This window comes from Onychostruthus taczanowskii, unplaced genomic scaffold (genome assembly GCF_017590055.1).
Source record: "Onychostruthus taczanowskii isolate IOZ18803 unplaced genomic scaffold, ASM1759005v1 scaffold6, whole genome shotgun sequence".
NCBI classification, from domain to species: domain Eukaryota; kingdom Metazoa; phylum Chordata; class Aves; order Passeriformes; family Passeridae; genus Onychostruthus; species Onychostruthus taczanowskii.
This window is the reverse complement of record NW_024503679.1, coordinates 3255368-3386310: the sequence shown is the minus strand read 5'-3', so window position 1 is coordinate 3386310 and position 130943 is coordinate 3255368. Positions and strand designations below refer to the sequence as shown.

At 40.1% G+C, this 130943-nt stretch overlaps 1 protein-coding gene across 4 annotated transcripts; it reads right to left on the bottom strand.

Annotated features, from left to right (window-relative positions):
- Positions 1-15643: 15643 nt before the first annotated feature.
- On the bottom strand, positions 15644-112843 carry OTUD7A (OTU deubiquitinase 7A). Of its 4 annotated transcripts, none has more exons than XM_041418784.1 (17): positions 112644-112843; positions 78397-78473; positions 72822-72939; positions 72158-72262; positions 57543-57675; positions 52443-52597; positions 51199-51353; positions 40422-40604; positions 38289-38507; positions 33037-33138; positions 31603-31730; positions 30758-30870; positions 25242-25369; positions 23540-23689; positions 19274-19388; positions 18944-19028; positions 15644-17183 (listed from the first exon to the last, which is right to left on the bottom strand). In XM_041418784.1, the coding sequence occupies exons 7-17, from the start codon at positions 51281-51283 to the stop codon at positions 15750-15752; spliced, it is 2742 nt and encodes a 913-aa protein (XP_041274718.1). In that variant the 5' UTR covers positions 51284-51353; positions 52443-52597; positions 57543-57675; positions 72158-72262; positions 72822-72939; positions 78397-78473; positions 112644-112843; the 3' UTR covers positions 15644-15749. The 4 variants fall into 4 exon arrangements, with proteins under 4 accessions (XP_041274718.1, XP_041274721.1, XP_041274719.1 ...); XM_041418787.1 differs by having other exon boundaries at positions 15644-17180; XM_041418785.1 differs by having other exon boundaries at positions 72256-72262.
- Between the last annotated feature and the right edge of the window lie 18100 nt (positions 112844-130943).

Genomic DNA, 130943 nt, shown 5'->3' with positions numbered 1-130943 from the left:
CACCTTAAGATTCATTGCACTGGCTTTTCAAGGAACCACACCCATGGCATGCTTTGCTAGTTGACTGCAAGACATTAAAGTGACATAAATATAAATACACAGTCAATAGAAAGAGATAGAAAAGTGAGAGAAGATGAAGACTGAAATAAAAATGAGGTGAGGACAATGAGACAAGTGTTTGTAGCAACTGACTTGAGAGACTTGTGCAGCACCAGAACACACGTGGGGCTTCCTACAGAATTTCAGAGCAAGCAAGCAAGGCAGCACCTTTGGAGATGAGCAGAAACTGCAGCATGTTTTCCAAGAGCAGCAGAGAAGGGAGCTAAGCAGTGGTTGAAGCAGGCAAGCACGTGTTTAGCCAGCTACACTGCATTGCTGTAGCTGGCAATGCAGCAATGCAGCAATGCAGCAATGTGAGGGCACAGCTAAGAGGATAAAGAGAAAGGAAGGAATTTTCGGAATAGGTTTCTCAATGCATGCAGCAGAAAAAGGATGGAGTCTGAATGCCCAGATATGTGAGCAGCAAGGGGGGAAGAGAAGCGTGACTGAACAGAGACTATGGGGCAGATCTGGGCTTTGGGCAACTCAGAGAACAAGATTATGTTAAACAAGTCATCAAAAAAAAAAAAAAACCACAAAAAAACAAGAGAAGAAAAGAGACACAAGAAAACCTGAGGAGGGTTATAGGCAAGAGCAGGCCCCAAAGGTCTGCTAACAAAGCCGAGCCACTGAGCTTAGTAACAGCTCTACCTCACCAAGAGAAAAGAGCCCAAGAGTATAATTGCTACCTCATCATAATTGCAAATAAAGGATCAACCTGTCCCACCTGGTTGGCACTGGCAGGAGTTAGATTTAATCTTTGGCTCCTGCTGGCTGAAACAAATATTCAGTCAAAAAGGAGGGGTTGGCACCAGGGGCTGGACTAAGGGAGGCTCCAGGATGCTGTTGCTGCCAGGTTTCTGCTGAGCTGATGTTTCTTCTCTGCATCACTGGATGATCATGCCTGGCTGAGCACAGCACAGCAGGTCTGGGCCTGCAGCTCTAGGACCTACAGAGAATACTCCAAAGGGTCCCAAAGGTTCACAGAGCCCAGGCTGGCTTATTCAGAGCTAGCACAAGTGTTCTCCCCAAGGCATACCAGGTGCGACTGGGACATCTCCCAGAGGGAAGCTGTGGTATTGCCAAGTTGGTGGATATGAGGACACCATTGAGGAAAAAGGCCCAGCTGAAGGACATCAGAGATGGTGCTGGTTAGAGGCTGTCATGTGTGTGGTAGCACGGAAAGAGGGATGAGATGAGCCAATGTGGGGAACAGATGAGAGGCGCAATAAATGGGGAAGGTAAGTTAAAGAGAGGGAAGATAAATATAGAAAAATAAGGAAGGAATAGAAGGTAGGAGAATTTGATGTAATTTTCTAGAGACAAAAGGAAAGGCCTAAGGTGCACAATCTTAACAGGGTTCTAAAGAAAGAAAAAGGTAGCTCATGTGGTAGCAATTCCAGCAGTCAGAAGGTGAGGCATGTCAGTGTGTGATAAACAGGGCTGTGTGTCTTTAAGAGACTAATGTTTGTGTTTTCCCATGCTCTCCTATTGTGGAAATAACTTTCTGAGTCACTTCTCTGATCCTGGAGACAAACTGAACAGACACAAAACATAACAAAACACAATAGCAACGGGAAGAGAGAAATTCCTCCCTCCCCCTTCCACCACACACACATTTTATGTCCCTGATCTGAATGCACTCAAAGTCTCACAGTGGAAGAGAAGGAAGGCAGAGACTGGCAGTGGTTTTTGGTACATGCTCTTTGAATCAAGCTCACCTTCTTCACCACTACATGAACAGTTAAAACATTAAAGCCACACTTGCCCACTCTGTTACTTTTAAACATTAGCCAGCCTCTTTGGTCAAAAGTCTTAGCTTCCAGATTTTCCACAGACAGTGAACTGCAACAAGAATTTGCTAGCTTTTTTTTAACTTCAAAGCCTTGCACTTCAAAGGCCCTGCATTTTTTTTTTTTTTTTTTCTCAAGCCTCATGCCCCACCCTTTGCAAAAAAGATGTCAGTTTGGGACTCTCGAAATGCCACACTTGGAAGCTCACATATGGTCTAAGAATCAACATCACAGCTACCATCTGCCCAGAGGGGAGTAATGACATGGGCACACCCACAAGTGGCTGGCCCAAACCCAGGCTGTATCAAGACTTCCTAGACCAAAACACAGAATCACCACTCCTCAGATCCAACTTTGAGAACCAGCTCAAACCCTTTGAAATGATCCACGAAGTTGCAAGGCCTTGCAAGGTTCGGTTTAACTTCCAAGTGTTTGGTTGACTTTGGAAGTCTTGTAACAAATCCCAAAGTTTCCATCTCTGGGATGGTGTTTGCACCCTGCTAGGAGGAACAGGATGACTTGACAGAAGAAGAAAGTTTTGTTCAGGAATGCCGTTCCTCCTCTGCTGCCAGCTCGCAGGGCCAGCCAAGGGAGACGCCCGTGCTCCAGGCACAGCAGCTTGGCAGGTCCCTCAGAGGAAGTGACCTACATGCACCTTCCTCCCTGCACGAGAGCAGCTGCTCTCAGGGCCACAAGGTCTGAAGGCAGCCACACTCCCAGCTTTTGCAAGCTCCCCAGAAGGCTGGTGGGGGATGGCTTCCCCTTCACGTGTCCTCGCAGGCGGCTCTACTGATTAACCGCGTGAGCAAATAAGAGGCAAGCCTGGAAACAGGAACCTGCTGCAGGGTGGGTCTGCAAAAACAACAAGGCTGGGTGAATAAATCAGGTCTGGCTGTTGGCTTCCCTGCAGAAACCTTTCATTAAGGCTCCACTGGATATTTTTGGACCACACCTGTCTATTTTTAGGAGGGATAATTAACGCTGAAGGAAATTAGGAAAAAAAGTCAAGTTTTAAGTCCAGGAATGGGGTATTTGTTATTCTCCACAAAATCACTGTGATTAAGGAGATCTAAAACGGAAGGGTTGTATTTCAGGAGTAAAAATATGCTGCAAGTCACTGTAAAAATTGCATGTTATGTGGTGTTTGCTAAGAGAGGGGAAGCTTTTCAAGGAGACAGCACTTCACCACTTAACTGCTATTAAATAGGAGTAAAGGCATAGCTGAATGGCCAGCCTTAAATCGCAGCTGTGCTGTGGCTGTGTTTTTGGCTAGGTCTGTGCTGTGCTTAGGCTCCCTCTTCTCTGGGTGTTGTGATCTGGCTTTGGGAGGGCCAGCTGGGACCTGAGAACATGCCCAGGCCTGTGCATGAAGTTACACAGTGGAAGAAAATCACAGCTAAGCTATGCAGCACCCTCACCAGGTCCTTCAAATAATCTGCCTGAAGTACAGGGCAATTGTAAGGCCAGAAAAGTGGCTTTATGAACTGAGATAGGAGATTCTTGGAAAAAAAACCCACCTTATTGGTTACAGGAGCTGAAATGTGATGGACAATGTGTGCAATGCTTTCAAATTTCTGCTGGTTTACTGACTTTGTATTCACTTCCCTCAGCCGACATAGGCTTCTACCAGTGTTACCATAGAAGAAAAAAGCTTTTCCTGGGTCATCTTCTGCTCGTGTGCTCACATCCCACTGCACTCCAAAAGCAGCTGCTTCAGAGCAGGGCCTCCCTGCCTGCCTGCTCAGCCTCTTCTGCCCAGCACCTTGCAACCAACACACACAAGGATATGCCCTCCTCCAAGGGAAAAATCTGGCTCTCTACTATGCAATTGCAATCTGCATGCACTGTTACATACACTGATTTTATACTGCAGGGGGCACCTCAGTCTGGACTGAGCCCAGCCTGTAAACTCCTCACAGCACAGGGAACATTTGTGTGAGACACCTGACACAAGCGGAACGTGTGGAGGGACAGCAGCCAGGATATAAAGCTGAACCTTCCTTTGAGGTGCCTCTAAAAAGATTTGCTTTGGGGAGCATCACACAAAAATTTTCCCAGGGGAAAATCCCTAGGAATTATTCAGTACTGCTCTTAATCATACCTTTCCTGCCTAATAAACACTTGTCCTCATGTCTCCAATTCCACAAAAGCTCTTTGCAAACATGCTGGATGAGGATCTGTTTTTGAGCTCAGGGAGGTAAGTGCCATCTCCCATGAATAAATAGAACAATTGAAAGAATGAGGACATACTACAGAGTATTTTTCCTAATGAACAATATTTCTAATTCTGAAAAAGTTTGCACACATCACAGGGTAATGAGCATATCAGCTACTTGGTGCTACCCACATTTTAATAAGAAGCACAACATGGTAAATGTGACGCTGCTGCATGTATATTTTGTATTTGCTTTCAATTATTTTTGATAATAAAATGTGACAGCAGTATTGTTCACAAACCTTAGAAGCCCAGATTTGTGAGATGTTTATGCTACAGCTAATGAGCTCCTGGCTTCTCTGATAATTTCCTCCAAAAACAAGAGTCACTGTGTGAAGAACAGAAGCCAAAGGCAAGGCAGAGTGGCTGCAGTACAGGTTTTATCAGTTATGAAGATACACAGCCTGCCATGACTGTGCAGATCTAAGGCAGAGGCACTTCAAACACCTCACAGACCATCAGACAGCAACAGATTGAATTGCCACGTGGGAAATGAGCTTGGTGAGTTCATCCAGCTCTCAGGTGACAATGGCCAAACAGCAGCCACTACCATCCACACCTGTGGGTACCACGGGGGACACTGACAGAGCTGACATGACCATGGTGTTTTGCTCCACAGCTACATTCTGCTCCACAGAAAGGATCTGGGTGCTGTAGCAGAAACGGCGCTGCCTGTAAGCACAGCCCTGCCTAAATCCATCTTCCTTCACTGGTGCGTCCTGTTCTCTCAACCCCACAAATTCTTTAGTTCTAATTGCAAATGTATAACACACTTGGTAACACAGCAGCCAGCCTTCTGGAAAGTGTTACTGTATTCAAACCCAGCTAGCACACAGAAATTCTGGAAAATTATCACAACAAGGTATGTGTTGCCTTGGTTTTCTACCTTCTAACTAAAATGTATTAATAGCTGGGTCCTTCACTAGCCATTGCCACTTGCTTTTTTTTTGTCTTAGATTCACAGCATTTGTGAGTTTTGATTAGCTGTTTAGTAGTCCTGTAACCCATTATTATCAGGTGCCAGTGTAGCCCTCTAAGTCCTCCTTGAAGAGGCCTTCATCATCCCTGCTCAGAGGCACATGGCTGGCATGTCAGCTACAGCTTCTACTTCCATTTCAGGATCCTTTTGCTGCTTTAAATTCTTCACTCAAGCTACCCTTGGTCTTTTTCCTTCAATTATTGCCTTCAAGGGGCAGCCCCTGCAATGCCCTTTTAATTTCCAGTGTGTCCCTGACCTGAGTAACAGTGACACAGACATTTTTCAGTGGTGCAATTCCATTGTCACCGTTTCTGATGTACACTGAAATTAGATAAGAGAGAGTCAGCCCCTACAACAGGCAAGAGAAATGAAATCTTTCCCACAGGACTTGTACTTGCTCTTGATCTGGGGTTTGTAGCGATGTTAGGCTGCTTGAACTACTTTCGTTTTGTTTCCTCTGAGGTAACAGAATTAACAGCTTGATTTCAGCGAGGTATCCAAGCTAGGTGGAGTTTTGGGAAAGGGACTTAATTTGTTATTTAAATGCACTTTATGGCAGCAGCACAGGAGGTTGTGCTGAGCCAACTGCCCCCCCAGACCGCAGCAGCCCCTCGTCCTTGTCCCTCCTTCTTCCCTGGCCTCGGGTCTGTCCAGCACCACCCTGAGAGAGCACACAGAAAGCACAAACAAGAATGCCAGCAAACAGGTACTTTAGAAATAAGTTAATTTTATTGAATAGGCATTGTAGCTTCTCTCAGATTCAAATAATGGAGAAGCTAATTCACACAGATTACAGAGCTATCAGTTACTTTGAGTAATCTTTCATAAAAGAAAGAAATTAAATACAGTTCTGCTATAAAAAGTGCAACAGTTATAACTGGAAGTTTTTCAAAACAAAAGCAAGTTTTACTACCTATTGCAAAAATTGGTTTAGTGCTTTAATACTTTACAAAGTAACAATCCAACTGCTAAAAACAGCTCTTACACATCATCTTTGTCAAAGTATGGATCAGATTAAAAATGACATTTAACTTGAATGAAAACTGCATGTAGAAAAGGTTCTCAGGAACTCACATTTTTCACAACAAGAAATATTCCTTATTCTTGAATGTTAATTAATGCTTCTGTTTCTTTTGAACAGTGGATTCAAACAATATGGCAGTCAGCTTAAAAATGATCAACTGTTTTCTTTTGCAGAGAAAGGTGACTGCAACCAATTGTGTTTTGAAATTATAAATAGGGAGGGGAAATGGGAAAAGAGAAATTCATTCCTTTTTGCATGAAAATGATCAAACAAAAAACCTGAAGAGTAATTTCAGCTATAAATAAATTTCTGTAATTTCTATTACATAGTTTATTGAAAGCCTAAGTCAGTATTTGCTAAAAGAGTATAAACTTATAGAAGGCAACAAGAAACTCAGACTCTGAAGGATGAGAAGAGTGGTAAGACTACGAAGAAGTTGAATTCTCAGCCAACCAAAATCAATGAGACTTACTTTATTCCTTATTAACATTTTCTTAAGCCCCAGTGAGAGCCAACTACCTTCTCTGAAATAGACTTCAAGTACAAATTCAATTATTGTACATTTCAATGGGTTAAAAATGCTGAGCTGGCCAGGTTATTAGATAGAGTCACATTACCATTCCTGACACTTTAAACTTTATATAATTGGCTTTGGTTATAATTGAACAGAGACTCTCAGTTAATGAGTAAATATACTTCTTTAAGCCAAGGGTGCAACATCTGTTACTTTAATTCTTGTGTGGGAGACAAGCCACTCTATATGCAACCTGAACTGCAGAAGTCAAATCTTCTTTATTGGAAAATCTATCACGGGCTTTAAGGACAAAGAGCTTTAGAGTTTGTCTAAGAAAATGGAAGATTTTAAAAAAAGCTAGCAATAGGAAAAAAGATGTACAAACACTTGGGGGAGGGGGCATATTATGCAAGAGCAACAGTAGAGTTCTGATGAATTAACTACATATACCTTTTGTATCTAATACTTCAGACTGTCCTTCAAGCTTGGCCCATGTCTGAGGGGCGTTGGGTTTTACCAACACAAAGTGTACCAAATGGCAGAAGTACATGTAAACAGCAGTGATACTCTCAATGCTTCATTCAACTTTTTCCATACAGAAGTGTTAGTCACAACAATCAGTGAGGAAGAACAAGGCCTCCCAAGGAGAACAAAGTCTGTCAGCCCCGCAAGCGACAAATTCAAGGCATTATGAAAAGTTCATAACAGTATTTTATGTCTTAAAATTGAATGCAAAGTAAAACTGGAGATGGATTCCAAAAAGAAAAGAAGAGCTCTGTGGAGATTTTAAAAACTGCTTCCTAACTGAATCATGCTAAGCCTGGCACATTACAAACACAGGAGTTAGAGACTAAGAGCAATGGGCTTGGAAAAGACACAGAAGTAATTGCTCCTCCCCAGGAAAGAGCAAACCTAATCTCAGTCACTGGGATGGAGTTTTGTACAAAGCTGTCAAAGCTGGCCTAGAACACCACGGTTGGGAACTTGCAGCTGTTTAGGTCTATGTAGCTAATTTCATCCATTATTTAGTCTAGGCCTAAATCCTGTTTGTTCCCCCTGGTTATGGTGAGTGGGCAGAGCTGGGCACCGTGTGCATGCAAAGCTCTCCAGTGGCTCTGAGGGAAAAGCATTTCTGTACTGTACACACACTGTGCATCATACAAAGACTGTATTTACAGTACTCAGAATCTTGAACAAATAAACAATAAAACCATTGCTTAAGTTTTGTTAGTTTAAAAGTGCACACAATTTTCAAAGCTGAGAGATGAGAGCGTTTCTGTGACGCCCACATGGCTGTGTTTCAATTCATACCTGATTGCAAAGCCCATTTACAGGAGATGTGGGACGTTCTCCGAGCCTGAGATGCCACATTCTGCTGCTGCATCTCCTGCATATTTTAACCAAAAGCATGGGGAAGAGGCTTTTTGTTTCTCAAACCTGGAAGCAAATGGCAGGAAGGCAGTGTTCCATCTTTACTACAAAGATACTGTTCAGACACCACAGGCCAGAGTTGGAGGCAAGAATGACCAAGACCTGCTATTGGGGCCACGGCAGCCAAGGCTCTCAGGCTCCTGACATGCTGTCAGCCTTCATCAGGCAGAGGTTCCATTTTACTCTGTGGTAAAGCAATTTCATGGAATTTACCTATAAAGGTGGCTTTTACTTCTCAGCGGGGGAAGTGCAACTCTAGTGTAACTCTTTTCATGTTGATATAGATTCCACATGTGAAAGAAGGAAGAACTGGATCATTAACATACAAGCTTAGTCTCTTAACTTCCTCCTCCTTTTTTTAAAGAAATGGTGTTTTTCGAAAGGGGCAAAATGGAAATTAAGTACAGAATGCACATGGGAGTTAGGCACTGTTTAGTTCCAACATTGGATCATATTTTTGCAATCTCAGATGATTCTGCCACTAGAATTTGCTTTAAGGGAAGAGAACTTCCTTTTCTCCCTTCTTCCCCAATAGCAGACATCTGCCACAAAGTAAGAGGTTCCTTTAGATGCAGAGATGAATAGCAAAAACGTTTCTCTATTTTCCCAGAATACAGGGAGATCTACAAAACATACAATGTTGACAGGAAATGGGCTTTGATACATCTTAACTATTTTCCCCCTTTTTAGTATTTTGGTGCCCTGGTTCCTCCACCAGCTACGACATGTCTCTAGTTTTACTCCATCTCCCCTTTTGACTAAGGTTTCCTGACACACTAACACTCATCAAAGAATCACTACTTTTTAAACAAAATTTTCTGTTAAGATTACAGGGTATGCAGATGAATACGTCTAGAGACACACAGACTACAGCAGGCTCGAAAGTTTTACAGTCATGGTTAAATGAGGAAGTAGGACAGAGGCTGCATCCAGTTAAGTGACTCTCAGTCCCCAGAGAGTCGTAATTTTAAGGCTGTTTGGAACACGGTGGCTTTAACCCACATGGCCTGTTCCACAGTGCAAATGTGCATCAGCCATTTCAATTCTCTTGGTACAGTACAGGCATTCAGGTAATGGGAGATAAACCATCAGAAAACAGCAATCAGAACAGCATATTCACTTGAGATGAATAACCCAACCAGACAAATAACAGGATCAGATACCCAAGGAAAAAACAAGGTCTTATTTCCCCACCCCGGCAGTGGAATACAAGAGCCCCATTAAGAATGCAACAGTTAAACAATTATGTGGTGTTTTGGTACAAGGCAAGTCTCTCCAAACTCAAACAATCACTTTATGAATAAGCCCAATTATTTGTTCCCACATGGAAGATCACTAAAGATAAAATGTAAATTCCATTGACTGAAGTGTAGAGTGTTAATAAGGAAAAGACCTGAATATGTGTTGGAGTAACACTCAACTGATTTTCTGAAACCAAGAGGGAGCTTTTCTTCCCACACAAACTGATGCTCAGTACACCTTAAAACCAGTCTATTGATCAGGACAAACCCAGATGCACAATCATTAGGTATCCAGTTTGAAAATTTTGGTTGCAGTAAATACCTCAATAGTAATTCTTAAACAAATCTCAACAAACTAAACCACAAAAGTCAGGGAATTTTAAAAACTACACAGTCTTCTAATGTAACATATGCATTAGTTTGTGAAGTCTTTTTCTTTGCACAGTTCATCAGTAATTGATATGTACAGTACAAAGAACGCTGAAGAAATAAAATCTGAACATTTCAATCTGCAAGAAGCTAATGCATATTTGATACATATTAAGAGGATGTATCTACCAATTAGGGATGACATTTCTATGATCTAGAGTGATTTTTTTACTCCAGATGCTAAACGGTTGCATTAATTCTTGATTTTCATTCTGAAGGAATAAATAGCTGATTCTCTTTTTTAAAAAAGCAAATGAATCCTACTCCAGTGGGTTCAGGGTGTATTATGAATGTCCCACATCAATCAATATCTGTGCAGAAATGTTTCATCTGGTAAGGAAGTTTTCCAGATGCATGTTTATTCAGAAGCTGCTTATAAAAGTGGCTATTGGTTAGGACTGGAAGAGAATTAAATAGAGAGGAACAGTGTTGTACCAAAATATATAAAGAAAAATTTAAAGCCTTTCAATTAAAAAAAAATTTGTATATTCAACTCACATTAGATACAGATGTGCACAACAGACAGAGCAGATAGAAACAAGTACATTTACAAAGCTTTCTTTTCATGGTTAATTTCTACCAGCATTTCTGAAAGTAACCTACTAAAATGATGACCCTGTTTATAATAAAGGCGCAAAATATTGCTCTGTAGCGTATTTTGAAAATAATATAAAAATAATTTCTATATTACAATTTAAACTTGGCTTGTAAAATTCCAACATAATACAGCCTTAAGTCTAGAAATAGAACATACTTACAAACACCTTAGTGTTGTTTTCCTCTCATTTTTAACAATATAATATTTTAGTCATATACACTGGAAATCCGTGTGCAAATTAAAATAGGTATTAGTGTCTGTTACTGAAATAATTTCATTTCTATGCTATAGTTTGGTGATCCTCCGCATGAGCTGCCATTCCCTAAAACAAATACTCTTCAAATACACTGACAGAGACTTAAAATGCACTAAGCTAAAAAGCCATCTACAATCAGCATCAGTTATTTTGCTTCTCTGGACTTATGTTTAGCTCAGATCATTGTGGTTTCTATGAACATGTTTTTTTTTCACCTGTGCAAAACACTCACAGTGCTATGAAGACTGGACTCCCTTACTAGCCAGTTTGCAATGTTTTACACGTCAATGAAGCACCTGGTTTAAGGCCCCCACCGCTAATGGGATTGTGTCCACACACTGCAGAGGACAGCCAAGGTAGCCCAAAGAGGCCTAAGGCTTCTCTCTACTCCTCGGGCAGAACTCTCATCCATGGTCTCCTTGGAAGAGCAAGGTAGGCAGCCAGTGGGGCACAGACACTGCCAAAGGCTCGGGCCCCCAGCAAAAGCGTTTCTTCTGCAACACTCACGGAGTTTCTGAAGAGAAGCAGGGTCCTCGCTGCCAGGGCTGCCAGTCCCACTGGTGAGGGAGAGCAGCAGTGTAGCTGTGCCAGGCGGGAGGGAGGTGGCGGGCAGTGTTTGTCAGCTCTGTGCTCTGCACGCTTTCACAGCCACACGCTCATCACCGAGCAGCTGCCCCTGTGAGGACGGCGCTCGGGGCCCTGCAGCCCCCGGGCCCTGCAGCGACAGGCTGGGCTGTGACAGGTCCTGGGCAGTGTGCTCAGGGCCCTGCAGCACAGGCTGGGCTGTGACAGGTCCTGGGCAGTGTGCTCAGCGCCCTGCAGCACAGGCCGGGCTGTGACAGGCCCTGGGCAGTGTGCTCAGGGCCCTGCAGCGACAGGCCGGGCTGTGACAGGTCCTGGGCAGTGTGCTCAGGGCCCTGCAGCGCCAGCCCGGCCGGTGCCGGGCCCTGGGCAGTGTGCTCAGGGCCCTGCAGCACAGGCTGGGCTGTGACAGGTCCTGGGCAGTGTGCTCAGGGCCCTGCAGCACAGGCTGGGCTGTGACAGGTCCTGGGCAGTGTGCTCAGGGCCCTGCAGCACAGGCTGGGCTGTGACAGGTCCTGGGCAGTGTGCTCAGGGCCCTGCAGCACAGGCTGGGCTGTGACAGGTCCTGGGCAGTGTGCTCGGGCCCTGCAGTGACAGGCCGGGCTGTGACAGGTCCTGGGCAGTGTGCTCAGCGCCCTGCACCGCTCCCACCTCAGCTCCGGCCCCACTAACACCCTGAACGCTCCACTTGGCCTGCTCACACTTCTAGGACACAAGCAACACCAAGCTCTGCAAGTACAGCACCTTTCTTTTACTGATGCTCCTCATGTTACCTTTGATTTAGGACAAAGCAGCTAATTGCTAAAGAAAGCTGGGACAATATTGCCGTTGTATTTATAGAACAAAAAGTTCACCAATTGTTTTAAAATCCAAAGTCTGAAGTTACTTTCGATAATCTACACAATCATCTGAATGAGATGCTTGTTAGCCATATGCTACAACTGATATTCGCTTCTGAAAATATATTATTCAACTCTAACAGTGGTTTATTAACTCTGTATAAATAATTTTAAATGAAACTTTAATATAAAGCATGACTGAAACCCATTATGTATCACAGGTATCCTCTGTTACAAACAGACCTTTGCATCAGAGTTTAGAACAAAGTAAAACAAAAATTTGCATAATAGGTTTAAGCCTTTTTTAAATTAGAAAAAATGCACATTCACACTTTAAAAGAATTCCAGCTTCCTCCAATCTAAGTATCTCCTGGTGATCCATCTGGGAAGGTGCAGCCTACCCAGTATTTACCCTGTACTTCTGAAATGGGGACTACAGTGACAAATGCTGAATCACTATCAAGAAGAGAGGGGGGAAAAAGCAGATAGAAAAGCAAAAATATGTGTGTGCATTGCAGCCACTCAGGCTAACAGAAGGAATGAGTAGGGTCCCTCCAAAGCAAAGCTGATTTCTCCACATCTGGGACTATGTGGGAACTCTGCAGCTCTGGAGGGTGTAGGGAGAGCAGATCAGGCACAGGGCAGGCTGGCCTGTGGGCTGCAAACACTTCCAATTGTCAGGAAAAATAACCCAAAAGAGGTTAGAGCATGCAGTACAACAGGAAAATACATCTGAAGGTAACTGCCTCTGGCATGTAGCTAAGGAATGGCACAATGTCTTCAAATGCTGGTGAATGCAGCTCATGAGCAGTTGGGAATTCTCTCTAAAAAAAAAAAGGTAGAAAATTTTCTTCTATAGCTACAGTCTTCTTTTAACAGAGCAACACTTCTTCAGGAGGGGGGCACAGTTTCTGCCTGTTCGGTCTGGTTATTGACAGCCATGGCACAGCTGCCACAAATAGCCCAGAAACAGAAAGAATGTTTGAAGAGAATTCTAAAAGAAAACAGCAATTAGAAAATTATTCCAAGATATCCCAACAAAAAGATTCTAAGGAAACAGGCACAACTAAAAAGGGTCCTGTCAGTATTTCATACAACAGATATTTTAAAGTGAGCAATTCAGTAGAGGTAAATATTTATGGAAATATCTGAGTGTCCTGAGGATGACAATGAACACTCAGGTTTGGTATCCTAAACAGACAAGACTGACTAACTTTTCAAAACAATCCAACACACAAGTACAAGTATTCAATAATTCAGAATAATTACCTACATGCTGACCAGTTGTAAATCTCTTTCTTTTATGAGAAGATCTTAAAAACATACTATAGAAACAAATGCTATGAAAATGGGAAACAGCAAAATCTCATGGTAATTGGTTTTACATATGTACTGCTTTTTTCCTCATTCGGAACAGACATAACTCACTTAAAAACATGAGCTGGTGTGGTTTGCTGCTAATGTAATGTTTCTTAACTACAACTTTACACAGAAATGATTCTTAGAGTATCACACAGTACTACTACTCTAATGCCCTAAGAATTCTTAACTATTTCTGGTTTTCTTGAAGCTTTATCCTGCCAGTTTTCTCAGTCTCAGCAGTAAATACAATCAAGTATAATACTGAATTTCTTTTAACATGGTCTGGATTGTTTTAGCATAATTTGCAATCCCAGTTTTCTTTGGCAATTAGAACTTAAATGTAATAATCACAACAGCAAAGCAAAACAAGACACTGGTTACCAGTGTATGCAACAGGAGACATGGGATTTGGAAGGTGCTTACCTTAGGGACAGAAGTCACACGGAGCTTTAACAAATACCAACATTTCCTTTCATGAAGGAATGCAAGTTCAGTAAGATTCAGTGTATGCTCAGTATACAGCAAGGAATACAAAGTACAGGTCTGGATTCATGGAACAGCTAACATGGCAAAGACCCAAACTTTTTATACAGGGGACGTATTTTGAAACCTCCCATTCAGAAGAAAACCTAAAAATATGGTCAATTTTAAGTATGTGCTCAGCTCTACCAATTTGTAACACTGGAAAAAACTCACATGCTTTTTCTGAAAGCCAGGACACAGCAGCAGAAGTTTGTGCACCTTGTTTCTCAGGGGACTTTAGGCTTGGTTTCAGGGTTAATTAGGATTAACTGTATGCAACGGTGCCACCCATGTCAAGAATTAAAATTGGGCTACAGCAACCAAATAATCAGAAATGAAGACTCTTTGGCAAAGAGTCTTTGCTGTGCGGGCCAGAAAAGTGTAATTCCCTTATGAGGAAGGCAGAACTCCTGCTGTGCACCTTGAGGTGGCAGAGTCAGCAGCCCTGAAGGCAGTACTTTCACCTCTTATGCAAAATTAGCTCTTAAAATGAGCCATTGTTCACAAGGGTAACAACACCAAAGAGCTCCTGTTCTACCTTCTGCCAGCTGATGGTGGAGGGGTGCAAACCCAGAGCTGCATCCCAGAAAACTTCCTCATGTCATCCATCTACTTCAACAGTATCTGCAGTGTCTGCTTTGCAGAAATGCTTCTGTGAGCAAAGTTTTATTTTCAGAAGTATTGCAAACACTTACGTAAATATTTGGATCTCAGACTTGTGCAAATCTGTGCTAGGAGCTGCCATTCCTGCTGGAGGCATTTTCCAGCCATCTGGGAGCCTCCTGGGGGAGATGACTCACTCTAGGAGACTTGAAAAGAAGAGGAGCCAACAGTCTTCAAGAAAGGCTCAAGTAGTTACATTTGCAATAATTATCACTCAATAATGTTCAGAAGGAATAAGTAAATAATGATTAGGTTAGTGACTAGCTAAGGCAATAAAATGATGCATTACATTGGTTTTGGTGAGCAGTTTGAGTCTAAAATGATCCTAGATTTCCTAGTTGGTCATCAAATTCTTCATATCTAGTATTTTTTTAATATTTTATTTTTATTGTAATATTTCTCTGCATTTTAATATCAACTAAAATACTTCTGAAATTCAGGTGTGCAAAACTATACTGTGTGGGGACTTGGGGACATGGAGTCATATTGAAATTTCTTATAAAACCTCTTTAAAAACTCAGTGCAAATAAAAGTGGCTCAAATCTACTTTTTTTTTCAATGAAAATTTAGAAATAATTGGTAAGAACTTAAAATTAAAATTAAGATGACCAACAGCCCTCATGAATTCAGACCTTTCACTCTCATTTTTCCAGAATCATTCAATTTCAGACTGAAATATACAAACGTTAGTAGCAATGCAATATGCTGCCATGTTAAAAATGTGCAGTATGCAAAATCACTACCCTCTTGAAAAAAAAGGCTATGAAAAATTTAGGTTTTACTGAGGAAAAAATACTCTATAGCTATATCATTTCAAATGTCTGCAAGGCAGATACTACCCTACTACAACACCACATCTTCACTAGTATGACGTTCCCCTATCATTCTACTACCTGAGTGATGTCAGTGTAAATTCAGGCACCATTAGTAAATTTTTGACCAAACATATACACAGCACTGACAAAGGAGTAAACAACCCTTCAGCTTACCAGTACATGTAAAAAAGACACTGACAAAATGGAAAATAATATCTTTTTATGATAAATTATTCCTATTACTTCCTCATTGCCCCAGAAAAGCGAAGAGCTAGACACTATTTACTCATCAATCCTTTATTCCTTAAGGATTCCTTTTACTGCAATCCAACACTGTTTACTTTGTAAGTAAGAAAATGGTAAAACTAAGTAGTCATGGAAGAATCCTCAATGCCTGTGTCCCTTGCTGTCCCTCTCCCTGCGCTTTAACTCCTCTTTGTAGCAGTAGGAACAGTAATTTTCAGTCTCAGGACGACCATAAAAGGAACAGTTCTCCTTCTTACAGCGGTTCTGCTGGATGGAATATATTGGGCAAACTGTGCTTCTGCCTTGGTTTTTGTCGTTGTTCAGCCAGCTCTGAGGAGCGTCCTCGTCAGCGTACTCCAAGCAGTCTCTGATGTCCCCGGTGTTGAAGCCGTTTGTGTAGGTCTGGGACTTGTGTTCGGCCGGCCTGGCGTAGCTCAGCGACTCCACCGTGTTCACCGTGCGCATCCCGGGCAGCCGCGCGGGGCTGTAGCTCTGCGAGGACAGCGATCTGTTCTGCTGGGGGTAGGTGGCACAGGTCTTCAGGGTGCCAACCACTGGCTTGTAGGTATCATCCTGGAAGCTCGATGGCTTGGAGTTGACGTCATGCAAATGGATGACACTTTGCCTTTGAACGGGGGGGGTATGGCTATAGTGGGCAGACACCGGGATGGGGCCGCTTTTCTTGGCGCCGTTGCTGGGTGAAGAAAAGGACCCGGGAGTGGGACTAGTGCGGTCTTTAAATTTTAAAACCAGTTGGGTTGTATGGCTTTGAGGTAAGACGGGTGATGCCCTATCCTGAGGAGATGGTTCTAATTTTTCTTTTGAAAATGCCTCTGTCTCCAGTTTCCTACTGGAGGAGCCATTCAGCGCAGCCTTTTTCTCAGCTTCCTTTCTTTTCTGCTCCTGTTCGGCATTGAAGCGCTCCTGGGCACTGGTCAGGTAATAGCCGATCATCTCCTCGTGGAACTGATGCCTGTGACTGGTCAAAAGAAGGCCAGCAAAAATAAACTTTCGTTCACCTTGCATGGCAGCTCTCAAAATATTTAGGCTGAGTTTCACGTCTGTGCTGTACTTCCATGGGTCAGACTGCTTGTCAGAGAAGGGTTTAGTGTTCACCTTTTCAGTGGGGGAGCTGCTGGCTCTGTCAGTCGGAGATGGAGTGGTCTTTTCAGACGGAGACGTGCTCGCAGACTGTCCAGATTCCTCTTTGCTCCCCTTGCGAGACTTGGACTTCTTCTCTTTGACTTTCTCTACTGTGTCACCATTTTTTCCATTCCCTGAATTAGCTCTGCTCATCTTCCCGTGCACCAGACCTCCAAGACCACCCATGTTCTTTTTCAGCTTAATTCCCAGGGTTTTACTGAGGCTTCCTATTTTATTGGCAACTGAATCCGTCCTGGTTTTGTCTTTCTCTTTCCTTTGTTTGTCCTTTTCTTTTTCTTTACCGTTTTTGCCATTATTGCCATTGGAATTACTACAGATGGAATCTCTGTCTGAGTCCATGGAGTCAGCCAGAGACTGCACGTCTTCTCCAGCAGAAGCTGTAGGGGATTCTGGTTGAGCCAAAGGGGCCTGCTATGGAAAAGGAATTACAATTAGATACAGCAAAATCCACTCCATACAGGAGCTGGTGCAAAAATACCCACCCAAATTCAATACAAATTTTGACACTGATTTTAAATACATTTTTTAATTTATGCACTGACATTTTCCACTGGTTTCATCACTAAATAAAGCTTTTCTGGCTGTGCTTACTATGTATTTTGTTTGTTCCTACAGTAGCTTTTGGCTCATTTCAGGCACATTTGTAGAATAGAGGTCAGTCACTCAGATGCTCTGTGAAAGTCAGTGCCTGAGTCATGGGGGAAGCGAGTTCCCTCCTGCCCTGGTGAGCCAGGACAGGGAGCATCAGCAGTGCAGGCTGTCCCTCAGCCCATGGGAAAGGAGCTGGGGAGGATGTGATGGAGGGGGAATGAGCTGCTGCTGAAAGCTGCGAGGGGCATACAGCACACAAAGCTGTGTGCAGCAGTATTTCAAAATTGATTATGTTAAAAATCCACCTCATTTAAATTGACTTTTTATTTATTTAGGGCTCTGGTGCATGAAAACTAAAGGTTCAATGCACCACAGCTAAACATCTCATCTGAAATATCAGACATTAAACTCAAGCAAGGAATACAATGATGTGTATTCATGTTTATTGGAAAGGCAATGCAGATAAAACTGGTCATAAGTCTGAGATCTACTTTATATTTTAGGTAACATGATAAAACACCTTCCTTGAAAATGCAATAACATGGATCCTAGGGTAGTTTAAAACAGGACTTTTCATGTACTGCTGCATAACAGCCTTGCTTTCAAGCTAAAATCCACTAGAGATAAATCTGAAACATTTAACTGACTACAAGGACACGGGGAGGGGTAAGCTCTGTACATCTATATACTTCTGGTACAGAAATACCTGCCTACCATTGTCCCTGGGTACTTGTAGGTCCTCTCTCCCAGGAAGCCCTGAGCACCCCAACACTCAGCTGGGAGCAGAGGTGTTACTGCCACGGAGCAGAGGGGAAAGTGCTGCAGTGACCTGATCATGCTCATGAAGCAAATGTGAGCATTTGGGAGGTAACCCAGGTTCCACAAGGGCTCACCACTTATAACTGCAGGACCATTTTGACTCTACTTTTTCAGATGTGGTAGCTACTACTATAGAAACATGGATTTTTCCCCTCTTGCAGCTTGTTAAAATACTTTCTCCTTTTGTGTTCTGTTTCTCTGTTCAAGCCCCATCTGTTTAGGCTATCTAAATCACCTTCATCCTCTCCTAGCAACCTTTTGTTTCCAGCCCAACCCCTCCACCTATTCAATGCAATTTGCAGAGAAATTTCAGTACCAGCTGGGCAGGGTTCTAAAACAGCTCTCTGGAAGAGGCAAGCTCCAGTTCAGTGCCAGTCTGTGGCCTTTTGTCAACCACTCTAAACTGGGAGCTGTCCACAAGTGCAAATGCACTCTCAGAAAGAAATTGGTGACCTAACGGTGGCATCAGGAGAGCAAGACAAAGTTCTCAGAAAACAATGGTGAGAAAAGGTTTCTTTAAATTACACAAACGACTGAAATTTATACCAGAAAAAATAAGCTAGAAGACACATTTCAGCAAAAAATATACAAGCAACAGTGTTATTAAAACAAATAACCAGAAAAATCTGTAAGTCTGATTGGTGTCAGTGAGCCATGAGTGACTGTCCCTGCAGCCAGGACACTGAGGTGTTTGCAGGCAGCCTGTCCTACTGTGCCTTGTACCTCCCATGCTGTGGGACCAAGGGGAAAGTTTACCTTACCCGTGTCTCAGAGGGGATGCGGATCCAGGTTACATTCATGTAGCTGTGCAGAAGATTAAGCTTTGCCTCAAGAGACAGAATCAAACTAAAGATAAAAAAGAAGGGAACAAGCAGTCAAAAAGCTTGAAAGAAAAAGCAATACTTCATAACAGGAGGAGATGTAACAGCAGCCTGACAGTGACTGTCAGCTGAAGAACCGCCCCATGTCTTCTGCCATGTAAGCAGAGCACAGGAACCAAGCCCTCACTGTTTGCAGTTCTCCCAGTACTGCAACCAGGTACAGCTCAAGGCATTTTACTGCTTAACACCAAAGTTACAGAAAGGTCTTACTTGGCCAGTCTGGTGTTATCATTGTCATCTTTTCCCCACTCCCAGTCTTTCCCAGGATCGACCGCAAAGTGCAAAGGCAGTAACTTGTGTTCAGAGTCAGTCAGGGGGATCACCGCTGAAGCAGAGAAGAAACAAGGATTGGGGTGGGGAAAAAAAAAAAAGACAAAAAGAAGAAAAGACTCAGCTGTGAAAAGCAGAATCACTGCTTCAAGAAGAGCAGAATTTGTGCTGCAGAACTGCCTCATCCAGAGCACCACACATGATTTATATTGGGCTCCATTTGCCTGTTTTCATGTTTGTGCAATAAAAGAGGGAGAGGTTAATACACTGATTGCTCCTGGAGTGAATGATAGTCACCTGTGGAGGAGGGGAGACCTCTGGAGAGAGCACATGGCCATTTGTACTGTAGAATCAACATTTCCTGGAGACAGAGCCATTAGAATAGCAGAAAGCAATAAAATGTTGCAATATTCCTGCCTATCTCTCAGAATCAGATTCATATGTTTGTTAATTATTTTGTCTTTTTAGTTTAGTACCTTTGTACTGTCAAAGAAATAAAAATATATTGATATCAACATTAAGAAAGAAAGCAAGAGGAAGCTACAGTGATTTTGGATTCACACTAGATTAACATAATTGAAGAGCAGAGATCAACATGTATATGGGTTAAGAGGTCAGTCTGAGGCCACTGAGTGAGTGCAGTGCAAAGGCCATTATTGTTCTTACAGCCCAGCACTGCCCAGCAGTTTTGCTCTTCTGCTCTTTCCCCTCTCTGCTCAGGCTCTGCCCTAATGGCTCTGCCTCTTCTTTATACTCAGAATGCAGGGACCACACTCAGATGTCACAGAGTGTCTATCATTCATCACCAGCACGAGACTAAGACATAAAGCAATGTCAGTTTTAATTAAAGCCACTGATTCGCTTCCATTTGATTAAATTCGCATTCCATTTAAACAAGTAAAAGCTGTTGAGGGCCTGGGTAGGATCCTCAGCATGGTGTTCCTCTGACAGCTAATCAAGGCATTTACCTTTGCGCACTAGAGCTCTTCAGGATTTGCCCTGAGTGTTCATTCCAGACAATCCAAGGGCACAGAAAGCTGGAGAAGCCACCCAAACATCGTGGCGCTCAGTTACTGACACCTGGCTTCCCCTGGTTCTGTGCTGTTTGTAACCCCTCCTGCGGTGCAGCGAACGCGCTGTGGGGCGGACGCGCAGCACTCCGCTCCCCCGCCGCTCCCGGGCCCCGGGGCCGCTGGCGGAGCCGCCCAGCGGGGCCCAAATCCGCGGGGCGCCGCCCCCTGCCGGCCGCGCCGGGAAGCGCCGCGCCCTGCCCCGCAGAGCCGGCCCGGGCAGCGCCGCTCCCGAGGGACGGACGCGGCGGGACTGGAGCGGGAAAACTCCGGGGCGCACGCGGGGCGCCCACGTCTGCAGTTCAGAATGCACTGCACTGCGGCGTCCTGGGGAAGCGGAACAGCACAAACGTACAGCTGCTGTGACAGAGGAATGCACTTCTAACACTTCCTGGTGTAATATGAGGGCTTAGCCTAATGCATTCAGTGAAATTATTGCAACAAAGAGGCTGGAATAACTGAGAAAACAATTAACTGAACGTGTTTCACAAGGAAAATGCATATTCTGCGAATTAACTGAGTTACCGGCAGGCACTGGCTGGACTGACATCTGACCTCAACCATTTAAAGGAAGAAGGCACCTTAGGAAAGAGTGATGTTTTAAGTTTACAACACAGCAGTTCCCTTCTGGTAGCGCCTGGTTTTACGGGTACAGTGCTAAAAAACTGTGAATGTAATCCTAGGACAGGTGGTGATGGAAAGCTTGGAGCAAAGAACCACCAGAGAGTTGAAGCAGTCTCTTTTTGGGATAGAAACTTCAAAGAGTAAATGTGACTTTCTTCTCTATGGGCAGCTTGAAACTAACTAAATTTCACATAGTTAAATAAGCATTTTGGTTTATAAACAGATTTTAAAAGAATCCTTTTTAAACCTTGCTATTTCTACTGATACTGAAAATACCTATTAAAAATGCTTAGAGACACTCCATTTTATTAAAATACAAAGTTAAGTGCAAAACAAAGCTTAGAGCTGATTGTCTGTAGCACGTCACTGTTGTCTTAACTCCTGTGCACATTCTGAGTGTCAGAAATGTGTTCACTGAGTTGAGTGCTTGACTGTATCCCCATTCTAAGGTATAGTCTGAGGCTGGTGTGAAGCATTGCTGTTTTCATGGTAAACAAACCTGCTAAAGTGAGGGACTTTGAAAATTCTGTCTTCACTGCAAGAGATTTTCTCTCTCTGGGAATTTTGTTGGATAGTTGGGGTTTAATGTAAGATTTCCCCAAGTTCCTGATAGAACAGTATTTTTTTGTCACAGCTGAAAGCAGAGTCCATCCCATTCATTTCTAAAGCAAACCCCATAGACTGCAGCACCTCCCTGACACCCAGCAGGATCTGCAGCTGTGGTTGGTGTTGGCCCCACGTGGCTGTGGCTCTCTAGCTGGAACTACACTCCTCCAAGCACAGCCTACCAGCCCTAATTCCAGCAGATGGGATAAGTGACAAGCAACAGCCGCTGGCTGGTCCACAGCAGTGTGACACACACAGTGAGGACTCTGCTGCCATTCCCTAGCTGGGTGTGCTGCTGCCTTCTGTGCTGTGAAGGAAGTCACAGCACTTCCCAGCTCTCATCCTCATGCCTCAAGTGCCACTATTCATCTAAAAAGAACAACACTTTAACTCTTTCTGAACATGACAGCACAATAAAATGCTGACACAGAAACTGACATGGTGCTGTTCCAGACCACTGCCACACCTCTCACAGTGTTACTCGGACTGAGCATGGCAGCATGGAAAGCTCCAGTGCCAAGGGAGCCATCTCAGGGACAGTTGAGACCTAGCCTGTGTTTTCCATAAACAAAGTCACCAAAGATCTGCATCAGTACAGCTTGCATTAATATAAAAGTATTTACCCGATTTTAATCAGACACTGGATTTCAAAGAGGGCCCCTGGCAACCATCAGAATGCCAGGGGCTGTGTGCTGTGTGTAATAAGAAGTGTCAAAATGTGTCTGAAATCCTCTCCAGACAAGGGGATATTGGTATGTTTTCTCTATACCTATTTATAGTAGTGTTTTAAATGTTCTGATACAGGACTCTATGCCAAAGCAGAACTTCAAGCATTCACATCAGTATTTATTTGACCACACATACTTCTCAAATGCAGACATAACTGTCTCCTCCACTACAGAGCTCAGCAGCTGCTTGTGTGTGTGTATGTACCTGCAGTAGTTCAGACACCTTCAGATGCTGCTCCTGACATTTGGTTAGAGCATAAATACTACAAGTTATGAATGGCCTGGCTCTCCAGGATGCTATTTTTAAGAAGGTGCAGCTCTAAGCTGCATTCTGATAGCTCAAAATCTGCCCACGTGCTGAGGCCCCTGTGCCATTGCTGCTGACACTTGACAGCTGTGGCTCTCTCTCCCCTGCCACGTGCCAAAGCTGCCAGAGCTGCTCTGCTGACAAGGTGCAAGCCCCAGGCACTCCTGGAGCATCCCTGTGCCCATTTCCCTCCTATCACATGGAGGACAAGGGCAATGCTGTGGTTGCTGCTGGACTGCTGTCGTCTCCAACAGCAAGTGGCTTGGCAGCTACAGCTACAGCATTCCCTTCATCCCAAAATAAATGCCAAATGCTCTTTGCTGCTCTACACAACTGAAGCCTGTGCATTCAAGGCCCTGAAGTAAGAGAGGTACAAGCAGGTCACACAAAACAAACACCACTTTGATTCACCAACTCTTGTAATTAACCTGGATGAACTTGTACATGAAAGTCACCATTTAATGTTTCTGATGCTGTCCTGGATATCTGGGACAGGGTTCTCTCCAGGCACCTTTCCTGTGGGAGTACAGGTATAGGAAGATCCTACAGAAAAGCAGTTACCAACCTCAAGAAGGACATTTAATGTTATTCTAACATTACTGCTCTTGTAAGACCTGGGGTACTGAAGGCAGAGAGATGTGCCTGAGATAAATGAGGCCTCTGTCTGTTGATGTTATTCCAATTGTTAGAAAGGAAGAAATGGACTGTGCCATTGTCTTGTGATTAAACCACTCAGATTCCTAAACATGCAGCAATAAAACTTAGTGAGTATTGCTTCCTTTCTGACAGATAAATACATCTACAGGTAGAAGAAAATACTGTGTGCACTGTATTCAATATATATACCAGTGCTGCTGTGTTTAAAGCATACCTTGTTCTCTCTGTTGGTCTTTTTGTTCCATGGAGACGAGAGCAGAGAAATGGGCCTGGTCATAGGCCAGCACAAGAGGTGAGCAATGGCATCTGTTTGGCAGAACTTCAAGTGGCAAATAAATTCCTCCAAATGGTATCGGTGCAAATGCTGCAGAGAAAAAGGAGATTTTTACAACTATATGAAAGAACAGACAAGAGGTGTTTAAACAATTGTGCTGCAATATTATCAGAGCTCCAGGAGAGCAGCTTAAAGTGGGGTAATCAGTGCAGAAAACAGTCACAACAACAGGTAGAATTTCATTATAAAACGTCAGGAAATACACAAAGAAGAAATATACATAAGGAAGATCTTCCACTCTTACATAATTTTTCTTGCTCTAATTGTTTATTGGTAAAGATATTATGGTCTTGTAACAAAATCTTGATGATCTCATGCATGTAGGCAGAGTTGTACCTTCCTGTAATGCTTCTAGGCATAATCATTTTCTAATAACCATCAGTAAATACACTGTCAGGCCTTTCAATAACATGCTCTGCTTGTGCCTTCCATTAACAGTTTTCCATAGGAAACAATACAAACAGGTTTACAGTCCACACATTTTATATATCTGAATGTACATACACATGTATATATGATAAAGTTAAGGAAAGACTAAAAAAAATCCTACAAGTAGAATTTGAATGGGATGCTCCATCTGGAGGGGCTAAATTTTCCTTTGAAAGATTCTTGTTTATACATATAATCATGGGAAACAGCAAGTTTGGGCAGGAAAACTCTCTCACTGTTTTTGCTTCCAACCATTTATTTTTCCTTTTGCTATAAAAATATGAGACTTTATTGCTGAAATATTTGCAATATGAGTTCCCCTCGTGAACTCCTCATTCTGGCTGTGACCAATCACTGCACTGTCTTTCAAGCGTGTTTCTCAAAAACTTACAGAATAATCTACAACCATTACTTCTAGTTCATAATTTGCAATGGAAACTGAAATTATGCAGTATTTTCCTGTGGAAGTAAATTTCTGTAAACTCCATCCCTCCTTAACATCCTCTTTTAATCAGCCAAACATCCCCCTTTAATTAAGTAACACCCTATCATGAATTAGAATTCTGTTAGTTCCTGTTAGAAAGTGAGCTGAATTTAATGCTCTGAGTCCTGATCTGACAGGGTCGAGCTGGCTCCACATAAGGACCTAACATTTCTGTGCTCACACAGGCAAACTGAATAAAACATTCTGGACTTGAATGAGAGGCTGCAAAGGAGTCACTAAAAACAAAAATCTGAGATACACCCATTTAAAATTCAATTTTTCAAAGTCGGATTAGATTGATTTCTGCTGAGTTTTAAGGAGCACCTAAATAACATGGCAAAATTAGACCTTTATTCACTTAGACCAGTCAGAAATGTATTGTGTTCTGTAATTTGGTGGTTATTTAAGTAAATAGGGAATATCTAGGATAAAGAGGTTTTCAGCAAGCATTGTATAATTATCCTGTATTTTTTTATTTTTATCTAATAGAAATGGATTGAGTATCATTCTGTGTTTTCTGGTTTTTTTTTCCTTTCAGAAAAAGGCAGCAGCTCTGCCATGAACACATACATATTACAGCTGGTATATTACAGCTGGGTCTTTTGCTGGTATCAGTTTACAATGGATTCAATTTACAGAGGCACATGGATCTCTAATTAAAGCTCTTACCTTCTCCCCCTGAGTCTCGTAACATCGTGTCTGCTACTACAACAATCGGTCTTCTCAAGATATGGGCTAAGACAAAAACATGGAATTCTTCCAAGCTCTCATAAACTGGATCTTCTGCATTGTCCACCCTGGAAGACACAGCATTGAGACTTTATGAACCAGCTTGAACCAACCATGAGACTTTGGTGGATCAGCACCAAAGCTGTTTCTTCTTCACTGTCCCTTATATCCCCACTCCTCTGAAACCCATATTTCAATCACTGAAGTAGGTAAAAAGAAATGGAAAGGAAAATGCACTTTTGTAAATAAAATAATAGCAGCATTTAAAAAAAAAAAAGTTTTCCAACTAGTATCACTGTGCTTTAGATCAGCCCCACAATCTTCCAGGAGATGGAAATGCCCAGCACCTTTAGAAGCCAACCTAGAATGTCAATTTTCTACCAAAGAGGTCATTCTTTTATCTGGACTGCAAGAATAAATCTGGTAGCCCCCACTTCTCTAGCTGACCATTTCCAAGCAGTTCTATGACTGCATAAACAATTTAATGAATTTTTTGTTTCAGTTATTCCCTTTCCGTTTTCCCAGTTTAATGTCATTAATGTCAGTACCACATTTCAAAGCTTTGCCTCTGCCTGGAAAACAAAAACAAACTAGATGGAAAAAGACTGAAAAATGGGAGGGTTGTGGGAAGCAGACAAAAATGAAGATGATAATTCACTGCTCAGTGCCACTTAAGACTATAGTACACCCAGAGCCCAGCTTTTGTGAGCCCTGACAAATGAAGGTGGGCAAGGTGACACAGGAACACTCTTAAACGGAGGCAGCTCCTGTCCTCTTCCTGCCAGCTGTGCAGGGAACCTCCAAAACTGACTGCTGTTAATTTTCAGTAACAGAGCAGAAGTGCCTGGCCACTGCTCCAGAGTGTGTGGGACAAACACAGCACAGAGGTCTCACAGCATCCAGCCCTTCCCTGGAACATCACTTTAAAATCCTTCATCCCAGTCTAGGAGCACAGCAGGGTGGAAATGATCCTGGGGCAGGACATTCACTGGTGAAGCAGTGATACCTCTCCTTCCCTGCATCCCTCCTCCTGCTACCCACACTCATCAGGAAATTTTTCCTGAAGTTCAAACCAAACTCCCCATTTTGCAATTTCTTCCCCTGTTCCTTACTGAACTCTTCTCCACAGCTGGCTGAAACAGCTTTTCAGCATTTGCAGTCCATTCTGTCATCTGAGAGTAATCGCTCAGCCAAAAGCAACTCAGGGGAATCATGTTATTGGCAAGACAATATGCCAGAAAGATTTCCAGCTATCTTCTCACATTAGTATTTCCAGCCTATCAGTCCTAATTTTTTTAGTTCAAATCCTCTAATTATTCCTCATCTCCTAGTTAATGAGGTTTCTAGAAGTGAAAGGCATATTCCAGATACAGCTGTTATCAGAGAGATCTCTATCCCTTTGATCAGCTCATGCCATGCCCGACTGCACAAACTTCAAAATTCCACTGGGCTTTTTTCCTCTTCAGTATCACATCCCCATGTTGCTTGATTCACTATCTCTGATCATATTCACACATTTCAAACCCTTCTCTGCTATTACACATTCCACTGCTCACTGCCACAGGATCAGAGTGGCTGAGGTCATAAGGGAGCTCTAGGGAACCCCTTATTCAGCCCCTGCTCCATCAGGGCCACCCAAAGCCCTGGATTGTGTCCAGACAGCCTTTGGGTACCTCCAAGGAGAGAGAGTTCACAGCCTCTCTGGGAAACCTCTTCAATGCTCAATTTTCTACCATCACTGCCACTTGTTCACGTGGCCTGTTTCATATTATTTCAGTGCCACTTGCTGAGGATTCAGTATGAATTTTCCTAAAGATTAATGAGAAAGATAAATCATCATTAACAAGTATCCATAGCAACCTGCCACATCCTTTGATCCAATGATCATTCCACTTTTTTTTCAGAGATCTTTTATGTATGCTGGCTACGTGACCATGAAAATTGTGGACAGAATAATTTTGTCAATAAAACATAGAACCAAAGAAAACTTAAGAAACTGAAATTCCTCTGTTCAGGTAAAGCTAACTTTAAATAATGAAATCCACTTATATCAGAGTATGTAAATCTGCATTGCAGAATCTTGCTCAACCAGAGCACTCTGACTAAATAAATTATCTTTATTCTAAGAGCAAATTACTAATAAAAAGAAAAACAAATAAAAATCTCAGTCTGACCTACAGGACCACTGGTATGTCCAGTCCAAACACAGCAGGCACGGTCTCAGCACCCCAAAGAGATTCCCTCTCTTATGGAAAATCCAATTTGTACTGCAGTCAGGAATGAAAGCAAACCTCTTTCAAAAAGCTGGAAGGGAAAAGTCACCTACCCTGCTGTTCTACCTGGCTGGCTGCTGCTCTTTCACCTGTAAATTCTGAGCAATTCTGTTCTCATGTCCTTGGATTTCCTTCTAACAGCTCCCTATGGTAACATTGCTTTTTTTCCCTACATACAGCTCCAGATTTTAAGTCCAACAAACTCTAACAGCTCTTCTGAGTTTAGGACTCATTTTGGGATTCACACAGAGCAAGAGACCAATGCCCTCAGACAGCTGGGACACACTGAAATAACATGACAGGGATAAAGTTCTTCAACCTGGTGATTTGCCAGAAGCAGAACAGAATGACAGGTGAGTTCAGGGCTCAGTTTGCCTCCATTCAATTTCTGACACTTTTCTTTTCCTGCTTAACAATCCCCAAATGAAAACCAGCAGAAGCCACAGCTGCAGCTGTAGGTGTAGGAACCTCTCCTTTGATTTCCTTACAGTGTTTGTCAGCAACGGGCTTCAATTCAAACACAGGAAATTGCACAGTAGTGGAACATTCTCTGTCATTCTTCAGGGGAAAAAAAGGTATATTGAATTGACTAAAGGAAAGGAAACACAGAATGTGAATGCTTTGGGTTCCATATTTGAATCACCACAGCAATTTGGCTGTGCTTGGCTTCAGTACTTTATGTGAACTGAAAACAGGCCAGATAAAAAGAGGTATTAGCCTTTAGAAACTACAGCTAATAATCAATAAATGTTATAATGAACCATTTCTATGTGCACCCTACAATTGCTGCACATACTGAACAGTTTAAAAGAAATAGCACTCTTGTAACAGACACCAGATGAAACAAAAATCATTTTAGGGCAGTATCTTGTTAAGTGGTCTAAACTACCTTCTGTATAAGGTGAGGGTCTTGCATGGCTGCAGGAGTTGTGTATGAAGAGCTGTTTGTTGAAGCACTCTGAATACCAAGCCAAGTCCAAAACCTCAGAGGACACTTGTACTTGAGAGGTACTTCCTGTTTAAATGTTCTGGGTTTCTGCCTCGAACTCAATTCCAGTGATCTACAGGAAGATTCCGGCAGTATTCCCTCCCCTTCTTCCCCATTTTAAGACCCTTTAACTTATTAATAAGATAATACCAACAGCACAGACACAGCTGGGAGGTGACAGTAAGGACAAATACCATCCACTTCCAGGGTCTGTATGAGCTCCAACCACAACAGCACCTGGGTTTTCAACAGTGAATAACAACAGTGATATTCACTCTCACATGAGAACAGGCTCTGACTGACAATTGCTCGGTGAAGGAAGGGGATGAAATTTTCTTTTGAGCAGGATGGCAATAGTTAGGTTCTTAACAAAAAAACAGGGTACCAGACATTTTCCTTTTTTTCACTGCAGTTCCTTCAATTCAGTGCCCCTGCTTTTGCTTGTAAATGGAGATAAATGAAGCAATTATGTTAATCTACAATTCATTTTTTACATTTACAGGAAGATGTGCAAATCTGTTTCAAAACAAGAATCTGCTTGCTCTGCTTTACATGCTGGAAACAAGAACTTAAGAACCAGGTTTTTCTGTGTTTCCTTTTTCCCTTTTTCCAATTTCCCAGCCTCAGAATGCGAGTGTCTCAAAGGAGAACTCTTTGGAAATTTAGCAACAATTGCTGATCTCCTTTGCACGTAGCTCACTGAAAAATAACTGAAAGAAAGTTGCAGGTGAATGAGGCAGCACAATTCCAGCCTTACATTTGACACTGAATTCTTTTGAAGCAGATACAACTTCTGATGCTTTAGCTAATTCTGACACCAAAGGAAAACGTCTCATCTACAGTTCAAAGACTGATGTGCAAGCTTGCTTAATATAGCAACTAACTAGAGGACATAATATACCCCATCTTAAAAATACTATTTTGATATTCCTTTTCCTTGTCAAGGGCCCTACTTTGAACATGGGCTCATTAAACTGAAAAAATAATTCATTCTGCCACATTCATTCTGTCTTTGGAATGAATGTAAAGAGAAGTATACATTCAGATCTTTAATAGGATAAGGATTTCTTGCCTGATCTATGTTTCACTATTTCAAATGAAAAATTAACTGTTGGCTATTTGTATTTACTTTATTTTGATTGAAAAAAAGATAAATGCAAACCATGAAGAGAAGGTTATTTATGTGCTACCTATACTCCTCGTGTAGGTACCTGGGAACTGAAGGTTGACTGCCTGGCAAACATAACATTTGAGGGCATCTCTGACTAAAAGGCACTGAAAATATGTGGTACATGGAACATACAGAATGAAACAGAACAAGTCAGAGAAAATTTGGGCTGAATGACGAGATTTAATAGAAATATGAACTGAACTGCATTAGAAAACTGAAATGTATCAACAGGAAAATATCTACAAACATAAGAAACAAACTAGAGATTAAAATGGAAATACTTTTTTTTTTCACTTCAGAATAGAAGAAAATGAGACACACTGTGGCTGATAATTTTCAAAGCAAAGTTCTCCTGAATTCCTAGAATTACCTATCCTTAACATCACAAGGTTAAAGGGAAAATAAAATATTCTTTCAGAGCCCAAAGAGTATTTTCTACAAACTTTGTTACTCACATTGTGCTGTATGCTTTGTGTTGTCAATTTATTTATCACCACACATTATTTCTCCAAGGGAAACAATAGGTAGAGAAAATTATGCACTGAGCAAATACTAAATATTTTTAGTGATAAACACTAGACACAAAAACTAAAGCTTCTGCATTCTGAAGGCTGGTCAATAATCCTGTCCTTTGGGGATAACTGCACTGAAAGCAAGGGATGGTTTATAACAGTGGCTATTTAAAGCAGATTCTATATGTGGGTCAGGGGTATTTAAATGTTGTAGATGCTGTTTCATCCCAAATCTTTTCACAAATATATTCCTGAAAAAAAGCTAAATGATACTGCCAACATGCTTTTTCCACAAGAAAAACAATTAGGATTTATTACATGCAGACTCTTTTGGAAAAAAAGTAACCTCAAGTTATTTAAAGATCCCAAATAATGGGATATTTATATAAATCTGCTGTGTCAAAACAGTACAACAGCTGCAAAGGCAGTTTGGTGGTGCTATGAACACCTCCACCCAGTTGTGCTGTTTTCCTACCGAGAGCAAGCCTGGGGTTGTCACGGTGTGAACTTACCCCCCAGCAGTGCCCCCGTTCTTGCTGAAGTGCGTGCGCGGCTCGCTCGACGCCAGCTTGAGCAGCTCGTTCCACTCGCGCTCCCACTCCTCCTCCGTGTATACCAAACCTGACTATGGGGCACAAGGAAATGCTGTCACCTCTCTGCTGACTCACAGCGCAAGCAGAGCTCTGTACCAGCGCTCACAACTCACCTGAGCTTCACACATGACTCAGTTCAGTATCGTGGACCATTAATAGTTCAACATTTCTACTCAGGTGAAAGAATATTAATTTATTTTAAAGATCTAAAATACCAACTGCAGAGTTAGCACATTCACTTGTTTGCCTTCAGGATTACTCCTGAAATTGGCTTTTCTAGCCACTGCTTAGGCACAGACATCTTCAGGAAATAGTTACATGCTGAAGGTACAGCTTTTAATCAAAAATCAAATCAAATTTACAGATGATTTTTAGTTACAACACTTCCATTCAATATTTGACCACAGCTCTAAAAATTCTACTTCAAGATTCTGGGAAATCTTTCCTAAATGGGGTTCTCTCTCTCTTTTGTGAATTTCATCCACTCACTTAAATGCTTTTGATAGCTAAATTACACATTTATTTTTCTACATGTTCCAAATGCACCTTAGATCTTTTAGGCACAAAACTCTGCATAGTTATACCCACAAAGCTACAAACACATTTGCATTCTGGTATGAAAATTTCAAATACAAGTATCTCTTTCCCCAAACAAAATGGCAGCACAAGGAATTTGATAGCAATTAAAACTTTCACAGCAAACTTCAGAAGAATGCTTGTAACCCTAAATGATATTAACAAGGCTGTCTTTGGGCCATACAGACCTCCTTATTCTGCTGAGTCTGTTGCCATCTCCATCTTCTTTTCAGTGCTTCCCTTTCAGCTCCACTTCTCATCATAGTATAGAGGGCTTTCCGTAACACAAGGTCCCGATCGTGAAATCCCCACATCCCTAAGGCAGCACAAGACATCCAGTTTTAAAGAAGCTACAGTGAAAGAGAAATACATAACTGAAGATTCTCCCTGGCTAATAATTCCCCCCCTATTTTTAAGATTTCCAAAAGAGTAATCGCAAATAAACTAATGAGCAACACGAGTTCTAACACATTTTAAACTTTGATTAGGAACAACCAAGGATATGAGCTGGTTCAGTGTTTGGCTTGCAGGCAACTCCAGCTTTGCTGCAAACCATGGAATATTCAGTGCTCAGGTTGGTTTTAGCTGCAGTTGCCAGCAGGCACAAGGATGTTAATGAGCACTGCAGGCACCCCTTGGAATCACAGACGGTGCCGGCCCCCAAAGGCTCTGGCTCTTACACAGCAGGAAATTTCCTCTGGTTTCAAAATGAAGAGAAAAGCATTCAAGATGATAGAAAGTCTAAAAATACCACCAGCCACAGGCTTTCAAGTTCATTTTATATAATGAAACATCTTTATATGGTTGGGGATAGTAACCTACACCAAAAGAAAGCAGAGCTGTCCCCAGTCCTGGGCCTACAGACAGCCATGTTTCAGTCACTACATTGTCAGCTGCTGAGTTCAGGTCAAAATACTCCAAACATTTACAGTAATTAACATACAAAATTAAGTAAAGATAAAAGGATACTTGGAAACAGCAAAAACTTTTTCCTTACTACATCTTTCAACGAGAGGAGTCTCTTCAAAATATTAAAAAACCCCGTGTTTTAAAAAAAAAATTCACTCTTTGGAGTACTTCTGGTGGAAGATTTTAGCAGTTGCAAAAAATCTAACTTTCCTCATAAATAGGTTAGGATGTAGAAAGCACAAAGACCTTCAGCTCCACAGCTTTCTAATGATTTGCAGAAAGGCTTAAAAAATCTTGTGTAAACAATTAATTAATCAATTGGAAATTATTTCAATTCACCCCAAATGCTGTTTCACATATGCTTAAACTCTACAAGGAACTAACAGAGATTGACAGTGCATTCTTGAAACAGCACAAAACTGTTTCTAGAAAATCAAGAGAATTAATTAATTCCCTTGCACATAATGAGGACAATCCAACAGAAGCACCTGGAATTTGTCTGTTCCAGACCTGTTACGCTAGGAACACAAAAAATATAAGGAAAATACAGATCCCTGGTGTTTGTGATACATGGGTTTGGATACTGTTCCAGTTATACTTTTATATCCTGAGAAACCTTTTCCTTTCCTGCTTTAGGGAAACAACACTACAGTGAAATGTGAAGAGCAGTGAATATTTCTGGCAGGAGGCTTCCTGCCCAGACTGCCCCTTACCTAGAGAGGCAGCATGCAGGAGGCAGTTTCCATCACCCGTTGTGGCCAGGGGCAGCAGGCGCTTGCAGCTGGTGCACACCGTGGACCACCAATTGAGGCGTCCTGGAAGGGAAACACTGGTTACAGGGGGAGAGGAACCAGGAACAGGAGCAGTGCTCTGGGCAGGTAAACACAGAGCAGCAGGGGGAACCATGAGCACCCTCTTTACCAAATAAGCTTAAATGTAATGCTAGAAGTCAAAACTGAGAAGATTAGAAATGACGCAGATAAACTGTTCTCTATATGGATCTAGAAAAGAAAAGAGCACCTTTAATTAATTAGCATCTTCCAGTCTCATATGCTGCATCCAGTGATGGATTTCCAAGGTATTGCCTTAATACCATTATGAGTCTTGCTGTCAGTTCCCAAACATAATTGACATTGGCCTCCCACATGCACATGACAGATTACATTAAGGTAATAAGGAATTTTTCTTTTGTCTACAGACAAAAGCAATATGTATGTGGTAATCAAGATATGTTACTATAAAGGTAAGTTTATTAAGTAAATTATTTCAATCAGATGGATTGCTTCAACAGCTGATTCTCCTTTCATTTCCCATAGTGTAAATCATTATTAGATCTACTAAAACCAACAGCTACGCTACCAGAGAATTAAAATGACACCAAAGCATAGCCTGAGGTGCAGTATAGAATGTGGCCTTTCTCTTTTGGGAGTACTTACAGAATCACTTATCCATCATTGTTATGTGAAACATGTTTTACAGATTGTAAACCAGAGATGGGTTCTGGAAAAGCCTGGCAAAAGGACACCTATTCAATGAAGAAATAAGTCATAAAGACTATCACTGCCCAAGCCCACACTAAAAGCAGGTAATTCCTGGCACACGGGTTGCCATGTGGTAGCAAACTGGAGTGTTAAGTCTTGGTTAAAAGGTCATGGGAGCACTTCTAATAGAAAGAAAGCAAATGGGAGTAATTGTGTAGCATCTCTGGGGATGAGGAAGAGCAGATGATTAACATGGATGAGTAGAGCTGGTACATTTCCCAAGACTTGCAGGTCTGTGGGTAATGCACAAGTGAATAATTGAATGAATAATGCAATAGGCAGACTTTTTCTCCCCCAGTTTCTTGACTGGGAAGCTGGGAATAAATAGCATCTATATATATATATGTACAGGCAGTCTTGCACTTAAGGTTAAACCCCAAAACAGGAGGAAGTTCAAACAACAAATAAACGCCTCTCCATTAATAAGTTTTCATTACAAAATCATAGTGAAGTTTATTTGTAACTACAGATAATACACATTAGGGAAAAAATAGTGTAGCAGTATTTATTATGCACCCCAGTTATTTGTTCTGGGTACTAAGAAAAATGAAATTAAATTGCAATTGGTCCAAATGGGTTAAGAGTGCCACACTGTAAAGATGCATAGCAGATCAATAAGCACATCTTGTAATCCTCAAATTATTTTAGCAGCTGGTTTGTAAATGCACTACACCTCAGTCTAAGCTTACTGAGTCCTAAATTAAATACGCAATAAGGAAGCTTAATTTAAAGCACTATTAGACAGCCTTTGGAAAGAACAAGGTAATTTTTAGCAACTCCTGCATCTCTGAAATAACAACTTGCCACCTGTTTTAGCAGAATAGTTTTGGTGGGATCATATTCAGCAATAAATTGCACCAAGGTGCTGTGTGTAAAGCCTAGTTAGAATACCTAAAAACAGACAGATCTTAGGTGGGACTTCAGGAAATAATGAGTGGCATTGCCTTGCAGATTAACTAACATCTATTGCAAAGAAATGTCAAAGTCTGGTGTTTATGAATCTTTTGAGTAACAGGAGGTTTTTATAAAAGTGATCTTCCGTCAAGTGCATCCTGCAAAAAGCGTTTGGGGCTTGGTTAACATCACAAAGCTTATGGCTGGTTGAAAAAATAGCAGGTATGGGTTTATTATTGGATTATAACAAAAAAGTGGTGCATTTTCATTTTTCAAATCTAGTAGTCATAGTGGGTCCTTTTAGGGAAAAAATTGGTTAACATCACAAAGCTTATGGCTGGTTGAAAAAATAGCAGGTATGGGTTTATTATTGGATTATAAGAAAAAAGTGGTGCATTTTCATTTTTTCAAATCTAGTAGTTATAGTGGGTCCTTTTAGGGAAAAACCAGGAAAATTAAGATTAGATGAAAATTGAGATCAAACATCTCCACAATTTTGGTGGATTGGTTTGGGAGACATGAAGCCCAGGCTTAACAGCATATTACTACTTACAGTTCTTGGACTGTCATAAGGTATACTTGGACCATTTGTATTGAATTCTATTTCTCCACTGCAGTAGAATTGCTTTTTCTTTCAGTTAAAAACACTGTGTTAGTCCAGCCATTCCTCTGCCTGTACTGTTTTTTAAAACACACTACTTCAGCACCGCAGAAGTTTTCATAACATTTCTTTTTGTGTCAACCCACACATTAACAACACACAGGGGAGCACGTGTCTATAATGAAAATCAACTTGCTGCAGCAAAATATTTAAAATTATAAAATTGCTTCCACACAGACTTCATTTAGTATTATCAGTACCTCGAGCCATCCTCTGTTGAAGAACCACAGCAATTCCTGCCAGAGCTCACAGAGATCAGTCTGCCCATTACTCAGGAGCTGACCTCATTCCAATTCTGGCAATAATCAACAGCTGAGTTTACAAGATGGACAAAACCTCAAAACGTTTTTATGAATGTGATGCATTCTATCCTTTCAGAGGAATATTTGGAAAGCAATCATATTAAGGAGTAAACAATACACTGCAGCAGTGGGAAGTAAGTAAATCACACTGCCTTTGTCAGGGCCTTTCCTTTATCATCTCACTGCACTTTGCAGTAAATTGGGAATTTTGTTCTGAGTTTTCATACAGATAGGATGTAACCAGGACATGATGTCACATATAGATGTCAAGCTAGCAAGAGTTTAAGCATATAAAAAAAGAACATAAAAACCTTACAGGCTTTTACAGACGCCCAGCTCATATGGCCACTTCAGAACCCATGTGTGACACTGTTAGGGGCAATTCTGTTCTCCCAGTCCAGGTTTTGGGAGTAGTAAGCTGTTAGTCCCTAGCAAATTTCCTCTTCCTTTGCCTAATCAGCTTCTTTTCTATTTCTTTTATCTTGAAATTCATGGTATTAAACCCAAGCACACTCTCCTCTTCCTTTAACAGCATCCCAAACCTCACCTACAAAAGCTACTGTTCTTCATGGGTTGGTTTGAAATATATTTTAGGCTCTTTGCAGGGAATGCACCTCATCTTTTAGGGTTTTTTATGTCATTGACCAAACCATAGTCAAACTGTTGGTAGGAGACAAAATGTCTAATGCCATGTGGCTTTCCTATTAATTAATTATCTTCATCTTGTACAACAAATAAAATAGGCAGAAAACTGAGTATCTTTACATCTAAAACAAAGACAAAAGGTTAGTTTCTATGAAGCCTTACATGATTTTCTTAAGCAAACTGTTTGATCTGTTTAACTTACTTGAAATACAGAAGTGTTTCCCAGGAAGTTCTAGGTTATTTGAATGAAATGCTCATGATGTAAACTAAGTCTATGCAGGCTACAGGACACCAGTGATCAAAACCCTGAGTACTTCAAATGGTCAAACCCTCTCCTTTCCAGGGTGCCAGAGGCTCTGGGGATGAAGGCACTTTTCCAGTGTGTGTAAAATTACTGCCCTAATTAATATGAAGAAAATAATAAATTATTTGTTCTAATTTTCAGAGAGATTTGAGAGAGGAATGCTAAGAGGCAGCAAATTCAACAGTTTCTGCAGTCATTTCAAGTTCAAAGCCAGCCAGCTCTGTATGGATTAAAGCATGTCAGCTCTAATTCACATATTCCCTGAATTTAAGGTCAGAAAGCCTCTGTGATCTTCTAGTTCACACTAGACTCTAAAGGCTGTAATTGCACTGAAGCAGGTAGGTTAACTGTATGGTACTGTGCCAAGGTATCTTCTGCTATCCCTATTGAATTAGGAGGGTTTGGCAAAGCTGCCAGAGGAAGAATCATCCTACTTTCCCCTGTCCTGCTTGGGTTAGCTAGTTCTTAGAGAAACTGGATATATTTTCTTCATAGGTGACTTGCAGTTTTCATGCTTCATGGTTGCCTGGTACAATTCCTACCTTAGTTAACACTGCTAATTCTCCCAGAAAAAGGCCTAAAGGCCTTCTGAACACTGCTTGGGGTTCATAGGTTTTGTTTATTTATCCTTAAGTATGTACTGTTTGAGGCATTTATCTAAGTATGTCTGGCTTTTCAATTACCAAAGCCAAAAAAGAGCACATGAAAACACCTCCTAAGTACTCAGTGGGACACCAGATTAGCAGAGCTCCTGCCTCAAACCAGAGCTGCACTTTATCAGTTTGGGCTCACAGAGGGCACCAGGGCTGGAGAATGAATCCCAAATCAATCCAGTGTTAGACAGTAGAGCAATCCACACACAAAAAAAGCAACTGTCTGTTCCATATTCCACAAGCAACCATGAAATCTGATTTTACAACTCTTTTATATCACCAGGGTTGGGCATTTCACTATACAGATGTTTTCATTTCATGGCTCATTAGCACTCCTGCTGTTTCATAAGGCACCAATACTATTTTTAAATAGATTTCTCCATATCCTTCAAAATTGGCTTAAAACTTTAAACTACTAATAGATGTGAATGAGCATTAATTTTAAATATCTACACTTTTTTCCTCATGGCAACACTGGAGTATTGGTTTAAAGTTATGTAGTTTCTCATTACAAAAAATAAATAAATACTTAAAATACATATCTAAAAACTATTTTCTCAAGCTGCAACTGAACTTGAAGATGTTTCCTTTCACAGTCACTGCAACATAATTTCCTTATAAGAACTGGAAGTACCAACTCCCTCTGACCATCCAGACTCATGTCCTTGTCTATTGCATGACTTCCCCACCAGTCCCTTCCTTCCTCTCTCAATTTCTTTGTTTTATTAACTAAATTTGACCATTTTTTTCTATAATGTTTTAAAAGAAACAGAGGACTGGGATATGAGTCATTTGGCAAAGAACACAGTACTTAAATTTACTCTCTGTCTTTTATTTCCCAGGCAGGATGTGCAAGCTCTAAACATGAAGCAGGATTAGAAATGCCAACCCAAATGTTGGATTGGCCACCTACTAACACCCACGGTGTCACCCAGCTGCAGAGAGACACCTGAGGTGTCACCCACCTGCTTGCTCCAATGCCACCATGGTGGCCTGCTCAATTAAGTCCCGCTCGATGAAGCTCCTGAAGTCCTCGCTGTACACGCTCAGGTCTGGCAGCTGGAATGTGTAGATGGGCATCTCCAAAGGGAACTGCTCATTGCTGCAGTCGTTTGCTACATGTGAGCGAGCAAGGGAGACTATGGCTGAGCTGGCATGGGAAATCCCTCTGGAGAGACGCTTTTCTGTCGAGAAACCAAAGAGCAGTTACAGCCTGTACCACTGCCCAAAAGGCCAGCAATGCCAAGGCTGGTCAATGACTTTCATTTCACTAGGAATTTGTTCCACATCCTGTTTGCTACCTTTTTCAGGTTATTTCCCTACTGTGAAAGATTGCTTGTTCCTATTACAGGTCCCTTTGGCAAGCCAGAGGAACTTGACTCTCCTTCTAGCAAAAAAGACCAGCAGTAAAAGTAACAAAATATGAAAGATAAATATTCCTATAAAATTTTTCCTTGCTCTATCTTAACCCTAACCCTATCTTAAGTTTTCAAGGATTCATTGGAAGAAAAATTTATTGACAGACAGATGAAAATCAGTTAATGTTTTGAATTCCTAATTAAAGCTTACTTTAACATAACTTATGACTAATAGTGTTTTTAAGACATCTCAAACTGACTAATGGTTATTTAAAATTAACTTTCTTGCAGTTTGTGAACTTTTATTTCTCTAATGGATCAAAGTCTTTCTAATTCTGAGAGTTAAATTGCACTCCCTAAATTATCCTAAATGGAGGGAGAAGGTAGAAGATTTGATTTTGCATTTGTTTCTTCTCCCTGTACATCTTGGCTAAAACCCCTAAGCAGGGACACTGGAGTGCAGGGCAGCACCCCCATGTGACATCCTCTGCTGCCACTCCATCACCCCTCCCAGCACAGCCCAGCCCTCCCCTGCTGGCTGCATTCTCCACTTCTTTCTACAAACCAAGGTGCTCCTTTCCCTTCTCTGCTCCTCCCTGAACACCCCTAGGTTCACCTGTCAGTCAGAGGTGGCGCTCTGACCAGGAGATCCTCAGCTACACACTGAGTTGGCAGCCAAATTCCTGTCAGTCCATGTGGTCAAAGCCAGACGTGCCTCACACTACCTACTAAACATCAGATGGACATTTCAGTGCAAACTGTATCCCAAAGAGGCTGAAGGGACATGGTTTGATCATCTGTGCTGCTCTTCCTCCTTGTATTTGTATTCAGTGCTTTAAGGAATCTTAAGAAGCACCACAGTTCCTTTTCTTCTGATGGAAGTCAGCGATTTTTAGAAAGCTTTACTGAAACTCCTAAGTACTGATGCTATTTCCTGTTTAATACAAGGGAAGAGCCAGCAGGGGAAGGGAAACCCTTCTGTTCCTTTTAATGGCTGCACAGAAAGACATCACCAGGCTACTGCTCTACCTGCCTACATGACAAGCTGTCAGACCTGCAGATTCATTTTGGTGCAAACCACAGCTTCTTGAGAAATTCATAGAAAAAAATTGCAACCCAATAGTCAGAGAGAGAGAGATCTGAAATAAAACCCATAAGAGGTTGCAAACAAAAAAGCAAATTCTAATGCTGATCATCTTGTACTGGAAATTAAGTGTTAGAGGTAGCTGACTAATTTTTCTTAAGGTTTCAATTTCTATTCAGCAGGGGATAGGAGGCAGTTTCTGTGAAACTATAAAAGAATGACATTTTAAAGCTGAAAGTTATTCATAGCCTGCATACACCCTATTCACACACTGTGAGTAAGAATGCAAAGAGTGAAATACAGATTTTTAAACCTTTTTGTTTGTTTGTTTCAATAAGCATAGAAACCTATATACAAGAGTAGTCTGTGACACCCTCTAATTAACTCCTTTCACGAGTACCACAGGACTGCTTGGGACAACATATTTTAATCACCCATTAAAAAAAAACAACTTGCAGAACTGAGGCAGAGCTCACAACCACCAAAACATGAAAAATAGGGTCTAGCAGCAGCTCGGAGCCCCGTGACAATGACACAGCTCACACGCTGCTGGCACATGGCCTCCCACTCTCTGCAAGAGTGGGAGCCAAGCACACTCCCAAGCAGACAGGTTGGGGACCCACCTGTCCCCTGAAACCCCGCAGAGGAGCTCCTACCTTGGGCGATGTCATCCTGCCTTTGCAGGCAGGGCCTCTCAGCCTTGGTCACCTGGGGAGGCTGCTCTGGCTCCTGCTGCTTGTAGAACCTGCCCTCGTTGAACACCTGGGGCAGGTTGGCCGTGTGCACCTGCCGCAGCTGCTCATAGTCATTCAAAGCCGCTGTCAGGTCCCAGTTCTTGCCTGCAAAACAGCAAAGGAACCCTCAGCTCACCTCTGTCTGGGGAGCAGCCACCCCCACCACCCTCCTGGGACACCCCCCAGCCTGTGGCATCCCAACACAGTAACACTGTGGGAAGAAGTGTCAAAGCCAGCTACCATCCACTGCTCTCCTCTCATCCAAAACCCAAAATCTATGACACCGCATCACAGGAGTGATCAAGGACTTTCCTTGCTCAGATTCCAATCAAATGGCTCCAGAAATTAGCAGTTTAGGATGAACTCTAAATCCCACTGAGAGGGAGCAATAACTTGTAATTGTGTGGTTGTATTAATAAAAAATAATAATTAGAAGCAATGATGGAAAGATAAGAGTGCTAGTGTCATAGCCCAAAAGAGTGAGAAACTTTCTTATCTTTCATTAGCAGAACAGCTGAAATGCAAACAAAAAATATTTTAGGTCCCTTTATCTCATACATGAGAGAGAACTTGCTCTCTTAGAGATTTAAAAAGCCTTTTAGAAAGCAGGTAATAAAGGACAGTGCTCTGTAACAAAACCTGCAGTGAGAGACTCAGCCAGTGTGGTTCCATGTCTGTGAGAGCTACCTGTGGAACCTGTCAGCACAGAATCCTCTAAAGGATTTGCTTCCATCTTCCACTTCAGCATATTGCTCTGACCAGTAACCACAGAATGAAGGCCAATATCCAGAGATGCACAAGTCTGTTTAGTACAGCTGGTGAAACAGGACTTTTCATTTTCAAAAAAACATGAAAAACAGACTGAGATGTCTGCCTGCTATTTTCAAAATAATCCTGCTAAGTTAAGATACAGAGATGTCTACCATTCTCCAAGTACTTGTTTCTAACTGGAAAATTTAAAATATTGAATAACAAGAGAGACCCTACAAGTTACATGAGACTTTCAGAGCATTCCACAAGCACTTTTCCTGGCAATTCAAAAGTAACCTGATTCTGACTAATACATGATTTATGACACCATAGAAGGTTGTCATTTTATGTACTTTGAGAAGCTACATTACCTGAGTAGCAGTTAAAGGTAACTTACTTGCTTACACCAAGGAGATAAGCTAAATATAGTACAAAGCAGTTTTAAACAGATAGAAGAAAGCCTTTTACTGTTACAGTTGTATCTGTGAAGAACAAAAACCTAACCAAAGAAGGAAAAAAATAGCACAAACAGCTGGTACCTACAGGGTTGAGCTAAACTACCTTGGGTTTTGAAGTGCTAACAAAATTCTGAAAGGAGAATTGGTATCACTGAGCAAGAATGTTATCTAGCTTCTGAGCAGACTATAATATAAACCACCACGTGAGCCACACATAATTGCTCTGTAATGCTGTAATTGCCTATTAGAAAGTCTGTAGGACAAAATGTAAATTCAGTGCAAATTGTCAGAGATACTGGAACAAGAACTTCAGCTACTGCCAGCATTTGTTCACCAAAAAGCCCACGTAGACTGAATGGCTGTAATCCAGTCAGGGCTCTGCTCTACACACTTTACACACATCCCAAGCAAGTTACACAACCCAAACACAGCCATAAATGCATTCCCAAATCCAATCAGTGTTTGGAGTAAGAACTGCTTTTCTTTGGTGCTGGTTTTAAGAGGCACTTCACAGACATTTTTAAATTCTTCTTCTCAACCATAAAAACAATAAAATAAATTAAAGCAAAAAAAAGTGAAGGTGACAATATGTATAATTCTAGGAAATGTAGCTTTAAACAAAACATTATTATTCCAGTATTGGCAATGCTACAAACCCAGGGCTATGTGACCCCCAGTAACATCCTGGATTCATTGAGTTCAGATCCCTGAGTACCAGACCTGTAGCAGTGGAACACAAACAGCATTTCTCAGGGTATTCCCTGCAGTTCCCTTGCTCAAGATTTTTTCATGTTTAAATTCTGAAGCTGACAAAAATCCCAGTGCATGTGCTTGAAGTGGCTGCTGTGTGACAGGGCTTTGACGTATGTAAGAGGAAAGCAGAAAATGAACAGGCCCACAGAAATCCCACTGGCCTCAGTTTTAAGCCAAATGCAATCATCTTATATAAAAGTTCTGTCATAAAAATTACATTGAGCCTTCAGAAAGCAGGCTCAGAGTGTGTTGCATTTAAAACTGGATTGCACAGTGGCTCTTGAGTTACATTCCATAGTACATTGTAGCAACTGAACTTCTAATACAGACTTGAAACCTTACAAAAATTAAAATTTCAATCCCTAACACAGAAATATTTGATTTTCCAGTCTCTTCATATCCCTGGAGTTCTCCCCATCTCCTGAACAGAAGCACCAATTCAGTACCAAAGCCCTTAACTTCAGAAAACCGACACAGGAAATTATTATTGGACTCACTTTCCCTAAATTTGCTGCAGCCTCCAAGCATTGAAATGCAAGAAAAACATTCAACCAAATTAAAGAACATATTCAGCACCTTTCCATCCCCACGAAATAGTGTTTTTGAAAATTAGCCACCCTCAATAACCAGCATAAGTGTTCCCAGCTACCCTCTCCACTGGAAAGATGGGAGGTTTCCCCCTTTGCCCCTCCCCGTTTGGTCTACACTTTCACAAGTAAATACAAACAAAAAATGTCTTGTTTTCCCCACCTCCCATAAAAAAAAAAAAAAGAGGAGAATTCATCAGTTTGGGAGAATTAGCAAAGAAAAATACTAAGTGAAAGTAAAGGAAACTGGAGGCAGCAAAGACAAAGAGAGAAAAGAAAGAGAGAACAAAACGAAGGGTTTTATGAAAGACTCTGAGAGAAGAAACACAAATAGGTACAAAAATTTAATGCAGTGCAAAATAAATTTTAAAAATTTAACAAATCTAATAAAAAATATGATGTAATTTGGGCCACAGGAATAGACTGCAGAAACAAGAGGCAAGCTGGGAACCAATCAGGAAAATTATTAAATTCATAAATGTCCAGAATAGATGATCTGAACAAGGATTTCTATCAGTGTGACAAGTAGGTGAGAAAGTTTCAGCTGCAAGGTACTGAGGAAATTAGTGGGGCTTGTGGTTGTGGAGATTAACAGAACTAACACTGCCTATCTCTCCTCCTTTAAACATTGCATACTAAAAGCTTTTAAATTTCTAAAACTGTATCTTATTACATCACAAACCAAGTTTTGAGAGACAAAAACCCCCTGAGTTATGCTGGGTTGGAAATTACAAAAAAAATTCATATAATATGGAAAACAAACACATCCTCCCACCCAAAGCTTACAGGGCAGGTCCCTCCACCCAGTCCTGCCCCTTGTCCAACAAGTGGCATTGGCCCCCTGGTTAGGGACAGACTGCAGAGTCCCTCTGGTCCCTAGAAAAAGGAAAGAGGAAGTCTTCTCCTAAGTTCTGTTTGTGTGTGTCTCCCATGTTCTTCTCTGACATCTCGCAGACCCTGCTCCTCACACAACTCCCTTCTCTGTCACATCTTTTCTTTGCCATCTCCTGCACAGGCACCCAAGAGAAAGGGCCAGTCCTTCCTACCCCCACAGAGCTTATGCCTGAAGGACAAGTAACAGGCAAATAATTTATTTTTCATAATTTCATCAATTAATTTAAGTCAAGTAAAAGCTTTGGTTGTAATTTGACAGACAAAACCAACACAAGACTATTTCTTAGATTATCTGCTATTTTCATTTCACTGTTACTTATCTGATGCACTCTGTTCACTGACTGCTTCTTTGTTTATATGACATATTATTGTATTTAAAAAGGCATTTCAGAGGCATAACAACATTATTTCAGTGCATACAATCACATCGGATAAGCCACTGGCAGCTCTGGATCAGTAACAATTTGATTGCCCCAAACCAGCACCAACACAGCAGATTTGCAGGAAAGCCTTCCAGTTTCAAATGGCCACAGAACATCAGTCAGCAAAAAAGCTGGAGAAGCACAAAGTTGGTTAGAAAACACAGGTAGTGAAATCATTATCGGGGTGCTGGAACCAAATCAACTCACTGACTGAACAGAGAGAACACTCTTACTGAGCAACTGCCTCCTGAACAGCTAATGTGCTATGTGACTCAGCAGGTGTGCAATTTAACAACACTCAAAGGTCTCTGCTTTGAAACCAAGTCCTTCTTGTTTGGAGGAAAAACAACAAAACCCTTTTTTTTTTTCTTTTTTTTTTTTTAAAAAAAAAAAAAGTGCAGCTGAGTAAGGAATAGAAGATACACTGTGGCTGAAGGCTGGTACTGATGTGTTTGTGTCAGAGATAGCAGACACCTACATAAAAGGGAAATTCAAAAATAAACACAGCTACACTGTGAAGTTTCTGCCCTAAATAATGGTTCCTTGAATAACAACAGGAGGCATCATGAGCCTGAAGAACAAGCAAAGATTTAGATAAAACAATATATGGTTTAAGTAGCCACTTACCCTCACACTAGATTAGCAGAGGGTTAACAAACAAGGTGCTAAAGAACAGCACAACTAGGATTCACCTTAGAAGCATTGATAAAATCATAGACTCAAAGAATGGTTTAGGTTAGAAGGGACCTCAAACATCATTTCATTCCAACCCCCTGCTATGGGCAGGGGCACCTTCCACTGTTGCAAACTGCTCCAAGCCTCATCCAACCCAGCCTGGGACTGCTGGTACTGATGTGTTTGTGTCAGAGATAGCAGACACCTACATAAAAGGGAAATTCAAAAATAAACACAGCTACACTGTGAAGTTTCTGCCCTAAATAATGGTTCCTTGAATAACAACAGGAGGCATCATGAGCCTGAAGAACAAGCAAAGATTTAGATAAAACAATATATGGTTTAAGTAGCCACTTACCCTCACACTAGATTAGCAGAGGGTTAACAAACAAGGTGCTAAAGAACAGCACAACTAGGATTCACCTTAGAAGCATTGATAAAATCATAGACTCAAAGAATGGTTTAGGTTGGAAGGGACCTCAAACATCATTTAATTCCAACCCCCTGCTATGGGCAGGGGTACCTTCCACTGTTCCAAACTGCTCCAAGCCTCATCCAACCCGGCCTGGGACTCTTCCAGGGATGAGGCAGCCACAGCTTGCCTGGACAACCTGTGCCAGGGCCTCACCACCCTCACAGGCAAGTGTTTCTTGCCAACATCTAATGTAACCTTGTCCTCTTTAGTTTGAAGCCATTCCCTTGTGTTATCACTCGTGCTCTTGTCAAAAGCCCCTCTCCAGCTCTCTGGGAGCCCTTTTAGGTATTGGAAGGTGCTCTAAGGTCTTCCCAGAGCCTTCTCTTCCCCAACAGCCCAAGGGTGTCATAGCAAAGGTGCTCCAGTCCTCTGAGCACCTTCATGGCCTCCTCTGGACATGTCCTGAGAGGTCCATTGGAGGAGCAAAGCTGGATGCAGCATTCCAGCTGGGGGTGTCACAAGGGCATTCTCCAGTGCTGTAACCCCAGAGCAACATGATATTCTTTAGTCTTTGTTTTTTTTTGCCTTGTATTGCTAAAACATTATAGCTTAGTGGGGTTGTAATAGTTAATAAATCTGTTGTCTTTCACTTCTTAAATCAGGTATAATGAAAACCAAGAGGATTTTATCATTAATTAGTAGGAAAAGCAAACATGCAACTATTATACAGTTTCCTCCCCCCTCCAAGCTTTCAAATATCCACCTACTCCAATATGTTAAAAGAACATTTGAAAGGTCACCAAAATTCCTGATTTAATGATAAATAAAATGCTGGAAAGGATGCAATTTGAGATGTGGAACTAGGAAAGATCTAAACAGTGGGAACCACAATGAAAGGCAACTTGCAGCACCAATCTGTATAGACAGGATTCAGCAGAGGAAATGTTCAAAGGGACATGAAACACTGCCTAGAGTGAAACAGGACCAATACTGGGATCAGCCACTATGGGACAACATCAACTGAATGGGCAACAAGTTAACTTTCAGTAAGAGAAGAATCATCTGAGGAAGGCACTCAGCATCAAGAGAGGATCTATAAAATGCACTGTAAGTACAACGTGAAGGCAGCACAGAAACACCCCAGGCTAATGCAAAGTCTGTTCTTACAAACCAACTGCTAATAAAGCAAACAAGTTCAGTTTAAACACAGGCACTGCTTCCTGTTTGGCATGAAGTAGATTAACAAATATTTAGAGGCAAAAGGTAAGAAGAACTTCAGATCAGCTTTTTTCTCCTTCTGAAAATCTAATACACAAAATTAGGATAAAATTAGACCCCGTGCTTTAAAACGAGATTTCATTTTGGTCCATGTTCTCAAAAGGAAAATAATACAGCAAGGCCATTTTGTTAACACATGCCTCATTTTCTGCTAGAATGCAAAGTCACTCCAAACTGAACAGGCAGCTGGAAATTACAGTTTTGCTCCCTGTTTAAAGAGACATTGGTAGCAGCTCAGCTTCCTCTTCCCAATGCCAAGCCTTCCACAAGAGAACTAAAAAAGGAACCATCTGAGGGAGAGGAGAATAAGAGACTATTTTTGGGGAGTTAGTTTTGTACACTCAATCACATGACAGCACTGTAAATGTCTCTCTCCCTCTCTATAAATTACATGCTTTTTTTGAATTCTGCTTGTATACATTGTTCTTTGAGGAGATGTCTCAGTGCTGCAGTTCTGTCTTGTTCCATGGGGTCAGTCACCTTTCCTGCTAACATTTCATGACTGGAAAGCCAATGTCCCAATTCCTGAGTTCATGTTCAGCTTTATATCCCTCAATTAAGTGCTATTTGAAGCTGGAAATAGACAGCAGTTATTTTTATATAATGGTGATACGCCACATCATTTATTTAAATAAATGAAACCATTTATACCAGTCAAAGGGCAACTTTCAGTTAAATATATTATTTCTGAATCAGTTTGTATTACTATTATTTCATAAATTCTGCAGTACCTGATGATTGCCTACACTGTTGGCATTTTAAATTATTTAATCCTGTGCCTTCCTCCTCCATTCCAGGGGTCACTGCCTGCACTGCCTGCACCCTGAAAACAGAGCTGCTTTCTCCTGATTTATCAGTGATCTCTGAGTTCATCCACACCTACAGCCCTGACACTGTGAACCACATACAGTACAACTTGTTTTAAAGATTAAACTATTTTCTGTAATGGTTTTCTTTCTGCCTTAGGCCACATTTTAAACAGACTATACATAAACAGTATTACTGTTACTCTATGTGTGAGAGAACTGAGATGCCAGCCCAGACCATCCAGAAGGGAAAGGGACATGCCCTCCTTATTCCTGGACACTGGGGAAATTGGAGCTCACACAGCTGAAGAGAAATCAGTTCTCCACCATGCAGAGCTCTCAGTTTATGCTTAAGAAGATTCCCAAAGCCGAGTGAGCCAAAGGAGTTTTCCCAGTGACTAGAAGGTGCCTTGCACACAGAGGTGACATCTGGAGAGTCTTGCAGCTGATTTCCTGTTTCCCTGTGACACCAGGCTGATCCATTTCTGAATTTACTCCTGGCCAAAGCAGGGATACACATGGCTGTCAGTATGGGCTTTTTCAAACTGTTTTGCTGAGATTGCTGTTTCTGTCACCTGGGTGACATTTATTGTCAAATTTCTCTGTCAACATTAACCACTCAATTGAGGGGATTTTTTAGGCTGTTTTTATAGAAATCAGCAAAGGCTGAGAATGAAATGCTGAAAAGGCAGACCCAGTGAAGGTTCAAAAAATATAATTTCTACTTTTCATCACCTCATATACACAAGAATGCTTTCAGTTCTTAAGAGCACATAGACAAGGTAAAAATCTTGGGAAGTGGCAAACAACATCTCAGAGATAGGAAATTAAACATGAAAGATTCAGTAAGTAATCATCCAAAACTGAAAGCAAAGTAAGCAAAGTTAGAAAATGACATTTCTGAGGAACAAATGGTTTAGCATTTGTGTACAAGCCACTAACACAGAATTGGTATAGCTAATGATACATAATTGAAATGTAGGAATATTAATTTAAAATTAATTTGAAATAGCTGTAAGCATCTTAATAAATATGGAAGTCCAATATTAGACTTTTATACCATTTATATGGTATATTAAACTATTATACCTTTTATACCAGCCATGAAAATGTTATTCAACTATTTTTTTAAATCTCTTTGCCTCTTTATTTCAAAAGTAGAATGGACACTTTCTGAAAGATTCATGTCAAGCACAACCAGCAGAATGTTTTCTGAGATGAAGAGACAAGCAGCTGTGCTCAATATAAAGCTCAGCAGAAGAAAACTGCAGGGATTTTACCAGCAGGATAGGCAGAGTATAGAAACATCAAGTGAGCCAACATTTAGGGCAGCTTCTGGCAATGTAGAAAATCTATATGCAATGTATACATTTTTTAGCTATTTGCACAACAGTCAGTGTGTGTTTAACTCACCCACTTGCTGCCAGGACGAACAATACATATTGTGCACAACTGTGCTGTGGATGTAGCAGAACATAATCAAAGCAAAACAATTAATATGTTAAAATAATTGGATAAGGAAGCAGAAATTGGTATCCTTGAATATCTACAGGATAGTGAAATTGAAGACATTTCCCCCAAGGATGAACAAAAGAAACAGCAATGACTCTGAAAAGGAGGTGTTACTCCATAGGAGCACACTGTGGAAATCCAGTCTGAGCCAGTTATAAAAATAGAATTTTTGAGTGGGTCAGAAAGAGCAAAGGGCTAAGGGGTCATAACAGATCTGACCAAAACTTGTGGTTCCATGGAAATGAGGCTCTACACAAGCTTATTTTGGCCCCAAGTTCACTTTGACCGTCATTTTTAGGGGTATGATCAACCAAACCTTGAAAATTTTGGGAAATGTTTGTGTATACCTGTTTTTGAAGTTTGATTGTAACAATGGGCAGCATCATTCCAAGGCCAGGTACAAGGCATTGGCACCACGGGGTGGGGTGAGGGGTTGCTCTTCTGAATATTGTTTATATTATTGTTAAGAAGCTACTCTATGGGTGTCAGTGCTGCTCACAGAGAATGGACACACTGTGATAAGTCAAAATGCTGTGAGGGTGGCAGTCCCTGTCGTGTCTTTTTTAAACAAATGAGAAACCACACCATCAATTACTGCCTCCCAGCACAAGATATGACCAGTGCTAGAAGCTGTTACACCAAATGTAACTATGGCCACAAGTGCTGAAATGGTTGTCTGAGCACATCTTGTTCAGAACTAGCAACAATCCCTTTTACTTTGAGAAATTCCTGTGTAGGAGGAAATTATCTGGGGCAGATGCATATGTCTATCAGAATAATTAGACTGTTTATTGCTTATTTCTTTGTTAGTATGTTCGATGTGAATCTATTCATCTACAGAAATGAGAAGTATAACACCAAGAAACTCTATTAGATATTTATTTGAAAGCATTGCTCTTTATAGAAAGGAAAAAAAGGTAAGTAACTCTCTTCTGAAAGACCTCTGATATGGAGGAACCCTTTGAAATCTTGGCAATGCTCTATCAGCACAATATCTGACAATCTGTCCTGACATAGCTGAGAAAAATCTTCTCATGTTCTTTTTCTAAAAGACCATCAGACTAAGACAGACTAGGCGAGAATGACAGGTTGATCAAATCAGTCAGACAAAACAGAGGGCTCTTAAATATAGCAAGCCTATGTTAATATTCCTTGCTAGGCATTCCAAGGTTTTATTTCATGCATTAGATGACTTGGGAAATGCTGCAGAATTGTGTGCATCTCTGTGTTAATAATCTATCATGTCTTATTACTGAAAAGCCCAGAGTAAAGGAAGAACCTAGCACAAAATATAAAACTTTCAGCGTACATAAAGTGAAGCAGCTCTTGCAAAAAGGACATACATAACACAAGGTATACTTTTACATCTGCTGTAGCTGTTCAGTTACTTTGATTTAACACAATTTCTTTGTGCACATTAAGATAAAAAAAATAAAGCATACTTCTCAGGGAGTAAGTTCAGTATGGAAGTTTCAAGCCCACAGAACCACCTTGCAATTTGCAGACATCATCTACTCATTTCCATCTTTCCCATCTTCACAATTATTGTTAGCCCACACGGGAAGAAATGAACAAACCCAACTACTATGAAATACTCTCAAATATCAATGGTGTCTTTCCACATTTAAGCCTACAAACCTAAAACAACTAAAACAAAAGTAATAAATAGACAAGTTATTTTTCTGTTACAGCTTCTTAGTTGTTTTTCAACCTAGCCACTTGGCTCCCATGCTGTGAAGTTCAGGTATGCATATTACCACTGGGACCCAAAAATATCTCTGGTGTCTCTATTGCTGTACAGTAAATCCCTTTCAGACTAAACAGAGTGACCTAAGAAACTTCTACAACTACTTTCAGGCAGCTGAATATGAAAATTCCGCTAGTCTCCTCCCCTCTCTCACTGGCACATAAACATATAGGGCTTGACTCTTAGTAACTTCAAACACAGCAGGCTAATACTAAGAAGTTTTTAAGAGTTTTGTTAAAAACACCTGCCTTAGTATAATCTAGGGTCATTTTATTACAAGAGTTGTCTTGGTAAAAATACCAAGAAATATCTGTTTCCTTAGGCCAGAGCTCTCTTATTATGACTGGTTCTTGGTTTAAGCAAGCAGTGAGCACAGGAAAAGATTGGGTCCCAGAAGTTTACCTTCTAGTAAGTCTCTTGCCAGACCTGGTTCTGCCCCTGTGGACCGAACAAAGTCTGACAGGACTGCATCCATATCAAGAGTCATGTGATCATTCAGAGGTGCTGCCAGACATGCAGCAGCAGTTGGACTCACTGGCTGGCTAAAATGTCTCCATCTGCCAAGGAGAAGAAGAAAAATGGTTTAGAATATACTCCCAGGTGACATAAACCACATTTTTCATCTATTCCCTAAACAAGACTATTAAAAAAGTTTGTGGCATATTAAAATAAACAGCATTTGTCATCCATCTCTGCCTTAGCCTAGAGCTGCTGGTCACTCACACTGGAAGGTTTTCTCTATCCCAATATTTCATACTTTTGTTGATTTTTCTTATGTGCAGCTCATAAATAGCTTTGCAACTTGACTCCAACTCAGCTAAACATAAGATTGGTTTATTAAAAGCACGATCACCAGATCATTGTCACTGCTCATAAACTGAGGTTTAGCAAGGATTTAAATGTCTAGAGCTGTTTTGCCTTACTAATACTAACACACACAGAGCAGGGCTTAGTATTTGTTCCTTTATTTGCCTTGCCAATACAGCTTCTGTAATTTACAGATTCTCTGCTGGGTCTGGCTGGGATGGAGTTAATTTTCTTCTTTTCTTTTCTAGAACTGTGGCTAAACCAATGTTCATAGTAGCTGATATTACAGTAATTTATGAGGTTTCTTTGTTTTATTTCCTTTTATTGGTGACCACTGCTGTAGCTGCTGAACAATTTTTACTGTGTTTATGAGCAGTCCGTGGGGGACAATCTTAGCAGGGTGCTCTCCTGGTGGCACAATCACCCAGGGACCTGTTAGGAAGCAGATCATGATTTGCCCCAAGTGAAATGTGACAATGTCTCACAAGGGAATTTTTCCTGCCAAATCCACAGCCAACAAAAAATATGTCTCCTCTACTGCATTTTGCATCTTCTTTTCATTCCTGAAAACAGAAACCTCCTCCTTCTAGGCAAGGCTCTTTACAAACATAAAATAAAAATTAAAGCAGTCACACAAGAGGAGTTCATGCTAGGCAAGCTATTAAAACAACTGGAATTTAAAACACAGTCATCCTAAACGTATTTCCATACTTCAACCCTGCCTGCACTGCTGCTGAAATGGTGCAAAGCAAAGAATACAGAAGGAAATTAAACAATACACAAGGTAAGGAAAAGCACATGTTTTACTTTCATGCTTGTATTCACTGGCCAAAGTTTACCTTGAGCTTGAATTGGATTTTTCCTATTGATTCCTCCTCACAGCCTCAGTTGCAACTTTACCTCGTGCCAGGGTAAGGTCTGGCATGGAGATTTTCTATTGGCAGCAGATGATGTTGGTTGGCTCTTGCTTGCACCACAGCTACAGGGAAATAAACTGTGAAGGAAATTGGAATCCAATTAATTTCACTGTCTCCCACATGAAACAGTCCTTTCCTACTTCATGTGTAATTACCTGGTTATACTTAGCCTGAAAATGGAATGCCTTTGCTTTCTTAGACATTGCCTTTTTCTGCAAGTACATATCTCTGCTACAATTCAAACACCATTTACCTTCTGCCTCAGGAGGGTGGAGTCCTTCTCAGCCTCATCCATGGGGACTGGCCACTAAACCCAACTCAGTCCAACAAACTAAACATTTGTGGGATACAAAATCACAGCAACAGAATTGTTACCGTTGGAAGATACTTTTAAGATCAGAGAATCAATGAGGCTTGAAAAGACCTCTGAGATGATCAAATCCAATCCATGACCTGACACCACTTTATCAACTAGACCATGGCAGTAAGCACCACGTCCAGTCTTTTCCTTAAACATCTCCAGGGACTGTGATTCCACCACCTCCCTCTGCAGCTCATTCCAATTTTCATCAAGAAATTCCTCCTGATGTCCAACCAAACCCTCCCCTGGGGCACCTTAAAGCCATGTGCTCTTATCCTGTCACTGTTGCCTGGAAGAAGAGAGTGACACCCATCTCTCCACAACCTTCTTTCAGGCCAGAGAAATAAGGTGCCCCTCAGCCCCTTTTTCTCCAGGCTAAACAACTCAAACTCCCTCACAGCTCCTCATCAGACCTCTGCTCCTGGATACCAATTCCATATTTTTCAGGACTAAGGTAGATTACACTGCTGCTAATTCTACCTACTTCCCACTCTTTTGGCCTCTACACTGTACCACTAGCATGTTTCATATCTTTTGTACTATTTATGCAAGTCTATTATTATGTTTGGGCCACATGAGGAGAGCAGGGGAGGTGATCTTTTCCTCTCTGTTTAGTTCTGGCAAGACTCATCAGGAATATTATGTCCATTTCTGGATCTGTAACACAAGAATGACATGGACATATTGGAGTGAGTCCAGTGAAGGACCACAAACTGCAGTGGATCACATCTGTGCAAGGGAAACACTTCCATAAGGTAATCCTAATGAAAGTGTAGTAACAGAAGGAAAGCTGGAAATATTGAGGAGACTAGTTAAAAAGAAATGCAGATATTTTGGAAAAAGAACTACCTTAATGGATTATGGCCAAATTTGACATCTAAGCTCTGTGTCAACTGAATCTGTTCCAATGCAAATAGAGGACAAAAATGCTACTTTTATTTTTAACAAACACTCATACATAGACGCACTGTACTCAACAGCACTAATCTGTACAAAAAGATCACCAGAAACTGAACACAACTAATTTCTTTAGTGAGTACAAGAAAGAATGAAATTAATCTTAGCCAGCAGGATGGAAACATATGGATCAAACTAAAGGAACCTGCCAGAGATGATACAAAGCATTGGTGCATTTCAGACCACCACCAGAAGTGACTCAGTAGTATAATGAGTGTTAATTTAAAACGCACCAGCTGGGCCCACAAGTACAGTCACTGTGTGGGGGCTGGAGTGCTCATAAGTTTGGGGAGCTGAAGTGTACATCGGCTTGGAGAAGCCAATTCATGAGTTGTCTCAGAATCAGCATTACTTCAGTATTTTCAACAGTAAAAAAAGACATCCTTCTCAGACCAAAGAATAACACCAATCTCTGCATTTATGATGTCACCATCACCTCAAAATTACCACATAGGATCTACACTCCGGAAGCACAGAGCAGAGTTGGCAGGATCCTCTCTGTGCATTTGAACTAACACTGGTTTCTTCCCTATGGAAGTCGTTTGTTCAGCCCTCTAAAATTTAGACTTAAAAAAACAAACAAAACAAGAACAAAACCCAACAGAAGAAGTCTTAAAATATTATCTTTGCCCGAAAACTACTATCAGCTGTGAAAACCCACTGAGATGGAAGCGTAAAAAGTAAGCAAAAAAGAAAATAAATTATAAATTCTAAAGAAGGCAGTGACTCAGAAGGCAGGTGGCTCAGACCCACTTCTCCCCAGATGGATTTGGTCTCTCCTCACCTAAGGAACCATCAGCACCACCTTTGCCCTCAAAGGCTTGTCAAAGCGTTAACACAACTTATATTTCAAATACACACACGAAGTAGATCTAACACAATCATTCACCTCACACCACTCCTCCCATGGGTAACACTACAGACACCTGCAGTTTTCATTTCAAATGTGTCACACACGAGACACAAATGTGAACTGGAACTGAATGGATATTGACACATCTTGGCCATCAAAACACAGGTTTTCACTCACTTTCTTGACAAACTTCTTACCTAAAAATTTTTTTATTTATACAGCGCAAATACAAGAGGCAGTGAAATGGGATAATTTGTTTTATATTATAAGAAAAACAATTTTTAAAATATTTAAAGAGGAGATACTGATTAATTTGAAATGTTAAGATGAGCTAATAGGACTTGAAATCAATTTAGTACAATCTCAGTTATATTTGATCTTTTCTTCTCCTTCAAGTACCTCTCTCTCAAAGCTGAGCCATACTTGGAAGTGAACAGTCTTCACCTGAATCTAAATTTAACTTCTTCAAAAGCAAACAGCTTCACCCAGTTAAATTATATGAAGGGTTTTTTCTCTAAAGAAGCTTAAAGAGATGCACAGGGCTAACTAATGAAGCAAAAGCAACCAAATTAAAACAAACCCCATCCCATGCATCCAGAACAGACACAGGTGACAAAACCAAAGTGAGGAACAGAGAGGAAACAGCAGCCACTGGACAAAGCCTCAGGAAGACAGAATGACTAAGCTGCAACTGAGATCTTTTGCTTTACTAATTTTCAAAGAAAGGCTGAAATAAGCACCATCAATAAGATGCACAGTCTTGGTGCTCTGGGAAACCAATGGAGAGACACCCAGCAATTGCACTAAACCAGCTCCCCCAGGCTATTTTTATGTCCCTGCAGTGTGACAGGGCTCAGGGCCTGTGGAACATCCCTGCTGGCTCCCAGCTGCTCTGGCAATGCACAAAGGTGCAGCCAACTCCCAGGTGCAATGTTCCTGCTGTTTGGAAAGGCAGAAAGACCCTCTTTGTGCACAGTTTGAGATTTTGAAAGTTATTCTTTCTGGCAGGCCACAATTGATGGGAAATGTCATAATTCTACAATCTTAACAGTATAATGAAATTAAACCACCCTTTATTAGTTAAACTATTAAACAGAAATCTATAATTAAACAATCAAATTCAGCGGAGAAGATTTGTTTAGGAGAACAGCAGCTTTAAGGGAAGTGGTAGTTAATGCAGGCTACTTAAGAAAGTGGAGATGGTATTTTTTCTGCTAACTGGATTAAAAGGCATTAGTTGAAGAAGCCAAATCGATGGTAATTACCTAAAGAAAAGGTTACTGTGAACTAGACCTGATGACAAAGTGGGGCATTTATATGTTAAAATGTGGACTCTCAAAACACAGTAAAATTACAAGACAGCATTTGGTGAGGGCTATCTACCTTCTCAAGTCTAAAATATCAGAGTTTTGGAACACTGAGAAGAACAAAAAAGATGAAAAGTAAAAGCTCAAATCAGACATTATTACAAAGGTTTTATCTACACAATGGAACTCAGGAAATTTAACCCAATTAATTTAATTGGATTTGTCTGCATCCAATAAATTCCTTTGCAAACACTTTCATTTGTGAATAAAATGCTGGCCTTAATTTGGTTTGGCTCATCTTGCCTTCGAAGTGAGTTAAACTGAATTCATTGGAGACCACTTTAATTATGAATGGGATAGTGCACACAGGGACTTGGTGGCACTTAAGCTGCCCTCTTTAAATTCCTGCATTTAGTTGATTTGCATCAATTTTCCCTGGTATCTTGTGTAGACAAGTCTTGAACAGACACAGTAGATACAGAAGTGGAAAAAAAAGAGAAAGAAAGAAAGAAAGAAAGAAGCTATGCTGAAGAATCCTCGGCTCTGTGGGAACCATCAAAGAACAGCTGTCCAAGAGAACTGTTCAAGTACGTCAAGTCCAGTTCTAGGATAAATACCATCCAGGTTCAGGGACCAACTAGGAAATATTTTAAAAATGCAGGTACATTTCAATTTTCAGAAATGTTATTTAAAGTGTCTACTATCTGCTTTTGTATTTGAATTATTTCAAGACACAGCTATAATGAAGATCTTCTACTGAAATTTCTCCAAATGCCATCCTTTTTTCTGATATAGAAGGTATACTGGCCAAAACTCTATTCTGAACACAGCCTTCTCTCTCAAAACATCTATCATGTACTCTGCCTGCATAAAATTAACTTCAGTGCATGAAAAGCATGCATTCTGAGCAGCCATTTTTGGATAATCTATAACGTGGAGTTTCATCGCTTTTTTTCAAGTCGGCCTTGCATGAGGAGTGACCCTTCTCATGGCCTGTGGGCACCACGAGCAGCCCTCAGCCCCACAGCCAACACCACCAGCTGAACCCCTCGCAGTTCCTGCTTTTTGAGCTCTTTACCCTCGTGTTTCTCTACTGCGACGTCTGAAACCAATCGTCATAGCAACAGGAGGCTGAGCCTTCATTTGCACGGCAGATCAGCGTCCTGATCAGCCGCTGTCGCCGGGGCCTGACCGCACTGCGCGGAGCCCGCTCCTGAGGGGACACCCGGCTGACACGGGAGCCGCGGGCTCAGCCCGAGCCCTGAGGGCACGGCCGGGTGACCCCCGGGTGACAGCGGAGCCGCGGGCTTAGCCCGAGCCCTGAGGCACGGCCGGGTGACACCCGGGTGACAGCGGAGCCGCGGGCTCAGCCCGAGCCCTGCCGGCGCTCCCCGCCTCCTCTGGTGCCGCTGGAGGAGCAGGAGCAGCTGCAGCAAAGCCGCCCTGCTCAGATTAGCGCTCCTGGGAAGGCTGCTGGTCCGGAGCTGTAAATAGACACACAGCTGATTAAAGCTACCATTAAGCAAGTGGTTAATTTGACTTACAATAGACTTCAAATAAGAGTTCCTTGAGGCAGGTGTTGGATGGGTGTTATGCTGCTGGTTTTTGGTGAGGAAAAGAATCCATTTTTGCCACAGTAGAAGGTATGAATAAGCAAAATTTTGTCCCCTGAGAAATCTGGAAGAAAAAAAAAGAAAAAGTAGTATTATATTAATCATTACACTTCTGCTATTTGAATAATAGTAACTGCCAAAACAGTCTTTACCTTTGACCTTAGAAGCCTAATGGATACTTCTCTTAATACAGATAAATTACCACATACAGTAATTTGCATTAAGAATGCAAAAATCTTGGGCAAAACCCAGACAATTAATAAAAAAATAATTACGATTGTACAAAAATATCCTTATGGCTCTCCTACATGAAAATGGCAACTTGCACTTGGAATTTCTTTTAAGAGTTCTTTGTCCTAAGACTCATCAAATACACGTTTGAGTTTTCTTCTTATAAGCTTCCAAAATCTGAAGCAACGAACTAATGAAGAGATACCCAGGAGAAGACTCAAGCAGGATAATCACTCATTTTGATGAAAATAAAAAGACAAGCACATGAAGAAAGAAGGAACCCCATTTTGGGGGGTATATTTATTTTTGAAAGATACAGCAGTTCCCTTTCCATATAATCTACTCCCATCTCCTAAGAATAAAGCCTGCTGCTTGCAAATACATAATCCCATTACTATAAGCTTCACCTTATCATTCTAAAAGGCATTTACAATCAGTTTTATTGTTTCTGGGTTTTTAATCCATTTACAAAACACATACAGTTGTAACTGGGCACAACCCCACTAAAATCAGGATTTAACAGCGCAAATCATTTTATGGTGGAAAACATTCCTCCTGATAATGCTTTTTAAACAGGCAAAACTATAACAAGGTCCACAATTCTCAAGAATTTTTGATAATCAGGATATGAAAACAGAACATAACATTATTTCTTGGTATTTCCTAAAACACAAGTAACCAAATCTCATTAGATAATTGTTCCTATGTAAAAACTCCCAAAAGTCTGTGTGACAGCAACTGTAACATGAGCTAAGTACCTCAATTAACAAGTGTTGACTTACCCAACTCTAATTCAGGTGCATGTGAACTAACACAGTGGAGTTAATAAGAGTCCTACCTTCTTTTTTTTCTTCATGACATTTTCATGCAAGAGCCATAAATATGACCAAAGTATTATCCTCAATTCTTTGTTGGAACTCACTTATGGATGTAGCACACCACAGATACCCTCACACTGAAGCAGATTATTTCAAAGTTCGTAACAGCATAAAAAGCTTAATTTCGTACATTGCAAAGGAAATGCAGTCAAACCACATTCGCCTGTGACCCTCTCTTTATCACCCTCAGGGAACTTAAAAATAACTGTAAAAACCTCAACTTACAGAAGCAACTTTTAATAACTCTTAGCACTTTCAAGGGTACTTGGACTTCAGGGGATAGAAATAATCATCAAGTGTGAATATGCCCCCACATTTCCAGCTATACAATATTAACAACTGAAATATCTACACTATGAAACTCCTGTTAACTTCAGGAAATATCTAAAAACTCTGATATCCAGCCCTCAAAACCAAATGATGATGCTTCTCCTTCTAAAGAGATGTAACTTTCATCATTGCTCTGGAAATAAACAAGCAAAGTCTATTCCTTTTTTTTCAACACATATTAACAAACAATGATCAAAATGTTTTTATAGCTTTGTTCAACACAGCTGCTGCACAGAGTAATAAACACTTTCCAAAAAAGTTGAAAGTTGACTCAACTTATGTGCTTGCAGTAATTTTTTTTTATTATATCACAATTTACCATTTAAACTAAAATAAAATTATTTTATTTAGCTTGCAGTTGCAAATAAGTTATCTAAAATATTACCCTGGATACTGTAATGGTCAGGGCATTACAAGGACATGCACATAGCTCAGCCCTTTTCAGCCTCTCTCACATGTGCACTGGAGCTTCAGGAGTTTAAGGTCAACCCTAAATACTGCTTACTCTGCTGTATTCCCCTGTACAGTGGGCCAAGAAATTGAAGAATTCTCCCTGTATGACTCCAACTTGGTCTGTGACAAACTACATAAAAGCTCAGAATAAAATTATCATGAGATATGAAAAGGTTCAGGATGGAATTTCAGTTGCAATTCTTTCATCATTCTGAGCACAAATTTTGAATTTATCTTTTTAGCTTTGCATGGCCCCTGCAACAGCTTCTGTGTGAAGTTAGCAAAGGAAATGAAGCACAGACTGAAGATGCTACATACGTATTGCAAACCAAAGAACTCCGCCTAGAACAGGTCTTTTGAAGGTAAGAGTCTGAGACAGAATCAGCTGAGGCCAGAGATCAGAGATGTTCTTTATTAAGAATGAATATCCACATTAACTCTCATTTCCCCTTTTTTTTATCTGACATTTCAAAGCAGTCACTAACAAAGAGCTGAAGAAGCTTCCTCCACTCAGTTTCTAGAAACACCTCAATTCTCTCCCAAGACTCTCATGCACTGCTTGTTCTGAACTCAAAAGGGGGTTCCATTCTCCACTTCTGTTTCTGACACAGGACTCAAATACTTCCCACAATTTTCTCAGCAGCTCAGGGTCAGCTGCACAGTGCTGAAAACCCCTGCCAATGCTCTGCTGAATGTGGATCAGCATCTCCCCAAGCACGAGCACATCTCACATGTGTGCTTGCTTCCATTATTTCTGTTACATACATGCACACTGAAGCAGCTGTAAGTCCAGACATAAATCACCTTCTTCAGCATCAGCTTTGTGCTTTGATTCTGTCAAGACTTGGCTTCTTCAGTGCAAGTTCTACATCCAGTACAAGGCCTTGCCCACTTCTCATTGGTTCTTTGCAATTATTTAATTTAGCTCAAGCAACATATGAGGGAAAAGTTATCCCTAATAATAGGGAAGCAGTAACATTCAAGAAATAATAACAAGACCACCAGCAGGAAGGGGCTTCCACCAGACAGCCACTGTTGGTACTGGTCTTCTTAAAGACAAAGGACAAGTACCAAAGAAATGATAATTCTATTCTAGCTATGGAACTGTGTCTGTGTCCTGCAGATGTCTGCGTTGAAAACTATGGGGGGGAAGGATGCAAAATTTGACACACAGCATCTGTCTGCAGCTCAGCTACAGCAGATTCATGACTAGCTAATGTTTCATGTTCTTGCAGATCTGCGACAGTTGTCATTCCCCAGAGTAAGGCAGCACCTCAATGATCTACCTTTTCAAAGACAAGTTCTTGAGCACAGGCTGAAGTGCTGGCACAAACTCAGGTTGGTTTTTTTTCTGAACTTTCATCATTTGAAATCTCTTTATAATCACTGCATGAGAAACACCTATTGCTTTATCTATGTCCTAAGTCTGTAGAGTCTGTCACAAGTTACTGATGAAGAAAAGGCTTTCTCCTCCTGCTAGAAAAGTCTTACTGTGACCAGTGTTCTTGCATGTGAACACATTTCTCCCCTTCCCAGCTTATGCCAGTTTGACTCAGAAAATGTGTGCAGTGGATTGAGCTGACAGGGATATGAAGGCAGAAGCTTAAAGGACATCAAAAGTGTTAGCAGAATGAGCTCTGTATAAATAGTCTTACTGATACAAGTCTCCAAGCATCCTTTATCTTCTTGTACACAGAGATTAGAGGAAAGCTCAAATGCTTAATTGTATGTCAAGTGCACAGTCAGCGAATAAGGGTTCAGTATAGTCTTTAAAAATGGAGTCTGCAACACATCCATGCCTTTATGGAGACAATTCAGCTGGTGTTTTAAACACAAGGCTTGACTGTCTGTTACTCTGCACGTGACATTGTTCCTCACATCAAGGCAAAACGCATACTGGTGATTTTTCCACATTCCTCTTAAAAATACTGATCCTCTCAATTGGTCCATCCCACAGCTTCAGTGACAGACTGATGAGAAAGTTCTCTCTCTTACAAGTACCCTAAAAATAGCAGCAGGATTGAACTTCTGAAATTCAGATTATGTACAAAAAGCAAGTCCTTTTAAGTCCTTAGGTGCGTGTAAGTTAGAAAGAAAAGCAAGCTATGAGCAGGCATTTGTGAAATGTGCTGGAATTCAGCAGAAGCTGGAATATCAGCCCGGTGTGTGCTGAGCTAAATGAGCCCCAGCAGGGAAGAACACACACATCATGCAGCAAAACAGAACTGGGTAATTTCCCCCCAACCCTGAGACTCCCACCCTTATTTCTGCGAAACATCATGTTCCTCAGTTACTGCATTCAGTTTAGAAATGAAACTAAGAAGAATAGAAGACTTAATTCCTTTTTATCCTAAAAAAAGCCTATCATTTAATATCATCTCCAAGATTTTAAAACAGCTAGAGATACAAATGAGGAAATAAAGATTTGAGACATGGCATCTAGAATGATTCATTTCACAACATTTTGAAGATTTATAAAATAAGTAGAGCAACTGTGTGTTTCACTTAGACTACATAAGTAATTGAAAAGTCCTGCAGTAGGAAAGTCATTCAGTGAAATGAATGTGAAATTACCTAGTATTAAGAATGGTTGTTCATCAAAAATTAAAAAAAAACCTGCCCTAAAGAGTCACTTAGACTACATAAGTAATTGAAAAGTCCTGCAGTAGGAAAATTTAAAAAAAACCTGCCCTAAAGAGTAAAAAAAAAAAATTAAAAAAAAATCCCTCTTTCATTTAGTCAAATCAATTTGGTAACACAGACTTCGTTCCCAAAAAAAAAAAAACCAAAAAAAAAAAAAAAAAAACAAACAAACAAAGAAAAACCAAAAAAAAACCAACAAAAAAAACTCCCAAACCTCTTTCATTTAGCCAAATCAATTTGGTAACACAGACTTCATTTTCTCCAGCCATAAATAAGCTGTAACTACCTCTACAGTTATGATTTTTCCTGTAATTCAGGCAATATGCAATATGAAAAATAAAAATTAACAGGAAATACTCAGGCTAAACAAGGAGAACTAAAAGCTGATGAATCAAGGGAAGTGTTATAAGGAGCATGCACCAGAATTGTACACACAAAAAAAGCAACAGCAACTAACAGATATTCCAAGTTTGATGTTAAAATAGCCTAATTTCTGACCAAGTTCAACAGGATTAATGGATATTCAGCATCTCTAAGTAGCCCATTAGTTCTAATTGCTTCTGTCGTCATCATCTATTATTGCATTCTATGGAAAAGCAGGACATGGAATTAAATAGCACTGTACCAACCAGGAAATTCATAATGCCAGGAAAAAACATATGGAAAAGGCTATTGATTGCAAAATAGAGCCAGGGGTGGGGGAATAAAGCCCTTCACCACATTGAATATTACTGTCTACAGGCAACAGCTAAAAAAAAAAAAACTACCAATGCCTGGATTTTTTTAACTTATGTACCAAATTCACATATGAAAAGAGCACCTGTAAACTAAATGAAGAACAATCTCTTCTGAAACAAACAGGTCATCATGAACTCCCAGACAGGAAAAAGAGAGGAAAATACAAAAGAATTTGCAGTCTCCTTGAGCCTTAAGTGACAAACATGATGACAACCTCACTCTAAGGAATTAGGACATATTTGCAGAGCTTACTGCAAGCTTCAGCATATAAATATCTTTCAATTTAATCTGCTGCAGAGAAAAATATTTATATACTTTTTTAAACATCTGAAATTGGATTCTGAAGGGATTTCAAAAATACCTGTATTTTCCCATGAATTTTGTCATAAAAGCCCTGGAAAGTTGACAGATACATTAAAAAAATCCTTTAAGGTATCCAAAAAACTATTCTCTTTCATACATTTAATTTTTTAAAATTTATTTTCAAGACATTGATCAAATTCCTCTGCTTTGCTGCTGATCAGAAGCCAGATGCATAGCAGAGCTGATTGGGAGTTGTTGCTGATTATTTTTAGAAACAAATGTTTCAGCACTTTGGACAATACCCACTGTCAGTTTATTAGAAATTATTCAAAAACTCATGGCAGAAAATGGCTCTGCCTGACTAGCAAGGCTGCTTATTATCCAGAAATGCAAGGAGGAGAGAGAGAATTCTATTACTGTTAGTTCAGAATAAGAAGTTGTGGATGTGGAACAGGAACGATTTCAATGAAGATCTTTAAGTTCATTTAGGTTTTACGTGAAACAGAAATGGCTGTGTGGGAGGGAGGGAAAGAGAGAAAATTACAATTTGATGCAGGGAGCTGGTCCCACAACAACAGATCAGTAGTGTTTGGAAGACAGATGCTCAACAGACAGACAAGACTATAAAGCACACAAAAGGAATTTTTAAAAAACTGAACAAATCCCACCAAAAACAAACAAGTGAAACAAAACCCCAAAAACAAAACAAACCCCTCAAGCCCCCCCAACACAAAAAACCCAACCAAGAAAAAAAAACCAACAAAAGAGTTGGCTTGAAACCATTTCTTCCATCACCTGCAAAAAACCCAGCTACATAAGCTTTTCAAATTAGTGACTTAGGAAGTGACCAACCACAGTGCAAGAAGCAGAACTCCCATTTCCCCTGCTTAGCTTTGCAGAAAGCTATTTTAAAAAATGATGGCTTTATTTTTTACGTCAGTCATTTTGCACTAAACCAGTCAGTCTGCCAGACAGGCAGTGTGTGCTGCTGTGGTTTTTTAACCCCAGCCAGCAGCCCAGCCCCACGCAGCTCCTCAGCCACTTCCCCTCCAGCAGCACCAGCAGGAGAGCTGGTAAAGGTAAAAGCTGGAAAACTTCTGGGTTGAGATGAAGTTTAACAGGGAGAGCAAAGCAAAACAAGGAATCAGTTCAGTGCTTCCCATGGTTGGGCAGGTGTTCAGCCATCCCCAGGAGGGCACGGCCCCAACCCACAGAATGGTGGCTGGGGAGACAGACAGTCACTCCAAATGCCCCCCCTTTCTCCTTCTTCCCCCACTTTATACATTGGGTATGATATCACAGGGTCTGGAACATCCCTGTGGTCAGTGGGGATCACCTGTCCTGGCTGTATCTCCTCACAACCTCCTGTGCACCAGATCCCTCCCCAGACTAAAAGAAGGAAAAGCAGGAAAGGCCTTGGCTCAGTGCAAGCTCCACTCAGCAATGACAAAAACATCTCTATATCATCAACCCTCTGTTCAGCACGAATCCAAAACCAGACAGAGTGAAAAAAATTAACTCTAGCCCAGCCAAAACCAGCAGACATGCAATATTGACTCACTTGAGTCAGCTTTTCTCTTATGTACAAATGTTTGGGAAAAACCTCTTGCTTTTCCATTTGCTGAACCAGTCGATTACCCAGCAGTGTTCTCCATTTCATGACAGACAGAATGAGCTCATTTCTTGGAGCTGCAGTCAGTACACACTGAAAAGCAAACTATCTGTGGGGAGCTCATGATACTTGAAATGTAAAATGGTACAAGCTGAAATTTACCCAGTTGATAATAATTTGATTTTTCAAGCACTAGTTCAATGTAAAAAGTGGTATGTCAAGAAAAGAAGAAGGTCACCACCGTCAAACAGTCAAATATTTAAACTTGGATCAGAATGAAACTCATGCCACTAGTATTTGTGTTTTAATAAAGAAATTGATCTGCTTATGTGCATTGTAATATATGCAACTTGGAAACTACACAGCAACTACTATTGTCTTGTGTATAACAAAGATGTTTTCTGTGATTATGATCTCTATAGATTGGAAACTTTAAATAAAACGAAGAAAAAAAATACCACTTCCATAAATAGATTTCATCCAAAAGAAATTTAGTTGCAAAGAACTTCTTGGGCAACTTCAAACAGTTCTGAATCTGTCCTGTGAATTTTTACACAGCTTACGTGACTGAATATCTACTCTCCATATACAAATCCACATCTGCTTGATTAAATTAGATTGTCACTCTCCTGAAGTAAAGCCACAGACAAATGGCCCAAAGTTATACAAACCATCTCCAGCAGGAGGTTGAAAATCTGGCTCTATACCTTCTCTGTAATTCAAATGATAGAACTTAAGCTCTCAAACAGAAAGACATTCAGAGAATTTATATGATAATTGCAATTGCTACTTTGAGATAAGCATTAAATGTTCCCATAATACTTTACCTCTGGAAAGTCAGACACTTAATAGAATATCACTCCAGCCAGTGTCACCCCTGAAAGCTGACCTTGGAAATCTTCCTGTCCTATCAGGCATACTACAAACCACTACAAGAATTTACTAAGGGACAGATTTGCTCACATTGTTCTCAGTTCTTTCCATGAACTAATCCACCTGTTAAACACTGAGATGAAGGCACACACATCAATGGGACCAAAGGCTTCAGCAAGGGCCTTTTTTTCCACATTTTTTTCCATGTGGAAACAAAAAGCTAAGGACTGAAGCTGTAGTGTATCAGGTTTCTTACTGGAGAAACCTGGCTGAGAAAATACCAGAACTGCTGGAACTATATCACTTTGCCTTGCTAACATGGAACAGAGGAGTGAAGGAATGTTTGCAATGGAAAGATTGTAGACAGGTCGATAGACTCAACGTGCCTTGGCTGAGCAGGAAAAATGGACAGCATGTATTGCTCTAGAGAGTGTTAATGTGCTAAGGAAGAGCAGGGAGGAACTGCAGTCTTTTTCCTTCTCCTGCATCTGTATTTTAAACAGCCTGAAATAAACACTGAAAACTTTTTCAGCTCCCTGCTCATTGTAGGTAGAGGCATAAAGAGTTTAGCTTTTATAGCACTTTTGCTCTCCCTTCTAGGCCTTGGAAACTTTCTCCTGGGCATTACTAAGCTGGCTGTGATATCAAACTGAAGAGAAATAAAGAAACACTAAAGCTTTATACATCATTTGCAATGTGCCACAGCTCTTCAGTGAAGAGAAAATATCCAGTATTCTTGCAGAAGGCCTTAAAAATAGAAAAACAGCCTTGTGATTGTGAAAGCTAGGAATAAAGTTAATTACAATAGTACATCAGAAGCTTAACTAACAAGCATAAGCATGATAAGCCACATACAGTCCTGTGATCTTCCAAATTTATAAATAGCTCCAATATTTTTCAGAAATAGAAGGCAGATCTCAGTGCTGCAGGTGCCAATCTCTTCAATTTTATCCAGACCCATCTATCTACTTTTGGTTAACACACAAGGATCAGCATGCTTCAAGGCACACTTAATATCTATGAATTCACAGAATGAATAAACCAGCTCCATGTGTAGAAAATTTATTTGGGAAATTCTATCAGCTTGCAGGAAATTGTTCTGCAAGCAGCAGAGAGAAGGAAGCATAATTTTCTTTGGATTTCTGTCCTTTAACACCCTTAACTTGTGCAGCCACCAGCACATCCCAGAGTTAGCCCAGACACGTGCATGCACTTCTATCAAACAGAGTAAAAAAGAAGTACCGTGCTAATGTCAGGCATTTTTTTCCTTCACCAGCCAAACTTTCCCAAAAGAGACAATTGGCTTTCTCTTGGGGGGTGCCTCCTCTCAGTGATGCTTTAATTGACACAAGAATGAAAATTGTATCTAATTGTCTCATCGCAGTATTGAGCAATCCAGCAGATGCTTTCAGAATCAATGAAAAAATACTAAAATGATTTCTTGTATGCAGTAAAATCTCTGTTAACAATTGCTGAAAAGAATGTAAATCTCTCTTAATTTCTGCATAAAGGGAAAGATCATTCCCTCAGAAAAAAAAAATACCTCACCATAAAAATGTATCTAATTACCCACATAACTTTTCAACCAAGACGTTTTAATAAGACATCCTTTTAATCCCTGCCCATTTGATAAGGCATTTGGTAGTTTATTATACCAGCAGTACACAATTCAGTTTTGTAACACAGCAATAATAAATAACACAAATTAAAGAGTCAAATATCATAGCCTCCAGTGAAACAATATTTGGAATATAATTACATTCAGTACACATTTTGCAAAGGATGTAGACTCAGTTTCAAATTTAGCAAAATCTGACCAGGAAATAAATATCTGGAGCTTCACCACAGTGTTTGTTTGACCCTTTTCAGCCTTGAAATTCACTATTTGCCAAACGTCATTTCAACTTATAAGAGTGTTAAGGCTCCTCTAGTCCTCTGTAAAGAATTGAGTGCTCCATGAAGAGATGCTTTTAGAATCTTGCTGGTCTAATTTACATTGTAACTTATTTTAGTTACGCAAAACTTTATTCTCTCAGGGTAACGTTTCCAAAGATTTTAAACATCCTTGTGAAACAAATGATGTCAGTTTTTCATGCTTTAAATATACAGAGGTAGCTCAAAAAAAAAAAAAAAAAAAAAAAAGTGAGAGGAGATTACTTACTTGGAAACAAGGTATCCCCTGTCTTCTCTATGAACTGGCTCTTTCTTCTTTTAGCAATACAGTGCCAGCTTCTCCAGCCATGTGCTCTCTGCCCTTATATACACTAAAAACACTGAGAGATCAGAGATGGATAGCTTTTGTCTAATTTATTGAAATCCTTTCTGGCTTTGCAGGAGAGGTAATTAAAAACCACATGAATTTAATGATAAACATGACTCTGAATGAACTTAGGCTGGGCCATAATTTAGTTGTGCAATGCTAAAACTCTACTACAGAATCCATGCAGCATCTAGAACAGATGGATGTATTTATTTTGAACCATTCTTATTTTAAAGGTTTAATACATTAGAAATTAAAGAGTTTCTAATCACCTTACCTAAAATAATAATATCTCAGGAGAGACAAAGATCATGCTCTCATCATGCTGCCACTGTCTCTATTTTTGTCTGCAGACACCATGCTAATATGCACATCATATCATTAACAGCAAAACTAATGAAAGAGAAATTGCCATGGACTTCATGCTAAATAACTATAAAATGAGTGTATAAATACAATCAATGTATACTGCATCAAATACTTAAACTGTATCCTTCTACTGCTCTGTATTGGTAATTTTAATGGATTAAGATTCTTAGATTAAGATATATTTCTGTAGAATGACAGGATCTTGCTCTGAACTAAACCAGTCCATATTTTTAAATTAAATGGTCAGATTGTCCAGTGAGAACATTTTTTAAAGGATACATTTAATTCTTTTCACCCCGGTCTAGAACTACCTACCTCAGAAAAACAGGTTTACTGTGAAAAAGAAATCTTAAAGACAAACAAAAATTTCCTGAAATTCCATGAGAAACTACCTTGGACAGTACTGGCTAAGAAAAGAAATACACTGGCCTGAAAGGCTTTGTGAAGTTTGTGCTTTAGGGACATGGATTCAGTGGTAAAAAACAGGATTTAAACAGTTTGTGCAAAAGAGAATGAATCTAATTCCTCACTGTGGAATAGGACTTAGAAGTATTTTACTTCTAAAATGTAGCAAAAGTATTTTGATTTCATGAGAACTGAGTAAATGAGTTTAGTTCACACTGACAAAATAAGTGATAAAAGCTGTATAGGCATGTAGAAGAGCACTAACTGGAATGTTTATGTTTTCTACATCTCCATGTTTGCACTCAGTCACAGTATGTACCTCATGCCATAACAATATTGTTGCTATAATGTAATATAACTGTCTGATAATAGACAGTTATTAAAATAACCAATCCAACTAGAAATTAAATCTCAAAATGACAGAGCATTGTCTGTAATTACAACATAGTTATACTTCCACCCACGTTAGGCAGGGCTGCCCAAGTATCCTAATACACCAGTTAGTCTTTATTAATTGTATCTTAATGAGGATTCCTAGGACAAATTCAATATTGAAATTCAGATTATAATCAAAGTGTACATCATCTTAAATCAGCCGAAAATGAACAGTAACTGCCAAATGATGGATTCAAGAGTAAACTGCATGTAGTGGCATGTAATGTGTCCCAGTTACTTGCAAAACCAAATGCCACTGCTCTATAATAAGCCAACTTCTGTAAAAATACTACCACAGCAACCACCAAGATGGAACTTAAATAAACTGGAATAACATTTGTGTCTTATCACTCTGACTACAAGTTATAGTAACTGCATCAGAAAATTAAAAGTGATAACCACCTCCTCACTACAGGAAAGTTCTGGGACATGGCCTACATCCCAAAGAAGGCAGTTTGCTAACAACCCGTAGGCAGGAGTTGGTTGTGCTTTGGGTGATGCTGTCCCCAGCCCCTTTTTCCCTTTGGAAAAAGCAGCTGCCTGATGCAGATGTGTAAAACAAAGTAGAACCTAGAAATTCCTTTGCAAAGGAGAAGCACCCAGGAGGCTGTAGCGGAAGGGTGAGAGATTCTTGGGCTTATTTACAAGCTAGAACACCACCTTGCTCTGGTAGACACCGAGCTCAGTAGGACCTGAACAGCTCCCACAGCTCAAGACAGCAACAAACAGCGCCTGTAACTTGAAGAGTTAGCCATCTAAACCAGGGCATCAGGGGACACACAGAAAAGTAACTTCTGTGAAGTTGGTGAAAGAAATATCCAAGAAGGATCTATTTTTACAAAAACAATTAGTAGCTAAAAAGAGACTTATGCAAGGTGGAATAATAGACAATTGAATTTCCTCAAGTCTGCAGGTTCCTTGGTCTACTCTAGTTTTTCCCCTCTTCTGGACCTTAAAAACCAAAATCTAACAGAAGTACACAGTAGAATTAAACAAATCAGATGCACAAACAAGACACATTGGATAAATTGGTTTCGATTAGATACATAGGAGTTAATAGTATATAGAGGGCTAACCAGTATTACCTGAAATCAAGGTTGGAGAAGGTAAACCACATTAGCCATGCAATGGTACGACTTCTGAGAACCAAGTTTAGAATCTTTTTTTCAGTTAAATTAGGCACAAAATGAGGCAAGATTAGAGTCTGACTTGTTTTATGCAGGCACTGCTTATCTCTATTTGACTACTATCCCTAGCAAGAGAATGGAATTGGCTGGAGCCACTGCCCCAAATAAAATAATCACTTTTTTAAAAGATTAAAGAAGCCATTAACATGGATTGACTTTGTCCCAGCAGAACAGAGCAATGCAATCTGCTCAGTGCTGGTGATCTGGCAAGGACAAATCAAAGTAGTGTGACACCCAAGCAGAAAGACAGGGACTCACAGATGCTGAGTGCAGTGTCCAAACTCACAAGGACTTCTGAAGTGACAATGGCTCCAAAGGAAAAATTCTGTATTCAACACACGGATACTGCTGGCTCTCCATGATCAAAATGGATACTTATACAATTCTCAGCAAGAGCCCCAAAGGTTTTACTAATACCATACTTAATCCTCAAAAGCTTAAATAAAATCCAGTATGCACAGGGGAGGGTGGAGCTTAGAAAAAATTTGTGCATCAGCTATAGAGAGAACTGATGAGCTCAGCAATAGTTCAAGAGCCTTAAGACAGTTTGGAACATCAAGTCCCACTTCTGAAAGGAAGAGACAAAGAATCTGTGTTCAAGCAGAGACAGACATGGAAACTGTGTTCAAGCAGAGACCTCTGGCAGTCAGAGACAAAAAAATAACAACCAAAAAAACCCCACAAAAACCAAACCAAAAAGCAAACCCACAAAAAAAACAACCCAACATCAAAACAAATAAAAACAACAACAAAAAAAAACCATACCCCAAAACAACACAGGAACTGGAGAAATTAATGCTTGAAAGCAGGAAAGAAAGATTTGTGAACTCTACTTTTTTGCTTATCCACACACAATCCAGTCTTTTTACACATATTTGGTATGAAGGTTTGCTTGAAAGTGAACATTTTTCAGAAAATTCTGCATTCGTTTTTGTTTAAATGAATTCTGAATCAATTCAAAACTGTCACATTTGTAGACACACAAGTGCTTAGGCCTGTCTGAGTGCAGTATGTGGGAACCCTCTGCCCAGAAGCCTGATCTGACACATCCATACAAGGTACTGAGATGAGTGAAAACTGAGATAACACAGAAGTAGGAGGCTGGGAAAACCTGGAGAAATGAAGGCAATAAAGAAGGCAAGACATGAGACAGAATTATCACCATGAGGAGGAGGGAGAAGGGCAATGCTTCTGTAACAAACTATGTTTCATTACTCCCTATTGCTGTTGAGAAAGTTCTTTGCAGTGAATTTCAAACCTAAGGTTAAGCTTCAAAATTAGAAACAAATCTATTACACGAAGATACCAGGGTAGATACAATGTCCATGCTGCAGTGCTATGGACTGGGACTGCACTCCTGGGACTCCTTCACAACCACAGTGAACAGTGATGGAAACTTCATCTATAGTCATGCAGAATTAATCTCTTTCAGGTATTTTAGAGGGTATTTAACAACTCAAAATTAAAAATAAAGTTCACATGTATGTAATGTTAGGATAACGTTCAAGACAGATGGTTCCAAATCAAAGCCACAGACCACAGCTTCTCATACTTTTCATGCATACATGGTAGAGAGTAATTATATTCAGCTCCATTCAGTTTGCTGCTTTAAATTGCTGAAGGTCCCCCCAAGCACTTTTATGGACCTCATGGGGCAGGGGAGGCAAAAGCAGTAGGGAAGAACCTCTCAATCCCCCACTGCTGCCAAGGATGTTTAACCTGTAACATACATCCAGGGAAGAGAGAATTCTGTGTGAACAGTTTGGTTTAAGCAATGTAGCGACACTGAGAAGCTTTTACAGCAAAAGCAGGGACAAAATCTGACTCACCATGATAGGTTCTACTTGCAAAAGTCTCCCTTCTCTCCTGCATGCCCTAACTCATTTTGGTGAAGCAAACGAGGCAGTATCCACACCCGCAAACCCACCTTCTCCCTGGAGAAAGGAAAGAGAAGCCAGCAAGGAAAAGGCAGTTCAGAGCATGAGTTTCAGCTACACAGCAGCTATTCAGCAAACACTGTTCTGTTCACTGCCCTGACCAAGGGGTCACTCTGGGGATCTTCTGTTCAAGCCTCACAATGGGTTACACCACATTATTACAGCATGAACTGCTTAGAAATACAAAAGCAAAGAAGTAAGCCCCAAACAGCTTCTGCAGTGACACATCAACTGCAGCATCAGTTTAACGTGGCAATGATACGGATGGTTTTAGGAACTTATGCAGTATGCAAGCTTTAGGAAGCACAGATAAAGGTTCATTTAATGAGTAGCAATGCATCATCCATCAGCTCTGTGTAGCCACAGGCAATAGGCATGCTGGTAGCCTGTTAATGATTTTAGTTGGTTTCTTTGGTTGGCTACACTTAATTGTTGTCAACAAGAAAACAAATTAAAATTTTTGTTTTCTTCACCACATCCTTATGCTCAGCTTCCCAAAACAGCTACCCAGCAGATGCTGATTTGAGGGGTGGAGGGGATGTTTATAGCTACTCACAGGAATGAGGTAGGTAGGCCCCTTCTTGTGTTTCTAATATGTTTGCCTATTTAGGAAGGCAGGAGGCAACTGTCCAGCTGATTTACTTCTGATTTTGAATCTCTGCAGTATCATGTGCCTGTGAGGATGGAGAGAAAAGCAGAACAAGTTTTACTATTTTATTCCAGAAGTGACACTACTGTTACTGTTCTGCATCCGTTTGTCATACTCACTACACACTCTGACCCTGGAATACTTTTCTGTAGCATTATGATGGGAAAAAAAAATTCTATGCTATCTACATCAGATGGCAGCTTCCTAGGAATCCAGCCCCCTTCCTGTCTGGCATAGATACACAGAGGAAACACACCTCAAAATCAGTTTAGAGGGCTGGTTTTCTACCAGTTTGACCAGTTCTGTCCATGGCAGAACTGAGTAAAATACTCCAGTAGATCCAATATATTTAGTCCATTTCTACGTATGAAAAATTTACCTGCAGATTGAAAACCATCCATTTTGTTTAAAAAAAAAGTAATGTGATTTAACAAAAAACCAGTAACCCCTAAATCAACAAGCACTGCAGACTGATCTAAAAGAACCCTCAATATTAATTAAATTAACCATGAAGCATAGACCCTGGGTGGTTTAATGAGCTTTATCTCAAGTGTTTTGCATCCTGACTGGATATGTTGTAGTTTATATAGCTTTGATCTGCTTGACCTGCTAAGAGAGCAAAAATGACCTGTACATATTCTTCTTTTACAGCCTGTTTAGCAATACTATGACCAAATAACATTTTTTCTTTGACTGATTAAATATTGCTTCTCTATTAGTCTATGCATCATTCATCAAAGCCTTAAAACATAATCTAAAGTTTGTGGGGCTTTCATTCTTATAATTTTTTAATACTAAGAATATGAATTGTGAACTCACACAATTCTTTCAAGTTATATCCCTCCTAGTTACACTTTCTCCTTTATTAAAAAGAAAATCCAATCCACTCTATTTTCCTTTTCCACTCTCTTAGCTGCATTTTTTCCAAGTATATACTGTTGCACAAACTGATTTCAACATAACCCTCCTTTGCTGGACATTTTTAAAGCCCTTAGACACTACTTGCCCCACAGGCTGAGCTGAGCTCACCTGGTGAACGCAAGTTAGCCACCTAGAGTATTAAATTCACTATTCTGTGAAACTGCACTGAAAAGGGAGAAGAGCCCTGGTAACCTGACCAGAAAGAACTAAATAGTCTCCATAGTCATTGTCCTGGGTTGACTATTTGATGCTTTTATCCCCAATCATCTTGTTCTGTTTATACTGAATCATAACTTTTACACCTTTAAGACTCTTTTCCAGAGAGTGAAGAGGGGAGGGAAGAAGCCGCAGTTTGTTTTCAGACTGCACTCACTCCTCCGCATTCCTGCTCCTGGACTGTGTTGTCTGCGGATGGACAGACAGCAGGACAGAGCTCTTTTTTGCTTTTAGTTAGTTTTAGCTAGCTGAGGCAAAGTTCCCTGGACTGTGGTTTTTCCTTTTCTTGGAGCTGTTCAAGCCTGCTCTGGCCTGAGCACCCAGCAGAGCAGCGGCAGCTCCGCCTGTGGCTGCCGGGCCGGGCCTGGGCCGCGGGTTTCCAGCGCCGAGGGACCGGTCAGAGACCGAGTGAGCCAAGCTGCAGCCGGGGAGGGACTGTTCTGAGCTTGTCATCTCTGTGGAGCAGCAAGAGGTTTTACTGTTTAATATTGTTTGGGTACTATTGTTTAATAAACAGGTTTCTTTCCTCTTTTTCTCCCGAACCGGTTGGCGGGGGAGGGGTAAATTGAATCTGCTTTTGAAGATTTAGAAAATGAAGATACAACTCGATGCAGTTGGGAACTTACATGTACATTTTAACAAATTTCTACTGTTATTTCATGTGCAAAATTTTACTGACTTTTTTTTTTTTACTACAGATAATACATCTTTAAGTCTCAGCATTATTGGAAACAATCCAATATGCCAAATTTAGACATTTTAAAGAGATTGTCCAGATACTTTTTTCACTCTTGCCAAAGTCTTTATTTCAAACTTCTAGACTGAAACATTACCCAAACTCCACCTCAGTTTCACTGTAGTGTTTTTATTATTATGTGCAGATTGTACAAGTACACACAATTATAAATGAAAAATGATGCTCAAGATGTGTGAGTTCATCTGATTCCTTTGCAACAGCAGTATTTCCTTCACACACACATTACAGCCACACCCACAAATCACTGAGAGCAAGTGGTGTATCAGTAATGCTGCTGTGCTGTCCTGGTGCCCTCTCATCCAGCTCAGCTGCTGCACACTCACAACACTCAGTGAGAAACAGCACACATGGAAGGACTTCCCAGAGTGTCACTGGCCATCAAAGTGCCCCTTGGTCTCTCTGAAGGCCAATAAAAACAGCTGCTCCAATGGCAGAAGTTAAAAGATAGCCAGAACAAATATCTCTTTAGATAGCAAAAACGTGAAGGAAAAAATTAATACATAAGGGGCTGCAGAGAAAAGTCCCTTGTGGTTCTCTGCCTCCTGTTAGCACCATCCCTGGATGTTTGCATGCATCCATTGGGTAATAAAACAGAGGTTAGGAAAATGAGAAAAAGAATATTGGCGTCATCCTAATTGGGTTTAATTCCTATGACAACACAAATAATGGGCATGGAGATGCAAAATGTGTCTTTCAGTGAAGAGGCTAAAGCAAAAGCCACAGCTTCTTACAATTGTGAACTACAGATTTAAATGAAATTGTAATTGCCAATACAAGCAATGAATTTGACCTCAGTCAAATTCAATTCTACATTCAGCTATTTGATGATTCATCCATAATGAAAGAAAAACAAATGGCACTAGAGTCAAACTGAAATAATCACAAGAAAATTTTTCTGGAAAGAACATGAAACATATACAGAAAGCTCCTATAAAGGTTATTAATACTTTCAAAATTCAACCTGGGTCTTGTTTATGGCATAACCAAAATGTGACAATCTCTGATGACTCATGAAGGTTTTGGTGACAGAAGCAGTATCACCAAGATATTGGGAAGTTTTCTGTACAGTCCCTTTAGCTCCCAGAGCATGTGTCACTTTGAGGCTGATGTCTGGTTGTGCATCAACATCTATAGTAATGTAGTAACAGCATGAAGTCACAGAAAACACAGCAAATGTTTGACTGGTCAAAAGCTAGAGACACTTTTTCACAAGGGAAAACTCTTTTTAATTAAGACCTTACACATAGTTCTTTATCACAAAAAGCAAAGGCACTTTTCCAGGTCCATGCTAGAAAAATACCAAATCTCAGCTCTCAAGCTGATCAATTATCTACATTCATCTTCTGAAATAAGACAGGTACAATCTGAATTGAACCAACAATGATGTTATCCCCAGTCTCCACCAATCTGCCTTACAGCACTTCCCCAGAAAAAGCAGTCTGCACTGACTCAAAGGTGATGCTAAATCCCAGAAGGCCTGAACAGGTGGATTCCTTCCTTCTCTGCACCGCTGGCTTTGGGCCACCTGGGCACACCTGCTCTGCTGATTGTCTGAGCAGTCTGTAGCATGACTGAGAAATAAATACGAGACCATAAAGCTTGGTTTTGCCTCCCCAATACTGTGAACACCTACACTTTATTGAAGATATTCATCTTTTAAAAACACTATTAAATAAGTAGCTCTTTTCCCTCCCTAGCCACTGAAAACTCAGAATTCTCAATTAAATGAGAATGTATGTTCTTCATTCGTTCATTCATTCCTAGGTGGCAGAAGATGAATGACTTTTGGCATGTATATTCCTAATTTCTGATGATTTCTAGTTAACTTATCTGCCCTAAATTTCTGAGAAAAAGCTATTTCTGAATCTTATACAATCCCCCCAACAGTAATTGAAAGCCAACAGCAAAGCAAGTTACAGGCATATAGACACTTCAGTGGTGGGCTAAGTAAGAAAACCTATTTCTAGAGAGCTGCACAAACTTTAGCAAATCAGTGGAGTGCACTGCTGCTAACAGAGCTACCCCTTCTGAAAGAATACAAAAGCAAACAATTGAAGTTACTCTCACACTCTGCACCAACCACCCAGTTTGATGACTTCACAGGAAAACACAGCCATAGCTTCACCCTTCAAGACATTTTTACAACACTTCATCAACTTCATAGGGACAGCTCCACCTTTACCAATAATAAATGGAATTTCACTTTAAAAAAAATCATATTTTATTAACTGCAAGGTGCCTCTGGATACAAAACCTGACAAGCCCCCAACCCAAAACTAGACCACACAGTACATACGGAGTCTTAAAGGCTCACAGCATAAAGTGCAATCTCCTATTGATTTTAGCTTCATCTTGTGAGACCCATCTTCCTTTAAATCCTATTTCACCTAATAAAGCCATTTTCCAGTTGCCATTCTCCTGATAATGCTAAAAAAAAAAAAAAAAAGACTGACTTAGAGGTTAGTGAGAGCTTCCTATAAAAACTGGGAACCTGCTTCTGCTCTGTATAATCACAGAGCCATTGTTTCTCCTCAATCAGCTTCTTGGAATTGAGGATTGAGGGAGAAGAAAGGGGGACAGTGGCCTGGCTCCCCATCATGGTACAGCTGAGCCATGGGGAGGGCAGGGGGCTGCTCTCAAAAGGCCACATAGGTGGTCCATCTGTGCCCATCTAGGATTCTTCTGGCAGCTCCTTAGGGGTGAGACATGGGCAGGAGGAAGAATGGTGCATCAAAGACACCAAAACATGCACAAATCTGTGCTTTCCTCAGTGATTGCTTCTACACCATGAAATGCCAGCAGAGCCAGCCTGACCTCTGTGCAAAAGAAGCCAATTAAGGGAAAAGAAAAATGACTAAGGGAAATTCTCCTATGATCTAATGAGGGGTGTCTGTGTGTGAGAATATATTTTGAACCACAGGCAATAACTCTTCTATCACTCAAAACAGGTACCTATAGCCCAGAAGTCAATGAAAGTTTTCCAAAAAACAATTATTCAAAATCTCTTTTTAGAGGAAGAGCAAAAAGAATTAAACCATCTTTCTTGTTTTTCAGAGATGCTCTAAGTGGAAAACATGATGATTATATGATGAGTTGTCACTCGGCTACAGCCCACTCAGTTCTATTACTGCTTGCTCCAGCTACTTGAACATTCAGTCATCTCAGTTACCTTTTATACTCATGGCACGCAGGAATTATCAAAGGCCTTTACAACACAGGGCAATCCTTGCCCTCAGAGTCCAAGCTGATTGGATGTCTTCGTGCTTTACTGGAATTTAGGATTGCATTGTGAAAGCGAGTAGGAACCCTGTCTCCGTGTCATCTGAACTCCTGCACCACACATATTTTTCTCTGCCCTTCCTTTTGCTCTCTGGAAGGCTGAGGTTGCAGAGTACAGTGCAGCATTTGCATATCAAAAGCAGTATCACTTTACATAAAAACAGGCACTTTTCTGGTTTCAGTAACCAAGAGCTCAAGATTTCCTTCCTTTGAACCTGTAACTTCAAATTCAGATGTAACTCAGTTCATCAAGACTGGTTCAGATAAATATTTTTAAAAATGAATAATCTTCCCCACTACCAGTGTTACCTGATACTTTTTTTGCCAGAGACATTTTCTTTCCAGACCCTCTTCTTCTGGAGCAGTTGACAACTTCACTGTCTTACCTGAAAGAACAAATGCGAAACATGCAAACAAGTTCAAAGATCATAAAGAAACAATTCTTATTTACCTCAAGTTATATATAACTTGTTTGAATGCTACATGGTGCTACCTCACTTACTGGGGGGTTTCAATATATTTTTCCAGCTGGCCTCCCTGGGCTCAGGTGTGTCAGATTTCATTGTTAAAAGAAGCAGGATGACTCTGTGCTCTACCTTACACCATCTAACAAAAGAACACATACACAAAATACTGTTCCAGGTTACTGCAGCCTCATGATGAGGTAGCAATCTTGCCCTGAGTTTCCACCTGGAGGTGCCTTTTCTGAAGCAAAATGTCCAACCCTGGTGTTAACAGACACAAGTTGTCAGTGCAGGACAGTGAGCGCACCATAAACTCCGACTTGGGACCTTCATCAAAAGGTCCCAGCCTTGATGACACCCAGCCTTGACACTTTATTATTGCACCAGTTTATCTCAGCAGGAGGCAGAATTGATTCAAGCACAAGCCATGCTACCTGCTGAAGTTGTGTCCCTAATTGTATCACCCAAACCTTTATACCCTTGATCAGATCAACTGCTATCGACTTAAAACCACCATCTACCCCCCAGAAAGCAGATGGGCAGATGAATACAATACAAAGATATTCACAATTCTGCTTCTGAAAAAGACCCTTCCTGCACCTTAATAGGGATGTGCAGCCTAGTGCCTGGCATGTCACAGACAGGTGAGACTAGAGATACAAGCTATGGTGTCCTCATGAGGGACAATAATTTTCAATCTCTGCATTGGTCCCCTGCCCTTTTTATTGATGGTCACATGCAACACACAGGTGAGTGCACAAAGGCTCCAAAACAGGTAAGAAAAAGATGTGATCATGTCCCCTCTCCCCACAACATGACTGTGAGATGTGACATCAATTTTAATGACTTCCTTGCCTAGAAGCGCACCTGGCCACCCACACAGGTAGACAGAGCAATGAGGTGGGAATGGAGAATGAATGACTCAGAGAAATCCCAGCTGTTTACCACCAGTGTCTCACTACTCCCAACACCAACAGCAGTGGGTGGTGCTAGAGCTGTCTTTGACCCTGCCAAACCCCTCTTCCACTACTTCCCACCATTAGAAATGTTGATGCATTTCTAAGTCCTAGCATGAATGCATTACCAGTTTCATGAGGAAGATCTATCTGCTTCAGATGCTTCAAAAGAAAAACAGGCAACTGTCATGCTCAGGAGAACCATGCTATACTGTGACTGCACTAGTCACACATTCCTTTGACCTGTTTATCATTCACTACTCACCTAAAACCCTTGTTAATCCTCAATCTGATCTATTTCCCTATATGTCTTCAATTAGAGTCAGATCATTTAGAGAAACTGCACTGGATCAAAACCAAGATCAGTATTTACAATCAGTCTCAGCAAACGTCCTTCCATTTTCCATCTATTTTTTACTTACAGCACACAGCATAATGCAAGCTTATTAAACACAACACAAAAGTGTTTGTGAGCACCTTTTTTTTATGAGTACCTTGTTTTAAGATAGGAATCTTAATCCCCTTTCCTTTTAAAAAAAAGTTTCCAAATTCTCACACACATTTCTGTACTAATGCTCTGTGCCTAACACGAAGCCAGTCCTGTCAGGACCATGTTTGAAGAGAGAAGAATCAGAATAGTGGATGCATAAAGACACTACTGCCATCACTCCTTCACCCTCACAAGACTACCACTCACCTGAAGTGCCATGTCCTTTTACTGTCCTTTCAGCAATAAAAGGGAGAACCTCCTACAAGTGCAAGTTTGCCTTGGCTGCTGAAGTCACACATCTTACAGTGAATAGTTCTCTTACATGGTTGTCAAAGCAGAGGCTGGATTTGTTAATTATTTGGAGGAAACTATACTCATCTTTCTACAAGGACTCACTTTTGTGGGTTCTAGATCTGTGCAGATTCTTCAAGACCCTGAAAAGCTGACATGCTGCACATGAGGTGTTCAGGAACCCAGGTTCCCCAGGCTGGCTGCACCTGTCTGGTTACAGACAAGTGTGAGAAAAGGAGCCTCATTTCAGTACATTAGTCCTGTTCTCTGGTAGTCTACACCAAACACTGATGAAAGAAAAGAAAACTGCATAAACCAGTAAGAGATAAAATGCACACAGAACATAAATAAGTACAGACACCTGGAAAAGACCAATGTGGTCTAAGGTAGGTTGGAAAACTGCTGGCAGGTTCACAAGAACAATCCCATTCAAACCAAGGCTGACTGGATGCATGTGTTAGGAGTGGGCATTTTCCACAGCTCTATTTCTCAAGAAGCATGGAGAAAAAAATAAAATTCTCAATTCTCTTAAAAAATATCCTAATTCAGCTGTCAAAACTGTCTTTTATGTCCAGCACTATCTTCAGTGCAGTCCTGCCTTTCTGCTTGCCTGATGTATTCAGAGGTTGTTGCTGGAGTCCCTTCCTCTTGTCTGTCCCATTTAACTAATGCAATTCAAGAGAATAAAATAAACTATTTCTGCAATAGCAGGAAGGCACATAGTGAACTGTGGAATACCAAATCTACCAATTCACTTTATTCAGTGGATACAAATTTTACCCATAATACTTCTCTGTAACTGACTGACACTAAAACAGAACAAATAATTCAGTAATCACACCTGCAGCCAGAACAGTCTGTCTTGTTCAGAACTGAGGTCATCCAGAGAGGGGAATTTGCAGTGCAGCTGCTGTACTTTACATAAACACAGAGCTTCCATGGAAATTTGAACGCTTGCTTCTCACCCCTCCTCCCCTTTTTTTTTTTTATTTAATATAATTTTCCTGTATCCTTTGGAAAACTGTAAATTTTATGGGCAGATGTGGGTTTTTTCCATATATGAGAGGGAAATACATCACAAAATTGTTTTCGCTTGTAAACAACAGAATTGTCTAATAATTTTAGTATGATATTAACAGAAAGTCCTTACATATTTTTATATCATAAGAAACAAAATTTTAAACTGCTTAACTCTATTTCTTCAAAAGTAGGCAAGACAGAGCTTTAAAGGAGAAATGCCCAAGATTTTAGGTTAAATGTTTCAAGCTGCTGTTTTATGTTTATATGGTTATAGAGTTTCATTGGCAAAATGACCCAGGATGCACTCACTTCTTCACAATGCTGTTTTGCTCCAAAAATTACCTCCTCCACCTTTTTTATTATGGTAAATAAAATAGTTACTGTTATTTCTCATGTGCTAAATGAATATTATTTTCACAACACCCTTAATGATTCCCTTTTATTAAGGGCATTCCCCAGTATATGTCTTCTCAGTCCCTGTGAAAACCCCATTCTAAATATTTCTCAAAACATGCTGGTATAAAATATGAAATTCAGATGTGATGTACAGGATAACCAATTTTACACTGATAGCTGCCATTTAACAAAGACAGTAGAGTTCTGCAACACAACTACACGTTTATTAAACCCCAAGATAAGTTCATTACAATATCTGTGTGTCTGTGTATCATTAAGCTACATCCAAACACATTTAAGCTCTCATTTTGCAAATAGCTCAGTAAGGGTGCAGAGCCTTATTTACCCATGTTCCTGAAACAAGCTGCAAAGGCAGCTGCTTCAATATTGGCCAGTCTAGGTGTTGTAACTGAGCCCAGGTCCCCCACTGCAGCAAGCTGGGAACCCTGCTTCAATAAGCATTCTTAGTAGGACCCATTCAAATTTTCACATATATTGGCAGAATAAGCAGGAAGTTCGACAACAAAAAAGGAAGTATATTTGCATATTTTGATGCATTAAAATAATGCAGGACTTCCATTCTTCTCTATTCAAGTTCCTGTGTATGTGTAAAAGATGAAGAAGCAAAATTTTCCATTTCAGGTAGGGACTCTGTTAGAAACAGCATCAAAGGATGAAAATGTGTCTCTGCCAGTCCAGCTGAATGTCAACTGTTATAAAAGGTACTTACTAAAATGAGTGGCACAATCACCACTCCTTCAATAACAATGAATCCTCTCTGAAGCTAAAAAAAATTACAACATGGTTGTTTTGCACTTTTAGTAAGAGTTCTTGCATTACCTCAGCGTTTGCATCAAAGCTGGTAGTGCAAAGAGGAAAGCAAAGCCCATTTTATGAACTGATGTAATCAAGCCCAGCATCTCTCTGGGGTTTTTTTGTTCCTATGGTGGCAATGACATCAGCCCACTCTGCCTATTCAGTAGTGGAGAGCAATGACAGTTCTTCACCTCTGCTCACACATTTCTCTATTCTTTTCCTCCTGCTTGTACATCCTGACACATTAAGAGCCACTTGCATTTCAATGGGACACAAAACAACCCTTGCCTCAAATCCCTCTCCTCACTCTTTTCCTCAATGATACCAGCTGTCGAGGACAAGATCAAAACTTGCCTTGAGAAAGAGGAAACAGAGGAAAGAGAAATATCTCAGGCACACCTAAACACTGTAAAGGGGCCATGAATTTACAGTGGGGATCCCACACTGTTCAAGTAATAGCTTTATTAAGTGCAGCAGACAGTGCCACACACAGAGCTGACCTGCAAAGGCTCTGGAGCTGCCTGGCCATGGCAAGGCAGATGTTGAACTGGCACCCACAGACACGCTGGCTGCAGTTCCAGCAGCATCCTCCTTCACACGGCCCCAGATGTGCCTCTCAAGGCTCCTACAAACCCATGAGACTAACTCTGCTTTTCCAAATCAGTTCCTACACCTGTAAAATGAGACTAATTATACTAATCTTAAAAAGAACTTAACATCAACTGAAGAGAAGACGATTTACTTGCCGTTGACATAATCCAGCCATGGAATTCCCCATCTAATTAATTCTCTCATCTGAGACACAACATCTAGGCCAGAATACATTAAAGAAAATATATTTACACATGGAAAGTACTGTAAAGCTTAGTGACAAATGTGATCTGTTACTAAAGCCTACCAGCAAGCACACTGAACATTTTGTAAATTTTCCTTATAAGAATTTTCTTGGATCTGCTCTGCTGTATAGCATACAAACACATATCTGCACACGTAGATGGTATCAAAACTCATTGAAAAAGATGAAAAAATATCCACCATCAAACCAACCAACTTATTAACCAAACAATCCCCCAGTTGTCTCACTTCTTCCATCTTTTAAACGACTAGGAGAAACTAATAAATAGAATTTTTTTTTTTACTGTCTCAGCAAATTAGATCTTTTGCAAGGTTGAAGGAAGACAACATGATGGAGCACCTAATGCAAACAGCAAGAAATGTAACCTTGCCATAGACTGAAAAAATTAAATGTCATGTTTAGAGAGCTGTGTACATAAGATTATCACAGATTTCTTATGTTATCCCCTTCATATATTCTTCAGCTGAAGTCAGAGAAATGATTTCCATATTTTCTATTACAAATGTAGACAATAAGAAAAACATGATTATCTGTAGATGAACTGCCTACTTCAATCCCTAGAACTGATTTTTATTTCCCAACTGTCCTACCCATTAATAAAAGGAGCACAATACCCCCACATCTGCTATAAGTTTTGAGCAACTTATCAAGTAACATGCAAAGAAATAAGCAAATACTTTAATAAGTAGAAGTCAAATGCATTAGAATAAAGGCATCATAAGTATAAAAAATAAAAGTGACTTTTTATGGACAGAAAGAAAATGCTATGCACATATTAAAATGTATATAGATATTTATATAGAAACAAATAGGTAGATTACATCCATACTGCATCTATGTTATTCTATATGCCTGCATATTACTGATATATTTACACAGATAGAAATAGACTTACTCTTATCTCTAGATAATATGGATCTCGTCACTAACATCACTACCACCAATTTTTTTTACCCATTTGGGAGAAGCTGCCAATTTAAAACAGAGAACTTGATACACATTTATCCTATGGTAAGCCATGCAGTTAGAGCCTAAAGGATTTATTTAATATTCTTTATACTAGCAGCTGACAGACATCTGACAACACAGAAATGTAACATTTCATTTAATTTCTCCACAGGCTGATTTCACAGAGCCCTGTATGTTTTAGCAGAAGAAAGACATTCCACATTTTTACAGTGGGAGATGGGAAATTTGTTTACAACAAATGGCCCTTGCTTTAATTTCTATCAAAAATTAAGAGGCATTAATTTAAAAAAATATCCTAAGTAGTACTTCACTCTTGGTTCATTGGCTTGCTTGTTTCTTTTTTCTTTTTATTTTAAATTATTTTGTGTGTTAAGGCACCATGTGTGGCAGAAACCAGTATGAAATTTTCTAGAGGACATTCCATATTATCCCCCTAAACTTATCATCTCTCTGTTCTTCCCCCTCTAGCAGAAAGAAGACAAATTACAACAGAAGACAAATAGCTCTTTCTAGTGTCATATCCCATGCATGAAGCAGTATACAACAAAATGCAACAAGAAAAAATTACAATAATCCCTAAAATGATTGTAAGGTCATTATGTTCCATTTTACTTCCCAAACCTTCCAGAAGGATTGATTTTGTGCCTTTATTTAACCTGCAATATCTTGAGAAACTCTTCAGAGGGATTTTCCCAGCCAGGACACACACACACTGTGCCAGAGGTGGAAATGACAAGAGGCAGAGTCTGTACCAGCCACAGCTGCCCCCGCTCCTGGCAGTGGGGCAGGTGAACCTGTCACATGTCCCCTTGGCACTGGAGAAAGGTAACACTGCCAGGTGTCTTGAACTCCATCCCACTCGGCTTTGTTCCTTTGCCAGTTGCATCCAAAATGTGTGTAATTACTATCAGGGGAACCAGCCACTTACAGAAGCACTTTGGGAGCACCTGAGACTATACACATGAAGTCTGTCAAAAAACTAAAGGCAACATTTCAAAATACACTCACTTGCTATAGTGAGTTAGACAAAGTAAAGAGCTCTGAAGTGCAGCACAAAGGTCAAAGTAGAGAACAAAATCCTCAGTAGAACTACAGAGCAAAGTGATTCAAACATAGTGACAAGATGCAAGTAACATGTAATTTAAGGAAGCTCAACATTTAAACATAACAGCTTGGCCAATAGCAGAAATCCATCAGAAACTAAACTGAGTATGATGGCTATTATTACCTCTAAAGGTAAGTATTTAAGCTGGTTTTGCACTTGTTTGTTAGACTGTATTTTGTCTGAAATGCATATTGTGAGCAAGACAGTTGGAGAATGATGAATTATGGGTTTAGAAAGAACAGATAGTGCAATATAGAACCACTATTGCCTCTTCATATAGATATTACTGTAGTCTACTAAAAAAAAAAAAAAAAAGTATCTTTACCCTGACTACAAGTGACTGAATCCTGCTCAAGGATAAAACATTTCCAAGGTTGACCTGGCAAAGTGTCATCAACACTACCTTTCATTGAAAGAAAAAGAATCATTTTGTTAGTTAAAAGACCAGAACTTTATGTTGTCAGCTGGCTAAGGACGAATCATATATACAGCAAATGAAATATAATTTGTAAACCTCAGCAAAATATGACATTTTTCCAGAAAAAATCAAGATGTTCCATAGTGATACTGGCAGAGCATCTTTACATATGAATGAAACAGAAATGCATCCAGGGTGCACAGGCCAAGGTTCAATAGAAAGACTGTCATCCTGCAGAAGTAAAAACCTGTTCAAGTCATGAACAGAACTGTGCCTGCCTGAATCTCCAACAGAGTGACTGTGTCACTGACTGGAAGGACACTGTGCAGCACAGGAGAAAACCAGCCCTGATTTCAGCAGTGAGAAAATACAATGGGGGTTACAGCTGGAAGGGAATTGAGCAATAGGTCAGTGCAACTGACCATAAACAGAGTTTCAAGTACTACAGACTTCCAGCATTATTATACTAAATTGCAAAAAGAGAGGGCATTGCTGTTTTAAAAAAAATTTCCACGTAACAAAACTGTAGCAGTGCCTGGCAAAATGAGCGGTGATCTTCAACAAGGTACATCTGTGACGTAAATTAATTGGAATATTTCCTGCTGAGACACAAACTGAAACAGAAAAACCCACCTTCACAGGAGAGTGAGATGCCTAATACAGAGAATGAGAAAACAAAATCTCTTTGTCATCTTTCACTCTCCTTTCAGACACTCATCTACCAAAGATGTCAAACAGATAAAATGCCAAGGCAGCAACACAGCAGGAAAGGGATACTGCACCCTAACCTCCTGCTCTGTAATTCTGCCTTACATGTGGGACATCCTAAAGGATTGAATTACAGTCAAACTTTGAATGGAACAGAAAAGCTTTTAAGACACTATGTAAAACAATAAACTAATTAACACTCGAGCAGACATGAGGACACACTGTAGATTATCATTGCAATAGCACCTACAAAAGTCATAAACACCTTTAGCAAAGAGCCAGCTGAGATACACTTTGCATAGGGTAGCCACATGTTCCTGATGCTCAGGGCAGACCAAGTATTTCAGAACAAAAAACCTAGAACAGGAATCCCAAATTGTCCTCGTGATTTGCACTATGCTTCTCAAGAATCTGTGCAAGTTTTTCCAGACAAAAAAGGTTTCTAGATTAACATGCACATTTTTCCATCTCTAAATCATAGCTCTGCAATTACCCATGTAACAGGGTAAAGACTGGCTTGGTCCGTCTGCTGCCTGCTGCAGTGTGGTCCCTTCCACACCCCCATTATCTCTGCTTAGCTTCTCCAGAAGCTGATGCACTGGAAATTGAATATGGGAAGAAAGCTTTAATTACGTCTTACATTGCCATTTATGACTTTCTGTCAGAAAACAAACTGAGTGTTTAGGTCAGACAGGATGCCAAGTTCTCTGTCTTAGGCAAGCTGGATTTCTCTGCCATGTGCAAATCTCTCCCTCTGCACACTCATGGTACAGCCAAGCTGAACACATATCTAGGATTTCTCTGCATCTCTAGAGGAACTGTGACTCCAACTGAATGTCCCATGGCTTGATTAGTCACTACAGGAATTCCCAGGCAATCCTCCAAAGGCCTCCAAAGCACCCAGACAAGAACCAGCCTCACACAAGTTCCAGACACAGAATCCCACAGAGAACAAATCACTGGAGCAGGACAGAACGCCCTTCTTTGTTACAGGCTGAACTTCCTAAGAACTGGTCATTCTGACACTGGCTTCAGGAGGGAAGAATTATCATTCTAGAGATATCAAAATCTTCAGAACACAGATGAAACAATTCACTATATTAAAATGCTAATTTATTGGTTTTAATTTCCCTAAAATTTAGAAGCTTTTGTGTGTGCTTACCAAGAGAAGAAAATAAAACCACTTTTTCTCTCTAGCTTCAACCTCAAAAATAAATAATGCAAGGCTGTCAATATTCTCCAGACCCTTTGGAAATTCTCACTCTAGCTAAATGTTATTTTATTGCTGAAGCAGATATTGATCAATATTCCAAGACAGAGTGAGCTACTATTCAGATTATCTCTATCTCCCTTATAAAAACATGTCCCAACCACAGGAAGGCAATTCTTGTGGGAGAAGGGAAAAAACCCTACCATCTTTCATAAGGGATTTGTTGTCTAGATCAGCTGAAGGGTGTACATCTGTGTATCACAGACTTTTATGAATACTGTCAATGCCACAGTAAAAACAAAATTCTGCTTCTATAACTACATGTTCCATCTGAGACATCAAGAAAAAAATAATAATTTCAATTCTATGACCTGCTTATAGGGACAAAACAAACATTATAAATAGTATTGGCCAAAGACACTGAACCGCTGACTCCCCGTGTTGTGACCCGAACAGACGGGTGTTATCTGAGGAACAAACATTAAAGAGATGTCTTGGGGAAAACTGAACTAAACTGCAACCAGCTCTTCCTAAAATATTTAAATGTCTCCAGAGGACCAAGAAAATAACTTTTAAACTATAACCTGAAATAAGATTTTTGCTGAATTTGTGTAAATTCGTATGGACTTCCACCAGAGGAGCTGTCTATGCAGAGCTTTTACAACCCACCCTGGTACATGCACCCTCATGGTTTTATCTACACTTCCTGTCTCAATTTCATTTCCTAACAAAGGTTTGCAAATGATTTTCAAACAAAATAGCAAAGAACTGTCTGGGAGCTCAGTGAAGACATTTGTCCCTGAATGAATGAAGAAAGCAAAGAGTAATAACACGGAAATTTGTTCTTGGAGAGGGCCAGGATTTAGTCCATTGGTAATCCTGTCCCTCATGGACATTCATATTCCAAATGCACAGACAATTGGAGCCAAATGGAACAGCTTGCAGAATCAAAATCTACCTGAGCAATGCTTCCCTTGACCTTGCAGGCACTTGTCAGACTCAGTTGAGGGCTGTAAGCACTCCCATCCAAAAATGCTGCAGTGCTACCTGACTTGGACAGGTCACGTAGAGCAGGTTACTGAAAATTGCAGATAATGTGCAATTCAGCTGGCTGATTGTAAGCACATAAGGTTTCCTGTGGAAGAGCCCTGCTGGAGTGAGGTTTTCAGCAATGATCACTGGTGAACCCTTGAACTAGTGCAGAAAACCAGATAATTAGCATAATGTAGATACTCTCTGTCTCTAGAGATTATATATATAAAGTAATACATTTTTTACAGTTTACATTATTTTCTCAATATTTCAGTCTAGATTTCTTAAATTCAGTTTAAAACAATCTCTAGTTATTGCAACATATTTTAGAACTAATACAATATCATATGAAGAAAAGGTCAAAAGATTTTTAGGAAGTCTTTAAGTCAAGGAGCACTTGATGCTTTTCCATGGATCAGCAAATCACCAATATCTGCTGTATGCTGTTCACAGTTAACTGGAATTTTCCCCTATTATTCTACCCATGCAGTGTGCCAGTAGACAGATGGCAGCAAGGTACAAAATACGTAATGGACACAGATCAGCTGCATGATAGGGAACTTGTACATTTTTCCAGTGTTTCCAGGTTTATGTCAAGCATGGACTCTTAGAAAAAGCAAGTATATTTACAAGCATGTATAAATAAAAGAAGCATGTATTAGCATATTCCCATATACTTTCATAAATTAATTTTTTTCATACACAAAAGGGGAAGGAATTTTTCTCTTTCTTGGTTTTCTTCAATTGCAGTCACAATTGGCCACATTAAAAAAGGAAGGTGAAACATGCAAGTGGAGAAACATTCATACAACGCTGTGCAAAAATGAAGAAGAAAAGACAAGGGGTCAGCAATCACAGAGCTGCACACACCAGAAGGCTGCACACTGTCTGCAAGAGGCTTGCAGTGGTCACAGGCTTTTATGCCCGTGGGCTGCCTTGAAGGGCAGTAGCTTGTGACTTACAACATGAACAAACTCATGCCATAAGACACTTCCTCTGAAAAGAACATCCACACATTTCCTTACTCATCCAATTAGGCACATGGAATGACGTGAACACTGAGAAAGCTTTTGTCTTAATTTTTCCATTAAGTGCAATGGCCACAGGAATACTAAGTTTCTACAAAACAGCAAAACTGTTGTTTCAGTTGTCAAGATCTGTAATTCAAAAAATCATAAGCAGGGAACTGCAGTCAATCACTCTGAAAACTTGGTCAAGTATTGCTTTTTTAACCTGAACTAGCAAAGAATTGTTATTTTGAAATTTCACCAAACATAAACCAGAAAAATTAAAGTTACAGTTGGACTCATATCAAAAGTAAACTGAAATATTTTTCTTTAGATGTCCAACACCCTGGACACCTACAAAGATGTAACAGAAAGGTGTTTACTGGGGCTTTTTCCTCCCCTTTCACTACATTTTTCTCAAAACTGAGTAGATTTTGTCATTTACTAGAGATATAACTTTTTAAGAAAAATTATTAATAAACTACTTCAGCTAGTGGAAAACCCCTCAGAATCCAGCTGGTTAATTAAACTTACCACCAAAAATTTGGTCATTTGCTTCCATTCTGCTTCATCTAGCCCCATTTTCTAAGTCATGGAGCTCATTATACCATGTCTATGCTTAAAAAGATATTCCTATTATTAGTAGTCTTCTTTTCTGTTCTGGTAATTTTAGGCAACAATGAAATCTCCTCTTATCCTTTTTCCTCCCCCCATATAGGAAATAGTTAATTTTTACTTTTGCAAAGCTTGTCTTTTAAGAGATTGTAGAAATTTCAGCTCTCATCTCACATATAGGCAGATGAGTGCCTCTACAGTACTGGAAACCCACTTTCAAAAAAATAAATGCGATGAAATTTACCCTTAGGCTTTAAAAAGACACTTTTACACCTCAATAAAGTCCCTTATTGAGCTGCAAGCAGCCAGCAGGATTCTACGTGACAGTACAGGACCTTTGGGCAGTCAGGACAGGGACCCTGGTAGTCACACCTGACAGTCACTGCCACTCTTTTCCATTCCCAAGTGTTCACTGGCAGTTTGCACACGGACAGCCGAGGACACCATTAAATGCAGTTGCTTATTCACCTTGCCTGTTTCAGCTGGTCAGGCATGGCAATAGGTTTTTAGCCTAAGACATTTTCTTTGTCTGGAAGTTGTTAGAGCATCTCATAAGAAGACAAATTTCCTTTTCATTCATAAAGGGCTGACTAGAAAACATCCCAGTTACAAATACAGAGCTCTCTCAACTGCAGTATGTTGCCCCTCACACTTGCGTGGGTGGGCTGTGAGCCTGCACAGATCTCTGACCTCACAGAAACCTTTATTAAAAAACCTCAACAAGTTTGTGAAGGGCCTTCCTATTTAAACCAGTACTATGCAAAACTTACAAAGAGTATCTGCAAAACAGAAAAAAACCACACCTACTGATACGGAAGAGGAACTGATGAACAAAGCTAGGTCATCTTTAAAAAACATTGCTCTATTTTGAAAAATCTTCTGGGGTCACTCTTTTCAGATATGTTGGAAATGCTCAAGTTATAACCTTGAAATTGAGACCTAATAAATGACTTTATCACAAGGTTGCATTGTAATAAGTAAACATAAGACACTGATTTAGATAAATTTTCTTTTATCGCTTCCTAACTTCTTAGTCATTGGATTTGCAAGCACAGTCTTCTGCTAAGGTAGCTCTTGCAGTATGGATTTTTGTATTGTTTGCTTATTGTACAAATAATAAACTGCAGGCTTTCAGAACAGCTTTTACAGTGCTGTGTGGACACCAGGCAATGCAGTTTTCAGTCAAACTGCTGAAAATATAAGGTGAATTTTCATTACCAAGTACGTTCAGAAAATATGCAATTTCTTTGTGTTATTGAATAAATAAAACCCAACAAAACTGCATGAAAAATCTGTACCTCAAGAAGGATTCTACCAAGCCCCTAGAAATTTTGTCTTATGTAGAATTATATATTTATATATAGGAACTATTGATAGAAGCCAGTAACCAAACACTAGGGTACAATTAGTGGGTTTTAAGTCCAAAAAGGAATTTTATGTTCACTGGCATCCAGCAAGCAGTGAAATGGATCCTAATCTCTGAAGTCAAAATGGCAACAAAAACCCCTGCAATGTTCCATTTGTTGGCAGAGCTGTACCTCAGCAGACACACATCTTCCCATGTCACAAAATGAGCCCACATATTTTGTCTACCATCTACTGCAAGAGGAAGAGAAATGCTGATTCCTTTTACAAAAATCTATTTATTTCCTGGCCACTCCTCTGAAGAATTGGAGGACTCATTAGATGAGATACTTCAATGTCAGAGGCAAAGCTCTTTGGACACCTGCACCAGTGCTGCAATACCAATCCTGCAAAGAAAGCCTTTGGCACCCAGAGGACGTGAGTGAGACCCCAGGCTCTGCAAGTTACTTGGCTTTCAAATATAACAAATGACAAGAACAGGAGGGGGATTTTGTTCACTGAAGACTCTGACACTGTATATATACCCAAAAGTGAGCCCCTATCACAGACAGTCCAGCTATTCTTTAAAACATCAGCCTTTCTGGGGAAAAAAAAAAAAAAAAAAAAAACAAAAAAACCCTACCCAAAACCCTGCCAATACACACAGGTCTCAACAAAATGAAAGACACAGCAGCTTATGCCTCTTTTGCAGAGGTCTTTTTACTCAATGACTGATGGGGCAAAATAACTGCAACTTTAAGTGATACCACAGACACTGTAGAAATGATGAGATTTTTTTGCAAGTAGACATCCTTCTAGTAAACTTAGGAAAGTTTAACAGGAGTTTTCCAGGGTCTAAATAACAAAATATTTAGTGTACTGTACTGTATCTGGGAGATTCAGTTGCCTCTCTAACAGTGGACCAGACTGTCTGGAAAAGCTGTGAAGTCAACTGTTCCTAAGCCTGGAGGGAAACTTATATTTTAGTGTAAAATTAATTTAATTATCATAGCTCATAGGAGGGATTATTTAAATTATTTTCCTTTAAGTTGTAATAAGACCATGTGACAAATATTCCACAAATAGGAATATACTGATGCAAGGAAAACCAGCTCTGTTAAAATTTGCACCAAATAAAGTCCCTCTCCCCAGCCCGTAGATATTGGATGGCAGGAAAGGGATTAACAAGGAGTCCTCTGGCTACTCACACACTTAATGTGCTCCTTTGCTGAAAACCTTGGAAACACACACCATTCATTTATTTAGGCCCTTACCAGAAGCCCTTTTTCCCCAAACTTCAGAAAGAAAACATATCAAAAGCTGCTTGGACTTCTGATATGCCAAAAATTAACACAGCATGCTACAGCTATGCTCTTTGCCATGTTCCAATTTTTCGTGCTTTCTCATTTAGAGTCATATTAGCTGCCAAAACATGTTTCAAGCTTGAAGACAAGAAAACACCTTCTAAAATTACAGTGAAGTAGAAATAAAGTTGCTGCCTTGGTGAACCAGTAACACGTACAGAATTGGGGAATATATCACCAGGGGTGAAAATATTACTTAAGATAAGCTGGTAAACCAAGTTACCAATGTACAGTCCCAAAAACCCGTTGACCTTTGTTCCATCACCCAAATTATTGAGAAAATCCTTCTGAGACACAGAAAACAAAAGAACAGGAAAGGGGAGAATATGTCAAATGATGAAACTTAACAGAAATAACATTATTATTTATAGGAAGTCCTCCATCCAATTCCTAGAGAGAAAAACGAATCAAAAACACTTCCTGAAACACAACAACTACTAAATCAAAGCTACTGCAGTAATGTGAATATTTTATTAGGTAGTAAGTTGCTCAATTCTATTAGGTAGTAAGTTGCTCAATTCCCTTTCCTACTAAAAGATCCCATTTCAGAGTCCCCAAAGCTCAGAATCATTACTTTTGCATTCTGTCCATCTTTCACTGACCACAGCTGTGGCTCATCTTTTGGAGAGGGACAATCCTGAGTGCACCAGTGGAAAGCTGCAGATATTTTTTCCCATGATAGCTCCCAGAGCAAAGCCAAGCCTGTGCCAGGAGCAGGAGCACTGTGGGAGCAGCTCCTCTCTGCCTCTCTCTTTGGGAGCAGCACTTTCTGGAGTGCTGCATCCGAAGTTATTTGCTTCAGTACCTGAAGAAACAGCTTAGCTCATCAGTCAAAAGCACATTCTCAGACACCCACAGCAAAACCACCCCCACACACTGTAGGCTAAATGTATATGTGTACCAAGAAAAAGAAAATAATGATTTCTGACAGATGAACAAGCTTTTTAGAAAAATAAGTGTTATCATTTAATTATTGAATTTGTACAGCATCTTTAACTACTCAGTTGCACAGATTGCAGTAGTACGCTAGATAGAAAATTCAGTAAATTCTGTCTCAAACTCCCAGTCTAAGCTGTTGCATTACAAAACGATTCTTATTTGAGTAATAAAATTAATTTTTAAATTAACTGGATGATATACCAAACCAGAATTTATTTTCAAAACCTATGGAAGGTTTTGAAACCCCCAGAAAAGGGGATGGTGAAGTATTCAGGCATAAATTTATACTTGCTTATTTGAAATATAAGTTTCCCACTGCTACAAATACATTTTACAACTATTTTTGTACAGCATTCTTTCAGAAAGCTACAGTACTAGGGCTTGCATTCTGCAGCTGCTTTGATTTACAGATTTTTCCCTTGGATATCTGTTGAATTCATTTCTCACTTAGCCTTAACTATCACATTTCATTCTCCAGTACATGGAATCTCCTATACCAAATTTGATTGCCTTTCAGAAAGGCATCTCATCAAACTCAGGTCTTTCTAAAGAAAAAACATGTCAACAGAATTAGAAAACATTTTTTCTCAGTATTTGAAATTCTTTCGGATTGTATAATCCAGCCTATTGAAAAAGATAAACTATTCAAACTGAGTCTTCACATATCCACCCAAACCATGGAACATCTATGAAACACATGCCATTAATCTTGTCCTAAACAATTTCCTACATAATCTATTGATTCTGTTATCTAGAACACAACCCAAACTGGATATTATATCTGCCATCTAATAGCTGTAGACCATTAATAGCATTTCTGATTATACAGAAGTACGTATTCCTCAGATAAAGCTGTATCCAATCATCCAAGTCAAGCTACTTTGGACTTTCTAAAATGTAGAAAAGTAAAATATTGCTGCCAAAAAAAAATATTCATCAGAACTGTGATAAAAAAAAATTGTGTGAAAGGCAGCATGCTGGAACTTTGAACAACCTTACTGCTTCTCATCATTTGGAAGAAATTAAAATTATACCAGTGATTTAAAGGAAAAAGCAAGCTTTTACCCCTCATGAACTGTGAGCATATTTTTTACTGTCTTACTTCTCTTAATCTGGGAAATGTGAAGTGACTGCTCATCAGCACACGCCTGCAGGCCTCAAGTGATACCCTGGCTATGCTTCCTTACCCTTTCACTCTTCTGACACTGCTGCTTTCTTCTAGGGCTGTGTTCAGGAGAGGGCTCATGAAAGTCACATACTTTATCTCTGCATTTTGTGCCTTAATGACCATGCAGAATTATTGTACAGCTGTTGATATGTGTAATTTAAAAAAAAAAAAAAAAGACTGCATAAGTAACAAATCTCAGAGAACTGGCACTGCTGAGGTGGTTTACAGCTTTGGAGAGGTGGGGATGAGTGATTTTGCTGACATTTGCACTTGGACACCATTGAAACATGAAACAAAAATGGGTCATGAAATGTATATTAGTTTCTCCACACCACTGGAAAATAACACTACCCTCTTCCCAAAATAGACATAAAAATAAAGAACCCTTCATGATGGCTGCTTTCTGCAGAGCTCACATAAATGGCTTCTAGCTGTCACTGTCTGGCCCAAAGCTTAATTCCACTGAGCTGCTGAGAACAAAAGAGAGTGATTAAAGCAATACAGTGTCACTTCCAATGCTGGTTTTGCAGTATACTGGAACAATATAATAGATCAGCATCCCCAACGTAGTTTGGAACTCCAGCATGTGTCTGCTGTACACCCCAACTCACAAATCTGCCTGATAGACTTTAGGCCACATTTTCTATATAGCTGGAGACTACTGGTTTCATGTAAAGCTGCACCGATCTGATTTTAATAGTCCCAGCACAGAATGTGCTGGATCTGACTTCCAAAGCTGAACTCTAACAGGTTGAATATGCAATAGTGCTGAAGATATCATAGACTATTTTTCCTTTTAAAACACAAACATCTGTCAGTCTCTCCTCTATACAGATGTAGTAACTTTTTTTACTTGAAGATGTTTTCTTGATTATGAAATCCTAAAGATTCACTACCTATTGTAACTTTTACTTTACAATCCAGGCAATGATGGGAACACATTAGTTAACTCTAAAAAACCATGATAAGCAACCTTTCCTTGGATAATCTATTAATTCATTTTGTGATAGAACTCATAGCACAGCTATATGAAGAGCTCCATGGTAAGCTTCACCTAAAGCAGACAGTTGTAGATTTCTAACTATAAGTGAAAAAAGTCTCTGCATTCCATATCTACTTGAAATTTTGCTTTTAATAAAAGGAACTGCAACATACATACCTTCTGAAGCAAAATGAGTGAAAATATAAATAAAGCAATTTGAGGAGGTCTCAAGAAAGCAAGAAAGAAGTGCTATTAATTTTAGTATTAGGGAGAGGTTCAGAGAGATGACTTTAATGTAAGAAGTGACAGGGTGAAGCTCTTGGGTTCCAGTCCAAATCTCTCAAATCCAATACTCTAAATGAGAGTCCAAACTCTAAATTTAGGTGTCTAAAATTAAAAGGGCCTAAGGGGTCAACAGTCTGTCTTTCCAGTTTATTTAAGAAACTGTACCATTATTCAACTGTGTGAAGAAAAATAACCCAAACCAAATCACAAAGATCATGCCCCAAGTTCAAGTGCCCAGGTTTAACATATAATGATTTGCCGTATTCAATGCACTGATTTTCCCTGAAGTTAAAACTTCTGCCTCAGCCACAGGGGTATCTTTGCTCATAATATTCTGAATATCAAAAACCCTCTTCACTTGCCATGGGCAGTAATACAGCTGATTAACACATGTATTAAGCAGCTGTTCCCTTCAGTTTTTACAAACTTGGCAATTGTCTTCTATACACTCCATCACTCACCCCCATCCCCACCCCCGTTAAATGATCTATCAAGGGAAGAAGTACAATTTGGAATCTGAGTGTTAATCCTCCAAATATTTAGTAAACTACAGTTGGGAATGATTGGAAGTTATAGAACTGTGCTGTCAGAAGATGCAATGACAGGTTAATTGGAGTTGAGGAGTTCAACTCCTGATTTTAAAGGGTCATTTTAAATGTTTTTTTTACTTTCCTTTCTTCTGCATCTTTGAGAAGTTTTTAAGACAACCACAAAATATGTACACTTTTGAGGGGACTATTATGTCTCCTGGCTACAGCACCTGACTAACTGTCTGAGGAGAGATGTGCTGTTACTCTTCCATGTCTGCACTTAGCACCTGATGGATACATCAAGATGGTGATTATCATAACATCATTCTGCAAATGCTCTTCATGGGGCAGGAAACGTTTTAATAGCAAGAGATCTTAGTTGATGAGCCAATAACCACATAGCCACTCAGCAGGAACCCAACTGCCCTTTCAGTGCCAGGTTTGCAGCAACAAACCTCACACACTTTGTACATAACATTCACTGTCCTGCAGAAACAGAGACTGTGACAATTCAATCATGTCTGGCACCTGTGACATGATTTTCATCCCAGGTCATGTAAGAATGAAACAATGAGGTGGCATTGCAAATCCTTGCTGTTAATGATCTTTATATCAAACCACTTATGTGAGAGGGAAAAAAAAAAAAACACCACCAAATTAAAAATACCCACCCCCAGTACAAGATTAGAACAAACCCAAATTCAAAGAAAACCTATAATGAAGAGCATAAAAAAAATCCTGCATCATTCACTCCCTAATAATCTCACTGCATCCCAAATCAGCTCCCTTGGGAAGCCAGAATGGCCAGAGCTCCACTACACACTACACCTCTCAGCATCACCTGCTGCAAGCCTAGGACACACAGGTGAAAGAGAAAGGAAGGGCCTATGGAAAAAGCTTGCACTGGCCAGCAGGAACAGAAACTATTGTGTTCTAGATGTACATGTACATGCATACACACATATGCATCGATATTTATTCCACCCTAACAGTGTGTAAGTCCCTCTGTGGCAATGATATTTCTCCACAACAAATACAGAGAAGGCTTACCACCTAGAATGCGTTTTGTCTTTGCATGAAGGTTGATATTTTACATCCCCAAGTGCTCCTGACCCCTTTTCTCTAATTGATTAAATGAAAAATAAACCCAAAAAGTACTTAGGACATCTCTTACAGTTCTGTCACAGAAGCAGAGCAAACTGCCCAAGCAGTACTTTGTAATTTCCTTCTAAGTTAAACCGCAGAAGTGCTTTTGTTTAGAACTGTGGCAAGCACACATTTTGCTACTATTCCTTTGGCTTCAGTCAGCAGCACAGCTCTTGGAGCTGGCTGAAACCTTCCCATTAAATTTGATATTCAGCAGCAGAAGGGATGCTAAACCAACAGAAGAAACCATCAGGCTCCACATTGTTTTCTCGTGGGAACACTGGACGTGCCAATAACCCTCTGATTAAAACACATCAGCAGAACCAAAAGCTGCAGAAACCCTACAAGGAAAGAACATGAGATGAGTATCTGCTCCTTGAAAGGCCTGTGGCATGAGAAAATCAGAAGTTTCCTCATCTCTGAAACTGTTCTTTATATTCCAAATGCTTTCTCCCCAACATATCCTGAAGCATAAAAATAACAGCCAGAGAAAGTGCTCTGCTGCTTCTACAATGCAGCTCAAGGAAGCCCACTAACATTTCTTTCTAATTTATAAGCACCTTAGTAACAGAAAAAAAAAATTGGACAGCCAACAGTGAGAGGTACAAGTGACGCTTGCGGACCTTGACTGCCCCCAAACACTTTCTATTTCTGGGGTCAACTGCCTCCAGGCATGAGAGAGCATCCAGCAGGACTCCTGACTCTGAAAAGTGAGGGGAAATGTGATCCTTCCCCATTCCACAGAGACACCCTCACATTAACTATGTCAGAAGCACCAGAGAAAAAGGCCATCAACACAAAGCTAGATGAAAAGATATAAAGGAATAATCAAAATTTGCAATAAGAACAGACATCTTTTTGCTACTATTAAGTCACCTTAATTTTTTTTAATTTTACCTGTATGTTTCTACACTTACAGTGAATAGGGGAGTCTTTTGCATCATTAAAGGACTACAACACTACCTGAAATTTATCATGTCAAGTACTGCAGCATGTGAAAGTTCTCACGTTAGAATTCTCACATTTCACATAGAGTAAACCTTGAAATTGTCGTGTGAGGTGCAAAATGACAATCATATGCTGTCCCTCCTGTTCTAGCACCAATCCACAAACCAAGTGAACTTAGAAATTCTGTGTGGAAGTATGCTGCAAAGGCAAGACACTCAGGTTAGTGAAGATCAGAGGCTATGACAAGGTGAATGAAGGTTTTCCTAATGGCAGCAAACGCAGCTTTTGGCCTAAGTGCATCAGTGAAAAGAACAGCTCAACTGCAAATGCTAACAGGCAGCAGAGCAGTGGGGATGTGTGGGGGTCTGTGGGTGAGTGAAGCTGGATTCTGAACTCCCAGCAGAAGCCTGGTACTTGCTCCCTGCAGTCTGTACACGCGGCTTGTAAACCTCAGTGACACCTGGACTAAACAGAAGGGTCACATTCCGAGTCCTCCAGCTAGCACAGAGGCAGAACCTGCAGTTAAAAAGGCTGCTCAAACTTTGTGTTTTTGCACATTAACTATTTCAACCAGAGAAAAACAGGAGTTGAAGTGTTGAAAATAAAACAGTAGCAGTCTCAGAATCAAGAGGCCAAGGAAAGAAGGCAACAAAGATCATGACTGGCAACAAGAGAAAATCCTAGAGATGGGAGATTAATGGACATGAATGCCAGGGGATGCCCAGGAACCCTGGCCAGTGTTTTCCAAGACTGGTAACTTCAAAGGGAGGCACAGCACAAACCAATGTAACTTTCTACCCAACCTTCTCAACCTAGCAGTGCTCACCCTGCAGGGAAAGGAAGACCCACTGAACGTAGAGGTGGCAGCAGAGCAGGTGAGGGATATCCCAAATGGGACCAGTGTGATGAAAGCCTAGCTCTTGTTGGTACTACAATAAACCCACTTCATGCTGGCTTTAGCTCTGCCTCACCTTTGACAGCAGCAATACTCAGTTTCCTCTTAGTTCTCTTCAGCAAGCTGTGGCCTACCTTTGGAATAATACTACCTGTTTAGAGATGTTTAAGCACATTTGATTCACCATTTACAAAATAAAAACAAACAGTAAAGAAAAAAATATATACATCTAATTCCTCCAAATCAAAGAATAATTAATTTTATACTGATAGTTGCTGCTACTTCGTGGAAAACAGAGCCCAACAGATTAAAAAAATAAAGATTAATCTAAAGCTGAAGTTCAGAATTAATAATTAAAAAGTTAGGAATCCATTGAAGGATCTCAAAGAATTAATTTTCATTTCAAGATTTCTATTTCATGTATCATGGAAAGAAGCAGGCAGGAGTATAAAAGCTTGAACAAAGAGCATCTTATTCTCCTGGGAGTTCATTTTATGCTGTAACTGGTAAAAAGCCTCTTTAAAAAGGTTATAAATACCATGTTAATTTCATTAGGAAAGCTCCCATGGCATATTAATTTAATTTCTGGCACTGTTATTGCATCTTTTTAGATGCATAAAATCTTAGAGGTAATTTCATTAACAGTAAAGATCTGAGGAAGGCAACTAAAATATTTGAAACAGATTGGTGACAATTCAGCTAGAAAGCATGCAAGTTTACTCTAATTCTGTTCCAGTTAGCACCAGCCTGACACACAAGAGCTAGCAGGTTCTGCTACTGAATTATGCTATCCCCAAGGCCTCTGTATTTGCAAAAACTGCATGAACAGCTCTCAAAAGATTAATGACCTGCTCCTTTATTTAAGGCAGATACTCATCTTCAGTGATCACATATGAGCTCTGCAGCTAAGCATGAAATTTAACAGCTGTCTTAGCTTATTCTGCCAAGAAAGAAGACGTTTTTCCCCAAACACTTGCTACCCTGGGCATTGGACTATTCTAGACATATAAAATACTCTAAGTGCCAACATGTGCAATAGCAGTGGCAGCTTCTCCATCCTGGCCTTGATCCTGCAGCCTGGCTTTGCATACAGGACTCTGAAGCTACCCATGGTCTCAGCAAAGCCAACAGGAACTTTTATCATAGGATAGAATTATAAAATGCAAGTAGATAGAAAGCAAGTCCTAGCAAAGAACATTTCACACTCTATGATCACTTTTACAAATGCAGGATGTTTACTTTGTTTGTTTTAAGTCATGCCAATTCTAAAACCCTCATACACTTACTGCTTAACTGAAACACGACCTCAGCTACCACACAAAAGAAAATCCTTTTCTTTCAGTCATTTTAAACCCAAACTCTCCACTCAACTTCACTCTTAGTCACAAGAAAGGTGATACAAAAGGGCTTCTTTGAACAAAGATACAACCTGTGTGTCCAAGGCTGCTACTTTTTATGGACTTATGATATTCATCTAATGAGTCTAAGAGTCTGTAAACTAGGAGTGAGAGTCTTTTCTGAAAAGAATGCTAGAGTTCAACAAGACCCATGGAATTTTAAGAAGAAATTCCATCACTGAGTTCTACAGCTAGAGTGATTTCAGGAGATCAGATCACAAAACCTCATAAATGTCCCACCAGCCTCAGCAAACTAATGAGTCATGTCCTGGACATCTCTCCATCAAAATACTAAATCTCCACCACAGATGCAAAGTCTCTGAAGAATTTACCCTTTGGTACATAGAAACTACACTCTGAAATAAAAAAGATAACATTTAAGTCCTAGTCCCCTTAACACTAAGGCAAATTTGGATAGCAGCAGTACATTTTCCCATTCTTTGGGCATTTCATTTGAAGGAGTTTTTTAAGAGGTAGTGAAAATTAATATTTTAGAAACTTTGTTTCATGACTGATCATCATTCACAAAGCAATTATAGCCCTCGATTGACAAGCATGGGATTCCTAGGAAAACGTGGATTTAGAGCACTTCTAGAGGGGTCCAGAAAGGGAAAGTCTGGAAGAGAATGCTGAAATATCTGCCATATCCCAAAGACTACACCCTTGCAGGTTCAGTTTTAAACAGGCCTGTCTAAGAGCTAGGAAAATGTTTCTTTTTCCACAGTACTGAAGAACAGACAGCACACATGGGTTTGGGACTTGGGTGCAACTCTACTTTTTCAGCTACAGAATCAGGGTTTTACCAATTGGCTATTAATGAAGTTTCAACTTTATCTGGAAGTTTAATCATCAGGACAATAATAAACTTTTTAAAAGTACTTCATTGGACCTAGAAGCTTAAATACAATTAAAAGAAGTCATGTGATCTCTTAAGCACCTGTAGTCAGCTTTTCAACTGAGGCAAGGAGCATTGCAAAGTTTGGAAACAATTTTCTCTGTATGGCTACTGATATAAAATAATTCATTTTAATCTGCCTCTGAAAAAAAAAAAAACCCAAATCAGATTTATAACTATTCACACACAAAACTTAAATGGGCTATTGCAAAACATTAACAAAAGAGCTATCAAGCCCCTGGATGTTAGAGCTATAGTCTGCTTTTTGCTACATTTGGTCAACTTTATTGAATCCTGAGCCATTTACACACAGAGAAAGATTCCAGAAGAACACACTTTGTGAATGGCTAGTAATTTATTTAAATGGAATGTGCTTATTCTTAACCAAAATATGTTACCTGTAAATACTGTGAGATCCTGCTGCTAATTTTTTCTGTAAATACAACAAACCCTCTTATCTTATTTAACATGCATTATATGCAGTGACCCAATTTTACAGTGCAAGGCTTGAGGAAGGGCTGTTAGATCTACAAATATGTAACACCACTACATTCCAGCCAAGCAGACAGTGGGAACATGAAAAAGCAACACAGAAGGAGAACTGCATATTATTAGCAGTTCTCTCCATCCAGATATTTTATTAAACAGACCATAAGTTTCATTTACCTGGCTGCTTAGGAATTTCTAAAAATTAAAATTAAAAAAACCCAACCAACCAACAAAAAAACAACCTACACAACTTCCCTGGCAAATTACTGAAGGATTAGCTAATTTCCTACTTGAAAATAATTTTACAAGGTTTAAAGATTTCTACAGGTTTTCAGCAAATATTTTTGCAATTTGACAGTAACTCATGCTTCTAGAACACATCTATAGAGTCTTCAACTACCTTTTCCACAACCTTTTCTTTTGAAAGTAGTGAAAGCCCCTTATAACTGTGCACATAAAGTTTTACACCTACAGCTACTGCATTTCATTTGCTTTGTAACTTCAGCTAGAAGATCAAACAAAGGTCGCACTTTGCACAGACAGCTGTGCAGACAGGGAAGTTCCGCTTTGGCATTTCCACCTTCACAGCACTTGGTGAACCCTTGTCTGCAGTGCTCATTATCTCAAATTACAAAACTACAATTAACACCAGGTTAAATTTATCATGCTAGAGCAATAAAAACAAATAAGATAACCACAAGATACTATCATTAGATTTTGACTTAGTAGACATTTTTGCATCTAGATCTCAGGATTTTACTCTACAGCATTGAATCACTTTTAAAATTAGCTGCTCTTAAGACCACAAAAAACACAATAGTGATGAAGTTACAGGTTTCATGAAAATCTAGTCTTTTTTTCTTCCTCTCCCTAAACATAATATATTTTTATAGCCATATCCAAGAAAGAAATGGCTTGGAGATAAAATATCACCAGAAATCACACCTATGTGGCAAACTATTTTATACAGTTACATTTCGCCCCATTTCAAAAGTGAATATACTGACATGGCATCATTTCAAACAGCTCAAAATAGACTTTTTTTCCATAGATATTAGTCATGAGATGTGTTTTAAAATATCTGGGTCTTAATCTGCAGCTCTCTGACAGTAAAAGACAGTTTTAAGGGTTTGAACAGAGTACTGGTAATAGCGGTGAACTAAATCCACTTGTTGTCCATCCACTCTTTTAGTATTTCAGCTCAAAATGTATTTTACCAGTTAGTAAAGCCATAGGACTATTTTTACCCAAAATATACAGTAAAATTATGTGCTCTCCCAAACTTTACCTCACAAAAATAAAACAACTTTTTATGGAAGTAAACTTAATTATGAAGTCCAAAGAAGGATATTCCACGTTTCTTTCTGTAAAGATGCATTTAATGATAACCAAAAGGTTTCAGAGATGTCTTCTCTCATGGGTAAATATCTCTCTATTTATACTGGATAGGAAAATATTTAATCTTAAATATGAGAGGCATGTGGAATGAAATCTGACAACTGAATAGCTCTTGAAGGGGCCATTTCTCATGTAAAGCATATTTTAGGACACAAAACTGGAGGAAGGAACATGCTAACAGCTCTGCTTCTCAAATTCTTTATCAAAGAAAGTCAAGAGATTATCACCTGGATGCAAATATGTCATCAACTCCAGACACTTAGAACTGAGCTGCTCAGGCTGAGTGAGTATTCATTTCTGGTGGTAGCAAAAGGTAATGATTTATATTTCTGTGCTAATTGAGGTCTACACTTTGCAGCCTTGTGTGCTCATAATCAAGCACCTGATCTGCATTAGCACTGAGGGGGAGCAGCCAGCAATACCTCAACTGGAAGCACATGCATCAGTTTTCCAGGATGAGTACATAATGCTTATCTGCAGACAGGAGAATATCATCTTTTTGAAGTCAGAGTGCTGCCAAGCCTCATGTGCAACACACCACAGCAGTGAGGGGCACGTGTCAGTGAGTGACACAGGCTTGCTTTAAAGATTCCTTCATGTGTAGTAAGTAATTAATAGTTTGTAGCATGTGTTTTTAACCACAAAACCAGTTCAAATAGACTTGGACCCTACTACAAAATTCTTATTAATTGTTATTATTAATATTAATTATTATTATTCTCCCAGTCACAAGTACCGAGATTCAATTTCCAACTACTAGCCACTGTTTGACACATCCTCCTCTGCCAATCACAGGGATCTTCCTTTTGAAAGGTAAAGGAACAGAAAACAGCATTTGGGATGGATTAAGGGACAGGAAACAGGTATCTCCTGTTACAAAGATGATGCAGCCCAGAGAGAGATAACAGTGATTATTGTTACAAATAACACAGCTCTAGATTTATGATGCTGCTCTTTCTTCTGCATGGGCTTTTATCTGTAAATGTCAGAAGAAATTTTGAACAATGCAGAATTATAATAATGTAAACTGTGTTGCCCAGGAGATAATACAGATCTCTACATGAGGTTTCTTAAGAGAACCTTCATATAACATTTTTTCACAGCCTTTTGTTTCCTCTTATTCTTGCCAAGAAAAGACATCCTTTCAATAATCCTGATTAAATTCTGCTGAGTATTTACAGCCTGACTATACACTAATGAATAGCTACCTTTGTATTTCCTGCCCAAAACTGTTATACAGTCCTTATCTACTAAGCATGCTCGGTTGGAATGCCAGAGCAGAGAGATACAAGTGTGACTATACACAGTGACAGAAATATGAGAGAAAGAGCAAACCAGCAAAGCACTTCTGGCTGCCTCTCAGAAAAGGAGGATTACTCATATGAGTGCAAGCAACTTCTCCTACTTTGTTTGAAACTCTGTCTTGAAGAATTGAACAGTGAACTGAACCACAACACAAACATCTAAGAAAACTTCAATTATAAACACAGATGTGAGTTCTGTACATCTGAGGTTCATATGCATCCATATAAAGAAGCCTGAAGACATAAACTGTCTATGGCTAAGAAACACTTGGCTTTTGCAGTTCTCGTCAGCCACTGAGACACTCCCAACTACAAGGGTCAAAAATTCATTCCTTCACACAGGTCTTCTTTCCATACAGAAGTACTACTGCAAAAAGTCCAGTATTAGAATATGTAATTTTTCTTCATCTGCATCCTGAGATATCAAAACTGTACACGATAAGAAGCTGTGACAGTAGCTCATAGGGCCTCAAATCTCTGTGGAAAACCATCACTAAAACCTGGAAATGCCACCCTAAACAACTTAACATTGGCATACCTTCCCATAGTTTTATTTTGAACCTTGCTTTTTATGATTGCTGGAAAACCAAACATGACACACCAACATTGATATAAACCATCTCAGCTCTCATGATTTTTCATTTAAATTTTGAATTTTCAGTTTAACTTCACAATCTCCAGTTTTAATCCCCTCCTTGTAAATGCATGGCACTCAGGGTAACGAAAAAGGATACTTTTCAATGGCAATTTCTTACCAGCAAACAACCTCAATTTAGCAAAGTGCAAACAGTGTATCAACCTGGTTTTATTTAACCTTATCCTCGTGCCTTTCTCCATTATATGTTCTTTTGTTAATTTGTTCTGAAAGGAAGCTTATCTCCAGCTCTTAACTCAGCTGTGCTTGGCAGAACAGACGAACATGCCATTCTAACTGAATCTTTCCCACATGTGAACTTGATCTACAGGTTGTATATTCTGTTATTCTTTTTGCTGAAATTACATAAATCTGCCTTCCCTTTATACTCTGTCTTTCCTCCAAACCAGTTGTGTTTTTCCAGAGACAAATATGTAAAGAGTTGTTTAGAGAGACATGGAGGTGATTTCATTGCTTCACACTTAATTGTATTTTGTTAAATCAATGCTTTATTTACACTAAAACCATCCTGTCTCATTACCATAATTTTATTTAATACACCTGTATGTCCTCCTCTTCCTAAAAATTGACAATGAAACAGCTCCAAGACTTGAAACAGAAGTTACTGGGATATTACATATTCTCAGGTAAGAGATGGGCAGTTGTTAAGGGATGGCAGAAACTGTTCCTGACACATCCATCTGCAGTGCTTTAGTCTGGGTTCTGTTCTCAGGTAAGTATGTTATTCTGATTAGAGAAAGTGTGTTATCATCTCTGTATCTAAGAGTACAGCTTGATAGTCTGTGTTTTCTTGTACTGTCTACTGCTTAGTACAGGATAAATCTAAGCAATAAACTCAAGTTCACCACCACCAAACAACTGTCCTTCACGCTGATCTCAGCTCTAAGAGGGAAAACTATTGAACACAGGATAAAAGCTCGTTTGCACTACCTCAGAAACTCTGCAGGCAACATAAGTGCTTGCACAGAAATTTAATCAGTATATAGCTAGTCAGATACATCTGTGTTCATCCCCCCATATCCTTGCCTAGCAATTTCCAACGGGGTCTAAGTACCTTACAGAGTCACTAATCAGCAACAGTGAAATGACTCAGTCCAACCAGAGACAGAGAGCAATGCAAGCCAGGCACTGTTTCTTGCACCTTCTTTCTTGTTGCAATAGATCCCAAAAGAGATGAGAAAAGCTAAGCCAGTAAAGATATTAGTGTTATATGACGTTATTGGGCACTCTTGTACTCAAGATTTGCATAGTTCAAGTCAGATAAAACCCTTACAAAGTCAGGCTTCCCAAATTAAAGATCTTCCACTGCTGTGCTGTGTCTATGTAGACACTGGCTATGGGACAGTCACAGCCCTTCTTTGCTTGAAGTGTTTTTGAAGGAAATTATATTTCTTGTACTATTTAGAAGGTAAATACAATGGAGAAAAGTAAAGTGACATGACAATAAATAGCAGCTCTGTAAGAAAGGTCTCCTACCCCAGTGCCCTTGTTCTTGGGACTAGAAGTCATCTGTGGGATGACTGAATTGTCAGTCACTCATGCATTTAGTGTTTCAGCAGTACCAATACAACAACCTGAGCCCGGTCTGCTGTGTAATACAAAGGAATTCATTCAGTATGTTTTTCAATCAGAAATACAACATCAGCAGAGTTTCATTCCTGTTTAGGTGCTGAAACATAAAAGACAGAAAACTAGAGAAGAATTTTTCATTCAGATTTCCTAATAGGCACTGATTATTTTACCAGTTTCTATGGCACTATCACCATGGCAGCTAGCCATTTTAATCAAAGGCATTTGAACACATTTTTGATAACATCACAGTATTACATCTCCTGGGCACACAGAGCAGTAACCACTTTGTACATTTCCATAGGACAGAGGCCACTAATGTCAGCAGACATCAGGATTAGAAATGTGATATTTCAAGCATCTAATTAAAGAACAAGTTCTCAGTGTTCCTTACTCTAATTCCGAAAACAATAGTGGAAATATAACCATTGTGACCAAAATGAGAATCAAAATTCTTCTACAGCTTGCCCAGTTCCTACATGGGTTTTGCCCCATCTTTGGTTAACTACTCAATGCAAATGATTACTCAGCAGATCATAAGAGAATGTGCAAGTGAAAAAAAAAATCACTGTAGAGAACTGAGTATCTGCAAAGCACTGACAGATAAAAATAGCTATGTTACCCTTTGTACAAAACCCCCATACTTTGTTCTGTGTACAGGCTAAATTGAAGCATTGCATACAAGACTGAAATCGTGAGTAGAGAGCAGCAAATCTCAGGGTTCTGACCAAAGGAATTTTCAATGTAGAACAGGAAGCATTCTAATTTTACAAAATATATTGTGAAGCATTTGCAAATATGCTCAGCCTGGAAAATGTCCTGCAAGTATTGAAAAATACTTCCAGCAACACCAATCCTTCATGTTGTCTGTAAAACACATAAGAAAATAATTTCTCAAACTAACTTAGAGCAAATTCATACTTTTGTCCTGATATTTCTGGTTTGGTTTTTTTTACTGAAAGCATATTTCAAAAGGCTGAGTTACTCTAAATAAATGGATTTATAAACCCTTTTAATAAAAGCTAGTAAGCAAGCTAAACAAATTCTTTGTTTCAAGCCTAAAGCTTTTCAAAAGCTCCATCCAAGAGATATTAAATAAATACAGATAATGTCAATAATGCAGATAATGTCAATACAGATATTGTATTGATATCTCTATTGTGTCAATACAGATAATGTCAACAATCCACAGTAAAACACTACAGCAAAGCACTATAGCTAAAAATCACTGGTATAACAGCATCCTAAAACAGACAACACCAACCTCAAATAGAGGAACAAGTAACTTAAGTAAACTGAGAATGAGACTCTAAATACATCACAATTAGCTTTGTCTTTTCAAACTGCTTAAACTCAGAAATAATCACGAAAACAGTGATGTTAGGAGAACAATATGAAAACAGAACAGTAAGTCAAGTCTTTCATACCTCCAGTACCTCCACGCTTGTCAGATTTACAGTTTTTCCTTCCTTGGGTCAGTAGTTGGGGAAAGACAACAAAAAAAGGTCTAGAAAATATTTGACAGTGAGTGTGTTGCACTGTTACATTTACATGTATATACTAATTAATCTGCCCTTAAAACCAATCAATTACCTCCTACGATTTGAGAAGAGTTCTGCCATCTTACTCAACTTCTCTGTTTTGTGTCTGCTTTGCCATAGGAAAACAATGATAAAGAAATACAGGAAAATGAAATATAATATCCATGCAATATTTCTACCACACCTTAACAGGTAAACTACTTTTGTATAAGTCTATACAGCTGAATTTTCAGACCATCTAAGCAGCCAGGTTAATCTCCCAGCTTTTTCATTAGGGCAACCTGATTTATTTGTTTAGCAGGTCCACATACCATTTAGCTCCATGCTTTAGTCTAAATATCTATGAATGCTTGTATAGTCATGTCAGTGATAAATGAACCAGTAGAATACAAAATCTTCAACAACAACAAAGCCTCTTCTATTTTCAGTCCTCAATTTAATAACAGTTGCACCTGGTATTTTAAGCTTCCCATTTGCTTAATTTAATGTTTATGTTTAATTTCATGTTTAATTTTTACTTAACATGAATCCCAAGATATGTTATGAAATTTGAGTGAAAAGGAGCTTCAGATTTCACTATGTTTTTGAAATGCAGAAAATATTAAACAGAAGGAGACTTCATTAAAAACTGCAAGATACGAGGTGTAGACTGTCTGGAAACAATCATTCTGCTTGGTCCTTTCCTTCTCTCAGGTCCAACTTTCTCTCCTGTATAACTCAATACATGATTATGCTTTGCAAGTGCTCTTCTCCTCCCGTGAAGACTACAGAGGGTTACTGTGTCCAAAGGCAAGAACAGGCAAAATAACCGTATGTGACAGCACAATGATATACACATTTTTTTTAATTCTTGAGTTTATGCAGTATATAACAAAGTCAATAAAAACATTCCCCCCAAAATAACACAGATATAATGAATTCATACAAGACTCTAAATGATCTGAAAACACCACAGGGATTATATTTAAAACATGCAGCTTTAATTTAAATTAGATGTTCTACGTATAGTGCTGGTTAAAACATAGATTCCCTAATTTTTAAATAAATAACATGAAGGGCAACTATGACAACAATTAGCACAATGGTTGCACCAGTACCATCAGTGTTCAGAGCCTGCATGTGCACAGCTCTATGAAATGCCTTACCTGGAGTCCCATTCACTGAATGGCCTTTTTGCTGAGTCTGCCAACATGACAATAAGAGAGATGTGCCAGGGCAATGAAAGATGCAGAGTCAAGCTTACCAAGGAAGGACTAAATTCATTTCTACCTGCTCATTACATGCTTCCTTGGAGTCCGTAACATCCAGCCAGCATCACCACTACATGAATATGTACTGATTAAACCAAGACTACAATCTTCTATAATCCATTGGCAAAAAAACCCCAAACAAACCTTTTCCAAAATCAGATACATTATTATTAAGCAAACAATCAGTTGCTTTTGCACTATACATATGCAAAAATATGACTCTAAGATCTGATCCCTACCCAGTCTAATTCCCTTAACAGTTATTATATTATACCTGAATTACACTGTCCTGAAGATGACTGAGTTTCTTGTAAAATCTACAGACATGAAAATGTAGTATCACAAAAGAGCCAAACTCACAAAGGTGCCATTGCTACCCCACGTCACACCACGACTGCTGCTGTGTGGGCACGCACAGCCCACAGAGGTTCTGTACTCCACACCAACCTTACAGCTTCAGCAAAAGCATCAGCCTTGCAATAGAAAGTGTTCCAGCGGCTGGTAGGCACTGATATTCATCTATATTCCAGATTCAAATGGGAAAAGTCTAGCTTGCCCCTGCGTGAGCAGTCATACCAGGGAAAAACCTGGCCTCCATCCATAGAAAGGGACCATTTAGTCAATTCACACCAACAGCAGAAAACAGAGCCAGATCCAGCCTTAACAGCTAACACACTCATATTTTAATAACAGATTGTAAATAACACAACAACACTTTTCCTATCAACAGCAGTTTCAATTCCAGAAGCTTAATACAACTTGCTTTAAATCTGTGCCATAGCAACCTTTATTAAAGTCAATGTCATCTGTAAGGACTGAGTTAAAATAAAATGTGGGCCAAATTTATCAGACATTAGTTCCCTTTGATACAGAGCTCAGAACACTGACTGTATGTCACCCTAGATATGAGTTGCATACATTGCAACCAGCAACATATTTTAAACCAGGCCTCTCCAAAATACTTTCCCTGATCATTTGTTTTGAGTATTTGTCTGAGATGGTGAAGGTCAAATGAAAAGAGTGAAAGGTTTCTTTCTGTTTACATCAAATTTATATCCATATGCTAGAAAATGCAGCACTATTCAGGCCTAGGAGAGAAGCCTCAAGAGTTTATTAAAATATGACAGTGTTTTAGCTGGTCAATTTAAAGGCACATCCAAGGGACAACAGAAGAGACCATTCCCTCTGGCTGTGGGAGCTGTGTATGCCCATGTAGCCATGAATATCACTGTGTGTGCAAGACACTGACCATGAACGAGGAACTTACTGTGACAGAACTACAGCAAAAGTAGTCAACAATTTATCCTTTTATTTTCAGCACTGGCTCATAGGGCACGCTGCATCTTTATGTCAGATAGGTACCGAACGAGTCTCCAGAAAGCGCTTAGAACAGACATGTTCCTACAACCTCCAGGGTAAGCGTAGGGGTAGTGAGCTTTTTTAATTTAGATTATGTAAGGTCGTGTGCTTCGCTGCATTATGTTTTATATACACGTTATATCTCACTGCACTACATTGCACCCTGTGAGCTCCTAATGAGCGTTATCCCCACAAATCCAGGCAGTACCCTTTCGTAGCTGTTTCAGAAGAACAAATATCATATGTACATCTAATAGTTACCGAATGAGGTCAATCCTCCCAAATGTCCTGACATGGTCTAAGAAACACAGAAGGACATCCCACCTGCCCGAATCGGCCTCTTGCCCAAGCAGCACCGAACCACCCGGCCAGGGAACAGGCTCCTTGTAGAGGCTGAATGCAGGCTGCTCCGCGAATGCAGGAGCGAAGCGAGTCTGCAATGCAGAAGCCCTTCCCGGAGCTCATCAATGAGCCGGGGGAGACGGGGCGGGGGCAGAGCCGACAGCCCTACCCGCATCCCCGCCACGACACCCCGAGGCACGGGGCGTTTCTGAACGCCCGGCTTTGCCCTCACGGGCAGCGGCCGAGGGCGCTGCCCTCAGGCTGTCCGCCCGCAGCTCCGCGCAGCGGGAACTCCTGCGGCCGGGGCGCCGCGAGCAAGGACACGGCAGCGCCGGGCCCACCTGTGCCAATGACACCGGCCCGCCCGCAGCCCGGCCGCGGGAGGAGGAGTAGCAGCTCTTACCTGCTCCCGCTGCTCCTCCCGCAAGCCCTCACTAACCGAGCTCCATCTTCCTCCGGCCGGGAGGGGGAAGGGGGGGAGGGAGTCAACCCAGCGCTGCCGTCCCCCCCCAGCTGCCGCTTTCCGTCACCGCTGTCCCCCGCCCGCGCTGCCCGGCGCAGCGGCCGCCTCTCGCCCGCCCTGCAGACGGCACCGGGAGACGGAAAGCGAGACCCACCTCCCGCCGCCGCCGCCTCCTTCTCATGAAGTCACCGGCCGCAGGGCCCTCCCTCCCCTGGCTGCCCGCAGCGGCCCGGGGAGCCGCGCTCCGCCCCGCTCCGCCCCGGTGGGGAGCGCGGGGCCAGACGGGGCTCGTAGTCTCTCCCGCGGCCGCGGGCGACGAGGGGCGCGGCCGCATCGAGGCACTACGTTCCCCGGCGTGCAGCGGGACGGGGAATATAAGTGGCTAGCGGCGAGCGCGCTTCAGTCAGTCCGCCCGACCGAACAGTGCCTTCGCCGCTGGGGCCAGGCAGCCGCGGCTGAGCGCGGCGGGAGCCCCGGGCAGCGGACGCGCTTGCCGGCCACCGCCGCCCCCGGCGGAGGGGCTGGCGGGGGAACGGGCGCTCGCACGCCGCGAGCATGTGGATACCCACGGAGCACGAGAAGTACGGCGTGGGTGAGTGGAAGAGAAGGCGAGCGGGGCAGCGTCCGCTCCGCCCCCGCGGCAGCCGCGCCGAGCCCCCGGCACAGCCCTGCCCGGGGCCGCCCGCGGGGCCGCCGCCTTCCTCCTTCCCTCGACGGCCCTGGGCCAGCGTGGCCTCGGCGCTCCTGGACGATGCCGGCGGCAGAGCAGGGCCCGGAGCGGCCCCAGCCGCCCCTGCACCACGAGCGCTCCTCCGCCCCGCGGTGTCCCGCGGCAGGGGGAGATGATGGGAAGCGTCGCTTCCTTTCCGTTTCCATCCTCGTTCTGGAAATCACCGTGCCCGGTTTTGCCCACTGCAAAGTGGGGTACGTTACAGTAAGTTACTGCTTTAGATGTGCCTTCTATTTCGATATGAAAGTCTACTTCAGGTTACAGTAACTTCTCAACTAACCTGGTTCCAGCTATTCCAGTGTGCACACAGGTGTGTTCTGTCTCACTCGGTTAAATCTTCCTCCCCCAGACCAAAGCAGTCTTTCACTGTTACTCTTCCAATAACATTAGAGTTGAAAAGGAAATTGATTAAGGATTACACCTCTAGAACTAAACACTCAGTTTTTTCACTTAATATGATAAAACTGGAAACATGCAAGACTAAGAAGGCAAAATATGTGGGCCTCCTTATCTAGAAACACCAAGAATTCTCACCTAAAATCAGCCTACTACAGATGATGTGCAATCAGTGACAGATACAGCAACCCTGAATCAGTAAGAAACACCAGCTGTAAACAGTGAAATACATTTTGCACCAACACATCCAGAGAAGTACATTTGGTGACACATGAAGACAGTTTTGCAGATATGCATTTTGGTATCATAAGCAAGTGAGGGTTGATGGTTAGGGAAAAAAACCTGATCTAGTTCTCTGATAGAACTCCCAACATCAGTTTAGAATATCGTTGAAAGTCCCAAAAGAATCTCATTTTACCTTTGAAAAATATTTCCTTCTGCAGCTAATGTGAAAAAAACAGGACAGGAAAAAACCGTTTGAAAAAGTTCCCAACAGTTGTACATATAACCTTTTGCTGCAAATGCACTGAGCTATTAGCTTTTGGCAAACCATGACAGGCAAAAACCAAAACAGTTTTGTCCAATACTGTTTTGGCCCTGCACAAAATGAACTCTGATTGTTTGCCCCTGACATTCTCTATTCTCCTTAGAGAATTTTTTTATGCTCATGATTAAAGATTACTTCATCCCAAAACAAAAAAACCCAATGAGCAGAACAGTTCCTTGGTTTCTTCACCAGCCCAGCATTCTTTAAAAGCGGCAAAAAAAAAAAAATTGTGAAGTATATGGATAACACACCCAAAAACAACCATAATTACAGAAAGACATACTTTTATCCTTTACGTGCCTCTCTGTACAGATTGTCCTACAGGTGATTCCCAGCCCGGAAGAGTTCTGTCGGTAAAAGAAAGAACAGTTTATCAGAGTTTTGTTGAAAGCTCTAGTCCATTTGCCTTGCAAAGGAAATTAATTAGTGAATATGTGACCCTCAGGTGGCTGCTCTAGATCTCCCAGGACTGAAAATACTCTAAAAGTTGTCAGAGAAGCTATGTAGCGCCAGATATTCGAACACAGTGTGATGTGAAGGCTCTCGTTGGCCACGTGGTGACACAGAGCTGGGGACTCATTTAGATGGTCACTGCAAAGGGCGTGGCCAGCTGTCTGTCAAGCAAAGCCACAGATGCCAGCAAAAGTCTGAGCGGCTTAGCAAAGGAAAGGGTGGCCAGGTACATGCAAGAAGAGGCTATCCTTTGAGTCCTGAAAGTTCCTCATTCTTCATCTTTTCTTCCTACAAGCAAAACTTTCTTTATGCCACCATTATGGGAAAACAAACATGTATCTAACAAAGTCCCAGATGAAGTGTGAAAATGCAGAGATGCTAGATTTAGATGAAGTATACTTTGGGGCCATTATATTCTGCCTCCATGGAAGTGATAGTATCTCACAGTATTTCACAGGAAAGAGTTATTTTGTAGAAACTTATAAAAACACAGAATTCATAACATTTAGCAGATAAAATGAGCTTAAATGAAAATCTGCTGAATCCTAAGCTTGGGGAATGGGGTTTCCTCCACAACATTTGCTGTATATCTCCTTGACATACTTTGATGTTTTCTTCATCCATCATACTTTTTTCTTTAGCCTGTCCATATTTCTACGCCTCACTGAATGCAGGAAGTTCTTTAGAGGACCACAGATGTGCTGCAGCTAAGAAAAATATATAAATACATTCAGAACTACACCAGAAAGGAAAAAAAAAAAAAAAAAAAAAAAAAAAAAGTGGAAGGAGGTATCTAATCAGGCTTCATTGGTCTGTTAGGTATTTTGCCTCTATAAAACAACTTTGTTTCTATTCCCTGTCTTTCGTCTTTAATATAATGAAGCATCACTTTAATCTCCCTCTTCAGAACACAAAGAAACTGGGGCAAAGCTGTTGAAGAGGAGGTATATACCACAACTTAAACTATCCAACAGAAATGCAAATTGGATCCCTTTCCATTGCAACTGATACTGAATGCAAATGGTAAGCACAACTTACAGTGCTCTTATTTCTGCTAATACCTGTCACAGCTGAGATGGCCATGATACACAGAGTATCATCATATAATTCCAGAAAGCCTCAACCCACACAGAGTAACACCATGCTACTGCAGAAGGCTGCAAGCATCTGCCATTCTTTAGCCCAACCTTTTACACCCCTCATGTGCACACACTGCCCCTGTGTGCCTCTGCTCCCTTTGGTGTTTGGTCAGTGCCCTGGGCACTCCATGGCTCATTGCTGCCAGTGCTGCTCACCTGCTGCTCACAGCTGTGCCCACTGGGGACAAGGGCCACAGCCCCACTCCCAATCACCCCAAACACCCATCTGCAAGACCATTAGAGACTAGATGCAAATAGACAGACGACAGTTTCATCTTGCAGGGTAAGGTAAGGAGATATTTATGCTTAGATTCCAACAGAAAGTTTTTCAGGAACTCTAGCTTTGTCTAATTCAGTGAAGACACAACCAACTGTCTCCAAGAAACTCTAGTCATCTTTCGTGGTTGCTACAGGAAAAATAGCTCAGCTCTTAGTGATACTTTGATGGTAGGTCTGAAGCACCTGGAAAGTTTCTAATGAAATACCTCTTAATAAGAACTATTATTCTATTTTAACACACAATATCCACAAAAAAATATTTCCTTGAAGGTTCAGGAAGAATCTTTTTTAACTATAGATATAAATTAAAGCTTTGAATAAATAAAACCACAGACACAAGGAGGCCAGTTAAAAAGGCAAGAAGGACATACGTTATGAATACTTCCAAATATTTAACTTGAACTAGAAAGGAGGGGTGTAACTATTTTTTTGGCTGGTTTTGAGTAGTTGTAGCTAGTGGTACGTAAAATTAGGGTTACTATGAGCTGCTGCTTCCCCTCCTTACGTTTATAGAAATCAAATAATCAGAGTCTTTGCTGCTCAGTCCTGCACTGCTTAAAGCACATACGCAGCAGGCCGGACAGAATAGGGCAGGACAAGAAATCAGACTGGTTACCTCTTCTTCCTTCTGACCTGTGAGACTGGGACCAAGAAGGTGTTATTTCCTAATTAACTTGATTTTTAAAGCTCATTATTAAGTGTCACTGAAATCAGCAGCATTTCTTGCCAGCCAATTTCTTTTATGACTTGTTGACTCTGTAAATATCTACTCAACAAGTACACATTTTTCTGTTGGGTCAGCTGGGAAGTTTATTTCTCCTGTCATTACATGAGATTACTATTTTACAGTTAAAGACAGATTGTTATCAGCCTTCAGAAACTTTAAAAATAATACAATATGGTTCCTGACACTCACAAGCAGACTGATAAATGCCACCCACACAATTAGCAACACATTTTTTTTATGCAGCATGCAAGAAGATTTGTTCTACAGATGTTTTGGAGTTAATTCTGCAGTGAAACCTGGTACAGAACGGAATCACCATGGCATGACACTTCTCCACTGAAACTTGCAGCAAATATGCAATGCCTTTGCAGTTTACTGTAGAGAAAAGTAGATCTGGAAGTTGTTTGGCACAAACAAAGGTGACATGACATTCCAATTAAATTTTTTTTATTTCTTATTTCTAAATCAAGTTGAGTAGCTAAAAGATCAACACTACATGCTTAAGGAACACAGTAAGCATTCCTGATTTAAATAATATGGGAAAGTTTTGCTTTGTGAGGGTGACCACACTTTTGGCTGATATTTCAGGAGTGGAGTAAACTTCCTAATCCAGTGGATCTCCATGAACAGAGAGTTCTTTCAGTACAAAATTTAGAACTTGTAGAAGAAGATAACTGCCTATGTGCTATGACTGAGCACTTGGAACAGTCAGTTCTGGATATGGACAATAATCCAGTAATGAGGATCATCTCAGCTTTGTTTAATAGAGCATTACCATATTACTGGGAAACAGGGGACTTGTTCATCTACCAGATAAACCAACAGTAGTGAAAGAACATCCCTGAGCATTCCTGACTCCTCCTGAATTGCAAGCTCCTAATATATTTTTCACATCTATGCAGAGGTACAGCAATACTGTTCCAAAAATCATAGAACCAATTAGCAGATTGTGACAATTAGTTTGAAAAGAAACAAGCTATAAATTTTAGTAACTCAAAGCTTTTACAAAGTCCTAAGAATTAAAAGTGGGAGATACGTTCTGCTCAGTTTGCAGGAGCCTTGGAAAGAGCAAAGAAAACACTGTCTTTCAAAGTAGCAATATCAAATATTTTACTACTGAAAGGTAAATTTTCTTTTGGATTATTGTGTTCAGCCTGAAAATCCTATCTATGAGCAGAAGCTGAAGAGAGTCAGAAAGATGTAAAGAAAGAACAGACTTCTAGGTGCAGAGACACTACAAGCTATATAGTTAATAGGACAACAGTGGTGGGCTTCTGTTATCCTCAGTGAGGAAATCCAAAGGAGGATGTTATTAAAATGAACCCCAGTGACTGAAATTACAATACTTCCCCTTCTCTTCTAACACCTTAATTGCATGGCTGTAAGAGTAACTTAATGGTCCAAAGACTGCTTCAGACTTGAAGCAGAAATTATACATTGGTCACACTGAATTAGCAGTTGTCATAGGGATTTTGGAGACCATTATTCCCTGCATGTACATGTAGTTCCTACTACATTGATGTGGTTACCAAACACACTAAGAGGAAAGCTGGCCTGTTATGTGAACATTGTTGTAAAAAGATTATCTGATTTCTCATCCTAGATGGACGAAATAGAAGTTTTCAACACGGATTCTCTGAAGAACATGAAAGAACATACTGCTATTAAATGAAGGCATGGCAAAGAAGAGAATTGAAAGCCTGCCTTTGGAAACAAGGGGCTTCAGGGAGCAATACCATTCCCCAGGAATCCTCTGCTTCAGAGCATGAACAGGACAGGGAATGAGGCTATATGGACTTCATTCATGCCAGGGATGGATCCATGGTTAACCACACACACAGCTTAATCTCTTCAGAGACCATTAGTGCCATCTAATACAGGAGCCATCTAATACAGGAGCCATCTAATACAGGAGTCCAAACTAGAAGCCTGCATTCATTATAGTCACAGAGCCTTTAGAGGACTCCCAGACCTAAACCTACCACTCTCCATTGAGTGTTAAAGAAGGCCAGACTGCTGCTGCAAACAGTTAAGTATAAATTATTACATTTCCACTAGCAGCAAAATACAGTGGTTTATTTTTTTACTCTGCAGGAGGGAAAAAGCACTGGCTGAGGAAGTACCAAATGAAAAACCACAGAACACCTCACATTTGAGTAATGGCACAATGGCTCAGTATATACCTGCATCAAGGCTTTGCAGGCTCACCCTTCCCAATGAATACAACTGAAAATGAAAGAAGAGCTCCCTGGAAACATTACCTGCAGGGATGTCTCATCACCAGATTCTACAGCAAAGACTTAAAGCAAGGTCATGAGATTAAGACGTGTGAAGGACAGAAAGCCAGAAGACATGGAAATGCTTTATCCCTTCCTGGAGCATCTGCCACGTATCTCACCTGCATCCACGTGCACACAAGGAGGAGAACATGACAGCTGGGAAGCACTGCAGCACCATGGCAGAGCAGAAGAACCCAAGAACACTCTGTGTGATGCATGTAGGTCAGTGGAGCATGGAACAGAATGGGATTTCTGAAAGAACCTTCTAAGCAACAGCTGAGGATCAGCATAGAAACTTGTCCTGTGCAGGTTTGTGACAACACTAGTGACAATTACTAATGTATGTGCACTCAACAGCAATGAAATATCTCAGTCCCGTGTCACATGAACAATAGTTGTTTTTACAGGAACTATGAAAACAACATGATAGGAAAACCCCCGATATTTTAAATACAGTGGAAAATTTGCCCACAGAAAAATGAACAAGTTAATTACCAACCATCCCAATCAGAAATTCATCTACTGCAACAGCAGGTTTGCTCTTCTTCCCATCAGTTAGAGAAGGAAGGTAATATAAGAAGTGCAAAATTAGGTGTACATAGAGCTAGTTTTGCAACTGTTAGCTCAAGGTCCAGAACCATGGCAGAGTGCTACACATTTCAAGACCAGCTTGCAAAAGAATGTTTCTTGCTTTACCCCACAAAACTCAAAACCACAGAAAAGAGTATTATTCAGATAAGAGATGTTGTAAAACCACTCTTCAGTGGTAAACAGTCTCTAAATCAGCCTTTATGTTCTTGCTCAGCTCTTTCACCAATATAGAACGGCAAATAAAAATCATCACTTCTCTGCTCCTCCCAGACATTTAAAAAAGAAAATTAAAAAATTGCAAACAAATGACTGAGTACTAACAGGCAGTTAATAGACCAGTACTTAGTTGCTAACACCTCCTTGATTACAAGTCTATGTTTACCCTTTGGCTCAGCACAGGGCTATTACTCGTCCCTGGAGAGGAGAGGAAGGTTTTATGGACAGAAACAGCAAACAGGAAGTTCTTTATATCAAAGGAGACAAACCTGTTTCTTAAAAAAACCCTGGTGTACATCTCAAAACACAGAAGGGCAGGATGCTTTCTAAGGCCAGTCATTACTGTGGGGTTTACTCCAGGCTGAAAATGACTCATTTATCCAGTTCTCTGGTGAAGTTCAGAAACTGGACAGTAGGAGGGAAAATCCTGAGTCTTTATTGCCGCTCTTGCATTTCTTAGTTCTTATTCCCTTCTCCTCAAGCAGGAACAGGGCATATGCTGACTAAAAGCAATCAGAGAATACATTTGAGCAAAAGATTCTACAGCATTGGCCCCATCCCCTATGTCAGGCCAGTTTTCCACACTGTCCCATGCTGGCAAATTCAGTAGAGCTTAGCCCACGTGTATAGACTATGAAAAGTGGGCAGCTTCTACCAACAGAATTTACTGGAAGTGTTACCTAGAAAAAAAATCTCACAAAAAAGAATTCAACTTTGGCTGAGAGTACAGAAGACCTAATTAAATAGTTGGGGTTTTTTTCCTTCTCTCCAGGAAAAGAGCTGAGTTAGGTCCCATCAGAGGTTTGCTGATAGAAAGAATGTTTAATGACAACACCATAGAACTCATCCAGTTTGCTCTTACACATAATACAGACATTCTTAACTAAGAGAGGGTCTGTGAATCTGAGGTAAGATTTTATCCTCTGAAGAAGTGAGTTTTCAACAGTTACCCCATTTGTGCTGATCTTGAGTTGTGGGGTTTCAATTTGAAGGGAGCACAGAGCACACGGTATGGCTGGAGTTTATCTCAGGACACTTAGCTATGACTCACCACAGTAATTTTGTGACACTACTGAGCGAACAAGCACTCCCTGGGCAGATGGGTGGATGCCACACATCAGTACAGGATTTAATGACAGGAGGAATCCCTGGGCAGGTGGGTGGACACCACACGTCACTCCAGGGTTTAATGACAGGAGAAGCTCACATGCAGCAGTTTAAGGATTTGCAATGTGCAGAACTTTGCCAAGCACATGTCCAGGAGGCTGGATGCTTCCTGAAGACACTGCTCTCAAAGCCAGAGGCTTTACTTGCTCATGCACTTTTGGTATGTGAGATACTCCCATATGAGCCACAGCCCAGGCTCTGGCTCAAATCAGGGTGCTCAAGTGGAATGAAACAAGAGTACCAAGTCTTCACATTACACTGTTCAAATTTCTCCCACATCATGAGGGAGAAACTCAGGATGTATTCAGGGTGTTTGAGAATGAGAAAGAAAGGAAAAGGCAGAAGGACAGTTACATATCCAAGTTTCTCTCCTGCCGCAGTTCAGCTTAAGCTGAAAGACTACATCTGATCTTCTCACAGCAGCCACTAAAAACATTCCTGTGCCAAAACCAGAACTCATCTTTCTGCTGATGGGAAAGAAGAAAAGCAAGTAACACAAAGAGAGAAAACAAATAAAAAGAGCCATAATGAAAAATTAATTTTCAAAAAGACAGCATTTAAGATGGTTTACCCTCAGATACAAGGCAGGATCTTTGAGACATGAGTCGCAATTGTACATGTGACTAAGTGCAAGAGGCACACGGAGAGGGCTGATACTGACTGTGGGGAAGTCAACAGCAAAAGCCTTATATAATACAAGATTAAGTTCTCAAATGAATAGGATTCTTGTACGTGTAAAATTCAGGGATCACTATTTATTACAGAAAATCATACGTTGTACCTCTACATATTTTCATGAAAATGGTTCTCATGTAATTTAAGAGAGTTCTCTCTGAGACACCTCCTGATTTACACTGCTTCTAATAGAAGACACTTCATGGAAAGTAATTAGACATGTATTCACTTTGGTGATTTCAGTCTGTCAACATCTGTTAAGACTGACTTCATTTAAAATAAAATTTTCTTAGGGCAAATATATTTTTGCCATCAACTAGAATTCTTTCACATAACTGCAGCCAGAACTTGCACTGGCAAGCCTGAAAATTTTATAATTAAACCAAAATATGTATACACACAGGTAGAACAGAGATAGCAGTGTGACAGCAATGTCTGTTGTGTGGGTTTTTGGGGTTTTTTTCCCCTCCATTGTCATGCAAGGATGTTACTTTCTGACACATATACACAGCAATGCACAGCTGTTCTCCATGAGCCTGGATTCTACAATTGCAATAAAATATGATAAGACTAATTTTCACCAATTTTAAATAGAGAGGAATTACTATCAACAAACATTAAACATTTCACATTACACATATGCTGGTTTGCCCCTGCACATATGGTGCAAGTGTATCACTGTGGTGCACACAGTTCTGGAGATGTAGGTTGGAGCTGTCCACAGGGACACAATTTATTTCCTGAGATCATTATTCTCCTACCATTAACATACAACAGAATAGAATGAAATCAGCTTGCTGTAGAGTTTGCCTTTCCTAATTCTGGCTTTTCGGTTTCTGGGACTGCTACTGTTACTCCTCTGAGATTTACCAGCGCATTGCTCACAGCCTGAAGAGCAGAAAGCACATGGCACAGGATAAACAGTCAAACACTCTTCACACATTATTCCAGTAGATGGGTCAGAGGCACTCTCACCTTGCTTTTAAACAAAGAAACACAACACAATGGGGCTTATACCTAGTTTTTAACAAGAATGTATCATACATACCAAGTGGGAACCCTGCAGGAAGACTGAAATCAGCCCATAAGACACACCACTACTTTCAACAAGAGTTCTATTTCTGAACCAGCATTCTTTCTTTCCCTGCACTCAGCAAAAAGACTAAGCCCTTATTGTAAGGGGGAAAAAAGGCCTTTTAAATTATAGTATGCTTTCATTCTCATAATTGTCTACAGAAAGTGTTCCAGTGGCCTTTGGGACTAAGAAATTTGACCTGCAGTTACAGGTTCTTCTCTTATTTGATCCAAAGTGCCTCAAATGGCCTAATTAAACTATCCAGTAAGTGTCATAAAGACTGTCTTGCTCTGCTGAACCTCAGAGGGGAAAAAGAAAGCATGAACATCATCTGATGCACTGGGCAGGAACTCTGTATTTAATTTTTCATTGTTTTCACGCTGACAATCAAGTGCAAACTACTTATTATAACAGAAATCTCTTACTAAGGTTAAGAACACCAGAACATTAAAAATCATTTTTATCAATTTTGTGTATATTTTGTTGTTTATAGAAGTAGCAATAAAAATACCATTAATGTCCATTTAACAGACTTAGCACAGCTATTCCCCTAAATAAGAGAAAGTTATTTGCCTTAGGTGAACCATCTCTGTTAAAACCCTTCCTACTCAAACACTCCCTAGAGCCGACTTGTATTGATTCTCCATCCTCCTGCCTCTAAAACAAATTCAAAAAATTACACTAAAATTAAAACCTAACTGGACATAAATATAAATAACTGTTTCAGTCATCCTTAGTCCCTTTTACTCATGTCAGCTCACAGATAATGTTCTAGAAGTGACAGAAAAATCTAGGTTGGAAGGAAGGTAGTTAGTCTAGCTTGCTGATCAAAGTCTAATGTTAAAATTACCATAACACATCATCATTTTATAGTGAAATTACCAGGCAACTAAAGCCTGAGCTTACACCCAGGCTTTTTATTTCATGCACAAAATCATGAAATTAAAAATATTCACTGGTAGTAATTCCTATGAAGTTTATAAGTACCTTCAGGTGTGGGGAAAGGGCTTAAATACGACCCCTTTCCCAATCCAAAATATTCCCAAATGATAGCTGTCTGTTCTGACTCATGCACCTCACCTCAAGTCCTGTGAGCAGTTTTGGGTACCAGAGCATAAGAAAGACATGAAGCTATTTGAGAGTGTGCAAAGGAGGCCACAAAGCCAGTGGAAGGTCTGAGGAGGCCGTGCGAGGAGCGGCCGAGGGCGCCGGGAATTTGGAGGACTCACTGCAGGTACAGCCCTCTGCTCCGTGCTGACCTGGCAGTGCAGCTGCGTCAGGCACGTTCAGGTTGGACACTGGGGAAAGCTCTTCCCCCAGAGGGTGCTGGGGCACTGGGGCAGCTGCCCAGGGCAGTGGTCACAGCCCCAGCCCCACAGAGCCCCGGGCACACGGTGGGGCTGCGGTGCCCAGCAGGGCCAGGAGCTGCACCTCACTGACTCCTGGGGGTCCCTCCAGCTCGGATGGTCTGTGACTCTATAAACTGACACTTTCAGGAATGCTGTGATCAAGATAGACTCAAACACAGATATTATTTACAAACCCAGGTATTAGTTACAAAAGGAAGAGTAGTTTAAGACTGACATCCAAGAGAATGTACTCTTAAGAAAGAGAGGCGTAAAAAATATATTCTTTGGGATAGGAAATAGAGCTATGAGCTTTCTCTGTTCTCAAAATACATTCAGTATTAAAACATCAAAAGCTTTTTCAAAACCACATTTTAAACTTAGATAAAATAGTGGGCAAATCTTAATTGACTAGACTTAGTTCTCTAGAATTTAATGATACTAAGAAGACAAAATTGAAATGGCTGTAAAACACTTATCAGATGACTGTGAAGGTCAAAATAGTACATTTCACTCTCAGTTTTCATGGACATTATGTAACTCATCTGAAATTCTACTCTTAAAGCAAAAAGTGTTTTACAAAATTTTCCTCCTCCTCCTCTCTGACAGTTAGAAAAAGAGTAAGAGAGAAATCAGATTTGCATAGAATTGATTCTGACTCATTAAATCAAAGTTTTTAAGAGTCAGTGAGACAGTATTCACCTAATACAGCCCATGATCTCAAAAAAAATCAGCCTCCCAGGTATGGCAGCTGCACTGTTTCTCAAGAACCTCCCTCTGCACTCACAGGGGTCATCACTCCTAACTCCAAGTCACACATTTTATAAGCCTTCATTCAGGGCAAAGCATTAGGAAGAAATTAGTATTTCATAGCAACCTGTTTCCTGCTATCCACATTACATTTCTCAATGTAACATGAATTTACCTATCTGAATGGGGAAGCCTGAACCTTTCATTAGTCAAATAACCTTCCTTACAAATAGCAAGCAAAACAGAATCATCAGCTAGTTCAGTACCACAGATGAATTTGGGAAGAGAAACAGATGCACTAATTATCTCTAGCAGATCCCCTGTGAGCTTCCTATGGGCCACTGCCATTTGCTGTGTGTCTTATGCCCATAAACCAGAAGCAGTGCAATATCCCTGCAGGGAGTTTGTTCTCTGCAGTAAATCATGAAGGAGTAGAATTTAGATAATAGTTCCTTTCATCACTATTCCAATCTGAAATAGATCCTAATAATGAATTAATTCCAGCAATTTATGGTATTTTTATATTTTTAGACACAACTTGCTAGTGAGATATTCTAATTGTGGAAAGACAAACAGTTACTTCAGCAGGCCTACACTTGCACTGTGTGCAAAAAACCCCCACAGATCATACTGAGGTGAGCATTAGGCTTTAAAAAATCTGCAATTTCCTTCTTTTTTACTGTGGTAAAGGTAGAAATAGAAAAGAAACCTCATTCATCTACATATGTATATACAGCACACAACAAACCTACTGTTAAACCAAAGGCACTCATTTTGCAAGAACTGTGCAGAAGCCAAAGTCCAGGTACAAAAAGAACAATTCCAACATTTATCCATGTGACTCACTGATCTTAAAATTTCAATGTAACACATTTATCCTATTCCCTATTATCAGCAAGGGTGGCCACCTTTTGGTGTTTAAACTAAAGAAAAATAGGAGAAATCATAAAGCTACCTCACCAAAATGTTTTAAAAGCAGATAATTAGACCCATGTATGTAACCATTACAGAGACAAAACTCTGCCAATACCAGGCAATTCAGATCAGAGTTCAAAACAACTGCTTCAAGGTAAATTTTGTTATAAGCATCACCAACAGGAAAGATATACAATAACACAAAACCCCTTGTAAACATTTTAGAAAAAAGACATATTCAGCTGAAGCCAAAGGAATTGTACTGCCTGGAACTAATTTTAAATGCATCAGACTTTCCCCATCCCTTTTCTGTTTTTATTTCTTAGCTGCAAATTAAAATATTAATAAAAAGAAAATATAGCCTTCAGATGTATACTGGCAGCTCTGCTTTGGACAGGTAGCACTTCATGGTCTCTTCAGTCTCTTTACTGAGATATTAATACAAACAAATGGCAAATTTCCAGACAGTAAATTGCTTTTATTTCCACTCACCTCATCAGCAATAGCATACTCTCTGCCCTTCCTAGAAGATAGAGTTTTCAGCTGTTTGTGTTGCTCTTTTTGCCCCTGGAGTGGGAGCCACCCAGGTCTCTTGACCTGGAGCTCTTTGTTGGTTGGGTCTTTGCAATGACTTCAGTTTGGCACTGTCAAGTTCTTTCCCTGGCTCTTTACCACTACAGATCCAACCCAAGCTTACCAGACCTGCAGCCTGATCACAGTCTCAATCTAGCATTTCAGAGATTTATTGTCACCTAGGGAACAATTCCATAATTTGCTAAATCTTCAATTCTATGTTTAAATAATCCTGACTTTGCAGGCCATCTTTAAGGAGAGTCTCTAGTCAATACTTTTGAGGCAGCAATCTTCAAACTCCTTTTTCCTATAATGTTCTAGGGGTGCACTGAGGCACCTCACAGAGATGGAGCATTTCAGCCCAAAGTGTGTCAAAGGTATTTCCCAGTGACAATCACAACAGGAAAATGCTTCCTCTTCCACAGGCTGCAGTGCTGGGTTTGTGCTGCCTGCCACCACCCTGCATGTGCTTAGTGAAGAGTGATTCAGGAGGACTTCACTGAAGTGACCTGAGGTAAAGCTCTGACTGGGGAGGGTCTCACTGTAACAGCTGTCTTGACCAGGACCACAATCATAACAAACATGCACTTCTGAAGGGAGCAGAGGTTATTTTGTAGGGCTGTGCAATGGGAGGAAACTATACCGGGCCATAAAGGGAAGACTTCTACCTGCTTCTGCATAAGAAAACAACAAAAAGAAACAGACTCTTCCACTGGTTGTGTGTTTCTCCCAGTATTATGTGGGGTAAGGCTTTCTGAAGCAGCACCATCCAGGACATTTCATGTTCCCCCAAGGACAGTTACTAGGGCTTTGAGAATGACTTATCAGAATCACAGCTCTCTGCCAGGATTCAGAATTTCCATGAAGGGGAAGAAAGAAGGAAGAAAGGTGTTCTGTCAGTTTGGATTGCTTCAGGCACAAGCCAGGAAAAGTCCTGTGTCATCTCTAAGCATGGCTCAGCTGAAAACACTGTGAGGGAACCTAACAGCAGCAAATGTGAAGTAAACAAGCCACTGGTGTTGAAGAAAAATACTTTAAAAGGTAAGTGGCTTGTGACTATTATATAGACCTTTCTGGGATGCTATGCTAGCTGCTTAAGCACATTTTGCAAGAGAATAACAACTGGCAAGAAAAACTGTACTTGAAGAAAAGATGGAAGAGAGAACTTTATCCAAATCAAGTTATTAAAATGGTATTTTCCTTATTTCATGTGAAAAGCCTGTGTTACAACTTCTATAGTGTTATATGAACTTTAACTCCATCTCAGGCAATCCATGACAGAATTTCTAAATTTTTAAATGATTTTTCCTTTTTTAAAAGTAGCTTGAAGTAGGAAAAAAAAAAAACCCACCACCAAACCACACAAGATTTGGAGTCAGCTATTTCAACCTTGGGGATAGGGGGGAGGAATAAATACATTTCTCAGTTTTAAAGTTTACAGGTTTGCCAGTTTTATTTCCCACACACACGTGCACACATAATTCTAGTTCTAATAATGTTGTTAATAGATAGTTGCTTATTTAAAAGCACTCTCAGATTATGACTACCTGAATCTCAACTATAGCACAGTCTTCCTGTATAAACACCAGTCCTGTTTCCCCTAAGGAACTTTTTCTCAAAATTGTACTTCATTATTTAAATGAGAGGTACAAAAATGTGACAAAATGTAAAATGGTATTGGGAAGTGGTTGGAGAACAGTTGCTTTGCTCTTTAGCTTCTACCTTCAGAATGGAAATCTGAAGCAAAGAAAGATTGACTCATAATATCAGTTAATGAATATATAAGTAGGCTGCAATTAATTAAGCAGATATGTTTCTTTTTAAAACTTCCCTTCTGTATTACAGTCTTCCTCCTTATCTCAGTTTGCTCAGTCCAACTCTTCTGACAGCTATTGACAGCAACAGCCAAAAATACCCCAGGTCTTCCTACAGAAACCCTACCAATACTGACTGCTAAATCCAGTGGTGCATGTCAATTTGATGACTCATGCCTCTTATTTCATTTTAATCTCCTTTCCTTTCATACTGAGGAACTGAAGTTGTACAGTTTCATTACAGCCTTCTCCCCTGCCTCTCCCCTGTACCTAAGACTAAGTAGGACAAGCACAAAGCCCCCACTGGCTGTCACTGGCAGCACTTGTGCTGTTGTGATAACAGCCTTTAACAATTTATAGTGTCTCTAAAGCTTCAACAAAAGGAACAGAGACAGGAACAACTCAGTAATGCCACTCTGCTTGCCACAGAGTAGTAGGATTTAAGAAGGAATTATCCTGTTTTCTCTTTCCTCTTGCTTCCTTCCCTACAATGCTGAAGTCTATAGAAGTGAGAAGAATAGCCACATTTCCATTTTGAGTTGTGCTCTAAACAGAGCCAAAATTGGCATTCAAATCTAAGCCTGAAGTGCTTGATATTTGTGATATTTTTACTTTCCTGCTCAAACAGAGTAACTGCACTTGTTGCTGTGATTAAGGCTGTTATGTCATTTATTCGAGGTGACCATACCAGATTGTTTTTTCATTAATCATTTAAAGGTTATCCCAGTTTATCTTACCATGTGTTTTTGGCAGAGATTGGAACTCTGCTTGGACAGATATTTCTATTACACATTTCTATTAAGCATCTGCAGCTGCCTCCGACTTAAATTGGGTTGGGATACTTAAACACAGGGATATGAACTCTGTGTGCAAGCAGGCCTCTGAAATACACAGTATTCTTAAAGAGGGGAAAAAAAAAAACAAACAAAAAAGTAAACTCCAAAGTTCCTAGAAATTATGGCACATCTTTCAGGACTAGTAGTCCTAAACCACCTCCTATGCACAGCTATAATTTAAGAAGTGGTGGGATCTAAAAATTTACTCTCATGCTGATTGATATTATTTGACATTTGTGAACTTACACCTACAAATAGGCAAAGCTACAACTGTAGCATGAACACAGTTCTCATTCATCCATATAAACGTGAGAGGGTAAAACTGAGTCCATGACATACTAGACTATGGTATGTGTTTTCCAAAGCTAACCAAAGCTGGTCTAGGCACTTTGACATTCATGAATCTGTACTTCCCACTCTCAGTCCTTACTCAATTATCTGGATCATACAGCCACCCACACTAAGCAAGTCATAGGTGAATGTGAGAGATAAGAGCATTTCTTCACAGAAAATTGGGGTATTTGGTTTTGTGAAATATTATTTACAATACAGTTAGCGTCTGACAACCAAATTAATTCCAGTTTTGCTTTTTTACTATGCGGCAATGAAAAACAACTAAATTCTGAAAATGTCAGGTAATTGTCAAGCTATATTTAACTACCACGTTTTACTTGTAAGGAAACATCAATTTGAATAAACAGATGGTGTTGCTATGGGGTTGCCATCACAAGTAGAAGCACACATTTAACTCTGAAAATGGCAGATACAAAGGACAAGAAAATTATATGCAATGTTGGGCATTTCTAGAAGCAAAACCATGGTTATACTAAATTTTTACTTCATTCCCACACTCAATAATAGTGTCTTACTGTTAGGATGACTTAATTCCTAAGATCTAAATAAGAATTAATAATATTAATAATATTAATCCTCAAATAATATTAGAAGTATTTGCAACTCTAATTCCATTGCTCATTTCTCCCTCCCCTGAAATCCCTGGGAAAGGGAACGTACAATTTTGGTTCCTTCATCAAATCATTTAGGTAGCTGGGAGTCTATTGAAAATAGATTGTCATGCTGTTTCAGGAACAAGGATGCCACTGGCCAGCTAATGGATTTAGACAATGTTACTTAGATGTTGGAATAGAGATTTTTTTAAAAGCTCTCAAAATAAAGAAATGTGCAGAGTATTTGAGTTCCTCCAAAGAAATGCAAATAGAAGGCCTGTTTAGATATTTATGATGCCTGACATTACTTGTATCAGGAGTTGAACTTTACTAAAGCTGGACATCATTTTAGGAGAGAGGCAATGTTTTATTTCCAATAATTGCTTTAAAATGACAATAGCTAGAAATTTTTCCAGACTACAACAGGACTTTCATCTGTTTAAACATTCAAATAACATTAAATTAAATAATTTGAATATTCAAATAATTTAAACATTCACATTCCAAGTTAGTACCAAGGAATGAAAAGGGAAGCATGGACAATTTCATCAGCTGCTTATGTAAGATAATCATTGCTCAAGAACACTGAAGATAATATTGACATTATACTTGTGGATTACTTTGAGATTTAGAAAGTGGTTGGTTGTTAGATTTCATTTTGGCCTTGTTGGTATTTCACTCAAATACACATAATAAAAAAACCAGGTATAACCAATCAGTTCAGCAATATATAAAAGAGCATTTCCACAAACTACTTCTGATATGTAGAAAGGACTGTGAATATT

Excerpts from the sequence above, each read along its gene's own strand:
- OTUD7A (XM_041418784.1), bottom strand. The coding sequence starts at position 51,283 with ATGACTCTTGATATGGATGCAGTCCTGTCAGACTTTGTTCGGTCCACA. Across the intron at positions 40,605-51,198 it reads GGCAAGAGACTTACTAGAAG|GCAAGAACTGGGACCTGACA; the intron begins GTAAACTTCTGG and ends GCTGTTTTGCAG. Across the intron at positions 31,731-33,036 it reads CCTGCATGCTGCCTCTCTAG|GGATGTGGGGATTTCACGAT; the intron begins GTAAGGGGCAGT and ends GTGCTGCCTTAG.